Source organism: Pristis pectinata, chromosome 5 (genome assembly GCF_009764475.1).
Source record: "Pristis pectinata isolate sPriPec2 chromosome 5, sPriPec2.1.pri, whole genome shotgun sequence".
Classification (NCBI taxonomy): domain Eukaryota; kingdom Metazoa; phylum Chordata; class Chondrichthyes; order Rhinopristiformes; family Pristidae; genus Pristis; species Pristis pectinata.
Genome location: NC_067409.1, coordinates 42,433,819 through 42,577,997, shown reverse-complemented (window position 1 = coordinate 42,577,997; position 144,179 = coordinate 42,433,819). Strand labels below are relative to the sequence as shown.

Below are 144,179 nucleotides of genomic sequence, written 5' to 3'. Positions count from 1 at the left end.
ATCAGACTGACTAAATACAGGTAAGAACTCAACCACATGCAAATCAGGTAAAGTCACTGGCATATTTCAAAATAGATTATGAGTGTATAGAAATCTCCCCTAGTTATAGATATGGGCAGAGAAGTGGCAGATGGAGTTTGATCTGGGCATGTGTGAGGTGTTGCACTTTGGGAGGTCAAATGGAAGGAGAAAGTATGCAGAAAATAGTAGGCTCCTTAATAACACTGAGGTACAGAGGGGTCTTGGGGTCCGGGCTGATAGTTCACTGAAAGTGACTACGCAAGTGGATAAGGTGGTAAAGAAGGCATATGGAATGCTTGCCTTCATTGGTAGGGGTGTTGAGTATAAAAGTAAGGAAGCCATGCTGCAGTCAGACTTTAGTCAGACCACACTTGGGAGTATTATGTGCAGTTCTGGTCACCCCATTGTAGGAAAGATGTGGAGACTGTGGAAAGGGTGCAGGAGAGGTTTGCCAGGATACTGCCTGGATTAGAAGGCATGATCTATAAGGCAAGGTTAGACAAACTTGGGTTGTTCTCCCGAGAGCATCAGAGGCTGAGGGGAGACCTGATAGAGGTTTTTAAAATTATGAGAGACATAGTTAGGGTAGGCAGTGAGAATCTGTTCCCCAGGGTAGAAATGTCAAACACTAGAGGAGATACTTTTAAGGTTAGAAGGGGAAAGTTTAAAGGTGATGTGAGGGGCAAGTTTTTTTATGCAGAGAGCGGTAGGTGCCCGGAATGGGTTACCAAGGGTAGTAGTGGAATCCAGTTTGGTGGAGTTTAAAAGGCTTTGAGACAGACACATGAATATGAAGGTAATGGAGGGATATGGATGATAAACAGGAGGACAGTTTGTATAAATCGGCATCAAGATCAATACAACATCGTGGGCCGAATGGCCTGTCTAGTGCTTTACTGTTCTATGTTCTATGTTGAAAATCAACTAACTCAAACTTGAACAAAAGTAACAAGAATGGAGTTTATGCAACCAAAAGAAAATTTGTGAAAATCACATGAGGTATTTTACATTGCACTTCAGCCTGTCATCACTGTAACCAACTGTTTTGAAATCCAGTAAATTGTTACACTGTATATCTAGTTTTCGGAAAGTGATTGACGGCCTAAATAACTGACTGATTTCCAAGAGTTGTCATTGTGGGTGACATAGTTTGTCAGTACTTGCTTTACAACAGATGTAGTTTTGCATCATATACTTCAGGATTCATAGTCTTGTATTCTGTAGTCATGCCAGGAATTTTGATAATGGTTATTATTAGGGAATGTGTAGCTGTGCTAACATGCCATGGAGGTTTTATGTGAGGTAGGTCTGACTACACTGGTGGCATTATCAGCCTGTGAAAATTAATGTTAATTATTGGTGTACAAATTAATACACATGCAATTTACATTGCAATCTCTTATGACTCTACGCTTTGACTCTATATACAATATATATTTTAATATTTCTCAAATTTATCTTGGTTTCACACTGGTTGTTTTTCTTCTAAAGTTCATACTTTAACTGTAACACCTGCTTTTTTTTTGTGCATCTAAATTAAGCATGACGCATCCAGCAATTGTTATCTCTCTGAAACTGACCTGAAATTGTTAAGCAGCAGATTTAGAAGAAACAGGGTCATTCATGAACAAGAAAAAGTGCTGCTTTTGTAAGAAACATACATCACACACACACACACACACACACACACACACACACACACACACACACACACACACACACACACACACACACACACACACACACACACACACACACACACACACACACACACACACACACAGATATATCTATATCTATATTTATATATATATCTATAAGTAGAGGCTAATTTTAACCTGCCAAAAGCACTTAGGTAGATAGCCAATTTAAAACAAGCAAGCTGCTCATCAAATCACACTGTGACCTGATTGTGTCACTTCCAATTTTAAACTGCAGATACCTCATGGTCAGTGGGACAAGTTCCTAAAGTGGATGAGTAGTGATGGAAGGTGGGTAAGAGTGAGTGTGCTTGGATTTATCCAAATCGGCTTTTGGATACAGCATTGAATTTTAAGTGTGGCTTTAAGAGGAAGACAACACCAATGTTTCCGTGCACTGAAGGAAGTCTACAGCTGGTCATCAATTAGAAGAGGAAATCCAAAGAAGGTGTGTAACTTTCCCATTCTCTTGCCCAATTATACTGTGCAACTGAACTGGGGAGGCCTTTTATCAAGCTTCTAGTGCTTGAATGTAAACACAAGGAGTTAAAGGATAACTGGGCAATTTTCCTTACCTGTTCGTGAGGTAGTGCTTGGCCATGTCAAGGTGCCTTTAGTTCCTAATTTATTCGTTTGTGGTGCTACTATTTATCTTCCATTCCTAATTGTCCCCAGACCAAGGAAGCAGTTAAGAAGCAACCACATCAGTTAGTCTGGAGTCACGTATAATTCTCATCTGTATTTACCATGAAGAAAGTCATGGAAGCTAAGGAATTAAAGAAAATGATGTCTTGGAATATATTCACGTAACAGAAGAGGAGGTGCTGGCGGTTTTACGGCATACTAAGGTGGATAGATCCTTGGAACTGTATTGACTATTTGGATGAGAATGTGGTTGGCATGGTTACGAAGTTTGCAGATGACATCAAATTTGGTGGTATAGTGGACAGTGAAGAAAGTTCTCTAGGTGTACAACAAGATCTAGATCAACTGGGGAAGTGGGCCAAAGAAAGGCAGATGGAATTTAACTTGGACAAGCGTGAGGTTTGCACTTAGTAAATTGAACCAGGGCAGAACTTACGCAGTAAATGGTAAGGCCCTGAAGAGTGTTATAAAACAGAGAGACCAAGGGGTACAAGTACATAGTTCCCTGAAGGTGGAGATACACATAGACAGATTGGTGAAGAAGGTGTTTGGCATGCTTACATTCATCAGTCAAGGCACTGAGTACAGGAGTTGGGACATCATGTTACAGCTGGTAAGGCCCCATTTCGAGTATTTCCAGCTGTAAGAAGGATATGATTAAGTTAGACAGGGTGCAGGGAAGATTTACGAGGATGTTACCAGGACTGGAGGGCTTGAGTTAGAAGGAGAGGCTGGATAGGCCTGGACTTTTTTTCCTGGAGCATAAGAGGCTGAGGGGTGACCCCATAGTCTTTTTTTTCTCAGGGTAGAGGAGTCATAAACTAGAGGGCATAGATTTAAGGTGAGAGGAAAAAGATTTAAAAAAGACCTGATGGGCAAATTTTTCACACAGTGGGTGGTAGGTATATGGAATGAGCTGCCAGAGGAAGCTGAAGAGACAGGTACAATTACAATGTTTAAAAGACATGTAGTCTGGTTTATGGATAGGAAAGTTTTAGAGAGATATGGGCCAAACACAGGCAAATGGATCCAGCTCAGGTAGGCAGCTTGATCGGCATGGACAAGTTGGTTCAAACAGCCTGTTTCCATGCTGTACAGCTCTATGACTCAATGTCTCTACAGCCAGCTGGTAAAGGTGGCAGATTTCTTTCATAGAAGGCAGCACAGTGGCACAGCAGGTAGACCTGCTGCCTTGAGCACTAGCGACCCAGGTCAAATCCCGACCTCTGCTGCTTTCTGTGGGGAGTTTGCACATTCTCCAAATGACTGCGTGGTTTTCCTTTGGGTTCTCCAGTTTACTCCCATATGCCAAAGACATGCGGATTGATAGATTAATTAGCCACTGTAAATTGTCCCTAAGTGTAGGTGTGTAGTAGGATCTGGGGGGAGTTGATGGGAATAGCATCATGGAGTCAGAAAGTAATACAACACAGAAACAGGTCCTTCAGCCCAACTCGTCCATGCTGACCAAGAAGCCCATCTATGCTTCGCCGGTGTTTTGCCCATATCTTTCTAAACCTTTCCCGTCCATGTAATGGAGAGAATAAAATGGAATTAGTGCGGGAATAGTGTAAATGAGTGCTTGGTGTGGACTCAGTGGGCTGAAAGGCCTGTTTCCGTGCTGTATGACTCTTTGCTTCTAAGAATATTAGTGAACCAGAAGGGTTATAGCAAAATCTAGTACTTTCATTGTTAAGATTAGTGATTTTTGCTTTTTATTATAGAATAATATAATTACTTAAATTTAAATTGCCATGGTAGGATTCAAATTTATTTCTCTGAATCAATGGTCCAGGTCTCTGGGTATTAGTCCAGTAACTTAACCACCGTATCCTGTTCAACCGTGTGCGAGGATGGAAGCAATGGCAGATGACGCATCTGCTCCATTACACTGTGGTCATGCTTTGAAGCTTCTGTAAATGGCACAAACCTTGCAGTTCCCAAAAGTTTCCACAATTTGAGCTTTGACCTTAGTTGGTAAGGATGAATATTTGCAGCACTCCAGGACTTGGGACATAATGTTTCTCCACTAAAGGCATTAGTCTAAAGGCCCATGCAGCTATATACAAACATAGAACATAGAACAGTACAGACCAGTACAGGCCCTTTGGCCCACGATGTTGTGCTGACATATAAACACCTGCTCTTTGATCAATCTAACCCTTCCCTCCTACACAGCACATAACCATTCATTTTTCTTTCATCCATATGCCTATCTAAGAGTCTTTTAAATGTCCCTATTGTTTCAGCTTCTACCCCACCCCCAGCAGTGTGTTCCAGGCACCCACTAATCTGTGTAAAAAACCTACCTCTGACATCTCCCCAAACTTTCCTCCTCTGACCTTAAACTGATATCTTCTGGTATTGACAATTGCTACCCTGGGGAAAAAGTGCTGGCTGTCCACTCTATCTGTGATGATGATATCTTTATTAATCACATGTACATTGAAACATACAGTGAAATGCATCTTTTGCGTAGAGTGTTCTGGGGCAGCCCGCAACTGTTGCCACGTTTCCGGCGCCAACATAGCATGCCCACAACTTCCTACCCTGTACGCCTTTGGAATGTGGGAGGAAACTGATCTTGTATACCTCTATCAAGTCTCCTCTCATCTTGCGTCGCTCCAAAGAGAAAAGCCCTAGCTTGCTTGACCTTTCTTCATGAGACATGTTCTCTAATCCAAGCAGCATCCTGATAAGACTCCTCCACACCCTCTCTAAAGCTTCCACATCCTTCCTATAATGAGGTGACCAGAATTGAACATAACACTCTGTGTGTGGTCTAACCGGGGTTTTATAGAGCTGAAACATTACCTCACAGCTCTTGAACTCAATTCCCTGATGAATGAAGGCCAGCACACCATACGCCTTCTTAACCACCCTATCAACTTGAACCCCAAGATCTCTCTGTTTCTCCACCCTGCTAAGAATCCTATCATTAACTCCGCCTTCAAGTTCGTTCTTCCAAAGTGTATCACTTCACAGTTTTCTGGATTAAACTCCATCTGCCACTTCTCCGCCCAACTCTGCATCCTGTCTATGTCCCATTATAACTTACGACAATCTCCTACAATATCCACTACCTCTCCAACCTTCTACCACAACCCTCTGTCTTCTATGGGCGAGCCAATTCTGAATCCACACAGCCAAGTTTCCCTGGATCCCATGCCCCCTGAATTTCTGAATGAGCCTTCCACGAGGAATCTTATTAAATGCCTTACTAAAATCCATGAATTTTAAAACTTTATTTATACAGCATGGTAGCAGGCCCTTCCAGCCCAATGAGTCCGTGCTGCCCAATTACACCCATGTTAACCTACCTGTATGTCTTTGGAATGTGGGAGGAAACCGGAGCACCTGGAGGAAACCCACGCAGACACGGGGAGAACGTACAAACTTCTTCCAGACAGCAACAGGAATTGAACCCTGATTTCTGGTGCCATAATATCATTATGCTAACTGCTATGCTATTGTGTCGCACTGAGATGAGGAGGAATTTCTTCAGCCAGAGGGTGATGAATCTGTGGAATTCTTTGCCACAGAGGGTGGTGGAGGTTAAGTCATTGGGTGTATTTAAGACAGTGATTGATAGGTTCTTGATTAGTAAGGGGGGGGGGGGGTTAAGGGTTCCAAGGAGAAGGCAGGAGAATGGGGTTGAAAAATATCTGCCATGATTGAATGGCAGAGCAGACTTGACACCCTGAATGGCCTAATTTTACTCCTATATCATATGATCTCGGCTATAAAGATCCCAAAAGGAGCCTGAAGAATTGTTCCAAACATTGGCAGGATTATCTTGTTGGGAATCTCTGCTCCAATCTACAAAGGTGTTTGCTTCTTTGGGTGCTAGAGTAATTTAGCACAGCTTTCAGTGAAAATGCACTCCAGAGATACAGGAGTGAATTACATCCGAAGATTCATTAGAGTTGGTTCTGTCTTTTTGATAGTAACTCTACTTCATAGTACAAGCAAGCTGGAGTTATCATTACCCACAGACCCGGATCCACTTACTGTTAATGAACTGTCATCCTCAAGGCACCAGCTTTACCCTGGTCAATGTTTAGGTAACAATGGTTGCTTACATATTATAGTTAGTTTGCATGTCAACTTTTGACTTTCCCCTTAAGTCTGGGCTAGCCTGATCTGTTCTCTGCTCATTGTGAATGAAATATTTTGAGCAGCCTTGATCCAATTTCAGTGGTCAGAATTTCCAGACATACATGTTGCATATGAAGCCAAGGTATCCTACTGCACAGTGTAGATGCTCCCTTCCCTGTTCCCCCTCTTTAGGGTATGCAGAGCACTTTGAGTGTACCTTAGACTTCAACACTTGATTTTCAATAAATATCCACCACTGGTTTAATATCATCATAATAGCCAGAGTATACTATAACCTACAGCACAACATCTTTGCATCATGATATGAAACATTAACCAATTATCCAAGCTTAAGAAAATGTCTTCATACCTAAAACTTGTTGCATGCATTACTCATTTCTCAAGTACTTTGCAACCAACTAAAGCATCAAAATGGCAGACAGGAAGAGTGCGAATTGATAGGGATAAATGAGGCGCATAAGTTGCGGTGCTTGAACAGGCGTTAGACTCCCTGAGTAATCAAATAAAAAAGCCTGATGGCTGTTTGAGATACTTGCTCCAACATTTTTTCCTGAGTTTTCTCCAAGCTGCATTGAGAGAATGTGCACAACACAAGTAAGTGTGGACCCTGCCAATCAGGAGTGATGGAAACGTGGATAATTAATCCAATGTTTCTGAAGATGGAGAAGGTTGAATATTACTTATGATGGATTCTCGACTGGTGCATTGTCTGTGGCCTGGTCCACGTTTCCGGACTCTGCCAATCCTTTTTATCATCATATCCCAAGGTCATCTCCCTTTGCCAGAGTTTTAATGCTTTTCTCCTCTGCTATTCTTTTAGCATTGTTCACACAATGAAGAAATGGTAATATATTTGCTAGCTCTGCCTCTCAGAAATATCTTTTATTTCCTTTATGATATTCATTATTAAATCACCTCTGATCTTTTTTATTCATCCAAGGGATGTGGGCTTCGCAGGTTGAGCTAGCATTTAATTACCCATCCCAAATTGTCCTGAGAAGATTGGTGGTGAGCTGCCTTCTTGAACCACTGCAGTCCTTGAGGTGTGGATATACCTACAATGATGGCAGGGAGGGAGTTCCAGGATTTTGACCCAGTGACAATGAGAAACGGTAATATATTTCCAAGTCAGGATGGTGTGTGGCTTAGAGGGCAACTTTCAGATGGTGACGTTCCATGCTTTTATTGCCATTGTTCTTCCAGCTAGTAGAGGTTGTGGGTTTGGAAGGTGGTGTCTAAGAAGTCTTGGTGATCTGCTACAATTAATCCTGTAACTGGTACAACCTGCTACTACTGTGCTTGGGTGGTGGAGTGAGTGAATGGTTGTGGATGGGTGGATGGTAGTGCCTATCAAGCAGGCTGCTATGTGCTGTATGACGTCAAGCCTTCTTGAGTGTTGTTATCACAGCACTGATCCAGGCAAGTGGACAGTATTCCATTAGACTCCTAACTTGAGCCTTGTAGATGGTGGACAGGCTTTGGGGAGTTAGGAGGTGAGTTACTTGATGCAGGATTCCCAGCCTCTGACCTGCTCTTGAAGCCACATTGTGTTCAAAGCTACTCCAGTTCAGTTTCTGGTCAGTGGTAACCCCCAGGATATTGATAGTGGGGGATACCAGAGCACATAGATTTAAGTTAAGGGATATGAGATCTGGAGGGGAAGAGGAAGAATTTTTTCACTCAGAGGACAGCTGAAGTCTGGAATGCACTGTCAGAAGTGTGGTAGAAGCAGAAGGCTATGGACCAAGTGCTGGGAAATGGGATTATGGCATTGGCATAGACAGATACTTGATGATGAGTGCAGGGCCAAGATGGGCTGAAGGGCCTGCTTCCATGCTGTATGACTCTGCGATTCTATGAGGAGAGATAAGAGAGAGAGAGATAAAGAAAGCCATGGTGTGGGTGGGGGGGGGGGGGGTGAGGAGGGTGGCGAGGAGGTAGGAGATGTGGGAAGGGTCAGGGATTGAAGATGGTTTGAATTTCAGGTCAATTGACTGCTGGTTAGAGGGTTTTCGAATCTGGGCCTGGATCTGTGAGTTTTTGATAGAAGGGGCTGTGGTAGGTTAGGTGGGACGTGTCCAATGAGGCAAGTTGGGGGGTTGTTAGGTCCCGTGTTTTGTGAGTTGGAGGGGTGTTGAGTTGAGGGATGACAGCTTTTAAGGAGGTAGTGTCATAAGTCGGGAGGCAAGGGCATCGATAAGATAGACAGTGAGGAACCTTTCATGAGATCAGATGGGCTGTTGGTTCCATTGTGAGTTCGGCAGACCAGATGAGAAGTTGTTTTCCTCAGCTGATTTCCACACATTAGGTTGGATTCTCCCTCTGTCTGCACTAAGGGTGCCCAGAAAGAGGCATGCATGAGAATCACATTGACCAGTTTCTTCCAGCAATGCACTAAGGGAGCTTTGCACAGGAATTGATAGCATTCCGTGTGCTTTTTGTCATCAGCAACATCTGATTGAATATCGGAAGTGCTGTGATTTGACATGTCAATCATCATAATCTCATTCCAGTCAGGAAAATGATCAATTTTCATTCACCCAGCACTGAGAAAGGTTCTGCTATTTGACTTCATTTTTAGGCTTAAATGCTTAATGTACAGTAAATACCAATTATTTTACATGTTGGGAGAAGTGGCAACTGGCAGTTAACATGCCCTCACAATCCACCTCGTGACCTTGCACCTTACCATCTACCTGCACTGCACTTTATCTGTACTGTAACACTTTATTCTGTACTCCGTTATTGTTTTAATTTGTATTACCTCAATGCACTGTTGTAATGAATTGATTTGTGTGGACAGTAGGCAAGACAAGTTTTTCACTGTACCTTGGTACATGTGACAATAATAAACTAATTTACCGATTTACCTGCCTAAATATCAAAAATGTACTGGGAGTGATGAAGGCCCCTTAGCTGCAGTACATTCTCAGAGAACTATCCCTATGTTCTTATTCACAGGTGCTGGACATCTTTCAGTGAGTATTTCACCTAGGTTCCCAAATTTTTTTCCACTGTGTACAATGCTCAGATCAGGAGAGTCATGGATCACTTGCTTGGATGAGTACCCTCCAACAACTTGACACAACCCAGGACAAAGTTCTCCATCCATCACCTAAAGAGATCATCTCTTGACCACTGTCCATCATGGGAACCCTGTATAATCTACAACTGCAACAACACCAAAGCTTCTTCAGCACCATTTCCTACACCCATGGCCAATATTACCTACAGGGACATGAGACGTGCACAGGAACATTACCATTTCAAGTTCATAATAGCCATTTCATAATAGTCGCACACTATTATGACTGGGAAATAATATGACCAATTCTTCATGGTTACTGGGTCAAAATTGGAAATCCCGCTTAACACAGAAGTGAGGTGAATGTTTTTCTCTCAGAGGATCGTGAGCCTTTGAAAATCCTTTTCACAAAGGGTAATGGAAGCAGAGTCAATAAACATTTTCTATGGCAGTGGCAGATAGATAATTGTTAAGCAAGGGGGTGAATAGGAAGACAGGAATGCGCAGATGAGGTTATAGTCAGATCAGTCATGATCTTATTAAATTGCAGAGCAGGCTTGAGGGGCCAAGTGATCCAGCAGGCATGGTAGTGTAGCAGTTAGCGTAACGCTATCACAGTGCCAGCGACCCGGGTTCAATTCCGGCCACTGTCTGTGAGGAGTTCGTATGTTCTCCCCATGTCTGCATGGGTTTCCTCCAGGTGCTCCGGTTTCTTCCCACTTTCCAAAGACGTACAGGTTAGGAAGTTGTGGGCATGCTACGTTGGCGCTGGAAGCATGGCGACACTTGCGGGCTGCCCCTAGAACATTCTATGCAAAAGATGCATTTCACTGTGTGTTTCGATGTACATGTGACTAATGAAGATATCTTATCTACTTCCCTCCTAATTTGTATATTCACTTTGGTCTTTCTCTGGGTATTCTCATGACATCTACATCATGATCACTGTTTTACTTTTATTTTTATATTTTGTATTATGCCAGTCTTAAATGATGTCAAAACTATTCATAGTTAATGGCACTGCATGCATATTTGTATGCTGCTACAATGATTGAGCTTCAGGTTGGTGAATGTGTGTTTTAGACTTTGTAACTTTTTCAAAGATCAACTTAAGGAAATAATGCTATTGATTAACATATAAGCCACGTAACAGTTTTACATATAATACATTCCACTGTGAGTAAACATGAGTAAAATATCTATAGCATCATATTACTAAAACCAATTAAACGAAGTAGCAATACAAAATTTCTAACAATATTTAGCCCTTACTGTTGGTTCTCACGAGACAAACCAAAGGCCACACTTGATCTTCTGTACAAGTAACAGCAACAGCTGGTGAGACAGACAACATACTCTTCTGACCACATAAAGCAGAAATATTTAAACAATAATATCCATGTTGGAAGAGTGGATGGGGAAATAAAAGCAGAACAGAGCAGATAAATGCCAAGGTTGGAAGCAACAGGCTCTTAACTTGAGATTTTGAGAATTTATATAATGAGCTCACATATTTAACACAGATTTTACTGCTTATGTACGTATGATGCAGTCTGTAGAAAGGAGTTTTTGTTTAGCTGTACCAAACCAAAGAACTGAAACAGAGATGTTTTCCAACTTTAATCTAATTACCATGACTAGTGGCTGTGCTTTAATTTCACTGTGCACTCAGAAGATCTCTCAGGGATTGCTTACCATGCAGTAGTGGCATAATGTTACTTTGACTTTGCAAAGCTGTTTATTTTTTAACAAATTACCACTCACAAGAGACAGGGGACATGTACACCCAATGTTCTCTCCAAAATGGAAGGTTATTGTAAGCCTTCATTAGATAATTATCATTGGCATTTGGTGTGGCAGTGGTGTTCTTTGCTGTATCAATACTCTTGGAATACAAACAATACTTTCACAGGAATCCAGGAGAACTTAATTTAAAATAAGTACCTGCCATGCTAAGCTCATTTAATAAACTCTGGATAGTGGAAAGGGAGTGCTATTTAATGATGTGTTTAAGCATATCTTTCTACGCTACTTTAAGATCATAACATCTGCAGATTAATATTAGATGTGTTGGGAAAAGGAGCCCAGGCTTGAGAAGTGTAAAAAAACGGTATTAGCAAAGGTACATTCGGATTGGCCAGCTCACTTTCATTAATACTAATAAATCTGTTTACCACAAATCCTATTTCAGGAAAATCAGCAACAAATGCTTTAACATGGGAAAATGTTACAAGGCAATTAAAAAGAGCATTTGTAAAAAAAGGTTTTGACAATATTTGACACCTAGTCGTGTAAGAGGATATTAGGGCAGAAGTACAAATGCGTGGTCAAAAAGATAGGAATTAAGAGGTGAAAGAAAGGCAGGGAGAAGGAGTTTTAAGGAAGAAATTCCAGAACTTGGGTCTTGGCAGCTGAAGGTTCATGGAGCATGAACATCAGAGATCAAGAGTGCAAAAAAACTGGGGTGCTGCGATAGCTTAGAAGACTGCAGAGCTGGAGGAGATCACAAAGAAAAAAGGTGGAAGGGGGTGTTGGAAATGGGGGCTTTAGAAAACAAAGATGATGATATTAAAATCAAGGTATTTCTTATCTGGAAGCCATCATAGATCAGTGGGCACGTGTAATGATAGTTCACTGTGCAATAGTCATTTGGAGGGCAGTGGGGAGCAATAGTTGGGAGGTTTGGCACAGAACTGGGGGGGGGGGGTGTGGTTTAGTGGTTGGGTGTTGTGGGTGAAGGATGGGTATTGTCGGTGTATCTGGCTAAGATAGGAAGCTTGGGGATGACTACATTAGTGCGGGAAAAATGTTGGAGGGGGCTCAGTGAGAGAAGGGGTTCCAAGCACTGACCTGGGAGTTACTCAGGAAGGTCCCCTTTCAATTGCTCTGAAGCAGGCTTTACAGACACAGTGAAAGCATATTTCCGTTTAAACGACCCATGTGTTTGTGACTGAAAATTACAGAGTTGATGTGTGTTTTATTAAATTGAAAGCTACTCGGCATGTGTTGGGACATAATCATCAGAAAATAACAAATAGAAGCTAGAGTAGCCCACTCAGCACCTCAAACATGCTCCCGTGCTCAATAACACCATGGCCCAGCCGATTGTTGTCCAATTTCCTTCCAATCCTCGTAATCCTTGATTCTCCTGTGGTTCAAAAACCTTTCTCAGCCTTCATCACATTTGGTGACTCAACATCCACTGTTCTCTGGGATAGGCAATTCCAAAAATTCACAGTGCTCTGAAATGAGGAATTCTTCCTCATATCATTCTTTAGTGGCTGACCCCTTATTCTAGGTGCATCATGGAGCAAAAATATTGGATCTTGCAATCTATGCAGTCATCCTCAAAACTCAAACATTTTACTTTTCACAGATACTTCATAGAACATGGCACGTGGCCCCACATGATCCATTTTCCAGGTAAATGGTTTTAATTACAATCAATCAACCAATAAATCACAGAAATGTTTTGAATTATGCCAATTTAGAAACCGATAAAATTTCTAAAATAAATCTGCACTTCTGGGAAAGAAGAATGTATAGTTCAATATTTCTTCATGTATTACCTTCTGTTATATCTTTGCTTGAGAGTCTTACTATTCAGAAATAATTGACAGAATCAATAGCCATCTGGGAGTGCCTCACAATTAATGTTGCCTTACTTGCAGAGTATATCTAAGACCTCATAAAAATAAAATTGCTAACTATGTCCCCAAATATCATAATTGGGCTTTCCAATAGGAGTTTTCAATTTGATTCCTCCAGTCAATTAAATCACTGATCAAGGTCCTCCCAGAAAGTGTGAAAATACAGCGATTGACCAACATTGGGAATGGTGTCGAGGAACTTGGTAGTTTCTGTGAGAGATCTTTCTCTGAACTATTGCTATAGTCCAACAAGTATTAAACATGCTCCCAATGGACAAGAATCATTCTGATTTGGGTCCATTTAATTATGTCCATTCTTTAAAGCTTTGTCTGCGAGTTTTAAGAAAGGCCGATATAACAGTCTTGCTCCTGCAGGGTGGATGGCATGTTACCTGCAGGGTTCAACAGTAGAAACACAATGACTGATGGATATATTATTCTTTATAATAAGTGCAAGCTTACCTCTGTCACATAATGTGGAATTACTGTTAATATTTCTTTTCAGAAAAGCAATATCAAGTTTACACTTTTTTTCTGAAATAGGATTAGAGAACATTTGAAGCTTTCCATTAAAATGTAACACAGACCCCATTTTAAATTACTGCAATTGATGATTCTTTTTCCCCCAGCTCATTTCTTTGGTCTGGATGTTCAACTCACCTTCTTCACTTTGAATATTACACAGCTGAATGCATTTGTGATAATTTTTTGTGCTATTAAGACATTCAACTAAAAATTCTACACAGAGCCTACTTAACTCCACGCAGGCTGTTCAAAATGGGACACTTTCCAAATGATAATTGTGGGAGATGCGAAGGGGGAGGAGGGACATTAACACATTTATTGGCAACAGACAGAATCATCTCACTCTGGAGAGAAGTTTTAGAATCTCTGATTGAAGTGACCAATATTTTCATAATGCCCAGCACTGACATTTACCTTTTACAATGAATGACAGACTTTGTAGTTTCTGGTACCATGAGACAAATGATGCTCCTTGTGGCACTGATGCCACTCATCCTACTATGAAAATTGAATGCCTCCCCCACAAAACACAATGGCACAGTGCCATTTTGATAATATTTAGTTGGAGTGTTTGGTCCACAGGTCAAGAAGGAAATTGGATCTACTCCAACATATGGGAGAATGTTTGAACACTGCACGGAAGTGATAGAGAACACAATCATGGATTCAGATTGGCAGACCTCATAATCCACATGCATACAGTTTGGTTTAGCATCACAGGGAATTACTGCATTGTAATGATCGCATAAATATTGAATTACATGGATTGGAAACCTTTTTTTCAGCAGATAACAGGTCCTGCCAATCCAACAGGCCATACCCTGGAGAGATTCATTCAATTGCAAATCCCAGAGAGTCTTACACTGAGTTATTTTACACTTTCAATATGTTTGCTATCACAATGCTAACCAGCTAAGTGGTGAATGCATACTGTATATAGAGGTCAGAAAGAAATAAGAGGTCTAAGTTTCATACCCATTAAAGACATATCTGGAATAAATTTGACTAAATTGGCTTTAAAATCAACATGCAGGATTCCAAAAAAGCATTTACATTTAACAGACTATACCCTTAGGGTAATAGGGATGATGCATCCAATATGTGGCAAATGGAAAGAAACAAACAAATGAAACAGTGATTTTGTTTTCAAATTTTACAAGTGTGATTTGAGCTAAAGAGCCATCTTGCAGATGATATTTCTACTCATGTAAATTAATGGATTTCTTCAGCTAAATCAGTGACCACCTGCCAGAAGACATAATACACAAGGAAAAGAAGGGACATTATATCCCCATGCTTGGAAACAGGATAAATGACCTTTTTTAAAATTTCATTTACCAACCATCTTACAAAATACTAGGTGCAGATGGTCAATTTTAAAAAACCTGCAATAATGATTGTTTAACACTTTAGCAGCAATTCATGAATCTCTGAATAGACATAAATGTTAGAAAGCTCATAAGTCCAGTTATAGGGTCCAAAACACCTTAGTGACATACATGATCAGTGAAATTAAAAGATTAATTAGCAATTACTGCATTCCTATTTGCAGATCTTACTGCTATATTTGGAGCAATGCAGGAGAAAATTGCAGGATATTTATGGAAAGCATGGGAAGCAGTGGGTGAAGCTTAAAATGGCTGAGGAATCTGGCAAGGCTGGGGATACAGAGGTCCTACTGATCTTAACGGCAGGACCTCATTAACATCATCACAATACAAAAGGAGGCCATTTGGCTCATGGTGCTTGTGCCAGCTCCTTGATAGAGCTATCCAATTTGTCCCATTTGTTTGCTCTTTCCACTAGGCTGTGTAATTTTCCTCCATTTAATTCTCTTTTGAACATTACTATTGAATCTGCTTCTATCACCTCTTCAGGCAGTACATTCCAGATCATTACAACTTTCTCAACAGGGGTTTTATTGACACAACTTCTCTGCTTTGTGCTCCATATCTTTGGTAATAAAAACAAGGATCCAATATGCTTTTTTTAACAGCCTTCTCAACTTGTCCTTGATTCGTACGCAATGATTGGTATACATACACCTCCAAGGCCTAAATATTTCTGCACCCTCTTTAAAACTGTACTATTTAGTTTAAAATGCTCTCTTCCTACTTCCTAACAAGATATGTCACCATATTTCTCTGAGTTAAATTCCATCGGCCATGTGACTGCCCATTCCTCCAGCCTGTTCATGTCCCTCAAGTCTATTTGTATCTTCCTCACTATTACTTGGGGCTTACCTCTTATTAAATCACAGTAACCTCTCATATTGTAAATTTGTGCTCAGAGAATCTTTGGTGGACAATCCTTGGGTTTAGAGGGATATGGGCCATCCACAGGGAAGTGGTACCAGTTTGAGTAGACAACTTGGTTGGCATGGCCAAGTTGGGCCAAAGAACCTGTTTCCGTGCTGTATAGCTCTGTATGACTCTAACGACGTGGATACCTGCCGTGGGCCCTTCCTCCCTCATCTTCTTCCTCCCAGCAGATTATTTTACTCTTGGTGCTCACTGCTCATTCTCCCTGTCACACGGTGCTCTGAGAGTAATGGCTGCCAAAGCACCCATGTCTGGAACAACTGAGTACTGCAGAAGTCTTGCAGTATGCACAAACTCCTTAAACTCCTGGCACGCTATTCCTTGCAAGCCTAAACACATTCTGCAGAGGATTTGAAGTAACAAATTCTATTTGGACTAAGACTCCACAGAAATTAATTGGCAACTAACCTTCAGTTACTGGTAGAATATGGCAGAGAAGAAAGGGAAGCAAAAGGCCTGGGCCTTGAACAAAAGAATACAGCAGGTGCTGGAAATCTGAAATAAAACAGATCGGGCTAGAGATGCCCAGCAGGTCAGTCGACCTGAAATGTTATCTCTGTTTCTCTCGCTACACGTGCTAACTATCCTGCTGAGTGCTTCTGTTTTATTTCAGGACGTTAGAAATTTCTAGTGTGCCCGATCAGGTTGCTCGTGACGTAGCAGTGGGATACCACTGATCATCTTGATTGTTGTCTCATCCCCTTCCTTCCATCCCCGGAGTAACCTTCAAGAGCAGGCATTGAAACTTGTCCCACTTGAGTATGAAAATGTGTCACCTGATGCTCTGTTTCAAGGCCGGATTTGGGAGGCTGCATAGCTGGCAGTCACGAGCAATTGAGCCTGTGCAGTGGCTGGAAGCCCCCATAGAGTCATGAAGTCATACAGCACAGAAACATGCCCTTCAGTCCACTTCATCCACACTGACTGTTGCACCCATCTACACTAATCCCATTTACCTGCATTAGGTCCATAGCCTTCTATGCCTTGGTGATTCAAATGCTTGTCTAGATGCTGGGCTTCCCAGAAGGGACTTCTTTGGTTTTCCCTCCCCCAACTAGTGGCTGGGAGGGTGGATCCAAGGAAGTTCTGCACTGATAGATGGTTGATAGCGGGAGTTGGAGAGTACAGGACGCAGTTGGAACATGTTTTATTGTTATGGAGGCCAGGGTTTAGGGGATCAGGAATAGGATCTTGGGGATTGCAGTGTCAACAGATCAGGCTGAGGGGTGTGGTGGTGATGTGGAGATCAAGGCTGGTGGATGTTTCGGATCCCTGGAGGGAGACTGAAGAATGGAGAGTGTGTATGCGGACTCATCTAGTGCACGTTCTAGTCTGGTGCTCCACAAGGAAGATCAGGTTGTCCCAGGAGTTGACCTCATGGCATGACACTTTGCAAGGAGAATGTGAGCAACAGCTGGGTCGCCTACTACACATGCCATGTATTTAATCATCAACATCGCCCTCCCTGCCCATCCCCTTAACTTCTCTGGCCCCACCATGTTTGGTGGGGCATAGGGTATAATATGGTGGGAAGGTGGTGTGCACATATTGTGGAGGGCAATGATTCTGATCGTTCTCTATTGATTATATTTCACAAAATTCTAAATTGGAAACAAATGTCATAGGAAACAAGTTATAAACTGAACATTTATATCCTTTTTAATGTAGAAAACCAAGTAAGAAGTGTATGTCCTTCAAGGTTTCTGCCCTTCCACACTTCTGCCATTGTCCCAGAATGTATTTACACTGGAATCCATTGTTATGAACCCAAAGTGAATCATATAAGCCCTGAGCAAGATTGTGCGTTTCTTTCAATTACTGCTTAACAAGCTAAAAATATTAGCATCAAATCATGTGATAACATTACGATACTCTCTGGAGCACTTTTGGAAGTGTGGCAAAGGTTAGTGCCCACTCGATTAATACTAACAAAATTACTACACCTTAACATACAATTAGTGTGTGCAATAGCTTTAACACTCAGAATAAATAGAAGTCCTATGAGTGAAATGAGATCCCTTAATAGTCAAATTAAATTAAGAATCATTATAATAAACTTGTTATTTGATAGATCAATCTTAATCTCTTTTGCTTTTGGTTACCATGTTTCACCCACGTATAGCAGAGCTGGATTATTTCAACAACACAGTTCTGATCTTCATATCAGAAAAACAGATATAGATGCAGTAAGGAAAGTGCAATTAAGATTTACAAGGATAAGCCAGAACTAGGAGCTCTTAACTGTCCTCTAGAAAAGAAAAATGCTGAGGGCTGGCCTTTAATATTTGATAGGATAGATACATGGTTCTCGATGTGATGGAGCCCAAATCAAATTATAAAATAGTTACTGATAAATCCAATGAAGAATTCAGGAGAAATTTCTTTACTCAGTGAATGGTTAGGTCTTCCAACCATATTTGAATAATTAAATTTGAATGCCTTTAGATTAATACATGAAGAAGAAGGGGATAGGTTCAGATAGAGTGGTAAGAAGACTTGTTTAGACTATTAATACCAGATGGGACAAATAGCCTGTACTTGTTCTATAAATGTCATGTGATTTAATACTAATCTTTTAATCATGAGGAGTTGTGGAAAAGCATAATTACTGATCCTACCCTGCTTCTTGGATTAAATTGTCTGATTTCAATGCTGCACCTGACTTGGAAGTTGAGTCGCAATTCACCATAAAAAATGTTAGCCCTGGATTGAATCCTGGAGCATTATGAATTCATTTTGCCATCTATGTCACAGGAACATGAAGAGTAGAATAAGGGAAAAAAGGAGAACTTAAGGCAGATACCAAGAGTTTAACATCACAGAAAACTTAGAAGAGTTCAGTAGGTAAAGCAATTAAATAAAAAAACAAATTAGGAGTTCAAAAAGGTGCATGAGAAAATGGTGGGAAGTAAATATGTGGAAGGAAAGAAGATAACAAAGGAAAGAGTATGTCATAATACAGTCCAAACAGTTTGCAGATGGAAATTGTGTGTGTGGTTCCAAATGAAAACTTTTTGCCTATCTTCATCAAATAGGAAATGATACTGACGTTGACCTTCAGTAGGAAGAATATGAACTATTGGGAATGATACACTTAGAGAAAGAAAAAGAGAATGAGAGTACAAGGGAGTACTGAGTGGCCTAGAATTTGCTCCATGTCCTTTTTTGTGAATTAGACGAATGCTGTTTGTGGAAATTATAAAGTGCGAGAATTTCAAATGGGAGATTCACAGAACCTTCTCCCTAAACCTGACATTGTCAATTGCGACTTGACGTTGCCTATTGATGTGTTGCAAGTCCTCACACGTGATAAAATGTAACACAGCAGGTGCAGTGTTTACAGCCTGGTCTTAAAGTGACATACAAGCAACAGTCTTCCAGCTACTGGGGAGTGTTGCCAATGAAGTAATAAGAGGAGATTGAGATTGGAATGAGCAACTGCTCGCAGCAATCAGGGGAATCTGGACAAGCTGGTGGGAAAAGGAATGAGCTGACCTCCTGAGCTTGGCTGTATATTGGAGCAGACTCGAATCCAAAGTATATCAGGGGTAGCATGTTAAATTGTATAAGGATGTTCAGTTGTATGGGAATTCAAGGGAAGTTCAATAGTACTCATAAATTGTTTATTTGCTAAATCTTTGGTTCCTTTTTTCTGCAGTACTGTTTTTATATCTCTCATGATTGTATGAAGACACTTGGCCTTCTCTATACATCATCCTATTAGCAGCTGCATCATAGAGTCGTAGAGTTAAACAGCACAGAAACAAGCCCTTTGACGCAACTCATCCATGCCGAACAAGGTGCCTTCCTGAGCTAGTCCCACTTGTCTGCATTTGACCCATATCCCTCTAAACCTTTCCTATCCATGTACCTGTCAAAATGTGTTTTAAAGGTCGTAATTTTTCCAGTTTCTACCACTTCTTTGGCAGCTTTGATCCATACACCCACCACCCTCTGTGTGAAAATCTTGCCTCTCAGATACTCTTTAAATCTTTCCCCTCTCACCTTAAACCCATGTCCTTTAGTTTTAGACTCCCTTGCCCTGGGAACAAGACTGTGATAATCCATCTTATCTATGTCCTGCATGATTTTATAAATCTCTTTTAGTTCAGCCCGGTGTAACAGGTAGACAGGGTGATGAAAAAGGCATTTAGCACTCTGGCCTTCATCAGTCAGGGCATTGAGTATAGCAGTTGGGACCTTATGTTGCTGTTGTATAAGTCATTGGTGAGGCTGCACTTGGAGCACTGTGTACAGTTTTGGTCACCCTGTTATAGGAAAGACATTGTTTAAACTGAAAGAGTGCAGAAAAGATTTACAAGGATGTTGCCAGGACTAGAGGGCCTGAGTTTATAGGGACAGGTTGGCCAGGTTAGGTCTTTATACCTTGGAACATAGGAGAATGAGGGGCGACCTTATAGAAGTGTTTAAAATTATGAGAGGCATAGATAAGGTGGATGGTAAGTCTTTTCCCCAGGGTAGGGGAGTCCAAAACTAGGGGGCATAGACTTAGGGAGAGAGGGGAAAGATTTAAAAGGACCAGAAGGGCAACCTTTTCACGCAGAGGGTGGTGAGTATATGAACGAGCTGCCAGAGAAGTGGTTGAGGCAGGTATAATAGTATCATTTAAGAAGCTCTTGCACAGGTACGTGGAGGGCTGGAGCTTAGAGGGATATGGGTGGAGCACAGGAAGTTGGGACTAGCTGGTGGGGACTGTGGTCAGTATGGACTGTTTGGGCCGAAGGGCCTGTATCCATGCTGTTATTGCTCAATGATTCTATGACTATATTCTCCTTCGCTCCAGGGAAAACAGTTCCAGCCCATCCAGTCTCTCCTTATAACTCAAGCCATGGAGGGGTGGGGTTGGGAGACAGAGGTGGGTGGTTGATAGGTGGAAGCAGACACGGAAGGAAAATGTGGCAAATTCCAGCACTTGTAGCCTTTGAGTCCCTGCTCATCACCTTCCAGCCCCTGCCTCCACCTTCATCGTCCCATCCTGTCACTTGGCTCTATTTGCGTCTCTTTTTTTCCTGGTTGCTTCCACCTATCGAGTTGGGCCGAAGGGCCTGTTTCCCTGCTGTATTACAACATGACTCTATGAATCTATCACCTACCTGTCTCTAATTCCCAACTCCAGACCTCCCCCTCCCCCACCTGCGCACTCTCTGCCCATCATCCTTCGTCCATCATCCTTCATCCCTCCTCAGTTCACCTCTCCTATCACCTACCATCCCCTGTCTCAAAGCACCCCATACCACCTCTCCCCTCTTTATACCGGCTTGATCCTCTCCACTCTCAATCCAGATGCAGGTTCTTGACCCAAAACATTGACAATTCCTTTCCCCTACAGATGCTGCTCGACCCACCGAGCTCCTCCAGCAGTTTGTTGTTTGCCCATTGTGACATCTTATTTTCTTTATACTCTTTCTTTCTTCATATAGTTACTGCAATATATTCTGAAGGTGATGAATTCTATAATTGAAATGAATGTTCTTATGTAAAACATGACAATGCACCTTGTACAATTGACATATGTTTTGTAAAATTAGCCGCAGCATCTAGTACTTCACTTTTATTCATGAGTTGTACAATGATAATTTTGTATCAGGATTTATAATATGGTACTTTTTGCATGCTAATTCTTTTACTTCTTTCTGGTTGTTCAACCTTATTAGGCAAGAAATTTTCTAGTTAGTCAGTATGCTTTGTTGGTAATTTTAAGAGATGACTAACATGATAAATCTGAAATTCCCTTCCTCTTATCCAGTTCGGCTCGTGACAGCTACTTAAAATCAAAGGATACCACTGGAGAAAAGAATCCTCTAATACTGTAATTTAAATATGCCTTCATTTGTAATTAAGAGACAAAAATCTTGTGGGTTTTCTAGAAATTCCCGAGTGAATGAATACTGATAATTTAATTGTTCCATCAGAGCTAGGCTGTTAAAACTGCCAGCTAGACTTTCTTGTGTACTTGGCTAGAATGATTTGTTCTTCCACATTTTGTTTAGCAATTAAAATAAAAATAACAAAAATCAGGATGAAAATTTTATCTGTGCTTATGATATACCACCCCAATTTCACTATGATTATCAAATAACTTAAACATTGTTTTATTTTGCCTTGGACCTGGTTTCCATTATGATTTCATACCTAATTTGATACATTATGTAGCTCAGTCCCAGAAACGGTTTCACCATCCTCTGAACCCTGAATACTCTGAACAATGGCCATCGGCTTCCCATGTCAGTTATGGATTTCATTAGACATTAAACAATCAGATTTCATTGTAATTTTAGTTCGCCTGGTCATGTGAAAAAAATACAGCTTAGAATTTGGACTTCACCCTTTATTGGCATGCTAAAATATCATGATAGCTTGTGCTTATATTGATTCACCCCACCACCGCTAAAATTGATGAAATTGGCTAGAGAAATGTTAGAGTGTTTGACAACGAGAACTGTGCACAAAACAAAAGGATGCACATGGTTCCCAGTGGGGCCACACTCATTTAGCTGCAGAACCTTTTCTGTACTCCGGTGATAGACCTTAAAGGCACACTTCCTGTGGGCTGCTGGATATTCAGGCTTCTCTCTAAACTCCTTTTCTGATACATTAGTGACTGTCTTAGTGCTGCTTTCTACATTCATGCAGTACTCTTTTTTTTGCTAATTCCACCCTGTTCTCACTTGCACATGGTTCATCTCTGACTCTCCCTTTCCCTCTCTGGATCTCTCCGTATCCCTCTCAGGTTATAGGCTAGCAACAAGCATCCATTACAAGTCCACAGATGCATGGAGTTATGTCAACTGTCCTTCCTCTCACCTGGCCTCCCCTATGGACTCCATTCCATCTTCTGCCTCTGTCCTATCTGCTCCAGTGATGTGTCTTTAAGTTGCCTTCCTTTCTCTTTGATCATGGCTAACCCTCTACCATAGCTGCCTGAACTCTTGACCATGTCTCATCAGTCTGCTCTCACCCTATCTCCTCCTGGCCAGAGCAAGGTTCCGCTAGTCTTCACTTTCCTCCCACCAGTCTCATCATTCAACAGATTATCCTTCACACTTTCCAGCACCTTCAATGAGACTCCACCAATAAACACATTTTCTTCTTCCTTCCTCTTTCAGTAGCTTCCCTTAGCTTCCTGTTGTCTGTCACTTCAATTCTCCATCCCTCTCACACTCTGATCTATCTGTCTGAGGCCTCAGGCACTGTTAAAGGACATTTAGACAGGTACATGGATAGGAAAGGTTTCGAGGGATAAGGCGCGAATGCAGGCAAATAGGACTAGCTCAGGAAGACACCTTGGTCGGCATGGACGAGTGGGGCCAAAGGGCCTGTTTCTGTGCTGTATAACTCTGTGACTCTATGACTCTAATGAAGTCCCACATAAGCTTGAGGAACAGTATCTTCTGCCTGAGCATGCTGCAGCCTTCCTGACACAAAACTGAATTCAACAATTTCAGGGTAACGAGTCCAGAGGGAAGATGAGGTGCTGTTCCTCAAGTTTGCATTGGGCTTCACTGTGACAAGAGGCCACAGATTGATAGGTCTGAGTGGGAGTGGGAATGGACAATTAAAGTGGCAGGCAATGGGAAGCTCAGGGTTTTTTAACTTTTCCAGTTCTGATGAAAGGCCTTTGACCTGAAGCATTAACTCTGTTTCTCTTTCTACAACTGCCTCCTGACTTGCTGAGTGTTTCCAGCATCTTTTGTTTTTAATACATAAGGTCTTTCTAATTTGATGCACTCTCACCATGATCCAGCTACCACATGGGAGCAGCTTGCAGGAACAGTGATATGGCAACTGGGAGCAGAGAGATGCTACGTGAGGAGATTGTTATTCAGAATGGACACAGGGATGCCATTCCTGAGCAGATTGCAGCTGTCATTGGGCGCAGGGATGCATCCCACGAGCAACTCACAGTTCTCCAGGAGCAAAAGGAATTCTGCATGTGAGCACTAAGCTGTTAAACACAAAGAGAGAGAGATGTTGCATGTCAGCAGATTGATGTAGTACAGGAGCAAGGAGATGCCATGCTGAGCTGATTGCTCTCCCATAGAAGCAGAGCCATGGTAAGCAGAAACTCATCTGTCTTCTACAGGACCAGAGATATGCCCGGCCATTTACTCTCTCTCAGTCCCACTCACACTCCTCTTCATTGTGAGTGGATTTCTGCTTGGATTGTACAAAGAGCTGACGCCTGGGATTTAGGGTCAGTTCTAGGACTGGAGGTTGAAACTATGATGGGTGGTCTGTGTGCCAGTGGGTTGCTGCACTATTGTCTACCTGAGAGGTTGCCTCATGTGAAGGTTCAGGACATTGATATCCCCCATTGAAAGGGCACCAAGTCACCTTTCTGCCACAACTGCTAAGGCAGCATGTTCATAAACTTCTGATTGATAAAGACTGTTCATATACCTTGTCAGCCTCTGATGGTCTAAAAGAATACAGTTGCACCAAATCATGCAGGTTCCTATGCGATCGATTTGACATATTAGGCCCTACTTCATACTTTTAAAACTCTTCTATCTTCATTGTTTCCAGGGCTACAGTTACTTGCTGAATACTACCATTAAAAATAAACATTAAAGATGGAACTGGCTGGATTTCATTGTTGGCCATTTCCTCCTAATACATTTATTTATTCAAAATTACCAATACTTCAAATATTTTCAAAATGAATTCCTACATTACTGTATTCCAAATTAACACCACCATCAAATAATTACAAATTTACACCCTCCGTTTCTCACTAGCTCTGCTCCTCCATTAAAAACACAATGTTAGTAGATGAGCAAAGCAGCCCGTTGAGTATTGGCCAAGAGTACGAAGGTTTTCTTCTCTCCAAATGAACAAAGGCAGGACTTTTTTTAAAACTAAATCTAAACTTATTGCTTTAGTTTCAGTTACAATTCTGAATCAAAGAAAGAACACCTGGATGAACAATTCTGTCAATCAGGTCTCTAATTATTCCATTCATCCACACAGGAACCAATCTATTAGTTTGTGAGTGGGTGGTAATTTTGAACCACTTTTATCAGGCAGACTAACCCATTGTCCTGTTGATATTTAAGCTATTCAAAAATACAGCATTAGATCAACAGGAGCACAGAGTGGACTCATTAGAAACAATATGGTTAATACCAGTTAAGATACATAGAACTCAATTTTTTTCCATGTACAAGGTATGGATAATGCTGGTTTGGCCAGCACTTATTGCCTGTCCTTGATTGCTCTTAAGAAGGTGATGGTGAACCAACTTCTTGAACCGCTGCAGGCATGGACTGCTTCATTTTCTAAAGAACTTCAAAGGAAATTGAATATTGTGCAATTATCAGTGAACATCCCCACTTCTGACCTTATGTTGAGGGGAAGGTACATGATGGAGCACTTGCTGATGACTGGGTCTGGGACGCTGCCCTGAGGAACTCCTGCAGCTATGCTCTGATCTGGGATGATTGGCCTCCAACATCTATCTTCCTTTGTGTAAGTCTAACCTGTTGAGTGGTTTCCCCTTGACGACCATTGACTTCAGTTTTACCAGGGGTCCTTGGTGCCACATTTGGTCAAATGCAATTTTGATGTTGAGGGCAGGCACTCCCACTTCTCCTCAGAAATTCAGTTTTTTGGGCAATGTTTTGTCCTAGATGGAAATGAGGTCTGGAGTTGAGTAGATTGTAGTGAAACTTAAGCCTAGCCAGTGAGCCTTAAGTGAGAGGTGGGTAGTTATTTACATTAACTCTGAGGGACAGGATTTCTTCACACTTGGGAAGGCAGGGATTGATTTGTGATAGTCAGCATGGCTTTGTGTGGCTCTGCCTCACTAATTTGATTGAGTTTTTTGAGGACGTAACAAAGAAGACTGATGAAGGCAAGGTGGTAGACGTTATTTATATGTACTTTAGTAAGGCATTTGACAAGGTCTTGAATGGTAGGTTGGTCCAGAAGGTTAAGGCACACGGAATCCAAGGTGAGCTGGCTAACTGGATCCAAAATTGGCTTGGTGATAGGAGGCAGAGTGTAGAGGTGGAAAATAGGGTATTCAAAATCTTTTTCTCCTTGGCAAGGGTATCAAAAACAAGGCAGCATAAATTTAATGTGAGAGGAACTAGCTTTAAAGGGGATCTTAAGGTTTTTTTTAAACACAGCGAGTGGTTGATATGTGAAACATGCTGTCAGAGGGGGTGGTGGAATCAGATACAATTATGCTAAAGAGGCATTTAAATGGACACTTAGATCGGCAAGGCACAGTGGGATATCGTCCACATGCAGGCAATTGGGATTAGTGTAGATGGGCAAAGAGGTTAGCATGGGCATAGTGGGCTGAAGGGCCTTTTTCTGCAGAGTGGAAGTCTATAACAATGAGCATATTATTAGAGGACAAATACTACCTTAGAGCACAGTTGACAACACCTTTCGTCACTTACTAACGATTACGAATAGACTGATTGGATGGCAACTAGCTGGATTGGATAAGTCTGGCATTTTATGGACTGGACATACTTGGACAATTTTTTCCACATTGTTAGGTAGATGCCAAAGTTGTAACCGTACTGGATTGGGTTACCTAGACACAGATCTTGTTCTGGATTTCTTTAACAGTCTTGTTATGATTTGCAGCAAGTCTGATTCAGTCAATCATTCAACAATTCACATGAATAGCTAATTCTAAACCACACATCATTCTTCTTTAAACATTTAACATGAAATCTTAGTCATAGGCACTCAAAGTTTAAACTTCATTAGGAATAGTCAAGCAGTGCAAACTGTCTGCTGGAAGCCATGCACAAATCCTACCTTGATTTGGAGTCAATAATGGTTACGCTCAAAGTAAAATTAGTTATCCTCAATTAGTGCCTCAACGCATGAGCCCACCGTGTCAATTTCCCCTTATTGTGGACTGATTCTGCAATTGCATTCAGAAATGCCACAAGCATTGGAAATGCATTATATACTTGCTGTGTGACATTATTTTAAGATGAGAATATTCTTTCAGTTAGATATCTCGGAAGATAAAAACAATGCAAACACACAAAGGTTGACAGCAAAACAGCAGGATATATATAAACAAACAATTATACTTAAAATATAATAAATAATAATGAAGAAGGAAGCAATAAATATGTTTTGTTATTATACAAAGATAGTTTAATTGTGCGATTAACAATTAATAACCATCCCCATCTGAACATTTTTGCATAAAGAAAAACCGTGATATGCTTTAAAAAAACATGGTCAGATTTAACAAAATAATTTGTGATCTCATAGTTCCACGTAGCAAGATAACTCAGAGAAACAGATACACATAATCTTCTTACAGAAATTTTTACTGAAAAAAGCTTCAATCCATTGTAAACTGAAGGAAGACACATTGCAAAACATCTATTTTTGTGTTAATTTTATAAGTTATCTAATGTATTTTATTTTTATTGACCTATGTTCATTTGCATGATGGTTTAACATTAATATAGAAAATTGCATACACCATAAAGAGTGAAGCCCATGGTATGAATTGCTTTGATAACATACAGCAGTTTTAGGCAAATTTTAAAGCACAATTTTTCAATTGAAACTTTTAAGACACTTTGTATCACTGCCCATCAAAATACATTTATAAATAGAAAAAGTCAGTATGAAAAAGCACAATGTTACATGTAACAGAAACTTCAAAAAATTAATTACATCATGAGGCTAAGTTTTCTGAAAATAAATAGTCTAAATTACACAATTTTTTTTTTAAAAAAAGTTGTGTTTCACATTTTAAAATCAGGTAATGACAAGACTCAAAGTTACAGTGATTGCTCTCTTGCAGAAGAATTGAATGATGGCAGTGCCATATTACACAAGGCAATTATTGGCATATTTTCCATTAACACTGCATTTTGCAGTGAGCAGTTTCTTCCTTTTTTTTGCAACTTATACAATATATAGCTAAGCACAAGTATCCTCATTCACAAATTTGTTATTTCCAAAAGGCCAGATTTTTCTTGTAAGTTGCAAAACACAGACTGGTTTAATGGAGAATTGAAACTGGAGTGTTTTATCCATTCAGAACCGGGTAATCTGTGATTATTTGTGGAAAGCTCCTGAATCAGCAATTTATGTCTGACAGCCAATACAGTTACGGACAAACATGAGACAGTACCAGTTTCCTCTCTTGGTACTTTGTACAGAAACTGCCATTAATCAGTAAACAGCAGTTACAAAAATGTTCAAGGCAATCCCAAATGCTTCATATGGAGCTGCTAGTTTGCTTGAACAAAATGAAAACTTCTAGTGCAGTCTGCATTATCCACAGGAGAACTGTTCAGTCTTTTACTGGGATTCTTTATCAGTTTTTTTGTGCAAGTTTGTAAAGACAAATTGGTCTTTCTGATGAATAATGCAGGGAACAAGATGCTTTTTTTTCAAATAATTATACATCAGTGGCACAGTTTCAAAAAGAAGTTTTTTTGTGATATCAGGGTCAGTCTTTTGGCTCCTGATCGGAATTTAAGTTATTTGTAGTCCCTTCTCCTGGTACGGTCTCTTCTACTTTAACCGAATATATTTCTTTTGAACTTTTCCCTCCCTCGCTTTCTTCTGAGTCCTCAGAGTCCTCCAGCAACTCTTCTTTTTCATACTCTGCCACATCTACCTCCAAACCTGCATGGTCTTTCAGTTTGCCATGATGCTTTAGATGGTAACGTTGGTTCTGAAAGAACTTTATAATTGTGTACTTGGGCAGGTCAAGCTGAGCTGACAGAGTCTGAATTGCCTCTTCATCTGGGTACAAACCCACATCCTGTATAAAACTCTGCAAGATACCCAGGGCTTCTACAGAAATCTTAGTGCGAGATCTGGGCTTATGACGGCTCTCGTCTTCTGCTTCTGCTGGTGTTGATGTTGGCTGTTTCGGTGCAAGTCGGGGTGCTGTTGGTTGCGGCTGTAGGCACAAAATAACCAATAATCCAACTCATCATTGCATCTCAGTTCATTGTTATATTTTAAATAATAACCAAGAAAATTTGCAACAGATACAAATAATACTCGTATGTAACGTAATGGCATTTTTTAAGATTTGTTTGCTAAATAGCAATTCAGTATACTACCAGCAATTTCAACACAAAGGCAACTACCTAAAAAGAAGCTCCTCATAAGAATACACAAGCGAACTTCATGAAAAAAACTTTCATAAGATATCCCTCTTAAGTTATACAACTACATGCTGCAGTTGGACAAAGTATACTGACCTGAATTGGGTCTGCAGAAACATGCATGATGTGAGATGGTCGGTCTCCATGATGATGGATCACATTGCTTTCTTGCTCATAAATGGTATCTCTCTCAGCCTGAGGAAGACTCAAGAACCTCCTAATCATTGATAAGTTTTCCCAAAGAGTCCGATTGTCCGGTGAAGGATCTTCTTTCCAACGCAAAAGTTCACATAACCATCCCTTGTGAATGAAGCAAAATATGTCAGTTTCTGACTTTATTCAGAAATATAGCTTAAAAAAATATACCAAGAAGCAAGCAACCATATAAGCATGGTGGATAAATGAAAGACTTGCATTTATATAGAACCCTTCAATTTCTCAGAACTTCCTGAAAGCATTTTAGAGCATAAAGTGCCTTTTTGGAGTATATTAATGATTGTGATGTAGACAAACATGCTAGATAACATACTAAAAGTTCCCACAGATACCAATTATATGATGTAGAAATAGAAAATGCTGGCAACACTCTGCAGGTCAGGCAGCATCAGTGGATAAAGAAACAAAGTTAACATTTCATGTCTGACACCCTTCATCAGACCTGCTGCTTTCAGCATTTCCCATTTTTTACCTCAGAATTCCAGTATCTTTTGTCAGCCCCGAGAAATGATTATGGGTTCATGATGTTGCTTCACACTCTCTTTCTGCCTGCAGCCAGCATTGACCATGAAACTCAATGGTTACATACTTCAGCAGGGTGGCAATATTGTGACTAAATAGTACTAGTTAAAGTTAGCTTGCATGGAGTAAAGTCAGAGTGCAGCCCTTAAAAGGAAGTCCATTGTTGCAGGCAGACTTTCTGGAACTCATAGAATCATAGAAAATTCATGATATAGAATAAGGAGGACATTTGGCCCATTATGTCTGTGTTAGACAGAATGTACCTATTTATATAATCTCACGTTCCAGCACTAGCTTAATAGTCATACAGATCATCGCAGCACAGTTTTTAAGTTTTTGCCTCCACCATCCTTTCAGGCAGTGAGTTCCAGGCCACACCACTCTAGGTGTAAACATCTTAAGTCGTTTTCCCTCTAATTGCTCTGCCAATTACTTTAAATCCATGTCTCCTAGATTTTGATTCTATTTATTCTAGTGAGGCCTCCCCATAACTTATACGCCTCAATTGCTTCCCCTCAGCTTCCTCTTTCCAAAAGAAAACAGCCTTAACTTATCCAGTTTTTCCTCATTAACACAATTTTTTACTCTTGGCAACTTCCTTGTAAATCTGCTCTGCAGCTCTCCAATGCAATCACATCTTTTCGCTGGGGGATATTGAGGAATGGCTCTAAATGGGAGAGAGGAGGCTCCAAGAATTTCTAACTGAATTCTGAGGTAAAATCCTTTCTCTGATCTGAGAAAACAAATACAGCAGATGCTGGAAATTTGAAACAAAACAACAAGTACTGGGATTACTCAATTGGTCTAGGCAGCGTCTGTGGAGAAACAGGTTTAATACTTCAGGTCGAGGACTTCTTATCAATACTGGGAAAAGTTAGAGCTGAAATTCGTTTTAAATTGCAGAGAATGTGGGAAGTGGAGGAGGCAAATCATAGGAAGGCCTGTGATAGTGTGGTAGGCAGGAAAAATTAAATGACAAAAGGAGTGATTGTATACATGGAAAGAAGGTGGCAAATGGATTAGAGAAAGGTAGTTCTGAAAGAGGTGTAAATAGGAGCAGTAATTATCTGAAATTCTCATTAGAAAAACAATGAATGCTGAAAATATGAAATGCAAGATCTGAAATTGCTGATTATATGAAATTATTGAACTCAGTTATTGAATTGGGAAGGCCGTAACGTGTCCATTGGAAGAGGAGATGGTTGAGCTATTTTCTGATATTGGTTGTGGTAAAAAAAAAATTCCTTTGGTTCTCTGCTGCAGAATCAGCCCAGATTTTGTGCTCAAGTCTCAGGATTTAAACCCTGCAATACTTTTCATATTACCTGATTCACTGCAAATTGGAATTATTGGTGATTGTTGAAGGTGCAACATCAAGCAACAACCAATAGTAAAACCAAAATATTCCTAACAAAGTTAAGTTTGTTATGCTTAGAATTTAAAAAGTTTCCTGGAAAGGTAAATATTTTTCATATACTATTTAGCTCCAGGATGTAATTTTAGTGAAGAATAGAGCAAGGAATGAACACCAGCCCAACAAACCTTGACTGAAAAACCAGACTATTTTATGATCTGGCTAGACAAGTTAATCTCCTCAGGAATGGCCCTCCAAAGATTTTCTCTGTCCCAAAGGGAAACTTCACAGTACAGATTCTTAGGTCAGTTGTATTCTGTTTCCATAATGAAAACACTTGAGGAACCAAACAACTCTGCAGAACATTTGAAATTTGCTAGCAACAGATTCTCTTCCCATCCCTGGAACACTACCTCCAAAGTCCTTTTAGTGTGCTTTTCTGAGATTGGAATGACTCTGTGGTCGAATTAATTTAGAATAAAACCAAGCTAATTGGGAATATCTGGGCTGAAATTACATCGTGCTGATGGCTTCAGCTGGAAGAATGCAGCCAGTTCTGGTCACACTATAGGACGGTTGTCAGATCTTATACAGGATCACATTCTAGTAAATCTTTTTTGCACCTTCTCCTCAGTTTTACATATTAGCCACAGACAAAACAGCACAGAAACTGTATGTTGCCTCCAAATGTCATATGTACAAGAGTCAAGCTCAGAGAGAGAAACGAAAAACAAGTAGACAGGTGGAAGAGTGACATATTCTCAAACACTGTTTAAAAGACTAATGTTGCCACACCATTGCATTCTCTTTGCATGCAGACTTGTAAAACTTGACTGTTTTTAGTTTCTCATTATCTTTGTAGATCTGGCATTTGGAGACCAACAACACAGATGGAAAAGCATGTTCAATTCTGGGCATCAGACTGAGGAAGAATGCCAAGGTAGTGGAGAGTTTGCAGAAAAGGTTTACTAGAATGGTATCCACTGTAAGACTTTGACAATCTTCCTATAGTGTGGTGCCCAGAACTGGGTGCAGTCTTCCAGATGAAGCCAGCTGCACAGGATAATTTCATCAGTTGATATCCCCAACTGGCCTGGTTTTGTTTCAAATGAATTCAACCACAGAGCCATTCCAACATCAGAAAAAACACTTAAAATTGTTTGTAATAAAAAACATTATAAAATATGAAAGGAATAGAAGAATAAACTTAATATTTAAGGTCAAATGGAAGTGAATGCTTTGAAATTAACATTTCTATTTTAAAAGTTCATAAAATGAATGACTTTCTGTGAATTATTGAGCAGAGATCCATGTCCCTGGCATTAATTACTCTCTCAGATGTATAATGTCCAGCTGAGTTTTGTCTCCCAATATTTTGTCAAATTCTATCATATAGTTCTACTTAAGAAATGCTTTTCAAGATTACGAGGAGAACAACAAATAGCACATTATATGTAAAATAAACCTTAATGTAGTAGAACAACACAAAGTACTTCTCTGATGCACAAGGAAAGAATCCACACCGACCCAAAGGAACAGCTTGCTCAGAGAATTGTTTCAAGAAGGATGTTAAAACAGGAAAAAAAATACTGAGAAAGACCAATATTTATGAAAGGAATTCCAGATGGATGGACTTATGAAGCTGGTGCAGATGAGGTGATAGTAGGTTGGAGTGCTACACAGGAGAGAGGAGTCAGATGTTTGGGGTGGTGTTACTGATGGGGACAAGGCCATTCTGGGGTTGTTGTAACACTTAAGAGATTGCAAAGATGGGAAAGAGTGAGGTCACAGAGAAATTTAAAGAAGGGTAAGAATTTTATGTTTTAGCAATGGAAGGACTGGAGTGGAGCAGAGTTTTGAACGAGGTAAAATCTACATGGGTTTAAGAAGTGTAATCCCACCATAAGGGGTGCTGTAATTGTAGTGAAAGTGATGCAGGCATCCTTGTAGAAGATTTGACACAATGGCTGAGAAGGGTGATGTTACAGAGACGAGAGTGGACAGGAGAGGTAATGGAGGCAGAGGATCAGTTTAAGTTTGAAGATAATTTAAGTCTCTTCCAGCTGAATCAGAGGCTGGGGAGGGAATAGAAACACTTGCATGGATTGGACACTGGTGAAGGCTGAAGATAATGGTTTCAGTCTTGTTAATGTTCAGCATAAAATTGCAGTTCAACCAAGACATTCTGTACGTCAGCCTTGCAGCCTGACAGCACAGAGGGAATGGTAAAATTAATGCAGTGCCGAGGTGTTAGAGCTTGACAAAATCAGCATCCTCATAGAGTGTTTATTTGTCTCCTAGTAATGCTATAGAGTTGTAGAGTCATACAGCACAGTAACAGGCCCTTTGGCCCGCCATGTCTGTGCCAATTGTCAAGCAGCTATTTATACTAATCCCACTTTACCAGTAATTGGTCTATAGCCTACTATGCCTTGGCGATTCAAGTGCTCCTCTAGATGCTTCTTAAATGTTGTAAGAATACCTGCCTCCAACACCTTCTCAAGCACTATGTTCCAGATTACCAGTACCATCCAGGTGATCTTCCTCAGATCCCTTCTGGAGTTTAATCCAGACAAGTGTGACATGCTGCACTTTGGAAGGTCAAATGCAAAAGGAAAGTGAAAAAAAATGGCAGGACTCTTAGAAGCACTGATGTACAGAGGGATCTTGGGGAGCAAGCCCATTGTTCCCGGAAGGTGGAAACACAAAGAGATAAGGTGGAAAAGAAGGCATATGGCATGCTTGCCTTCATCAATCAGGACTCTGAGTACAGAAGTTGGCAAGTCATGATGCAGCTGTATAAAACTTTGGTTAGGCTACATTTGGAGTACTGCGTGCAGTTCTGGTTGCCACATTGCTGGAAGGATTTGGAGGCACTGGAGACTGTGCAGAAGAGGTTCACCAGGACATTGCCTGGATTAGAGAGTATTAACTATAAAGAGAGGTTGGACAAACTTGGATAGTTTTCTCTGGATCATTGGAGCCTGAGGGGAGACCTGACAGAAGTATATACAATTATTAAAGACATGGATAGGGTGGATAGTGAGAGTCTTTTTCCCAGGGTGGAAATGTCAAACATTAGGGGGCATATCTTTAAGGTGAGGGGGGAAAGTTTGAAGGAGCTTTTTTACGCAGAGAATGGTAGGTGCTTGGAACACGCTGCCAGGGAGGTGGTGGAAGTAGATATGATAGCAACGATTGAGGCATTTAGACAGACATATCAACAGGCAGGGGATGGAGGGATATAAACCATTTGCAGGTAAGTGAGATTAGTTTAATTTGGCATCATGGTCAGCACAAACATGGTGGGTGAAATGGCCTGTTCCTGTGCTGCAATATACTGTTTTATGTTAAACCTCTTATTCCTCACCTTAAACCCATGCCCTCTGGTCTTAGACTGCAGTTTCTATTGTTTAAATCCAATCGCATTAAAGGCAAAGTGGGACATAAGTGAAGGATAAAAGTAGAGATTCAGTGAAAATATATATTTAATTACTGGCAAACTAGTTGGGGGCACGTCTCAGGAAATTGGTTGAGATTTTTGTTCATACAGGTAAACGTCTGGAAAAGGCATAGAGGTGAGATTATCAAAATTTGCAGTTGACACCAGATGAGGTCCACATTAAACTGTAAGAGCTAACGTGAGATATCGTAGGAGAACACTGACAACCTTGGGTAGTGACAGGGATGTGTTAGATGCAGTTAATAACTGAGGAATAAACCATTGAGCCCTTCATGCTACTTTAATAGGTCACAGCTAATCTCTACCTCAGTTCTAGTTACTTGTCTTTGTTCCTTATCCAGTGTTCATCATGGATAAGATATGAATCAGGACACTTTGGGGAACTGAGGATGGAAATTAGTGATAAATTTCTCAGAGATGGAAGAGAAACAAACAGATCTTAGGTCAAAAAAAGGCATTTAAAAAGTAAATGTAATAGTGTTTTTTCAAAACAGGCTTTTGTTTAGATAATGAAGAAACTGAAAAGATACCGGTCAGAGCAGTTAATGATTGATGTTCTGGGCAAACCTGCACAGAAAAATTATTAGCATGGAGTAGAAAATGTCAAGTAAATTTACAGTTATAATTACAGGAACATTCCTCAAATGCTAAAATGTGTTTACTGGAATGAAATAAAAAAAGATTTAAAAGAAAGTTCCAAAGTGTTGAAAGGGATTGAGTGGTAAATATTGAAAATTGGTGAATTAGGGACATAACTGCAGGATTAAGTATATTGCTACCACCATAGATGAGGATAATATTTTTATGCAAAAGGTTAATTAGGGGAAAATTTAGAACAATCATAACATTTAAGAGGAATTAGATGTAGCTCTAAATCAGGAATTTTCAAAATACGAAGAGCAACCAATTGCAGTTGATAGCAGTGCAATACCAAAATGATATAATTTGTGTTGGAATACCTATGATTCTATATAAATCAAATGCTTTTTCCTACCGTATTATTCATATTTTAAAAAAATCTTTAAATCTCATATCTAGCAACTTTTCAAGATAAACAATAAATTATATTATTTAACTTTATAACCATTTAATTTCAAATGCTTGTTCCACTGTATGATACGTTTGACAGAAGTGCAGAGCTAAAAATGAAAACATCACACAAAGCTTATACATCTTAATAAAAGGCATTCACAGGACAATTGTGAGGCCATTAATAACCATGATGTAAATCCTGCTTCAATAATTCCTTTCAGGAAGCGTGACAACAGAAGAGCACCCAGTTCAACGGATGGTATAATTAATACAACCCCTCAAAGGAGAATTATCCTCCTCCCTAGAAAATATCTTAAAGAGTGCACAATATACAGTCTGCCCTCAACAGTGATTAGTGGAGTAATCAAAGTCAAATTGGCAGATTTAATGGTTTACAATTCATTTTCTTCTTTTGTTGTGTACAGTGGGGCCTTTAACATCATTGTATTTGAAATATGCTATACAAATATTAAGCTTCCCAACTTTAACCCACATTGGAAATTGAAGGGGTGGCAGTTCAACTATGAAGCTGCCACAACATTGCCAGCTGGAAGCCAGAAAAGTTAACTCTTACGCTTCATTATAACATGATTGCTGGGCTGGCCAGGCATTCAAAAGGATCTAATCTCTTTTGGCAGGCACTCAACACCTTCCTTAAAGTGTGGTTGCATTTCTTTAAACTAGATTTCAATGTCAAGATAATTATCCTCATAGTAATGAATTACTGAGATGCTATTAAGTCTGCCGATGGTTCGCTGGAGATCTACAAGGAGCAGGTTAAGGAGAGGATGGAGCTTCAGTACCAGAGCTCCTACACCAGTATCCTTGGGGCAACTATCTAGCAGACCAGTTCAGGATCTAGAGAACTAAAGTAAATTTAGAAACATCCACTCAAATTAATCAGAAGGTTAAGATTTAGTACTATTGAAAGTTGCAAAAACAGATGAAAAACACGTATGGCAATCATCCTGAATAAAAAATATATAATTTGTGCTTTTTTGCAGTTGATGCAGGGAAATGTGGTAGAACTTGATGTCTGAAAGGATAATAGAGACCCAAACTCTTCACAATTAAAAAGAGCTGTAACCTGTAGGGTTTTGAAGCAAGTGTGCAAGATGGGATTAGGCTGGGGAGCTCTTCTTCTACTGGCATGGACATAATGGGTTGAATGGCCTCCCTGCATGTTCTAAATTTTCAATGTTTTCCATCAGGTAATTAATGAGGAAAGCAAGGACCGTAATTGGTACTGACCTTAATATACCAATTACAGTCCCTGCTTTCCTCATTAATTGCCACCTGGATTCCCCTAAAATGACATAGAATTCCTTGGGTTCCTCAATGTAAAAGGGGATATCAATAACAAAACATTCAAGAATAATTTACAAATTCTTCTACTTTTTTTTTACATGAGGCCAGTTCATCCAGCATGGCCTCATTAAGAATTTTGCAATGAGTTTTTCTTGTCTCTATCATAGGCATGGGGTACTGGTTTTAGTGCAGGAACGTGGTTGCTAATTCTATAAGAACAACAATGGTGAGCATCCATGCTTTTTCACTCTGATTTGTTCAATACTAACTTTGCCTGTCCCTACCAGTCTTATTAATTTCATACCCTTCAACATATGAATGTGGGGAGAATAGAATGGGATTAATGTAGATAGTTGGTGCGGTCTCTGTGGGCTGAAGGTTTCTGCACTCTATAAAGTCAAGTGCACACTGACCCACATGCAGAATGGGCATAGCCCTCAAACCCCTCCAAATTCTATCCTCAGCCTACTTTGTCATTCAGATAGAAAATGGATACCTTATCTCTGTTACCTTGGTTCTGTTACTGAAGTAATAATCCAGATATGTGGACTACTGTTCTGAAGATATGAGTTCAGATCCCACCAAAGCAGCAAGAAAATTTAAAATTAATTAATTATGTAAATCTAGAATATAAGGAAGCTTTACCACCATTAATGGGGAATTTGAATCTATCAGATTACAGTAAAAATCCATCCATGGTAAAACTCCATTATTCCAACCTGCTCAAGACTTTGATGGTGCTGGATGGGCTGACTTTGGGAACCATCGGATGGTATTCCAGTTAATACTCCAATGCACTCTTAATTCATTCTTTAAAACTGTTGTTTTGGGAGTATAACACATTTTCTACCAAACCCAGTAAGGTTGAAGGGAGTACCAGAACAGGGGCCCCAGTGAGTTTAAAGGGATCACAGGAATCAAGGCCCTAGTCTATCAAAGGGAATGTGGGAACCAGGGCCCCAGTGTGTTATAGGGAGTATGGGAACCAGAGGCCCGGTGTGTTTAAGGCAGTGCAGGAACCAGGGTCCAGAATGTTAAAGAGAAAGCAGGAATAAGTACCTGGTGAGCCATATCCCAAATCACAGGGATTTGCAATCAACTGATTAATGAATTATTGTTGTTTTACTATATTTCACTATTGTCTTTTTGGGAGTAAGGTTTGCTGCACTCACACAATCTGGCCTTTACTTGACTCAAAACCTACAGCCATGTGCTGACTCTCTACTGTCATCTGAAATGGCCCAGCAAATCATTGTTGAACCAACCACAATGAGCAAGTGTGTGGTAACTGGCTTCAGGTTTATCAAAGACAAAAACATACCAAGTAAGACCAGATTGGGGCCATGTCAAAGTTTGGAGAAATCACAAATGAAGACCAGCTCTTGCTTTCAGCTGGTGTCCCAGGCTCCTCTTACCACCATTATTGGTTCTTCGTGCCTCATAAACTTGATGGCCCAAGCAGAGATGATGGTTTACACTCAGGGAGGAATGGGTCTTGGGACTACTCAACAAATGATTCTGGACCACATGAAGTCTTGAGTAAAGAAACCTCCTTCCCATTAGCACCCTCCCTCAGCTAATAAGTCAGTAGTCCTTGATGCTGTGCATATCTTGGAAGAACCACTGAGGGCTGCATAAGCACAGAGCATGCACTGATGGAAAAATCTATTGTCAAGTGTAGCCTTTTAGTACCACTCCTGACTGAGCTGGCAAAGTCCTGAAGGTCACTGCTGCCAGACTGTGCTGAGAGAACCAACATGAGGGAAAACTGACTTGGCCTTACACTCACCAATCTACTGACTCAGATGCATCTGCCCATGACAGTACTGGCAGATAAGGGTGAAACATTTGCATTCATCTTCGAACAGAAGTGACGAGTGGATATATACAGGCCTACCTATTATTAAAACCAGCCTTCAGCCAATTTGATTCAGTCTTTGCTTTATCAAGAAACAGCTGAGCACACTGGATACAGCAAAGGCTATGGACCCTAGAGCATCCCATCTGTAGTGCTATAGGCTTGTGCCCCAGAACTAGCTGCACCTCTAGCCAAACTGTTCCAGTCAGTTACAGCACTGATGCCCACTCAACAAAGCTGAAAAGCACCCAGTGAGAAACACAATTGGTCAAGGCCTTGCTCCTTTTCCAAGTGGAGTCATGAGATTTTTTACATTCAAATGGGAAAACAGACAGGGCCTTGGTTTAACATTTGAGAGACAATACTTCTTCGGTATTGCACTGCAGTTAGCCTAGATTTTTGTGCCCAAGTTGCTGGAATGGTGACGCAGGAATCTGACTCAGAGGTGAGAATATAACCAACTGAACCTCAGCTGACTCTCAAAAAAAAAGACAAAGCAGCAGCAAATTAATATCTCATTGGTCTACTTTCAACGATCAGCAAGATGATGAAAGGTGTCATGATACCTGAAGGTGATAATGACAGCAAGTGGCACTTATTTATCAATAACTAGCTCTGTTTAGATTTGACCAATCAACTCATGCTTTATGCCCTACTCTTTTCAGCTCCTTTTAAATAATTCTTCCTACGTCATAAGGTTTGAAGTGGAGCTGTTTACTGATGATTGCATTGTTCAGTTGTTTTCACACTTCTGAAGATAATGAAATAGTTTGTTCCCACATGCAGCAAGAGCAGGACAAAATTCAAACCTGGACTGATATATGATATGAATGTTGTTCGCCACTTAAGTGCCACCCAATGGCCATCTCCACCAACTCCTCTTGACATTCAATGACATAGCTATCAATCATGTGCTATCAACATACTGAGTGTTACCATTGACCAGAAACTACTGGACAGTTATATAAATACAAAAACAGGCCAATGGCTTTCAATCTTCAATGAAACACTCATCTCTGATAAAAAAGTGTTACGGACTCAGTGAAAGTCCCTTTAAGATAGAGAGTGTGTGTGTATGTGTGTGTGGGGCGTGCTTACGTCAATAGAAGATAAAGGACGTAATGACGTTGTTGAAGAAGTTAGAAGAAGGAGAGAGAGAGAGAAGGGAGAGAGACACCAGCCTGCTAGTTTTCTCTATCGATGGATGAGAAACTATAACTGTGTCTGCCACTGAAATCCATGTATGGAAGTTGGAAGTAATCCGGTGGAGTTCACTTTGTTGCTGACCTGTAGAAGGAAACAGGTATTTGTGTGTGTGGACGACCACGATTCGGATGCTTTTCGGGGTGAGGAAGTCACTACCGAGTAAACACTGAAGTGTCGCTGGGGTTCCATCATGGAACATTTGGATTTCGTATTTACTCTCTCTATGTTTCTCTACATCTACGTCTTATCTTCAGACAACGGTGGTTGTTGAAGAAGCCCTTGCTCATGTTTCACCTTATGGCTTGCGGAACTGAACTTTAAGAACTATTCCGGAACTGGGAGTTTTGGACTTTGCCACACACACACGAAGAGTTTAGTTTTGGGGTTAACGTTCAAAGTTTAACATTTTTGAATTCTAACATACTAACATTTTTACTTTTATTTTACGTATTATCATAAGTAGTGGTTAATAAAATAGTTTTTAACACTGAATCAGGCTCAGTGTGTTTCTTTTGTTGCTGGTTCGTGACAAAAGCTACAAAGCAAAAATAAAGAGTATAACAGAATACTTACAACTGCCTATATAAATGTACTTCCATAACACTTTAGATATTTAATATTATCTATGACACATACTTCACAGATCAGGAGATGCAAATTCAAACCCTACTGTGGTGTTAAATGAAGTTACTGGAATTAAAAATCCTGGAATTATAAATCTGGTGTCAATAATATCGGTATGGAGTTCTGGTAAAACACCATCAGGTTCACCATCACTAGTGTCCATTAGGAAAGAGAATTTGTGCAGCAGACCCATATCTGATTCGAGACCCACCAATGTAGTTGATTCTTAACTCAGTTTCTCTTTGTGCCTCTCAGAGAGGCAAAAAGTGCACTTTTGGTTCTTGTGTATTTAAAGATGGGCAATAACTGGTGGTCTGGCCACTCTATGAATAAATAAGTAACAAAACAAAAGCTGCATTTGATTGGCATCCTCAGAATTCACTTTCTTCATGAATGGTTTTGGTATTGGTTTACTATTGTCACTTGTACCGAGGTACAGTGAAAAACTTGTCTTGCATACCGATCGTACAGGTCAATTCATTACACAGCGCACTGTAATGGCGCCAGTATCTACCATTTAAAAGATATATCGCAGAGACTACCAAATCCCTGGCCTTCTAGAAAGACAAAGGGTCAGTCACATGGGTAAATTATTTGCTGAAAGTTCTGCCCTAACTCAATATATATCAGCAATTGTTTAACATTACTGAGTCAAAAATCTGTAACCCCATAGCTAACTCTGGCGAAAATATTTGACACATAGATTGCAGGAGTTCAAGAATGCACCATGCCCCAATATCCTCTCGAGACAATGAAGGATAGATAGTAAATGGTGGCCTTGCCAACAAAGCTCACATCACATAAAATAAATCAAAATCCTGGATTATTCATACCTAATGGCAAGCTAAGAATCTTAAACTTGAAATTTTCTTGTCTTTTGAGAAGCAAGTTTCAGATCACTGCTATCTATTGTGAGGAAAAACTACTTCCTGATTTCATTCTTGAATGGGCCAGCTCTAACTCTGCTCTCTTGTTTTGGATCCCTGCACCAGGCAAAATGGTTCCACCATGCCAACTATATCACTTATTTATACTTGTAAAGAACTTGTTTAGATCACTCCTGAACTATCTAAATTTAGGGGAATGTAAATAAAGTTTATGCAACCTGACCCTGTAACTTCTCATATAAATCTGGTAAGACTCCACTATTTTGCCTCTAAGACCTTACTGAGCTGCTGTGTGACAAAAGCTGAATATGATGCTCCAGATGAGGCGTGACCAAAGCTCTGCATAACTGAAGCATTACTTCTTCTCTTCTGAATTCTAACTCCCATGTGGTAGGTGTCCACGTTCCATTAGCTTTCTTGATTACTTTTGGCATCTGTGCACTAGCTTTTAGTAGTATAAATATGTGGAGTCTTGAATGTCTGAACTCCTCTAGAATCAGTATCAGAATCAGGTTTATTGTCACTGACATATGTCGTGAAATTTGTTCTTTTGCAGCAGCAGTACAGTGCTGGGCATAAAAATCACTATAAGTTACAAAAATAAATAAATAGTGCAAAGGGGAATAATGAGGTAGTGTTCATGGGTTCATGGACTGTTCAGAAATCTGATGGCAGAGGGGAAGAAGCTGTTCCTGCAGTGTTGAGTGTGGGTCTTCAGGCTCCTGTACCTCCTCCCCGATGGTAGTAACGTGAAGAGCGCATGTCCCGGATGGTGAGGGTCTTTAATGATGGATGCCACCTTCTTGAGGCACTGTGTTTTGATGATGTTCTTGATGGCGGGGAGGGTTGTGCCCGTGATGGAGCTGGCTGAGTCTACAACCCTCTGCAGCCTCTTGCGATCCTGTGTATTGGAGCCTCCGTACCAGACGGTGATGAAACCAGTCAGAATGCTCTCCACCGTATATCTGTAGAAATTTGTAAAAGTCTTTGGTGACATACCAAATCTACTCAAACTCCTAATGAAGCAGGGCTGCTAGTGTGTCTTCTTCATGATTGCATCAGTGTGTTGGGCCCTAGATAGATCCTTGAGATGTTGATGCCCAAGAACTTGAAGCTGCTCACCCTTTTCACCGGTGAGCCCTCAATGAGGACTGTGTGTGTTCTCCCAACTTTCCCTTCCTGAAGTTCACAATCAATTCCTTGGTCTTGCTGACGTTGAGTGCAAGGTTGTTGTTGTGACACCACTCAACCAGCTGATCTATCTCACTCCTGTAAACCTCCTCATCACCATCTGAGATTCTGCCAACAACAGGGGTTTCATCAGCAAATTTATACATGGTGTTTGAGCTGTGCCAAGCCACAGTGTCACGAGTGTCGAGAGAGTAGAGCAGTGGACTACGCACACATCCATGAGGTCCGCCTGTGTTGATGGTCAGCAAGGAGAAGATGCTATTGCTGATCCCCGCTGACTGTGGTCTCCCAATAAGGAAGTTGAAGATCCAGCTGCAGAGGGAGGTAGAGAGGCCCAGTTGATTAGTACTGAGGGGATGATGGCGTTGAATTCTGAGCTGTGATCAATAAACAGCAGCCTGGCATAAGTCTTGCTGTTGTCTAGGTGCTCCAAAGCCGAGTGGAGAGCCAGTGAGATTGTGTTTGCTGTAGACCTATTGTGGCGGTAAGTCCTAAATCTCTCAATGGTAAGCAAACGAGAGTTCTTCATAGATCCTGAATGAATGACCTCATGGTTTTAACATTGAATTCTATTTGCCATAATGTTGGCCATTCACTTAGCTTTTCCTAGACTGCTCCTTCCTGTCGTGTCTCTGTTCATTTCAATTCAAATTTTCAGAATGCCAAAACCTTCCTCTTCCCATGTTGAAATTACAGACTTGACTCCCTCTTCGATAAGCCTCAGTTTCCCTTTGTGCCCTCTAGGAGAGGGAAGGTGCCCATTCATGCACATATGCCACTGCTGCTTTATGGGCAGAAATCTCAGCTGCTCAGCCCCATTCCTTCACCCTGCTCCTAACCAGTGTATCAGCTTGCTAATCTCCTTCCATTTCAGCTTATCCTATCTAATGCTGCTCCTGTGGGCTTTGCCAATGAATCAGTTATCACTACATCCCCACCTCTGCATCACCCTCCAAAATGCCCATTCACTTGCCATTCATGAGTTTATCGTGGATGTCTGCATCAGCATTATGACCTTGAAGAAAACCTGACTAAAACTCCTTTGCCCCGAGTAATGACTACTTGCTTGCTTATCCCTTGCCTAGACCTTTGTGGAGGCACAGTGGTCTTTCTCAACAAAGCAGCCTTCCTTTTTCCTGCTGTGTGTGTTCTCACTTTTTCAACGCCTCACCTTGTTCCACCTCTCTTGCCTTTCATTTAAATTTCTCACTATCAATGAGCCAAGTAGCATTATAGTTTGTTCACCAAGATACCTTCATTGGTTCCCTCTCAGTCTTTATGTTGTGCTTTCTCAACATTGGTGATTTCAACCTTTATCTCAATTCAATTTGCTCTCATTGCTTTCTTATCCTTGAGATTTTGCACATGAACACTGCATCCCTTATTCAGAACCAGTCACTTGACATTGCCATCTCATGTGATTTTGCTACTCCCATCACATGATTAAAACAAAAGATCACTCTCCAATCATGATGCCTTCTCCTCCCAATCACATTTCAGCTGGACAAAAATCCTCTGCTAACTTACGTACATATGCATTTTCAAAAGTCTCAGCTTTGACCTTCTATTTATCACTGCATTTCTGCATCTGCTCAATCACATTTCTTACCTCATATCTGAAGCTCAAGGATGTAGGAAAACAAATTACTCTCCCTCACCTTGGGCACTTCCCTCATTCCACTCCCTTCAGTCCAAGGGCATAGACTTGAAAAGATATGGCAGAGAACTAGTTCAGCTAATCATTATGGTTGGATCAAATGAAGCAATTTTGGGCACAAACTCATCTGCCAAAACTCCTCACTAATCTAGAATCAAGCTGGAATGCAATCATACATCCTGAACCCTCCATCTTCATCACCAATAAGTGTGATCAGTCACTAAGAATGAAATCATCCCATCAACCACCTCGACCGTTTCTACATTCTTTGAAAACACAGTTTCTGATTTCACATGATGACAACCAGCTGTACAATACTATACCTTTGGTGACTCTATTATTGTTTCTGTTATCACATTGTCTATCCAACATCCAGTAGGGAATGAGCAGATTTTTCCCCAACCAAATACTGGGAAAACCCAAAGCCACTGTCTTCACTACAAACTAAAAATTCCATTCCCTGCCCACTTCCATTCACTGTCTGGAGCTGTTTAAGCATTATGGCCTGACTAAAAGTCCTTTGCCCCAAGTAATGACTACTTGCCTGTTTATCCCTTGCCTAAACCTTTGTGGTGGCACAGTGGTCTTTCTCAAAAAAGGAGTCTTCCTTTCTCCTGTTTTGAGTGTTCTCATCCTTACCTTGTTCCACTTCCCAATCTGTACTAGACTGCTTGCAATCTTGTTTTCATATTTGACCCTGAGATGAGCTAAAGCTATATTAATGCCAGTATTAAGTTTCCCCATTTTCACCTCCATAACACCATCAGATTCTGCCCCTTTCTAAGGTAATCTGTTACTGAAGTACTCACCCATGTTTATGTTGACTATTCCAAGGTAGTCCTGACTGGTTTCTTTTCCACTACTTTTTGGAAGTTTGAGGACATCCAGATCTCTGCTGCTCTAGTTCTAACTCAATCAAAGATCTGCTCATCCATCACTCCAGTGTTTGCTGTCCTTCATTGGCCTCTGATTAAAAGTCTTAATTTTTAGTTTCTTATCCTTGTTTTAAAATCCCTCCATGATCTCACCTATCCCCATTTCTGTGATCTCTTCCAACCCCATAACCCTCTGAGAAAACAAATTTCCTCTAATTCTGTCCTCTTGATCATCCCTGAATTTAACTGCTTCATTACAGGTACTCTACCTTCAGCTACCAAGGCCCTCATTCTGGAACTCCCAACTCATACACCCTCTGTTTCTTTTCTCCATTAAAATACTCCCTTAAATCCTAACTCTTTGACCAAGATTTTAGACATCTGCTATATTATCTCCTTATATCCTTCATATCAAATATGCTTCATAATAATTTTAGACAGTGCCTTGCATTTATATAGCACTTTTATGGCATTAAAGGTACTACATCAGTACAAGTTTATGTTTTGGTAATCTGTCTACGTGTATACGTGATTTCCTGGTTCCAGCAAGATAACTTACTATGTCTCCTAACTTAAATTTAACTGCAAACTTGGCCACAGACCTTTTCAGGCAACAGGGTGGGCAACATATATTGGCCCTAACCATTGATACTCAAATGCCCTGAAAGAATTTAAAAAATGCATTTTGATATTGTCTAGGTAAGTGACACAAAATTCAATGATCCTGATTCTCAACTCTTCTACCAATGCGATCTACACAATGGCAAACTGTGCCAAGGATTCAATTGATTTTGATTTTTCAAAATTCCCTAGAGTTTCCATTAGATTAGAAAAGAACAAATAGGAAAGAAATGGGAAGGAGAAAAAATATTAGCTGAATGTCTGTCATAGGGAAAACATTAAAAGCTATTATTAAAGATGTTATAGCAGGGCACTTCAGGAAATTCTAGATAATCAAACAGAGTCAACACGGTTTTATGAAAGGGAAATTGTGTTTGACCACTTTATCGGAGTTATTTGAAGTAACATGCAGTGGTTAGAGAGGAACCAAAGGATGCACTATACTTAGAGCTCCAGAAGCCACTTGGTATGGTGTCGCACAAGAAGCTATTGCAGAAAATAAAATCTCATATTCCAAAGGTAATATTTTGGCATGGATACAAAATTGAAGGCTAACAAGAAACAGGGCTTAAGTGTAAATGGGCCTTTTTCTGGTTTTATGAGCTGTATGTCACAGTGATCAGTGCTGGGACCACAATTTGTTTACAATTTATATAAATGACTTGATTGCAGTCAGCCGTAGGGATAGTTGCTAAATTTGCTCATGACACAAAGATAGATAGGAAAGTCATTTGTGAAGGGGACAAAGGGATGTAGACAGGTTAACTGAGTGGACAAAGATCTGGCAAATGAAACATAATATAGGAAAATATAAAATTGTCCACTATGGCAGGTGTCCTTATTTAAGGAAGGAAATTAATTGCATTGGAAACAGTTCAGAAAAGTTCACAAATACCTGGAATAGACAGCTTGTCTTGCAAAGAAAGGTTGGGGTGTAGAAGAGTGAGAGGGGACTTCAATGAAACATTTAAGATTTCAACAGGATGGATATTTCCTCTTGTGGGATAATCTAGAATGAGGAGCCAGTGTTTGAAAATAAGCAGTCACCTGTTTATGACACAGATGAAATGATTTTTTTTCTCTCAGAAGTTCATGAATCATCAGAATACTCTTCCTTAGAGGGGAAGTGGATGCCACACCTTTGAATATTTTTAAGGCAGACCAGGTGTGTACTTGACAAGCAAAGGGTTATGGGGTCATGGGTAGATGGAAATGCAGTATTGATGTTGGAGTCAGATCAACCATGATCCTATTAAATGTGGAGCTTGCTTTAGGAGTCTTTTCCTGTTTCTAACTCATATTTGTTTGTATTTTTTGCAAATGAAGGATCCTTTAAATATTGAGAAACCAATCTTGACATGCTGTAGTTTTGTCTTAAACAGGATTCGAGTCCTGATGTGTCACAAACATCCTCTTGGATGCCATCACATTGCGGACCAGTTTCAGAGTTTCAAATGCTTCAGCTATGCAGTAAAACTGCCAGCAGACAGGACTGTAGTAGTAAATACTTTGCAGTGATTTTAATCATCTGCCTATCACATTCTCATTAGATAGGCAGAGTTAAAATCACCCTTTTAGTAATTTAACATATATGGGTTAATGCTACTGTTGAAACCCGCAAAGAAATTGCAAACATTTAATTGTTATGCCATGAAATTTCAAGGTCTATAAATTTCCTGTTCCTAGTTGGTCAAGAATAACATTGACATATTATGGATTTTCCATCGCTGCAGCTGGTGAGGATTTCTTAATATCGTTAACTAAACCAGCTGACAATGTATGTGATGAGGATGGCGATGAGGAGGCATACAGGAGTGAGATAGATCGGCTGGTTGAGTGGTGTCGCAACAACAACCATGCTCTCAATGTCAGCAAGACCAAGGAATTGATTGTGGACTTCAGGAAGGAGAAGTTGGGAGAACACACACCAGTCCTCATTGAGGGGTCAGCGGTGGAAAGGGTGAGCAGCTTCAAATTCCTGGGCGTCAACATCTCAGGAGATCTATCCTGGGCCCAACACATTGATGCAATCACAAAGAAGGCATGCCTTCATTAGGAGTTTGACGAGATTTGCTATGTCACCAAAGACTCTTGCAAATTTCTACAGATGTACGGTGGAGAGCATTCTGACTGGTTGCATCACAGCCTAGTATGGAGGCTCCAATGCAGAGGATCGAAAGAGGCTGCGGAGAATTGTAGACTCAGCCAGCTCCACGATGGGCACAACCCTCCCCACCATCAAGAACATCTTCAAGAGGCAGTGCCTCAAGAAGGTGGCATCCATCATTAAGTACCCTCACCATCCGGACATGCCCTCTTCACGTTACTACCATCAGGGAGGAGCTACAGGAGCCTGAAGACCTACAGTCAACATTTCAGGAACAGCTTCTTCCCCTCCGCCATCAGATTTCTGAATGGTTCATGAAGCCATGAACACTACCTTGTTATTCCTCTTTTGCACTGTTTATTTATTTCTGTAACTTAGTGATTTTTATGTCTTTATGTCTTGCACTGTACTACTGCCACAAAAAAAGAACAAATTTCACAACATATGTCAGTGATAATAAATCTGATTCTTATTCCGACTCTGATATATGCCGGAATGAAACCAATGCAGAAATAACATGTGCAGTATGAAGGAAGAAGTTAAAAGAAAAAGTCCTGCAGAGGCCACAACGTGAGTTCCAAAGCTAATGGATGAGGGGGCAGTGCGTTTGGCGGAAGGGACTTCCAAAATGTCAAATTCAGCAAATAAAACAATTTTAGAAGGAAGATTTGTTTTAGATTACTATTGCCATTGTTTCAAAAATGTTTATGAAAGCAGTATAATAAGAAAGCAACATCTGGAACTTCCTAGCTGATAACACTAAACACATCATACAGTGTTCTCAGCACACAGTACTGCTATTCCAAAATTCAGTTCATTGGAGTCAAAGGAACTAAATTTCAGAAGCAGAGTTAAGTTGCTGCCATTCCTACACAGCACCCTTTATTCTTTAGACTGAGAATTAATTTCAGAAGTGGGGGAGTCCTCAATGCATTCATGTGTGAGATGCGTGGAGAATCCAGAACAAAAATCACAGAGTTTGTTCAATTTCCATGCAGTTCATGATTTTCAATTATATTCATCTTTCATCTAAACTGTATTGTGCAATGCACAAAAATGTTACATATGTGCTTTAATCCATGCATGCCATAGCTGATTGTAAGCAGGAAATCCACTTGCTGGAAGGAGAGTGTATCTGGGTTAAAGGCCTGGATGCCTGACATTTTATCGTATTTTCCAGTGCCATTATAAAGGAGGCTGATTGAATTTCTTGCCCTCTGAAATAGGTGAGCACCTTGCATGTCTCTTTGGTAACAGATTCAGTGGTTCAGGATATTTCTAAAGGTGATGGTCAGCTTGCAGGTCACTGCTAGACGGATTGTAGTACTAACACTAGGACTGGCGGCACATGGACTTGTGATTTTAAATCTGCAAGAACAACTGAAAGGTAGGGGCAAGTTGATGGGCTGAATAGTCTACACTTCTTGCTTTGCTTGGAGTATAGGTAAATTATCAGGTAATAAGGAAATTTGTTACTCACAAGTAGTACACAGTGAAATGAAAATGATATAACTTTGTAGTCAAAGAAAATGCTTTGCTGCATAGGGAACAACTTTCTTAACATCCTGATCCCGAAAACAGTTCCCACATAAACTATGCCTTAATAAAACTGATACCTGAGTTGCCCCAACTTTGCCCTCTACCACCATTTATCATTTTTTGGGTCACGTTGCTCTAGCTCCATGTTAATGCTATAGTGTAAAATACCTGTCAGCATATAATGAATTACAGGACCAAAGACAGCACAGACACAAATGTTATGAACTTAAGTGTAAATCATCTATCAGGTGACGTGATGTTAAGTTTTAGTTTCTTGGCCTTTCTATCACAGCATCTTTTACTGTTTGCCTTCGGCTTCAATGGATTTTAGTGAGAACTCTGTTTTATGTTATCAAGTTAAAACCCATTGAAGTTGGTAGTTTTATAACAAACCCGATGTAAATCATACAACCTATGATCATTTTAATCTGATAGGTAATATAAATCTACAGTTCCCACCCTTGAAATACACAACAGCACAATTTTAGCATCAATGTTTACTCAAAAATGCTCAGTAAATAAAATCAAATGGATATAATTTAATATTTTGTGTTCTGCTTATAGACTGGCTCATCAGGATATATGCAATCATTTATAAATATACTCTTCCTAGTCATGCAGTCCTGTTCTGAAGGTTTTAAACTGGTATTTAAAGAACAAATGTACTTTTCTTAGTATCATGGACAAACTTTATCCTTCCATCAATACCACGATTATTGTCACTTAATCTTGTGTTGTTAGTGGGGTTTTGCTGTGGAAGAAACAACTGCTATATTTCATGCACTATAATAATGACTATGCTTCAAAAATGGTTCAAAAATGATTTTGGAACTTCAGAAGAAATGAAAAGTGCTACTTGAATACAAATTATTTAGTTTCTTTCATACATAAACTACATAAAAAAGAACAAAATGATGCATTGATTTTTATTAGATATATATGATCATATATATATATATATACAAGAACTAAAGTCATGCATTTACTTTAAACAGCATGTTTTTGTGAGTTGCTTGTTTTTATTAGCATGTCTTTCATTAGAACATAATTATAACTGGAGTAGGACATATGCCCTTTAGCCAGCTCTGCCTTGGATAAGATCACGGCTGATCTGTCTTCGGTCCTACCTCCAAATCTTGATTTCACTGTAATCCAAAAATCTTTCTCAGCCTTGAATATATTTAATGAGTCAGTATCTTTAGCTTTATGGTATAAAGAACCCAAAGATTCACAACACTTTGAGAGAAGAAATTCTGTCTCATCTTCGTCGTAAGTGCTTGACCCCTTCTCCTTATTGTGATATTATGCCTCTTGTTCTGGACACTCTTGCCAGGGTAAGCATTTAACCCGCCAAGTCTCCTTAGCATATTAAATGATTCAATGAGATCACCTCTTAAACTTCTGAACGCCAATATGTATGATCCCACTCTTTTCACTGTTTCCTCATGAAGACAAATCTCCCACATTCTAGGAATTAACCTAGTAAACTTACCTGCACAACCTCTAACATAAGTATTTCCTTCTACAATCCACATATCCGTCTATAATCATTTTAATTCGATAAATGATACAAATTGACTGCTTGCTCCATCCTCTTGCAATAAAGGTCGATATTTCATTTGCCTTCTCAATTACTTGATGTTCCTGCATGCTAACTTTGTTTGTTGTATATGACATCCAGATCTCTCTGAACACCAACATTTAATAATATTAAAATAATATGCTGCCTTTACTCTCTTAATACTCTCCCAATATATAGATTGCATCAGTCTCTAGATTCCAGCTGTACATTAGCACACAACACCTAGTTTAAATTGGAAGTGGAATTGTCAAACTGTAGGTTGTTTATGTATTAGACACTGATAAAGATCATTCTGCAAAGGTTGCCTTTGCAATTCCTTCAGTACAACTTCTTAATGAGTTGTCTGACTGAGAAGATTAAACAAAATATTTGAGCATGTTAATGGAAGCAAAAAGCTAACTTTAGTTATCAGCATCTTGGATCATCAACCTGTATCTGCATGCTGATATGAATGTTCTGTGCATGTGTGTAAGAATGCATGCATAAAGATTCAGATTGAACGGCAACAGAGGGTGGGGAACTGGCAGAGTGGTACTGCTCTACTGTTTGACTAGATTTTAGTCATGCCATAAAGTAGATCCTTGCCCTATTTTATGGAATGACCAAAATCTATGCAAACAATTGACTTGTTGCTTTCAATTAGCACTTGATTTAAACCAAGTTAAAGCGTTTTAATGGCTCCAAGCCCTTCCTGTAGTTTCTGCTGTAATTATACAATCTTTTAGATGAAGCATAAGATCAGCAGAGAAACAAGAGTTTTGATATTTTGCACAATGCTAGAATGAAGCTCTTCTCCAACCGCACACTTTAGCTACTATTTTGACGTCCACCATTTGTTTCCCATTGTATTATGTCCATCGTGGACAAGCTGCATTATTGACAAATATTTGTTGTGGAGAGTGATTTCTGTCTTCAAACAACATAACCGTTTTTTAATACTACATTCAAAAGAGAAAAAAATGTCATTCCATATGTTTGTTCAGGTTCTAGAGATGGAAAAAAGTTTTCTGATTGGTCCAACTTATCAGACTGTATTTCCTTCACTGAATTTATTATTAGGATTTCTGTTTCTCAATTCATTGATGTTATATTACAAACTCTGCCCATTTATCCTCATAACATTTTCATCACACAAGATCTGCCAGCTTACTGTAGGGCTTGGATAAAATCCAGGCCTGAATTCACAAGCAGAAGGTAACATTCATGCTATATAATGCCTGATAATGATCATCTGGGAAAAGTGAAGTCCAATCATCACTCTCTAGCTTTAATGCCACCACTATTGGCAAGATGCCTAACCATTAATATCTCGGCAGGGGCTGGAAGTCAGGCCAAACACTATTAACCAAACTTAACCTGCACCTCAGCTACAAGAGTAGGGCAAGGCTGGACTCTCAACAATGACACCTCAAAGCCTTTCCTCCATCTTCTTGGTTCAAATCAGGAGTATTGTGGAATTGTTACTGAATAACTGAATGGGTACATCAGCAATATGCAAGAAGCTTTAACTCATCTAAGACAGTGTAATTCACTGAAGCACTGCCACGGCCATTGGAGTGAACATTTTCCTTCCCTTTGGCACTCCCTTATGATTATGGATGACTTGCTTCCACTTCAGTTCTGTGGGCTCTGAGGTGGCTGAAAAGTCCCATTCAGGATTTGCAGATGGTCAAAGAGGGGGAAGGTGATGCTTAATGGTGCATATGGGTGGGTTTTTTAGGGACACTATGTGTTCCTTTCATGGCTTCCATGTCCTTCCAAGTGGGGATTCATCATGCTCAGCGCCTTCCTGAATGCTCCTTCTCCACAGGCCAGGGATTTCTATTGAAAATTGCTTTAAAGTATTTCCTCCACCCTCCTGCAAATCTCCTTTTGTGACAAAGCTGAGTCCTTGTTTCAGGTGTTTGATGTTGGGGGCAAGAACAATGTAGCCCACCCACCAGAGCTGGTGGAGTGTCATCAGGACATCAATCTTTTGGGGAAAGGGGGACAGAGGGAGGGCTTTCTGTTACATATTTGATGTTGTATAGCAGATCCAGGTTGGTAGGGGACATTTTGTCTCCCTGAAGGTTAGTGTGAGGTCAATGCTCTCATATACCTCAGTGAAAGAGGTGATAATGACTTGGAGCCCCACCTTCAAGAACGTACATGAACAAGCATCATTTGTATACTGTAAGTCAACAACGTGTGTCTGGGGTATCATGATACTGGAGTCCAAATGATAAAGGTTGAACCTTTTGTTCTGTAGAGAAACTCCTCTTCACCTGGAAGCTTGCTGCAGGTGAGCAGCAGCAGTAAGAATGAGAAAGAGGTGCAATGATGCAGTCTTGCTTAATTCCAATCTAGACTGGGTCTGTGTTGAATCTGTTAGGTTCAGATCAATGGTGCTCTGTATGTTGGGTCCTTGGATGTTTGGGCCCTCGATGGTCTTCACAGTGCTGCAGAATCCATGCACATCAAGGTTGTTATCTGCTTGGTGGACCTCCTGTGCTCTTTCCACTCATTATCTATTCTATGAGTTTTTTGGTCTTTGGCCTTTGAGTGCTTGTATATCCCCTCTGTTTTAAAAATTTTTAAATGTTCAGTTTAATTATTTACATCAATTTGAAGGGACAAATGTTTCTGAATTTCATAATTTAAGACTTTTATTGTCCTGTTGGCCACCTGATCTGAGACTGACAGGATTCAACTATGTTCCTTCCAGCTCAATCGAATGTATTATTCTGACAAAACATTCAAGTTCCAGGTCCGAGTGGGCTGGGCTGTTTAAATCAGGATTATTTGCTTAGCATTATTGTACATGTCCTCTGTTTTTGATGTAGCACAGAGAGTCTGTTTTTCTGCAAATATCTCTTGGTCAGATCAGGAATCGTAAAAAAATTACTGAGTCTTCAGGTTCAGCTTGGCTGACTGAACAGACCCCGAATCTGTACACTGGCATTGAATGGGCCCAGATATGAGGAAGTGTGTATGAAGCAGGCAGGCCTTGCAGTAATTGCCATTGTATCACCTTTCAGGGCTGTCTTCTGATACCTGATGTGCACTCCATATGATCGTAAGCAGAGTAGTTTCAAACACTACATGACCCTTGAAGGGGAAATGCACCATGATCAAGGCAAGGAAGTACTATTTCAATTCCCCTGAAGCTTCTCCTACAAATCATCAGCTCATAATTTCTAGCCACAGTAACATATCAAGGGGATCCAAATTACAACAAACTGCCATCCAATTTGTCATTGATTAAATGACTTACTGACAGGATAGGGACTAAAAGATCTGCAGTATGGTTGTTTGATCTATTCCATGTGACATCAAGAATGGCTGAGTAGACTGGACATAGTGAAGACTAAAAACATTACCCTACTTGCAGTACTAAGGATTAGTGCTCCAGAAATATATGAGCTTCCTGCCAAGCTGTTTCCAGTACACCACTTGATACTGGCCATCAATTTGGCAACGTGGAAAATTGTCCAGGAATGTCTTGCCCATGTAAAGCAAAGCAAATCCAGTCTGGTCATTATAGTTTGATTAATCTACATTCAATAAAAGTGAAGGAAGGTGGCATGAAAAGAGCTATCATGCAGTGATTACGCACAAATAACCTGATCGCTAATGTTTGGTTTGGGTCTGCCAGGATTACTTGTCTCCAGACCTCATTAAAACTTAATCCAAACATGAACAAAAAGGCTGAATTCCAGACGTGAGGTCAAAATGAGTTTTCTTGACACCATAGTTGACTGAGTATGACATCAAGGAGTATTGGAAATTAATGGGAATCAGGAGGAAACTCCACTTGCTGATAACATAATTAGCACAAAAAATGGTGGAGGTTATTGGAAGCCAATCATCTCAGCTCCAGGTCACCTCTACAGTTGTTGTTCAGAGCAGTGATCTCAACCCAGTCATTTTCAGTTGTTTTATTAATGATCATCATTCCATTAGTAGGTCAGAAGTGGAGACAGTTGCTGGTGATTATACATCGTACATTTCCACTTGCAAAGCTTCAGACAATGAAACAGTCTGTACCAGCATGCAACAAGACCTGGATGTCATCCAGGCTTGTACAGATAGAAGGCACGTAATATTCAAGTCACAAAAGTGTCAGGCAATGGCTAAAGCTGCAAGGAGAACCTAATCACTTCCCCTTGAAATGCAATGGCATTGCTGTCACTAAATTCTCCACTCTTAACAGCCTGGAGATTGTTATTGACCAATGATGAAAAACACAATGATGCTGGAGGAACTCAGCAGGCCAGGCAGCATCTGTGGAGAAGAGCAAGTGGTCAACATTTTGGGTCAGGACTCTTCTTCAGGACTGAAGATAGGAAAAGGGGAAACCCAATATATAGGAGGGATAAGCAGAGCAGTGATAGGTGGACAAAAGAAGGGAAGCGGGGTGGTCACAGGGAGGTGATAGGTAGATGCAGGAAAGCGATAGTGATAGTAGGTGCGGGGAGGGGAGCGCAGAGTAAATCCTAGAAGGGCAAGGTACTACAGGTGCATGGGAACAATTGAGCCTACAGGTTCCCCACCAGTTACACAGCCCCTGGCTTGGAAATACATCAGTGCTCCTTCACCATTGCTGGGTCAAAATCCTGGAGTTAGAATTGTGGTATCCTGAATGCCACTTTGGGAGTATCTTCACTGTTTTTAAAGTTGCCGAGATCTACTTAAATATGTTTGTAAATGGGCAATTCGAGATCCACCTACTTCCTATAATTCAGCAGCTTTAATTTCATATTGACAACATGAAATGCATTTCAACGAGTTTAGGAACAACTGACATAGAAGATTCTACAATAGGTTTTTTAGATCCTCCAGGATAGCATATTTGTCTCCACCAGACTCCTAATCACTAGGTTCAGAAAGCAGTACAAGGGAATGCAGTGACATTGCATTTCCTATCTCTGATGCAAAGTATTTTTTTGGAATTTAGCAGAACATCTACACCAGAAATTCTATCATTATCTGTGCAAGCTAGGAGTCCACTCTGTCTACTGGAGGGTTTACAGCAGGCTACAAAGTTTAATATTAATTTCCAAACGTCTTGCTCCAGTCTATTGGATCAGCCCAAGTTCTCATCTTCTTCCTTATGAAACCTCTGGCTGTCCTGATGGATTGTTTGAGGAGCATCAAATTTAGTTAGTAGCATGATCCTGAACGAGGTTTTTTTTGATTAGAAATGACATTATAAGCAATAGAAAGTAATTTAAAATAATTTTTTTGTGCAGTTGCAGACCTTTGCAATAAAGCTAAGTTATTGATGCCTCTTCAGCTTCTTGATAGTTCTCCTGGCCCCACGGCTTACACTATCATAACCTCTCCCAGCAGCAGCCTGATCATTGCAGAGAGGCTTCAAGTGCTGCTTCTTGTCTACCTGCAGTTACTTTAGCAGGGTCCTGCGTAGTAAGTAAGTTATTTAATTGTATTAAAATTTCTGCTGATATAAAATAATGAAATAGAGGAAAACAAGGAAGCAAAATTCATAATCATTCTTTTTATCAACCTAAAAATTCAGTTTGCAAAGCACAATTTTACAAGAATATTAAAAGTTTTTAAAAACACAAAATTTAAAGCACAATCCAGTGTGCCTATGCCAGCTCTTTGAAAAACCTATCTGATTAATACCATTCCTTCAGTCTCTCACCCACATCCTTTTACATTTTTCTTTTTAAAATATTTATTCGCTTCCCTGTTAAAAGCTATTATGAGTGTTGCTACCATCACTATTTTTGGCAGGACATTTCATGTCTTAACAACTCAGTGTGTAAGATCGCTCCTTTGTTCTTTTGGTGATAATTTATGCCCTCAAGTTATATACATAAAGACAAGTGGAAGGAGTTCATTAAAGATTTTCCATAATTTTAAATAACTTTCTTAGATCATCTTTTTCCCATTCTGACAAAGAAAACTCTTGTGTATTTTGTCTGTTCTCATAACCATAACTGCACAACCCTGTTATAAACCTACTTTGTTACCTGATCCATGGTTTGACATCCTTGTTAAGTACACCACTCAAAACTGGACACAATATTCTACCTGCAGCCTAACCAATAATTTATACGGGTTTAGTAGTCTCTCTTTCTTTTTGTGTTTAATTGTCTTGTTTGTACAAGCTCAGCTTTCAAAATTGGGACAGCTGCAGTTGCCCAAGAGCCGTGAAACTTGCAGATAACTGCATGGGTGAGTGGGCAACTGCCAGCAAAACCTGGTAAAATCTGGGCCAGTGGCTTCTCAAAACATACATCACTATTGGAACATGCTCGGGGAGATCCTGAAATCAATTTTTAAAAAAAATTTCTTTGTTAATGGGATGTGGACGTCACTGGGAAGGACAGCATTTAATGTACATCCAGCATGTCAGCTGGCTTAGTTTCTAAGCAGCTCAATAGTGAATGGGCCTGGAGCTGGTGAACTACCAGTGGAGCATTTACTTGATGTATGCATAGGCTGGGTGGATACAACATAGATTAGGCTTATTTTCAGAAAGACTGGGTGTTTGACCCAGTCACTCTAATGCCCAGCTGCCTAAAATTGAAATACTGGGATTTTGGGATCTCAAAATTTCATGTAATATTATATTTTTTCAATTGTATTTTTCCTTGCACATAGCTACAGGGCATGGTGATAACATTTTATCTTTGGTAACACAGCAGCACGATTGACAGAGCTCTTCCAGGTGCTGCTAATTAGTCTAATGATCATGCAACTTTTATGCTTGATAAGACTAGCATCACACCATTTGCTTCTAGAAAATTAGTATCAGCTTAAATACCAGAAACTGTTGGCAATTATAGAACTTTAACTGTTACAGTACTTAAGTAGTTAAATATAGACTTAGACAGTTAACTGATAAAATTGATGAACAAAAGATTTTTCAGACTTGAGGAAGATGAATAATGATGTTCTCTGGACATTGGTGCTAGGGCCATTGCCTTTTTATAAAATCTATATTAATGACTAAGACTTGGAGTGCATGCCACAAATTCTAAATGTGTGGATGACACAAAAGTTGGCAGCATTGTGAACTGTAACAAGGATAGTGCTAGACTGCAGCAGAATGTAACTGGGCAGAAGTATGGCAAATGAAGTTTAATGCAGAGAAATGTGGAGCAATACATATTGTTAGAAAGAATAAAGAGCACTGTTCTAGAAGGAAAGCAAGAGCAGTGGGACCTGGGATATGTGTTCATAAATCATTGAGAAGTGAATAAGACATACACATTTCTGGTCTATATCAATAAAGGCTGTGTAAAAGCAGGGAAGTTATGTTGAATCTTTATAAAACACTGGTTCAGCCTCAAATGTAATATTGTGTTCAATTCTGATCACCACATTATGGGAAGGATGTGAAGGCATTTGAGAGGGTTCAGAAAAGTTTTATGAGAATAGTTCTTGGGAAAAGGGATAGCAGTTATAGGGATAGATTAGAGAGGCTAGGACTGTTTTCTGAACTGTGAAGGCTGAGGCTTCACAGATTCAATCCTGACCTCTAGTGCTGTCTGTGTGGAGTTTGCTCATTCTCCCTGTGATCGAATGGGTCTGCTCCAATTTTCTCCCACATCCTAAAGATTTGTGGGTTAGAAGGTTAATTGGCCACATAGGCCTTAGTGTATAGGTGAATAGTAGAATCTGGCAGATATGGATGGACATGTGGAATTAATGTGGGTTAAGTATAAATGCGTACTGGTGCTCAATGTGGATTCAGTGGGCCAAAGGGCCTGCTTCCGTGTTGTATGATTCTTTGAATGTAAGAAAAGGGTGAGGGGATAGTTAATAAAGTACATAAAGTGATGAGGGATTTGGATGGAGTGGATAGTGGGAGAATGTTCCCTTTGGTGAAGGGATCAAGGACTTGAGTTCACAGGTATAAAAGATTGGGGAAAGAGAATTGAGAGGGAATGAGAAAAAAACATTAGTATGCAACATGTAGTTAGAATCTGGAACACACCACCTGCAGATGTGATGAAGGCAGGTTACATTGTGGCATTAAAGGGGTGAATGGATGTACAGTGGAGAGAAACTTATAAGGCTATGGATGAAGGTCTGGTGGGTGGAACTAGAGAGTTGTTCTGGGAGAGAGCCAGTGCGTTTGAATAATTTCCTGTGTTGTAACCATTTATGATTCAATAGTTATATGAATTGTATGAGGTTGAAAATCTATGGTCTTTTGGGTACAATCCTGCTGTAATACTGATGGAAATTTATTCGTGACACCTCAAAATTAGGACCAGTCCTGGATACTTCACTGTACATCTAATTTTCCTTATAAGAAAAAAAGTAGCTTAAATGTATTTCACTGCCTGGATATGCTAAATTTCAATTTAGTAACTTGGAGTGCATAAATATTTTAATGATACTGCCTATTTATAGACCATATCTTCCTATTTTATGCCACAGTCCAAGCCATTCCTTCTCCTTACACTGGGAGCTGAAGACCTTTTTCTAAATTACTCCATAAACAGGGAACAAAGTCACGCAAACAGCAAATTTTCTTTACCCTTTGAGACCATTCTCTATAACTGCAGGGTCTGACCTAAAAAAATTGGTGCAAAAAACTACTGAAACTGATTTGAAGTGCTGAAATGTGCAAGAACAATTGTGACTGATTCTTAAGCACTATCATTCTGTTGGCTGTACAGCAATTAATTGATGATCACTTTGGTCAAACAAAGAGGTGGATTATCTTTTTAATGGCTTACCTGAAAGGTACAAGAATTGTCTGACATTTTGATGTTTGTGCTTCAGAGCATTCTAGCAAATCATTCTGTTTTTTATTATTAATTATTACTGCACAAACAGGGAACAAAGTCACGCAAACAGCAAATTTTCTTTACCCATTGAAACCATTCTCCATAACTACAGGGTCTGACATCTAAAAAAAATTGGTGCAAAAATCTACTGAAACTGATTTGAAGTGCTGAATGTGCAAGAACAATTGTGACTGATTCTTAAGCACTATCATTCTGTTGGCTGTACACCAATTAGTTGATGATCACTTTGGTCAAACATAATTGCCCTTGAGAAGCTGGTGGTGAACTGCTGCCTTTAGCCACTGCAATCCTTCAGGCAAGGGTAACTTCCACAGCATTGTTACATAAGGAGTTCCAGGATTTAAACCCTGCAATATATTTCCAAGACAGGATGGTGGGCGACTTGAAGATTTTTGATTGAATGAGAGGTTTAGTTCAAGTAGAGGATAATGGGAATGAGGGAGTTACCTGATGGATCAGGCTACACTCATTCTAGCTTTGTACTCTACGTCAAAAAAATGTTGGAAAAATGTTCTATTTATTTTTTCAGAACCTTGGCTGAGCAGCATCAGTCCATTACAAAGACTGGGTAAAGTTGTTAGGCTGAAAGTAAAATGGTCCTATATTCACGTTTCTGACAAAAAAAAATCCCAGTTTAATAAAATGTAATTTGGATCATCTGTTAAGTGCCCTTAGGTCAATACAAGTTCAGATCAGTTTTCCTTCTGTTTATCTCATTTGCAATTTATTTGCATTTAAGTAGCAACTTCTAACTTCAGTAACATATCTCAATGTCATTCATTTGACTAACTTTTCTGGAATGTTGTACCTATAGTTATGCAGGTAAATGAACAGCCTTTATTACATCAGTATCATGGGTTTATGAGGAAGGGACAGAGCTTATAAACACAGGAGCACGTACTTGCAAGTGCAATAATTTTAGGGAAAGATGGTGCATAGACAGTATTAAAGGCTCTTCGTCTGAATGTACACAATATTTGTAACTAGAAAGATAAATGGATGACAACACAAACAAACAGAAATAAATTGGTGTGATCTAATAATAACTAAGAGAGATGGTTGCAAGGTGTCCAAGGCTGGGTAATAAACAATTTGGAAGGACAGGCAGAAAGAAGAAGGAGATGGCTTAGCTCCTTTAATAGAGGATGAGATTAGTACAGTCATGAAATATCATCTTGGTTGGCAGATCAAGAGGTAGAATCAGCTTGTGGAGAGAAGATAAGAAATAATAAAAGAAAGAGGCTGCTTGTGTGTATGGTCTACATGCTTCCTAACATCAGCTATACTGTAGGATAGCGTATAAATCAAAAAATATTGGGAACATGAGAAAGATACTGCTATAATCATGGGAAATTTTATTGTTTATGTAGCTTGGACTTCAAGTTGGCAAAGGCATTCTTGAGTATGTGTTGAGAGAGTATATCTGGGACAGGGAAATATTGTGCAGACCCAATGAGAGAACAGGCTACAGGCTGTCCCTGGGTAATGAACAGGTTCCATTTTTACACATGTCCATAAGTCGATTTTGTCCATAAGTCAGAAAGTACACAAAAATCACTCAATATGCTAACCATGTCTCCACTGTATTGTAAAGAATGGCATCAAAAGCACATATAAGAAAGAATAATTATTAAAAGTGGAGAGAGAGATGAAACTAGTTCTACCAGTTCCAGGAATGAACGTACATACGTCAGACTTTTGAATTTAATAATATTATGGGAGCTCGTTTGTTTGAAAACCCATATGTTTACAGAAGAATGTGTAAATTCCACAGAGAAAACACTCAAAATCAGGACTGAACATTGATCCCTGGAGCAGTGAGGCAGGAGTTTAATATACAGTATCCCTGGGAAAGATTGATCATAACATGAAAAAAGTTCACACTAAGTTTGAAGCTGGTATTTTAAACTTAAGTAAAAACGATCACAAATCAAGATACAGCTAAGGTGGACTGGAAAATACATTAAAAAAAGACTGTAGAGAGCAATGGCAGTGGATGAAACTTAAATAAATATTTCATAATTCTCAACAAAGAAAGAGAAATAAAGACTATGAGCATGATAATCCATCTGTGGCTATCCCCCCAAAACTGTTAAGGATGATATCAAATTGAATGAAATGACATCTAATGCTCTGAAGATTAACGTATGCCAGAAGATTGGGAAAATTTAGAACCTGCATGAGTACAAAAACAGGGAGAAAATAAATTATTAGAGTAAACCAGCAAGAATATATAAAAAGACCAATAAGGACTTTGACAAGTATATTAAAAGAGGAAGAAAGTAGATAAAGTGTTGACCTTAACAGATGAGATTATAGAATTGTTAATGAGAAATACAGAAATAGCAGAGATAATAGTTGAAAATTGGAGGAAGAGGGAGTGTGAAACTTAAAATAATCAATAATGCTAATAAAAATATCAGGTGAACTAATGGGACCTGCATCCTAAAGTTAAGTATCAATGGAGATAATGGATGCACTGGTTGTGATCTAAAATTTCCTTAGTTCTTGAAAGGTCCCAGCATATTGAAATACAATATTCCCAAAAGCCCTATTAAGAAAGAGGTATATACTAAGAAGATTTTTATCTTCATGAGGCTCTCCAGAACCAGGAAGCATTGTTTCAGAATAATGGTTGCCCCATTTAAGTCACTGAGAAAGAGGAACTTTTCCTTCAAAGGTCAGAAATATTTGTAAATTTTGAACTCAGGGAACTGTGGAACATGGGTCATTAAATATACTCAAGCCCAGTATTAGGGATTTTTTATTACTATTATTGATTTTTAAGAGGATTCAAGAATCTAGAAGAGTGAAAGACAACTTCATTGAAGCATGTAAGATCCTGAGGGATCTTTATAGGGTAGATGTGGAGAGAAGGTATCATCTAATGGGAGATTCTAAAACTTCAGGTCACCATTCCTATTTAATACAGAGATGAGATCATTTTTTTTCTCTCAGAAGGTCATATGTCACTACAATTCTCTTCCTCAAAGGGTGGTGGAAGCAGAGTCATTGAGTATGCTTAAGACAGGAGTAGATAGATCCATGATATGTAAAAAGGTCAAAGGTTACCGGGGTAGACAGGAATGCGAATTGGATCAGCCAAGATCATATGAATGGCCACTTCCTGATCCTAATTCATATGTCTGTATGTTATGGGGAACAAAGAGGAAAGTGGAACCAACAGCAAGATCAGATTGGTCGCAATCTTACCGAATGGTAGAGCAACCTCCAAGGGTCATATGGTCAACTCCTTCTCCTGTTTCTTATACTTTTATAGCACAAACAACAGACTAAAAGACTAGCCATCGAAAAATCTAATTCTAACATCTATCCCTCCGTCATCACGCAGCTACAGCTTCCCACCAACAAAGCTTAGTTGTGATCTCCAGGCCAACTTTTGTCCATGAATCAACAACTACATGTATTGACTCATGGACAAATGTTGACCTGGAGATCACAATTAATCTTTGTTCTTTTAGAATCACCACTCACACGGTAAAATTTGAATGAACACAGGCATCCCCTCCACTGATGCAGTTGCAAAGGAAAACACTCCAAGGGTTGGAATCATAACTTGTACAAAGGAAGATGGTTGCACTCATTGAATATCAATCATTCCAGGGAAGAAAATATGGGGTAATGGGAAGATTGGTGCAGTCCAAGATGGGAGTGGCCTAAAAGATGAAAGAATCCTTATGATACACTGCACTAGGAAGACCCTGTTTCCCTGACCAATAATTATTCGTTCAAAGGTAGGTATTTCTGGGATAATGTAATGCCAGCTTCCATATGATACTCCAAATGGAGTATATCATGTGGAACGACATCATCTCATGTGTGACTGGTGAAGGAATGGTGTTTAGGCACTAGGGAAACTTATGCCTGGAAGTGCCTGGTCTAACTTCTGGAGTGACACCAATGACCCAGAAATGGTCATTGTTTTACTTAATTCCAAGATTAAAAATAGATTTTCAGTTATATAATGCTGAAAAGGCAGAATTAAGCAATTGAATTTAGAGACAAAAGTCTTCTGTTTCACTTGGATTTGAGAGGCCTTATTAGGTCACTGCTATAGGGAATGAAGAATGGTATGCTTCAAACTTCTTTATATGAATGGTGTGAGTATTGGAAGTAAAAATGGGACAGCTGTATTTTCTTGGTGGATGAGAACTTAAGCATTATGTGCTCTTAATTCAACCATGTCCTGGTTTAGCAGACACACAACAATGTAGGAAGGAAAATACAGACTGAGGATTAAGACTTATATAGGAAACAGAATTCAATTACAACAAAGGTAATCCTAAAATATGGATATAGTGGTGATCCATGGAAATAATTAAATCCTACGAGGGGAAATCAACTAACAATGGACAACTACATTGACCACATATGAAAAAAAGGACAGAAACAAGAATATTCCAGTCAAACAAAGAAGCCATGTAAAAGAACGAATGAAATTATTATGTGTGATTATAATTTACAAGGGTTAGACTGTGAATCAAAAAAGGAGTAGAATATGAATGGAAAACATGATCCTGCCATAGTATTGAACAGCCACACAGACTAATCAATACACCCAATATTAAATAACTTTCAAGAGATGGCAGAGTAGGTCAGAGAAAAATACTTCAGTAATATCTCAGTGGCTCCTTATTTCAAGAATGAATAAAAGAATAAAATTTACTTCTGCTGATCTCCTTGGGAATTTTGCCTTGAAGATTGTACTTGGTTAACTTCCTGTGATTTTGAAATGTTAATGTTCCAATGATGTTTAAAAAACTATTTTTACCTGATATTAATATTTTAACTTGTGTAAAATAAATATTTTTATGGAACCCATTTATTTCAAGATATGGAGATTCTTGATTTGCATATTTGTACATGATTACAGACTTCTGTTTGGAGCCCTATGACCAGACTGGATGTTCTTCCACATATATCACAGGAAGATCAATCTAACAACCTTTATCCATGAGCTAGAAATTATTAGCTAGACCTTCTTGTGATATATGCAGAGTGGATAGCTGTTGTCTTCAGGCAGGCTGCCAAGACATGGCCTCCTTAATGGATGAATTTAAATTTTATACACTGAAATAAAACTCAAATGGCATTGTGACAACTAATATTATGTTCAGACATTCTCTCATGCAGAAAAAAGGGTTATAAATAGGTCTCTTTAGAGGAGTCACTAAAAAGTACATTGTGCAAGATGGAAAATAGCACAGCAAATTCAAAATCCAAGAACGCATAACTAAATCTTAACTTTGAAACCTATGCTAAGATGTAAAATTGTTTCTGCCATGTTTCTTGCAGAGAACCTTAGAATTACAGTCAGTTGATTCTGGTTATAAACATAAGGTGTTCTGAAATGTCCAAGTTATTTGGAATTAGATCAAAGGGAGGAAAGGTAATCACCCTAAATATTAGCTGATGAACCCATACATTGGGGGTTAGTCATTTGCCCTGTTGTAGGGGAATTTACACCTGGCATGATTCATCTGACTTCTATTAAAATTCCTCAGGTGCCCATTATTGAAATGACTGCATTTTAGAAGAGCTCAAGTTTAATGACAATCTGACAAAATATTTTAAAATTTGCTCAAATCTGTTAATATTTATGAATGTACAAAATGACACACACTTGCCAGTGCGCACATTTCAAAAAGAGTTCAGAGTCAAATGATATAAAGCAATTTAACAACTTTGACAAGTAGTGTAATCATCTAACTTACTTATTCCAAATCTCTCACTTCAGCTTCATTGCTAAATTATACTTTAAAATTTATATTCAGAGGCACTTAATTCAACTTCTGATGGTCGAGGGTTGTTGCTAAAGATTAGGAGCACAAGATCAGTGGCGTATTGCAGGGATCAGTTACGGGACTTTTGCTGTTTGTTACCTGGATGAGACTGTAGAGATATGATTAGTTGAATTTGCAAATGACATGAAAATTGGTGGTTTTAATAGTGAAGTAGTCTTCGTTACAAAACTATATTGATCAGTTGGCAAGATGGACAGAGAAATGGCAGATGAAATTTAACCCTGAAAAATGTGAGGTGATGCATTCAGAGACAACTAGTAATGCTTATATATACAAAATGAATGGTAGGACTCTAGGTGGTACTGAGGAAGAGAGGGATCTCAGTGTATATGTCCAAGATTCACTGAAGGAAGCAGCATAAGTAGATAATGGTGGTTAAGAAGACATGTGGATACTTCCCTTCATTAGCCTGGGTATAGAATATAAGAGCAGGGAAATTATGGTACAACTCTGTAACATATTAATTAGACCACAGTTGGAGTACAATTTGCAGGTCTGGTCACCACACTGCAGGATGAATGTGATTTCACTAGTGAGGTTGCAGAGGTGATTCACCAGGATGTTGCCTGGGAAAGAGTGTTACAGGTGCGAAAAATCTTTCCCCTTAGCAGAGGTTATCTATAATAAGAGGGCAAAGGTTTATGGTAAGGGGTAGGAGAATTATAGGGAATTTGAGGAGGATTTTTTTCATCCAGAATGTGGTTGAAATCTGGAACACATTGACTGAGGAGGTGGTGGAGGCAGTTACTTTTACAACATTTAAGAAGTATTTAGTGAGCACTTGAAACACCATTCATAAAAGGCTGTAGGGATGATGGTTGGCGCAGACACTGTGGGCTGAAGGGTCTACTTGACTCTTTGACACCATGATTTTGTCATGAATGACAGTGGATGCCATGCTATTGACCTGGATTTTCAGAGCAAAAGTCTAAACATGAGAGGGTTGTTGTAATGTTTGGGAGATTTGAAAATCCAGTCAGTAAAAAAAAACAATGATTAGACAATCTATACTCCACAAATTTAGAAGAGCTTTATAAGCAAACAAGTTATTTATCTGTCTTTATCTATCAATATCTTGCAATTATTACAACCTGGCTTTTGCACAAAAATCATTGGTAAGGCGATAAGGCAAGTACCATGCACATGAAAATTCTCATTGGAGATACCCCATTTCTCCACTGGGTGCACTGTAAGTGTCCTTGCTTATAGATGTGCCACTGAAATCATTGGGGAATAGTGGGCAAAGACTTAATGCCAACAAGGCTTTGCCCACTACTCCCCCACTAATAGCACCAGAAAATGTGGCTGGTGAACTGAATTTATAATACCATGATAAGTGATAATTATTGCCCACATCTACAGTTCTAAAAATTTAATTTTATAAATGTCTCTTTACTTCAGAAGCTAATTAGCAATGAAGATTTTTTAAAAATACACCACTTTTGTTCTTTTTCTGCCTGTATATTTTAAAGTCATGGAGAAATATAGTAGGGAAACAGGCTCTTTGGCCCATTACGTCTGCACTGACCATCAACAACCCATTTTATACTAATTCTATATTAATCACCTTTTTTTAAATTCTCTCCACATTCTCTAAAACTCTACACAGATTCTTCCACTCACCTTCACTCTTGGGGGAATTTACAGTGGCCAATTAACCTACCAACCCACATGTCTTTGGGATATGGTAGGAAACAGGAGCACCCATAGGAGACCGTGCTATCACAGGGAGAAAATGCAAACTCCACACAAACAGCACTCGAAGGCAAGATTGAACCTGGGTGTCTGGGCACTGTGAAACAATGACTCTAATAGCTGTGCCATCAGACAACAAACTCTCAAAATCTTCATAAGATTAGACCTACTTCATAATTCAGGCATGGTAGTGTACAGCAGGCATGGTAGTGTAGCGGTTAGCATAATGCTTTACAGCGCCAGCAACCCGGGTTCAATTCCGGCTGCTGTCTGTAAGGAGTTTGTATGTTCTCCTCATGTCTGTGTGGGTTTCCTCCAGGTGCTCCGGTTTCCTCCAACTTTCCAAAGACGTATGGGTTAGGAAGTTGTGGGCATGCTATGTTGGCACTGGAAGCATGGCGACACTTGCGGGCTGCCCCCAGAACACTACGCAAAAGATTCATTTCACTGTGTATTTCGATGTACATGTGACTAATAAAGATATCTTAACTTCTTATTCTTTGCTTTAACACACTGCCTGTTGCTTGGGTACAATTGGTGCCTTTTGGGGACTGAAGTGGAATCTTATATCCATGTGCATTTCTGCAATGTTGGCAGCAGCCATATTGATCAAGATGTTACTGGGCATACGGCTAATCTTCTCCAAAAGTGATCAGAACAGGCAGTACATGCAATGTTGATTTGATGCTTGTGTAGCCTGTTTGAGTTGAAAGTTCCACCTCTCTTCATGTCTCACAGCTGAACATGCAGAAGTAATTCTGTCAGTGCTTTTTAAAGAATTATCAAATACACATACACTTCTTGCTGGCTTATTTATTCAAATTCATGATGAGAACCTATCAATCACAGAAAATTTATGACACAGATGGAGGCCATCCAGCCTATCACGGTCATACTGGTAGAATAAAGTGTTACCTACCTTGAACCCACCTTTCAGCATTGGGTCTATAATCTTACAGTTCTTTAAGTACACATCAAAATACTTTTAAAATGTGATGAGTGTTTCCACCTCTTCCACTATTAACTGGGCAAAATAAATTTTCTTTATTTCCCTTCTAATCTTTCTATCGATACTTTAAATTTATGTGCATTGGTTTTTGACTCTTCTGCTAAGGGAAACAGATCCTTCTCAGTTTATCCAGGTCCCTAGGTTAGGTCTCCTCTTAGCATCCTCTATTCCAAAAAAATCACCTGCAGCCTATCTGATCTTCCCTGGGGGCTAAAATTTTCCATTCCCTGCCACATCCTCAGAAATATCATTTGTATTCTCCTCAATGTAATTTCAGCTTTCATTTGGTGACCAATACTGTATGCAGTACTCAAGCTGTGGTCTCACCAGTGTAGTATACAGTTTTAGTAAAACCTTCCTATTGCATGCCATGCTACTAAAGAAAAGTAATCATATGCCTTCTTTAACCATCTTATTGACCATTCCCGCTACCTCTATAGGTTCATGGTCAAATACTCCAAGTTCCTCCAAACCACTCTACATCCAGATAAACTGTGACTGAAGGACATAAAGTTTATCCAAATCCATGAGATAAATGGAGTCTGGATTCATCTACCCCTACCAAACAAAGGTAAGTGTGTAACTTATTTGCATCTTCTGAGGAACTTACAAAGTGGAAAGGAAAAATAATTTGGCATCTATGCAAATGAAAATAAAAGTAGAAAAAACAGAAAAGGTCAATGACTTTTCGTCAGAGCATGTTGTTTTTCTATCATCCTCAGTTTTTATTTCAGATTTCCAACTTCTACAGATTTTAAACTTAAAAAAATTGCCGCCTGTGTATAAATCATAAATAATAATATCAGTAGAAATAAAGATTCAGCAAAATTATGAATGCATCACAATAAGGCAAATAGATTATCCTTGGTATGTTAAATTCTGAAGTGGACCCAGATCCCAAGGATAAAAACAATGTTCAATCGTTACCTTAATGAATTAAACATTAGGCCAGATAATTTATTATTCCCAGCAAATGGGTGTGTGGACCCTGATTCCAATGATGTGAAATTTAAAAAAAACATATTTTTCTTATTCCATGCTTAGGGAACTGAGGCCTATCTACAAGGATTTTGAGATAAATACTTCTGTTTTAACGAAGAACAATAGGCCAGGTTGTACTTGACTTGATTGACCTCCCATACTGTTTACCTTTAAACTAATTCCACTGGAAACCTCTGGACTGTGGACCTTCCATGAACTGGTGATTGGGCCTCAGCCAGCAAAAGCTGAGGTCCTGCACCCAGCATTGCCTTCATGTCACCTGATGGCTTGCTGCTCTAAAGGGGAACTTGCACAGTTTTTGTTAAATGATCATAATATTCGGAGATATTTAAGAATAGTTAGAATGAGTAAAAAAAAGCTTTAAAAAGTTTTAAAATTAATTACACAACAAATTAAGCTAAAAGAATATTACATTACATTTAAACAAAACAATTAAACAGAGAAATTAAGAAAAAAATTAGCTAAATCTATCTTTTTCATGCAAGTCAATAACTTCATTCACACCAGACATGCTGCCATAGAGCCATAAACAAAATGCATCCAGTCCCTTAGCTTGGTCCAGCCCATTATAAAACTGCCACAGCTAGTGCTTTGTGTTTTGAATTCATCTGCAGTGAGCGTGCTAATTAGCTGACAATGTTTCTAACATTTTAAACCAATATTATCAGGGTAACATCACAGCAGATTAAAAATTAGGTATCCAAAGTAAAAAATAATAATTTGGTTCTTTGATGGGTGGCTGGTATGAAATATTCAAATCAAATAACTCAAACAGTTGCATTTTTAAATATAATTGTAATTTTGAAAAAAAAACTAAGAACAATATTCCAGATAATCACAGTTACAATTTTCCAAGCTCACTGCCTATGAATTTCTGTAATCATTATCCACCTGCTTAAATTAAGATGATGCCTTTAGAATGAGGAGATTTATTACAATGGAGCTATAGATAAACTTTACATGCCCCCTAAGGTATCCTTTACATAAAATTATTTTAAGTTTTTAAAGCCTTTTCAGCTTTGAAATCTTATCAAAGCATCAAATCCAAAATTCATATGCCTTTTAATATTGAGCAATGATTTTCTGTTGCTGGTTCTGAGTGCTTCCACAGAAATTTTAAAATAGTCAGAATTAATGGCAAGACCATATGAACCACCCATAAATGTTTGATTAAGAGTTGATTTATAATCTCCATTGGGTTTCAGTTACTTCTTATATTCTCAAAGCTAGCACTTTGATGAAATAATATTTATTGAGAAATGTTTTTCTCCAGTATAAATTTATCGTGCACCTAGGGGATACAACTAGACCTGAAAAGACAAGATCACTCATACTACTGAATATGTGGTTCTATTGCTTTGTGTTCAGGGGTATGTATGGGAGTATAAATTTAGCAGGTTTTGGAGAGGCATGCCAGTGCACCCTTAACATTATGCTATGAACAAATGAATAGCCCTCATGACTCTTTTGACGATTACTGGTAAAGGTACTGGTAAAGGTCCCCACCTGAACACAAGCCATTTGGCACCTTGTTAGCAAAAGAATGGAGTGCCTCGGTTTTGACCCAGCCCACTGTCCAACTCAATGGCCAATCACGTAGACCTGATCCTCCTCATCCGATAGGCCACCAGTGAGGCACAGCAGGCTTCACTGTGAGTTGGCTTCAGGTGTCAAATCCTGAGGTCCAGCCCCTGGAATTTCTTAGCAACCCTTCGCAGCCTGTCAGCTGAGAAAGTTTTTTTAAAAATAGACTTTAGTTGTTTCTGATAGTCAGAGACATTTAAAAACTATTCAAATAGATAAAGTGAACTTTAAAAAATTAGAAATTATTTAAAATATTTATTTTAAAAAGTATATTAAAAGTATATTCTAAAAAGTATATACTTTATTAAATAAAGTATATTAAAACTCTAACAAACATTTCACAACATTAAAGTGAAGTAAAACAGACCTGTCTATACAATTTTTCCAAGGTCTGTGCCCTGTCCAAATAACAGATGACACTGTTCCAAGCCAGCCTCCCTGGAATACTGCTGAGAGCTGGATGAGAGGTGCATCTCAACCCCCCTCTTCAGCAAATCTCTGCTCTGCTTCTGGACTCACCATGGAGCCCAGTGGCTAAAGAGCATCTATCCTCTGGTCACCTTGGACTTCTGTTTTGAACCACAAACAAGTGAAAGTCAAGGACTTGCTGAGGGGTAGACGACTGATAATTGAACTTTACTTTGGATCTGCTGGAGTGACTCAGCCCTTATATATTTTCACATTGGGAAAATCCTCTAAATTTTAGGAAATCCACTGCAGTTTTGAAATTTGAGATACAAAAAATTGAAAGGATTTTGCAACCAGATATTCACAAAATATCTCTAAAACAATCTCCAACACAATTTGAATTCATTTCACTCTGATCCATTCACCTGGATCAGAACATGCATAAATCTGACTTAACGTATACATCACCTTGGCCCTTTTCGTTCACATGCTCTAATGGATAAGGTTTGAAGCTGTGTCACATCCAAGACAATTGTAGAAATATGAAACTAAGTTGCCACTTGGATCCACCTCCCACCTTTTCAAAAAACATCCAAATCTATACTAGGATTTAACTAATTTTGTTCACAATATGCAATTTAGTACAGGACCACTGAATATAGTGAAGGCAAGGCAGACTGATTAAATAGAGGCAAATGTGTTCTAACTACTTAATCCTTTTCTACCTGAAAAAACAGCTCTGAATTCTCAGTGAAAGTGATGAAAAATCCTGTCCTTACCTCGACCATTTAAGGGGAGGCACCAACTGAATTTGAATAACCCAAATTCAATAGCCAAAAGCTATTTTAGAAAAGGAGCAGTTGATTTTTATGTTATTAGTACACTTACTTAGCACACAGGACGATTCCCAGGAACAAGTGCTAGAATAGAATCAGCATGAAAAAGGTCACTGTACATGTGGAGATGTGTTACTGCAGCTCTACTGCACTGGGAATCTGGCAGGAACCCCTGCTCTCCTGTTGCTGTGTGCTGTTCCACTGGGTGCCAGGAACCTGTCATGCATCCAGTAATGAATCGCCCATGGCTCCAAATGGAAAGTCTACCTGCGTGGGCTGGTGTTGGGTGGGGCAGGGGATGCTGCCACCACTTGGTGCTGAGATGTGGCCTCGGGGTAGCACTGCTGGCCAGCACAGCTTCCACTAGCCCAGAGATTTTTCTGTGGTACGAAACTGAATGGTCAGGGACCACCACAGAGCTTGTTACCATTGAAAAATCTCTGGGCTGGGGACGACAAGTGAGATAGCAGTTTCCTATGCATCCAACAGGAGGTGTTGAGGGAGACTGTAGGATCCGGGCTCTCTGTCAACATGTGGGGGAGGTGCTGTCGGCCTCGGGAATGGTCCATACCATGCTGGCCAGGGTGCAACTATTAGCCCCATATTTCAATAATGAACAGCTGCACAGCTCACCCTGCCCTGCTAATCACCAGCCCTCATAGGCAGCCACTCCACACCAAACCACTGAGTGATTCATCGTTGTGGTCGTGTCAGCAGAACACCAGGTTTTGCTCCAGCTTAGCAGCAGGGAGTGCAGGGACTCCTGTAAGGTTTGTGGCACGGCATCATACAGCTCAAGTGCATCTTTATAAAGTACAGGGGTGTACGTACCCAAGAGCATTGGCACTGGAAGACCAAGAGCTCTATAACAAAACAGTGATCTGTGGGGTAGTGCCAAGAGTGGCACCAGTGTACTGGGAAATAGAACATCCTCAATTTTCTGCTGCTAGACCAAGTATGATACAAACAGATGCAGAGCAAGGACACCTTTTTCTTCAGGCTCTTCCCAAGAAGGAACTTGAACCGTATGCTATTAAAATCAAACTGGTGATTTGTGGGCATTATCTTTATATCCATGGTGTTCTTTTAAAACCAGAGGGAAATGTGGCCCTTAATTATGTACAAAACAATTCTGCAGACATGTAACTGGGACTTTGAAAAGATCTTTGAAACCTTATGCTATTTATCTCAATATTTTATATTATTATATATTATATAGCTTTTGATTGATAATCCAAAATACAGAACTCGCTTATAGCTTTATCACTAATTTTTTCTTGGCTTTATTCTAACTTGGATCATGATCCAGGAGCAGGTTTTCTGACTTAAATACTGGGAACTCCAGCAAATTTGCACTCCACTATTGGATTCGATATAACATCCAGTGGTGGAGCACAGTGAAAGATTTGCTGGCAGGAATCTGTCAACAAGTTTGATACCACCACATCCTGATAGGCATGTGTCTGTCTTGAACACATAAGAATGCCTACAGCTTGTCATGGGGCTGGGTATATGTGTTTGATGTTTATTGTGGATAAAAAATGGTGGAGAATGTTTCACTTCTCTACACAGACATAATTATTTCATTAAATACAGACATACTATCTAGTTACATTCATCAATGCATTCAAAAAGTGAAATGTAAGGATATTCTTCACTCAAAGGCATTTTAGAATTTTGAAATGCTTTGTATTTTTAGTTCAACAGTTCCTTCACATTTGACAACTGGTCTGGAAAATTAAAGGAGCATATTGAGAAACAATTTTAATCCAATGCTCATTGATGGTAGGTCCAATACACTGATCCAATCAATTTGCATTAACTTAATATTGTATGACATTGAGTAATTGCCATCTATTTGGAAATGTTTCAAACTCACAATCAAACAGAACCTTATGAGTTAAATGTTACTCTTATTCTTCCACAACATTCGTATATATGTTACAATGATTAGTTTATCAATTTTACTTCGGTTGGTATAGAAATTGAAGGGCAATTTTTTTTTCGTTATATACCATGATACTGGATATAAAACAGTACACAGTTGAAGGGAATTTTGTGCTAAGTACAATGATTCTCTTTAAAGGAAACTGGTTTTGAGAAGTTCAATTAAAAATCCGTTGGAACATTGCATACAAAGATATAAAAAAGGACTTCAAAAATATAAAGCGATCCTTTCTTTAGTAAACGCAATGAAACATTCACATTTCAATGTGAATAATATCTAAATGCAAAACTTCCAAACATTTGGGCAAACTGAAAGCAGCTATTCTACGTGTTTGATTTTATTTAAAATGTTTCAGATTTCAAATCATTCAATGTCAAATATAATCCTGTCCTTGAGGAAGTTATTCATTGAGGCAGGGTTTGAACTTTTTTGACTTTTAGTACTTCTACCTGACTTTTTTGTGTCTCCTTATTTGATACACCTTCCAATACATGAGAAAATAAATACAATCCCACAAGGTCCACACAGTGCCGATCTATGCTGATGGCTTTGCAAAATTTGTTTTTATCATCACAGACATCAGTTGATAAAATTCAAAACTAATTAGGAAAAATTGCAAAATGCTGTTATATTTGGCTTTCCAGTACTCAAAGTTTTTAAGATTCCTTTTTATATTTATATTGCTCTTTACTAATTATCTCTAAAAATGTACTATATTTTGAAACTGTTCATCACATTTGATTTCAAATTATTTTACAGATGTCTCATATCTGTATTGCTCTCATATTGTTTTCAGTCTATGCAGGCATTATAATAAAGTGAAGTTTGCTTGTTGACAGCTACCCAGGACAGCACAAATACAAGCTAGTGTTGCTATGGCACAGAAACAGCTTTATATTGATACTAAACTTGTGCTGCAAATGCACTTGGTCGTGCTGGAGCTGGACATCTTGGGGTGTGTCTCATTGAAAGGACTAGTACATACATATTTAGGTTTGAAAAAATTTGCCCATAAAATTACAAAACGATAAAACAGCATGACAAGGGCAACATGCAGCTGGATGTTTCCTGAACAACAGGTCACTGTTTTTCCTTTTACAATCAGATATAGGATAGAAAAAATAAACAGAGAAATGAGGGAGTGGTTGATGCAAGTACCCTAACAACATTTCAGAAGTATTTAGATAAGCATTTGAAATCCCATGACATTGAAGGCTATAAGAGAAGTATTAAAAAAGGAAAACAAAACATTTGATATTTTCTTAATATCTTCTTAATCAATTCACCATGGAATGGAATGTGACTCCTCTTTTCACTTTCTAGGTAAGATTATTGGACAAAACAACATAAGAAATAGAAACTGGAGTTGGCCACTTGGCCCCTCAAGGAGCTCCAACATTCAAAAAAATCATGCCTATCTTACTCCTCAAACACCAATTTTCCAGCCCAATGCACATATCCCTTGATTGAATATCCAGAAATCCACTGATCTCTGTTTTAAATGCAATCATTGATTGAGGCTCAAGAGCTCTCTGTGGTAGAGAAATCCAAAGATTCACCACCTCTGGTTGAGAAAAATTCTCCTTATTTCAGTTCTAAATAAGACCCTACCCCTTATTCTCAGAATGTGACCCCTGATTTTAGGTTTCTTAGTCAGGGGTCACATTCTTTTAAACCCTAGAGAATAGAGGCCTAGCCCACTCAATCTCTGCTCTGATGGTAGATGCACTATCCCAGGAACCAGTTTGGTGAATCGCTGTGAACTCTCTCAATACCAAAATATATTCTCTTTTAGATACGGAAACCAAAACTGTATCCTCTATCTGTGGCCTCACCAAAACCATATATAATTGTAGTGAGGTATGTTTATTTTTGTACTCAAATTAACTTGTAATGAGGATGAACATACCATGTTATGTCTTAATTGCCTGCTGCACCTGCACGTTTGTTTTCAGTGAGTTCCGTTCAAGGACATCCAAGTCCCTTTAATCATCAATACTTTCCAATCTCTCACCATTTTAAAAAATACTCAATATTTCTGTTTTTCTGCTTAAGTGGATAATCCCACATTCTTTTATATTGTACTCCATCTGCTATATGTTTGCCCAATCACTCAGCTTGTCTATGTCCTCTTGATGCCTCTTTATATTCTTATCAGTATTCACATTCCCGCTTAGTTTCATGTTATCTGCAAATTTAGGAATATTACAATCTGTTCCCTCAGTCAAACTGCTGATATAAATTGTGAATAGTTGGGGCCCATGCACCGATTTCTGTGCTACCCCACTAGTCACAGCCTGCCAACCTAAGAACCTATTTATGCGTAGTCTGTGTACTCTTACCTATTAACTAGTTGTCAATTCATGTAGTACATCACTTCTGATTTCATGTGTTCTAACCTTGTTCACCAACCTCCAAGCCTTATCAAAAACTTTCTGAAAATCCAAATATACCACATCCATTGGTTCCCCCTCATATTCAAAGAACTCCAACAGATTAGTCAAATGTGATCAATATTGACTCCGCCCAACTACATTAATATTTTCAAAGTGTATTGAAATCACATTCTTTATTATAGAGACACAAGAAATTCTGCAGATGCTGGAATCTGGAGCAATACACAAAAAGTGCTGGAGGAACTCAGCAGGTCAAGCAGCATCCATGGAGGGAAATAAACAGTTGACGTTTTGGGCCAAGATGCTTCATTAGGACTGGAAAGGAAGAGGGCAGAAGCCAGAATAAGAAGGTGGGGGGGAGGTGGAGGGGGAGGAGCACACGCAGGCAGGTGATAGGCGAGTCCAGGTGAGAGGGGGAAGTCGGAGGGTGGGGGAGGGGGAGAAGATGCAAGAAGCTGAGAGGTGATGGGTAGAAGAGGCAAAGGGCTGAAGAAGAAGGAATCTGGTAGGAGAGGGCAGTGACCATGGAATAAAGGATGGAGGAGGGGAGGAGAGGAGATGGGCAGGTCATCAAGGTGGGGGAAAGGAGCCACAGGAATAAGGGGAGACAAGGGAGTGGGTAGGAAGGAGAAGAAGGGGTGGGGTTACTGGAAGTTAGAGACATCGATGTTAAGGCCATCAGGTTAGAGACTCCCAAGGCGGAATATGAGGTGTTGTTCCTCCAACTTTATTTATAGAGTTCATCCTTTACTATTCTACTGATGTCTGGCTGAAAGATCAGCAGTTCCCTGTTTTCTCTCTCCCTCCTTTCTTAAATAGTGGGGTCTCATCTGCTACCCTCCAATCTACAGGAACCATTTCAGAATCTATAGAACCTTGGAAGTTGATAACCAGCATTCACTATCTCTATAGCTACGTCTTTTAAAACTCTGGGACAGAGACCAGTAAGTAATTGGAGATTATGTCCTTAGGCTCATTAACTTCTCTAGAAGCATTTTTTTTACTCATACTCATTTTGTTTATTTGCCCATTTGCTCTGGACCTTAGTTTCTCCAGTATTACTGGAAGTTTTTTTGTGTCTCTTTCCATTGCAAGGATCTGGACCAGCTGCAATTTGGCTACTGCCACAACAAGTCTATAGCAGACGCAATCTCACTGGCTTTCCAGCAGCCTGATGTTCAACACCATCACCCCCTCAGTACTAATCACCAAGCTTCAAAATCTGGGCCTCTGTACCTTCCTCTGCAACTGGATCTGTGACTTCCATATCTGGAGACCACACTCAGTGCAGGTTGTTAAGAACATCTCCTCCTCGCTGACAATCAACACAGGCACATCTCAAGGATGCATGCTTACCCACTGCTCTACTCTCTCTGCACTCATGACTGTGTGGCTAAGCACAGCTCAAACGCCATCTATAAATTCGCCAATGACACTGCTATTGTTGGTAGAGTCTCAGATGGCAACGAAGAGGCGTACAGGAGTGAAATAGATCGGCTGGTTGAGTGGTGTTGCAACAACAACCTCGCATTCGACGTCAGTAAGACTAAGGAATTGACTGTGGACTCCACGAAGGGGAAGTCAGGAGAATACATACCAGTCCTTATTGAGGGGTCAGCAGTGGAAAGGGTGAGCAACTTCAAGTTCCTGGGCGTCAACATCTCAGAGGATCTATCTTGGGCCCAACACATTGATGCAATCACGAAGAAGGCACGCCAGCGGCTCTACTTGGTTAGTAGTTTGAGAAGATTTGGTATGTTGCCAAAGACTTTTACAAATTTCTACAGGAGCCTGCAGACCTACACTCAAAGATTCAGAAATAGCTTCTTCCCCTCGCCCATTAGATTTCTGATTGGTCTATGAACCCATGAACACTACCTCATTATTCCTTTTTTTGCACTATTTATTTATTTTTGTAATCTTATGTCTTTGCACTGTACTGCTGCTGCAAAACAACAAATTTCACGTCATATAAGCCAGTGATAATAAATCTGATTCTGAGTTCTGATAACAACAGACACAAAATACCTGCCATTTCTTACTTCCCCTTATAAATTCTCCCATTTGTCCTTACTGGTCCTTTCCCTTTCCATACCTATAGAAAATCTTATGATCTTTTTATGTTTCTTGCTAGAAATACTACTGCACAGTGCATGGCTTTTTGTGCATTATTCAACAGGATTGACATGTAATATTGACTGTTCAAGGTGAAAGTCCCCTTTGTGGTGGGAAATTCTATTGCATTCTTCTATGCATGGGATGCACTTATGCTTGGAGACAGTAAAATCAGTCAAGATGCAATGTATGTTTTGCATTGCTGCTGCACATGCACAATGCACAATGCACAATGCACATTCCTGATGGCCTCAAATGCAGGAGCAAGTTATAATGATTGAAGACAGCCTACCTGAATGTAAGGAAAGGTTCCATCCTTCCCTGAACCACTCTCATGAGTCAGTCACAGAGGGTGAATACTGAGTATTTCTTTATTGTTGCTGGTATGGCCACTTTATTTCTTTGGGGAGAGTGGTGAGGGATCTGTTGACTCATACTGTATCCTTATCCTGGGTAACCAACTCCGAAAGCACAATGTGCCATCATCTATTGGAAGGGAGCAGTGCACCCTCCCATCTCTGATCTTCTTCTCACAGTAAAAGCTGCATCAAACTATCCCAACGATTTCTAGAGATAATACCCATTGAGAACTGTCACTTTAAGAGATCCAGCCATGACAAAATATCAAGCTTTTACGTTTTCACAGGTCACCATACTTAACATGCTCAGCTACTTTCTTGGCTTATTGCCTGTGCCACTGCAATGTTATTATTTGTAGCGGTTAGTGTAACGCTACTACAGTGCCAGAGACCAGGGTTCAATTCCAGCCATGGTCTGTAAGGAGTTTGTACATTCTCCCCATGACTGCGTGGGTTTCCTCCAGGTGCTCTGGTTTCCTCCCACATTTTATGCAAAAGATGCATTCCACTGTGTGTTTTGATATACATGTGACTAATAAAGATGTCTTGTCTTGGAAATACCACCTGTGTGGATTCAAGAACATAAGAATTTCTGGGCCATTGTGCTGTTAAAAGAAAGTTTTTATTCGGTCAATTAATGTGCAATTGATGGACAATTAATATGCAAATCCATCAAATTTATGAAAATCATGGAGAGGCTAAGTGTTTGATATAGTCTTCACATGAAGTGAGCAGTAGAGAATCAAAAGTTGATCAGCAATTGTGGTCACAATTCATGGGGTACTTCTTTATCCCTACATCACTGTCAATGTGCATAATAACAAGGGTGTGCACTGCTCAGCTACTTTTTCTCAGAAATATCTGCGTCTAGCTCACTGTGAACAATGTCTTGCATTTCTGAAGTGCCTGTAACGCAGAAAACATTCCAAGGGACTTTTCATAAAGAAAGGAAGCAACATAAAAGAGTAGATGCTGGGCCATGGAGGGACATAATGGATTGGTAATGGAAAGCTTGATATAAAAGATGTGATTTGGAAAGATTTTTGATAAAGTGTAAGGTTTAGAAGGGAGGCCCAGAAAATGGAACTGAGGTGCTTGACAGCTGTGTTGCCAATTTTTAAATAATGGGAGAGTGATGAAATGTGGTAAAAGCCAGAATCAGAGGAATAGAAGCTACAACAGAGGATATAAGACTCGAGATGGCAGAAATAGGACTGCAAATTTCCTCCTCTTTGAAGGGATCCAAGTATCTGGACACAAGTATTCTGTGACAGGAAGCCTGTGAGGTTCCTGAGGAGTGGAGCGATAGGTAAGCAAGACTTAATGCAGGGAAGCATTTGGACAGCCAAATGTAGATGTATCTCCAGTGATTCTTCTAATTTCCTGCCATGGTTGTACCAAGAGACTGAGAAACTAAATATTTATCGTGAATTTAGTTTGATTACACAATAACAATCATTTGTAGAATCCAAACCAAAAGGTGGAAGTAGTGTATGCAAATGTGCACATTTCTGTTGAGAATTATTACATAGGAAATCAGCAGGTTAAACCACAAAGTCAACTTCTCACCAGAGATATTTTTTCAGTCCAAATCGTCAAAAGGAAGAGGTAGGAAACAGTGCTTCAGGTATTCAAAGGGTTAACTGAGATCATTAGCTTTTGTTCTCACTATCCAAGAATTTTGCAAGATTAATTTATCAAAAACAAGCAAGGGTGAAGAAAACGGTAGCATAGAAAGCAAAAGTAATAAAAGTTACAAAAACTCAGGAAACACATAATTATTTGGAACATGTGGTTTGCATTTCTGAAAAATGTACAAGCTGTTTGTGGTTAAACTGTCTAATCGGCTGTTATCAACCCTACTCTGCTTTCTAGATCATAATTTACTGGATATTTTAGCTACTGTGGCACATTAACTACAGAGGAAAGGGAAAGCTTATCTTTAGGAATAATATTTCCAGTGCTGCTGTACTCACAGTACATCTGGTTCTTCTGTTAGCGGCAGTTAAATTGAAATATTTCACAGCATGTGTCAGAAACATGCATAATGGTAATAATGACAGATCTGATTAAACCCGAGTGCCACCAGCTCCCTGGTTGACTTGGGTTGTGCAGGTGTGACCTTCTGAGTCTGTGTGTGTAAATAAAATTAATTACAAGAAGGGGCTATGACTCTGTGACATCACAAAGCAGAGGAACTCCCAAGAGGGAAACCTAATGGAATATTTTCCCTCAGACTAATAATATAGTTCATATTGACTTGTGGTAATTAGTGGATCATTAAAGCAGTTTTCCCGAAGTATTTGGCTGACTGATCAGATTAGTGAAAATGTTCTTCAGAACAAGCCCCTGTGTGGTCTGCTGGAGGAAAAAAAATATGCAACACAGCTTTTGCAAAGATGAAGATAAGCCACTGGTTCATCACACTCTAGTGAGCATGCTCAAGCCTGTAATTTTAACATGCCAGGCCTGCACAGGACTTGTCACAGATGGCAGGCTTGACAGTTCCTGTCTGTGGCGTTGATACACAACAGTTCAGCACAGGATCAGTGATATTCTGTCTCATTAGACCCATGCTAATTATCACAGCTAGTTTCAGGGGAAACCATGTGTTGAAATGGTCAATTTAAAGGAGTTTTTGCATCAACAAACCGATAATAAGGATTAGACACCTTATTATACAGCAACATGCTGCCTAAAAACTAATTTATTTTGTCAGAAGCATAGTTGTTACATTAGATAATATTCAATGGAATACATATTTTGGAAAAAGCTTAAAATATGAAACTACTTTCAGCCAATATTATCTGTTTTACCAACTGTTCAGGCTGCTCACTACTTTTATCCATCTCTATGCATGGAAGAGTTCAATATGATTCAGTTCAATCTGTACATTTCCCCATGAGTGTAACGCAAGATTTCTTTGCTACTGAAACAGGGAGATGCACTTACATCACGGGAGACTGCCATGCCAAGCTCTTCTCTCTACTTGATATAGCATAATGCTAATCTGAATCCCCTCACTGGTAACACAGCAGAGAATTGACTAAATTTTTCCAAACTATGCCAGTTGATTTTGAGAGAAAATCCCTCCTGGGATCAGAATTTATGCTACTCCTCTCTGGAGATCATAGACCTGCAGCATAAGCTACCAGGACGTCCACAAATCAAGAATATTTATGCAAAAAAAGACAACAATTCAGACCAGTTGGGGGACGGATGCACGATTCTCATATGTGGATGTCTGTATCTCATATCCAAAAAGAGCAATATCACTTCTTGATCCTGGAATAAAAGCTGTGGGTGTCAGCAGCATGCGGTTTATAAAAAGAAAAACTGTCTCACCCACACCATCAGAAATTTAAGTTATGAAAATCTGGAAGCTTCAGAAAGGAGAAAAATGGAGAATGTTGGTTTCTCTGGATCCATTGTAAATTTTGGCTGAGTAATTTTTGTTATTGCTATGACATCACATTTGTGAAGTCATTGTGAAATTTTTCCTGTAAATTAAATGTCAGACCACATAGCAACACATTGGCCTAGAAATTCATTAGGTCCTTAATAGGAACGCTGAAGTATCATTGCGCGGTTCACCCATGCTGATTCATGCTGCAGCAATAGGACTGCGGTTTTCAAATATGATTCTAGTGCAATAGCACAAGCGTATTCACAAAGCGTTGCTCACTAATAAAGAAAGCAATGTTCATGATCATCATTACCAACTCACTCTCACACAGTTGCTGGTACTTAGCTGCTCAGGTAAGCAGCAGTAGAGAGTAGAAACCAAGGTACCCCTAACTAAGTAGTTGAGCTGTAGTGTACAGACACTCTCCTCTGTTTGTGCACAGTCAGCAGACATTGTCTACTCATTCACGGAAGTCTTCAAGAAAATGGGCCTTATTGTCAATATCTGGAAGACAAATGTGCCCTATCAACCTGCTTTCATTGAGGCTCACGGTGAGACCCGTGGAAAACATGGATTATTTCCCAAATCTCAGGAGCCACCTCAGCGCTGCCTTGTCAATAAAGGTAGTTGATGATGAGATTCACCACTGCCAGCATTAAATCAGCATTGCCATTCTATTGCATTTGTATTTATCACCTCAGGCATTCCACACAGAAACCCCTCACCACCCCAATGCCAACACACAAATTCAGGAGGACAAGCAGCCAGAGGAAGACAGGAGATGGCTCAGACTAGGAATTTTTTAAGTTTCATTTAGAACAAATATTTTCATTTACATTTTGATGTTTAAACATTCAAGTGGGATGAATCTGATATTGGTTCCCAATGTAATGAGTGTGCAGACATGTGAGAGACAGACTTAATGCATTGTAAAATGTTGAAATGCTGTCCTTCATTGTAACTTAAAACATTCAATTAGTCTCAATACCTTGGAGGGAGAACAGTAATCGTTTAGATACAAGTGCGAAGGCACTTCCCATTAATCAACAAAAAGTGTACATTCTCATCTTTGAAGGCCATCTACAGAGAGTGCCTATTGATAGGGATATTCACTATTGTCTTGTCTTTATAATCATTCACACTTGAGTCAAAAGCATAAATGAAGGCTGAATGTTAATTCTGAGTTGCCCATTGACCACAGACAATGAAGATGTAAAAATTGCTAAGAAGGGTGTTCCCTAATTGGTGGCCCAATTACTTTCATTCTAACAGTGTTCAGTAAAAGAGACAGGAGGCAGAAACCAAGAAAGAAAGGGACAGTTCTTATCACATCAAGTTCTATCCAACAGGACAGTGATGCCCCTAAAATAGGGTGGGCAAGATGGACTGATGAAGGTGGGGTCATGTGAGCTCCCTGGATACCTATACTGGCAATGAGAAAGTTTCACACATGGTCATCAGTACTTGTGGAAGTCCTTACAATTCACAAAGAGTTTCAAGTTCTAAAAGGAAGCTCGTAAAGTCAAATGAATGTAATGCAGCATGAGCTGAACCTTGGGAAATCTGCAATGCTGGCAACTCTGCACACCAACTCAGCCTCACATTCTCTACTGAATGAAAGTAAAGGACATTTCTTTGAGTGCAGAGCATCAGTGATGAATACTGTGGTGAAGAGCAAACTGTGAGATATAACATAGATCAATTGTGGAAGCTTTGCATGATGAAAAATGCCATTAGGTTCTTGCCTGACACCAAAACTCATCATTCATGCAAGCACAATTCCTAATGGGAAGAACCTGGTTGAATTTCCAGAAAAATATGAAATGACCCAGAACTTGCATTATCATATTTTATTCCAGAAATTACTAATTTTCACCCAAAAAATATTGCCATGTGTTGGTCAGTATTTTTTAATCTGAAGCACCTACTTTCATTTCCCACGGTAGATGACTTAACACTTCACATGTCTAGCTGCAGAACCCTCATTAAAAATTGATGTTGAACTGGTGCTCAAATCAAACAAATGATTGAAGCAAAATTCTGTATATAGTAATATATCAGTTTCCTCTATTTTCATTCGATTTCCCTTAGTTATCCTGTTGTACTGTGACATATAGATGAAGGCATTTTAATTATTGCACCACTAATCATCTGTTTATCTTTCCACTTCTGTGTCCCCCCATTTTGCCAAATACATATGAGTAACAGTCTTCAGCTAACAAAATCTTCTGGCTATATTAATTCAAAGGTCCCACGGTTGAAGTTACATCATTTGGTAAGCAAGTTCAACCTCTCCAAGTGAGACTGTTTGAGAAGCTGTGGGTAAGCAGGACCATCATGACTGACCAATGTCACTGGTTACAAGACAGTCTACAGCTATAATCTAACATTGCAATGATGCTGCCAGGAGCAGTGAACGCAACTGTAATCCTTAATTTTTCACAACAGATTCCTCCCAGTATCCCATAGTGCTATACAAGATGCACTAGGTAGCTGCTGTGTGGCGGAAGTGAAAGGAATCTTTATTTGGAAATTTGCATCTAAATTAAACTTTGCAAAGGAGCAACTGGAGTAGAACAATGTCTGTGCATTTCTCAGGCACAGGAAGTGATTATGTGTATTCACACAGCCATTTGAACCCTATCCATATTCCGCTGGTTTATATAAATACAAAAGGTTCCAACATTCTTCAATGTTACTTCAGGCTATAAGGATTAGAAGTAGAATGGAAGGATGACTCTCTGATGATAAGATATACTCTGCAATGATAGTTTATGCCCTTGATAAGGAACCTACATATTGCATTAGAGACTCATTCTATGAGGGCTAAAGAACAGTATGCACCCTAAGTGAACAGCAATTTGTCTTCATTGGGTGCTTCAATTGGTCCCTAATTGAGAGAAGGGATGGAAATTACAGCATGCTCTGAAATATTTTGAAGAATTGTCCAGGTCTGGTTCATGCTGCAAGTTACCAAGGTAAACTTCATTTACTGCACCACCCTGTGGCAAGAAGACAAGGTTGAGGAGGAAGATAAATATGTACAAACTCCAGATGAAGATATAGTCCACCAAAAGTTCTTTGTTACACCCTGATCTAAGAATATTTCATGGTTGAATTGCCAGTGTCTAATGAAATGATCTTCAATTTATGGATGACATCCCTAGCATAATAGTCAGAAAAAAATTCCATGCTTTATAAAATTACTATATCTTCAAACACATCCTTAAATTTGAGACCCAAGTTTTCAGCTAAACACAATTCTGTTTTTAGCCAGTAACTAATAAAACAATCTGAAAATTGCTTGATGTACTTTCGCCTTACGGTTAAGCAAAACTCAAGAAAAAATAGCTTCAACAGTCTCCTCCTTGTGGAGTTATCACTTTATAAATACTAATCACTTCTAAAATTGCACAAAGCACTTCTTTTTATCTGGACAAGGCAGTACAAAAGTATAGTGCTTGGTGCAAGCATGTATGAAAAATCTTTTGAACAGCCTTCTCAAAGCAAAACACACCCTTAATTCTTCTGATGCGCAGTTTCATAATCATATTACGAATCCCCCTTTTCTGCTAAACTTTCAGCACCAAATGTAATGGTCTGGGAATCTGTACATGTGGTGCTTTTTTTCAGTGCTATGCAGATGAAAACCAGTTATTTCTGGAGTGGATCACAACTGCGATAATTTCTGTGTCATATCTAGGTCAAACTATTATCATATTTCTTATTTATTTATGATGAGAAAAAGGCATCAGAAAAAAAAACCTGCATTCAAATAGCACTTTACCATGTCCTTGGGATGTTCTAAAGCACTTTACAACCCAATCAGTTACTTTTAAGCACCATCACTGAAGTAATGCAGGAAATATCAGCTGCCAATTTGAAAGATCCGAGAAACATCAAATGAAACGACTGGCCTGCTAAACTATTTTTGGTGTCCTTGGGTCAAGGAGGTATATTGTTTAGAACATTTCAGAATTTGGGAAAGGAGCACCAAAAAACTGATTAGAAAAGGGAAAGTAGAATACAAGATTAATCTTGTGAGAAATATGAAACCAGCCAGTAAAAGCCTCTTCAGATGTGTAGAAAGGAAAAGATTAGTAAAAGTTAATGTGAGTCCCTTACAGTCTGAGACGGGATAAATTATATTGGGAAAAAAGGGAAATGGCAGAGAAATCATACAACAATTTTGAGTCTGTCTTCACAGAAGAAGCCACAGGAAAGACTGGAAAGCAACAAGTCCAGAGTGAATGAGGAACTAAAAGAAATTAAATTCAGTTAAAAAGAAATAATGGGACAGAAAACAGATAAATCCTCACTGCATCAAAAAGTTTTGGATGCACATTTCCTCACTCTTCAAAATTCCATAGATTCTTGAACACTTCCCATAGATTAGGTATAAAATGTAACCTCAATACTTAAGTAAAAAGGGAGAGAGAAAACAGGGCACACTTGCCTTCATGGGTTGGCGTATTGAGTACAAGAGTTGGGATGTTATGTTATAGCTGTACAAGACGTTGGTGAGACCGCATCTGGAATACTGTGTGCAGTAGTGGTTGTGATACGACAGGAAGGATGTGATTAAGCTAGAAAGGGTGCAGAAAAGATCCACCAAGGTGTTGCTGGGACTGGAGGGCTTGACTTATAAAAAGAGACTGGATAGGCTGGGACTATCCCTGGAGCCAAGAAGTTCGAGAGGTGACCTTATAGAGGTTTATAAAATCATGAGGGGGCATAGATAAGGTGGATGGTCTTTTTCCCATGTTCAGGGAGTCTAAACCTTGAGGACATAGACTTAAAGTGAGAGGGGAAAGATTTAAAGGGGACCCGAAAGGAACGTTTTTCACACAGAATGTGGTGGGTATATAGAATGAGCTGCCAGAGGAAGTGGTAGAGGCAGGTACAATTACAACGCTTAAAAGACAATTGGACAGGTTTGTGGATAAGAAAGGTTCAGAGGGATATGGGCCAAATGCAGGCACAAAGACATCTTGGTTGGCATGAAAGAATTGGGCCAAAGAGCCTATTTCTGTGCTATATGATTCTATGAGACTAGTTAGTCTGGCTCTCACAAATGAAGAAGTCCTGTAATCTGTTGTTAAGAGAATGAGGGGATCTCATTGAAAATTCTGACAGGGTGAGACAGATTGGATGCTGGAAGGATGTTCTGCCTGGCTGGGGTGTCTAGAATAAAGGGGTCACAATCGCAGGATGTCCTGAATACATTCAGGACTAAGATGAGGAGCGATTTCTGCACTCCAAGTGTGGTGAACCTGTGGAATTTTCTATCAGAGAAGACTGTTGAATGTATTTATGGAGGTAAGTAAATATACAGCCACAAAAGATATCAAGGAGTGTATTATTAAGAGAGGATCAGCCATGACTGCATTGAATGGAGGAAGAGGCTCAAAGGACTGAATGGTCTATTCCTGTTTTTATTGCCTATGTTTCTATATTTAAATGGTAAAAGACAGCTGTAAAACAAAAATGGGACTGTGTAGAGTAACATGGAATTATAAAAGGGAAATCATACTTGACAAATCTATTCTGAGATCTTTGGAGTTATAACCAGCAGAATAGATAAGGGGGAACCAATGGACTTTTGGACCATTGTTTGGATTTTCAAAAGACTTGCAATAAGTTAATACAGGAGGCTACTAAATAAAATTAGAACATATTGGATTGGGGTTAAATACTGGTGCAACTGAGGATTGTTCCAGGCAGAAAACAGAGTGGGAATAAACAATTTATTTTTGGGTCAGGAGCTGTGCACAGTGGGAATGCCATGGAGATCGATGCTAGGGACCCAGCTGTTCAAAATCTATATCAATGATTTGGATGAAGGGGCCAACTGTAATATATCCAAGTTTGTTGATGACAGAAAGCTGGGCAACAACGCGAGTTGTGAGGAGGATGGAGAGAAGCTTCAGGGGAATACACACAGGTTACATGAATGGGGAAGGACACTGAATATTGCATATAAAGTGGAAAAAAATAGGAGATCATCCACTTTAGCAGAAAAGAAAAAAAAGAATGCTTCTCAAATGGCGAGATTGAAAGGTATTGGTGTTCAGTGGGATCTGGCTTTCCTTGTATAGGAATCACTGAAACTTAAGGTGTAGGAACAGCACACAGTTAGAAAGGCAAATGGTAAGTTGAGCTTTACCGCAAGGGATTCTGAGGTCAAGAGGTCTGACTGAAATTATATAGATACCTGATGAGACAGGATGTGACTGGAACATTGTGTATAGGTCTGGTTTTCTTAACTAAGAAAGGAAAAACTTGCCATAGAGGGAGTGCAACGTATGTTAATCAGGTTGATTCTTGGGATGGAGATGTTCTTTGGAGGAAAGATTAAGCAGACTGGGCCTAAGCTCTCGTGAGTATAGAAGAATATACTGTACACATTTTAAAAATTATACTAATTGTTCAAGGAACTTGACAGGTTGGATGCAGGGATGTTGATTCCCTTGGTTGGGGTATCTAGAACCAGGGGCTACAGAGTTAAGATTCAGGCCTGAGATGTGATGAAATCTCTTCACACAGAAGGTAAGTGCATCTTTGCAATTCTCAACCCAAGAGGGCTGAGGAAGCTCAATCACTGAGTGTATTCAAGTCAGAGATAAACAGATTTTTAGATATGGGGATGGTACAGTAAAGAGGCACTGGGGTCAGCCATGATCTCATTGACTGACAGAGCAAGTATGAGGGGCTGAATGACCCACTCCTGGCACATACTGTTCAAGACAACTTCCAACTCCCTCAATTTTAACATCTAATTAATAAGCAAGAAGCTCTGAGAATAAAAATCACCGAGAAGATAGGAGGTTAGCACAGCAGCAAAATGAGCTGAGGTGTCACTTTAATTTCAAATGCAAGTCCCTAAATGAAAGGTGAGAGTGCCACCAAATGATCCTCACAGGACACTTTTGTACCCTGAACACCAAAAGGTAAGAAAAAGAAAATATAAAGGCAAGAAGCAAGAGTTGCATCTGTTGTTCTTGAGCATTTCAAAATGTACCAAAATCTCACAACTCTGAATCCATAGGCGATGGTCACTTAAAGAAACTGACATCCCCAATGAGTTCCTGATGCCTACCTAAATGAATGGTCAGGTGGAAGTACTCCAAACAAAGACACACATTGACAAAATTCAACTGGTCTTATTGATATCAACTAATCACGAAGGCATTTAACAAAACCATGGAATAAAACTATTCAATGTTCTCAGAGGAAAGTGTGAATGTAAGTTCACTTCCATTATGACAGGAATCAGGACATGCAAAACAATTAAATATCTGTACTCTAACATTGTAAATTATAATTTCTATGTTTAAAGTTGTAAAAGAATCACCAGTAACAATATAAAAAGAATAAAAATGAAACTAAACCAAAGTTGACTTCGACGAACTACTGTGATCCATAAATGGAACAGAACTGATTGGCATAATTAATTTCCAAATCCTTTACACCAAGCATTTTCTGCTGGGAAACAATTGCAGATTAAACAACTACATTTTGCAGGTTGCATATGTTGGTCAATTAGTCTGATCAACCTATAACCAATCAAAAATTCTCTGTATAATGCAAGCATTCTCCATATTTTTTCCTTACCTGGCTCTTTGTTGCTGCAACCTTAGCAAATAGTGCTTGGGACACTTTGGCCCTCTTCATTTCCTGCTGAATCTCATCGTAAATGGAAGCATTAATATTAAGTGCACAGCCTTCCGATTTACCATTCCACTCAGTTGTAATGGAGGATGTTTTGACCTAGATAAAGTTTTAATCTGAGTTAATAATGTACAATAGGAAAGGTTTAAATACAAATACAGATATTTTCCTGTGTTACTGGAGCTCTTTCATTAAGATAACTTTACAGATTTATAAGCTGAAACTCAGCATTAGCTCAGCTAGAATTCAGACTTCTGGAATTTTACAGATTCTTTAAAAAAAAATTCAGAACATAATATCAACTGCAGATGGACAATTCATGTCCATTGATTATGCCTTCTGTATGACACTGGTGTGAACCACCTGTGTCTTGGGCACTTAAACAGCTTTTCACCCAGCAGTTGTTACTGAAGGTCTCAACGTTTTGCTGCACAAGCCTTGGCATTATTATCACTGAAGTCTTAAAGTAACGCATTGTAAGGTAGCTCAAAGACAATGAATAATTTCTTCCAATGAATAATTATAAGATTAAGAAAAAGTAAAGGGTTATTAGAGTAAAAGTCTGCTCTTGATGAAATTGAGTGGATAGTTCTGCTGAAACCAATACATCAGGTGACATTTAAAAAAACATAGCTAGCCATTTTAACAGCGTTCATTCCCTCTTCTTTCCCTTTGCCCAAATTGTTGAACAATTCCCTAGGGACTTGAAGAAATTATCACATATACTGTGAGCAATGAAAAAATGTACAAGCTAATATAGCAACAGTAACCAATTACTTTTCTTATTATTAATTTTCTTCCCCTCTCCTCTTGTTCTCAAGATGATGAAATTCATGAGTTCTTACATTCTTAGCAAATTTGTTTGTCTGTACATTCATTACATTTTGACAATGAGCATTAGCAGATCCTCATCTAATCTCCGGTTGCCCATACTTCTAGCAGGAACCAGTGGGACAGGTTTCAGAAATAGGAACCCAATCTGATTTTACCCTCAGTTTGAAGTAATAAAATCAATACTACCACTCCTTCCACCAGCTCAGTTCATTAAGCATACATATATGATTAAATTTGAGATCAACTACATAAGCTCACGGAACCATTGAAGAAATAGTACTAGTTATGTTATCAAACTAGTAATGTCAGGAGAAAGAAATTTGACAAGGTTTAACTGAACATTCAAGAACCTCTACAAGGCTCACTTTATTATAATGCCTTTCAATCAGCCTCATTTATCAATCATTATATATCTCTAGGTTGTGGCTTTTTTTTATTTTCATATAGACAGTTGCTTTGATATAAATAAAAACGTCTGACATTAAAACTTTGGAACTACCTTCATAGTTATTTATAGCATGTATAAACTTTCTAATGTATGCAGAAATTACAAAGTGTATGTCAAAATAATAAAAACATACAAATTTTATATTTCTTTTATAGTAAAAATATGCTGGTTGAGATAATTATCAGTGCTGATAAAAAAAGTACCTTTCCTCTCTAGAAACCCAGAAACACACAGATAAGATGTAGTCTAAGCAGAAGCAGAGAAAATCATCTGCTCTTTCTCAGAATGGTCTGAAACCCAGTCAGAGCAATGCGACTTTTTCCCCATTTGTCTATGAATGAATCTATCACATTGACAGTTTGAACTTTTTGTTTATGGAAAGTTTCATTTCTACGACATGGCAGATGAGTTACCTATTTATTTTATCACACTGGCACATTGCAATTTTGATGGTGGTGCTATCTTGATGAAACTGTGGGTAGCTTGGTGCAAAGGATCAACGTTTATTAATATATAGGCTGAGATTATGCAAAATTTGCTTAGGGAGCTCATGGTCTGTAGATTAGGAAGCCATTTGTTTTCTGGATATTTAGTTCATAGTGGAAAATATGGGGTAAAATTTGCCCTTAATCACATTTGCTAAACATTACATTTGCATTGTACTTCACTTCCAAACTTCAGTTTCCATTTGACTTCAGTTTTTAGTGCATTAACCATGGGCACATTTCTATCCCTAAATGATCAGTTTCTAATTCTATTGTGTTGTAATAAAAAAAGCATATTTTTCAAAGACTTGTTTACAAAGCAGAAACTTGTGCACTGAGAGAATGGATTAGAGAATCAGGCATGGGGATTCACACATCAAGTTTCTGCCATTTCTAGTTTTATGGCCATTAAAAGTAATTATTGAAAAATATAACACTCTGAAAATAAAGCACGTTGTCTTCCATGCCTGATTTACTAATCATTTCTAAGACTCAACTTTGCAAGTGGAAGATCAGAAAATTCCACATGACGGGAAAACAAAAATGGTTAAACTTATGAAGGCCTTCCTTTAAATATCTCTATTTATCAGTTACCTGCTGGGTACGGTTAGGAGAACTTATCAAAGGTGCAGTTCCAATCCCTGAGGCTGCATTGAGGCTTCTCTCCCTTTCATCCTGGTAAATACGGTCCCTTTCTGCTTCAGGCAGGTTTAGAAAATTCTGCATTGCTCTCAGATTGACCAACAAAGACTGTGAAGCAGTCTTTGGGTCCTCTTCTTTTCTGAGTATTTCAGATAGTAGACCCTGCATAAAGGCAAAAAACAGAAACAACATTGTGGTATTTTTGTGAACTGAACTTGACCAGAGGCTGCTAATTATTCACTCATTGCATTGCTGGAGTTTCAGAGTCAACCTTCAATGACAGTAAGAATACATTAATGCTCAATTAGATACTTTGGAAGAAAGACTCAATTGTAATTCTAATTTTATAACTGTCTTCTCTAGCAGTACATTTCCATTCATGACACAACCAGAATATAGGAGATCACTACACAAAACTTAAACAAAGCACGCTGTGGTAAATCTACAATTGCACAATTGTTGCAAACTAAATACGAAGGATATTACAGCAATAGTAGATGAATGATTTTGCAGTCAACCCGTCACCAGGAGTTTTATAAATACAATACAGATCTTTCTTTATCCAAGCAGAACCCTCAAGTCATTTTTAATTAACACTGTATTTTCAATTTTCAAGCAGTAAAGATATTTACTATAGATGTGATCTATGTCAATATGAAAATATCTGACAAGAATTAAAATAACTGTTTATCAATATTTCAGAACTATAAGATGAAGCTTCACAGACCTGATGAGTATGGAGCACTCACAATGTAAATGTTAATGTGCATTTCATTGCCATCTGTTAACAGATGCTGTGCTTGCTGTAAGAATATCCAGGCAAAAAGGAAGAAACAACTTCTATTGGGTTATAGAAGCAAACATTTGTAAGCACCAGTTTTTGATGCTGCACAATTTTGTTTTTCAGGTGGATGTTATCACCAAGAGAAAAAGTCTGAAGCTTTTTCTTAGCAAACCATTATTTGCATCACTTATACTTCCATAAAGTTATCAACTTTTCTTATAGTGCAGGTACCCTATTGTTGCAAAAGTAATGCCAGGCTACTGTTTGAATACACTTCAGCAATTCCTAAGCAGATGCCAAATAAACCATAGAGCACTGAATCTGCAAAAAAAAAGATTTGTTCCCTATAGGCCTGACTGTGCATAAAATGGCTGACTACCTTTAATGTTCATTTTGGAACAGTCACTGTGCTTTCAACCACTTTATGGATGGTTGCAGCTGTATGTATAACTATTATCAGATTTACAATAACAGGAGAACAGTGAAGCACAGAACTTGAGTAATACCTCCAACTTATTAAAAATACAATTCATTCCCATTTGTTCTCTTGTCAATTTCATAAAATTGAAATAACCAGCAGTGATTCTTTGTGTACTCAAACTGATTTACAAATCAGACTCCCAGTATAGAGACTGCTGCAATCAAATTTAAATGAAAGAAAAATTACCATGATGAAACCAACTACGCAAATTCAAACATTGGATAATAGTTTTATTCCACTGTGGATTTAAACAGCTGCCCAGGCAAACAGATCCTCACACTTCACCCATGCTTGATAATCTTTCATACAAGGTTGTGCCAATCGATTTTTTAACAATTTGTAATCAATTAATCTATTTGTCATCAAGCCAACCATTCTGGGTATGACATAATGTGGTACTGTAAATTTTCTATTAGGTTGTTCAAACCCATTTCTAGAGACCACTTATCATTCTGTTGCCACTCCAAATCATTCTCAAACATGTTTTTCAACCTATAGATTACGAGTGTTAAAAGTAAAAGTGGAATAATTGGACAATGTAATCTCAGGTAGCTGGTCTTCAGTTCAACATAAAGTATCAAGAAATTGGTGTACAAAATATTGATCACATATTTAATTACAGTTATTATTCAAGTAATGTACTGCAGGACTTAATTAGCAAAATTATCCATTGATACACCCTTAATTTTCACATAGGCCAACCATATTCTTTCCATCCTGACCTATAACTTCTTGATGTGTGAATTGAGAAAGCTGTTTTATATTAATTTAGTGAATATTTGTAAAAGGCCTAGCTGCAAAATTTTGTACTGATTTTGTACTATTTTGCTTTGGAGCTGGCCAATGAGTTAGCACAGTTCCCTGAATGTTTTCTATTTATCAGATAGATGTAATGCTGAAGAGTATACATTTACTTGGAATTGTTACATGGACTTAATTCACAATAAAAAGAAAGCAGGTTTTAGACTGCAACACCAAAATCAGCATGCCAGCTCCAGGCATTACTACAGAATTGTACCAGACCAGTTTTGTTCAGATTGCTCTGTGTCATGCTTTACAAAAAAAATCTTCCCCACAGATTCACTAACAACAAAATCACAGTGGTCATGTTAAAAATAAATACAAATTTTCACAAGTTTAAGTACAAGTTTCAATTGTACACATCATTTCATAAAGAAACCAGTTCACAATGTCAAAATGTCTATATTAATCAGTGATTTTTCATGTCAATTTTATCTTACAATAAGGAAAGTTATTGATACATGAAAAATAACTGCAAATGCTGGAAACCTGACATAAAACCAGAAGACTGTTCCATCTTTCCAGTATTTTCTGTCTTTATTGCTATATTCCTTGTTAACTTTTAACAAAGTGATATTACATTATTACAAAGGAATTGAAGAGGGAAAGTTTTGGAGACGTTCTTCCCTATTACTCCAAAAATATTTTGTGAACATACCTATACTAGGAAAAATTCCAATATAGAGATAATTCATAATGTACTTATTTTGTATATTAAAATTAAAATAAAATTGAGGATCTTAAAAATGGTGAAAACTTTCTAATTTGCAGTGAGGTAGAATTGGAAATCATGTTTTCAAATTTGCTCACTCTGAGCTAGCCATCCTAAGAAAATAAGAATGGCATAATCACATACACAAGTTGAGTGCATAGTAAATCGCATGGGTGAAAGCAGAACATTGCAAAGGGTTACTGACAGATTAAATGAGTGGGTAAAACTATGGCTGATGAGATTCAAAAATGGGGTGGAGGGGAGGGGGGTTCATTTGTTTTAAGTTAAAGCAAATGAAACTGTTGAGTGATTCACCCCAGCCCTGTCTTGCACACCTCCAAATTCCTAGAATAAGTAAAGAAAAAATGGGATCTGCTTGCCTGTCTGTCCAAGCAATAGCATACGTTTAGAACAAGATTTATGTTTGTTTCTCAACCACTGAACATAGGGCTCTTTATTTATGATTAGATTGTAGGTACCAATCATGGGGAACACACAAAAGCCTAACTTTACTCTGAACATATGGACAAGAGTCAATTGAGAAGCGTTTATGTGTTGAAGGATAAACACAATAAAGAAGACACTCTCTGAGCATTTAGTTCTTTGTGGAAAGTTAAGAAATACCAAAATGTTAACAGAGTTTTGAGCATTGCACTCAAAGGAGGAATTGGTTCATGCTTCCTCAATCAGCTCTGCATGCCAGAGCTTTGGTCTGATTTAGACTTTTTTTGCTTTCTATCAACTCTGACATAAACACAGAACATGAATAAACCCAACTGTATTTTTTTAGTCTGGAATACATAAAGGCTAATTAAAGCAAAACTTTTATTGCAGTATAATATAAATTTATGCTAAGATCTACAACAGGGGAAGTTAAAGAATTTAGTGAATTAAATAACCAGCAAGCTTACTTCCACCAGGTGTCACATGACAGGCAGCAGGTTTATATTGGCTAACTTTTGATGCATGGTAAGCAGATTTACAAAATATGTGAAAATCAATAGCATGAAAAAATGCTAATTGTTTGTAGCCTAAATTTACTCGGCACGTACTCTATGCCCTTTCTAAAATGCACTTCTTGGAAGCCATCCAAACTGTGTGTAATGGTAAGGTGCATGTTCTAACAAGAATCAGTAGAGCACAGTTGGCCAGGGATGCCTTATAATAAAGTAATATCATTGGTACTTTTTTAAAAAATTAAATACTTTTCTGTCCAAGCTTCTCATCAATTATTTAATGGCATTTTTTACTTGTATTAGTTGATCTGGAAAACTTTTAATCTTGATAGATCAATGCTATATACAGTGGCTGTAATGTACTCTTTCACATAATAAGTTCCTCGAAAAGGTTCAACTTCTGGTTTATAGATATCCCCTTAAAATTGCTGAGAGCAAAAAGCATTTCTTTTTTTTCCTTGCAAAATAAACAACATAATATAAAAACAGAAAATACTGGCAAATCAGGCTGTGTCTCTGAAAAGAGAGACCATGTTAATGTTTCACGTCAAAGATCCTTCATCAGAATTGGGAAATTGAGAAAACAAATTAGTTTTAAGTTGCAGGAAGGATGGAAAAGAAGTGAATCAGACAAAGGCTACATCTCTGATATGGTGACACCAGGGTTGGTGTGCTATATGTTATGTAAGGAGCTGTCTGGTTGATGGATTCATGAGAACAGCTGGAGAGAGAGAAAACCAGGAGTATGTAAAAGCTATGAGATGTAGATCAGAGCTGTTGCTAAGTCCTGAAATCTAATGGAGAATGCTGGAAGTGCTCAGCAGACCAGGTAGTGTCTGTGGAGAGAGAGCAAAGTTGAGTTAATAATGATAACCCTTCAGCAGAACTGGCAAGTTGCCTATCACTTTAACTCTCCAGCACACTCCCACTCTGACCTCTGTCCATGGTCTCTCACACTGTTTCAATAAAGCCCAACATAAGCTTGAGGAATAGCAGCTCATCTTCCATACAGACACATTGCAATCTTCAGAACTCAATATTGAATTCAACTATTTTAGATAACTTGCTTTGTTCTGCTTGTATCACAACCAACCAGTTTTGCTGTAAGGTTATCGATGTGCATTATTAATTCAGTTTATCTCTTTCCATAAACTCTTGATCTACTTGGCATTTCCAGCATTCTTCAGTAGGTTTCAGCTCTGACATGCTGCACGCAGGTTTAACATGTCCTCTTGTTTCCTCTCTAATTCTCCGAATTAATCTATCAACTAGAATACTGCTTAAATAGTAGAGGTGTCTTGGCAACTCTGGTCTCACACTATCAGAGATATTCTCTTTATACTGTCCATTACATCCTCATCTTCTCGACAACCTACAACTTGTTTTCTCAATTTCACAGTCTTCAAACTGAGACACTAACTCTGTTCCTCCTGTCACAATGCTGTCTGTCTTGCTGAGTGTTTCCAGCATTCCCTGCTTTTATTTCAGATTTCCAGCATCTGCATTTTTAAAAAATTTAAACAACAGAGTAGTCTGCCATTTTGTCTATAGAAGTGGGAGGAATATCAGTTCACATATCTTCTGATGTCTATCACTCACACTGAAATCACTTATTCTGGAAAAAAAAATCAATGGAACACATTGAACCCAGTAAGAAGTCACACCATTTGAAAGCTGGTTAGGAGAAATGGAAATGAGTGCTTCGAGTTCGCTAGCAGCTGAAGGTGCCATGGCAATTACATCAGTCACTCAAAAGCCTGAAAATATTCATGTGATCTAACACGATTTCAGCACATAACCTGATCATCCTGACTGGTATCCTTGGCAAATAGTAACTGCACAGTTTTGCAGTCCACTCAGATCTTCGATGGGAAAGAACTTACTTTCCTTCTTAGTGCAGCAAAATTGAAGTTTATCAAAATAACCTTGCCATATTGCAACAGTTTTACTGATGCCTGCAGTGCCCTCTTCTCCAGACTTTCTGAGTAGCAGCAATGTGTATGCTACCTTAACTCAATCTTATACCTGTTGGAAAGAGATCCTGGTGAGCATATTCATGCTTTACCCCAAAGGTGCATTTTTACTCATTGCAGTGGGGTTATTGTGGATAGCAGTGGGATTTATTATGGATGGAGATGGATGGACTAAGGTGGACCATATACAAACACCAAAGACAGAGATGTGCCTCAAATTTTGCATTAGACTCAAATTGAAATCTTCCTTGCCACTGGGCAAAGGTTTTGCCATATTCAAATTGGCTGAAATGTTTCCTTACATTTGAATCGAGATTATATCATAAAAATCTTGAATTGTTTTTGACAATATTTTTGGAATATCCCAAGGTATGAAAGGCACTATTTCTATTGTGTGTATATATATATGTGTGTGCGTGTGTGTGTGTGTGTATATATATATATATATATATATACACACACACATTATATATGTATAAATGTATATATATATATATATATATATATATTTTAAAACCTGAGTGTGCAGACTAGTTCATTTCAATAATGTTTTATCCTATGTTTTTCTACAATTATTTTCTATCACCTTGGTTGCATCCAAAATCTGTAATGTGCTTCATATGTCTGTGCTACTTGGCAATTACCTTGCAACAACGGAATAAAATTGTGTTCAACACCACAACTTACAAAATTTAAATTTGACAAACAAACTGAAAATAGCATGAATTATTGTTTAACATGGCACTGTGTGATTATTTGTAACATGTTGACTAAATATCAATGCAATACCTGCTTTCATGTCCTGTAAAAGCTACAATTCAAAAATAAATCCACAATAGTATCATGGGGCTGAATTAAGCATTCATGTTGAAACAAAATTTATGAGCTGAATGTTAATTTGCAATGTGCTGGGAGTTGGAGGAGGGGGCAGGTGGAAGGGGTGGGGCACCATACACAACATTTTCAGCAGTGTTTGCCGGAGTCACTTTGACCCAGCCTCAGTAATTAACGTTATTTTAGGGCTACTGAGTGAGCGTGATGACAACACACGGAACTTGATTCCATCTCCACTATTTAATAGCACATTGTAGACCTGAGATCTGATAGACTCTGGAGTGGGTAAAATGAATTGAAAATATAGACTGCAGATGTGCTGGGAGTGCCCCAGATTCAGCAATCTTCTGTTGAAGACCAGTGAAGGGATTAGAAAGGCTATTCTCTGCTGCTGTGAGAAAGAAACTTATTCATGATACCTAGAAAATGTGACTCAAGGTTGTTACAGAATAAGCACAAATGTGGTCACAGTCCAGTGTTCAGTGCTGCAACCAGATTAATGACTCCATCATACTGGAAAAAGTGAGCATGGTGGCACATTAGCTACATCCTAATATAGTCTCTCAATTTGCCCTCTTTAGTATTCTGGGGCACATTATTACACACATTATTATTGTAACCCCATCTCCCCATCCAGTATTCAGACTCAATTAAATACCACATCATGCTTCACTCTCACAGTTATAATTAACGAATATTCTCCATCCATCTGATCATCATATCCCATTACTTTAATGCATTGGCCACTTCTTCCTTTCCTTGAAGGAAGGAGAATACAAAACACCAGAAAAAGGTTGTGAATGAGACAAAGACCTTATGTAGCTGAAGAGGAGTTCGCCCTGCAGATGATTATCAGGATGGAATGCATGGGCATCGAAGAAAGGAATATAGGGACTTCACCTCCACTTGGTGACTCTAATTTATCCAGCCACACTGCTGACAACACTCACATGCATGGATCTGAGAATGAAACCTAACTTTCTGCCAATCATGCACCAGTTCTGATCCCTACACTTCTGTTGGTTTGGTAAGAAAGGGTAGTTGGGTTTTTGCTTGGTGATTTACACATCAGAAGTGAGCAAGAGGAGATAACAGAGACAAGTATTGCAGTGGAAAGTTCAAGGTGGAGTACCTAAGAGTGTCCAAGCTCTCCTCAGTTAGCCAGACTTCTCAGTTCATCTCCTCTTATCTATGCTGCTGGTGTTCCTGAAGCTCTTACTGTCACTCACTGTTATCCTTTTCTGGGTTCTGCAAATTCCAAAACAAACAGCCTAGATGGTGTTGTAGCTGTGGAGAGCTATAACTGATACTTTCAAAGTTAGAAAAGCGAGCAGTTAAATTCAGGTGCTTTCATAAGTCTGATGGCTCCCTTCAATATGCACCAAGCTGAATCTCTAAAATGAAGCTGCAGAACATCGGGCAACAAGGAAGTTTGCAGCTGAAGGAAGCACAATTAAATTGTGGGGTACATTGAAGGGAAATATACAATGGAGATGTGGTTGTTGTTCAGGGATCTCCTGCAGGATGTTAGGGATAAATTTGTCCCGGTGAGGCAGAGAAAGAATGGCAGGGTGAAGGAACCATGGTTGACAAGAGAGGTGAAACATCTAGTTAGGAGGAAGAAGGCAGCATACATAAGGTTTAAGCAGGAAGGATCAGATAGGTCTCTTGAGGAATATAGGGTAGCAAGGAAGGAACTTAAGAAGGGGCTGAGGAGAGCAAGAAGGGGACATGAAAAGGCCTTGGTGAGTAGGGGTAAGGAAAACCCCAAGGCATTTTTCACTTATGTGAAGAGCAGAAGGATGACGGGAGTAAAGGTAGGACCGATTAGGGATAAAGGTGGGAAGATGTGCCTGGAAGCTGTGGAAGTGGGTGAGGTCCTCAATGAATATTTCTCTTCAGTATTCACCAAGAAGAGGGACATTGATGACGCTGAGGACAGTGTTGGTAAGGTTAATGTTCTAGAGCATGTTGATATCAAGAGAGAGGATGTGTTGGAGCCATCAGACAACAATAGGACAGATAAGTTCCCGGGGCCTGACGGAATATTCCTAAGGCTGCTCCGCAAAGCAAGGGAGGAGATTGCTGAGCCTTTGGCTAGGATCTTTAAGTCCTCGTTGTCCACGGGAATGATACCGGAGGATTGGAGGGTGGCAAAGGTTGTCCTCTTATTCAAAAAAGATAGTAGGGATAATCCAGGGAATTATAGACCAGTGAGCCTTACATCTGTGGTGGGCAAGCTGTTGGAAAGGATTCTTAGAGATAGGATCTATGGGCATTTAGAGAATCATGGTCTGATCAGGGACAACCAGCATGGCTTTGTGAAGGGCAGATCACGTCTCATAAGCCTGATAGTGTTCTTTGAGGGTGACCAGACAGATTGATGAGGGTAGTGCAGTAGATGTGGTCTACATGGATTTTAGTAAGGCATTTGACAAGGTTCCACATGGTAGGCTTTTTCAGAAGGTCAGAGGCATGGGATCCAGGGAAGCTTGGCCATGTGGATTCAGAATTGGCTTGCCTGTAGAAAGCAGAGGGTTGTGGTGGAGGGCGTACATTCAGATTGGAGGGCTGTGACTAGCGGTGTCCCACAAGGATTGGTTCTGGGACCTCTGCTTTTTGTGATTTTTATTAATGACTTGGATGAGGGGCTAGAAGGGTGGTTGGCAAGTTTTCAGATGACACAAAGGTTGGTGGTGTTGTGGATAGTGTAGAGGATTGTTGAAGATTGCAGAGGGACATTGATGGGATGCAGAGCTGGGCTGAGAAGTGACAGATGGAGTTCAATCCGGAGAAGTGTGAGGTGGTACACTTTGGAAGGACAAACTAAGGCAGAGTACAAAGTTAATGGCAGGATTCTTGGTAGTGTGGAGGAGCAGAGGGATCTGGGGGTCCATATCCAGTGGATAGGGTAGATAAGAAAGCTTATGGGGTGTTAGCGTTCATAAGTAGAGGGATCAAGTTTAAGAGCTGCGAGGTAATGATGTAGCTCTATAAAACTCTGGTTAGACCACACTTAGAGTACTGTGTCCAGTTCTGGTCATTATAGGAAGGATGTGGAAGCGTTGGAAAGGGTGCAGAGGAGATTTTCCAGGATGCTGCCTGGTTTAGAGAGTATGCATTATGAGGAGAGACTAAGGGAGCTAGGGCTTTACTCTTTGGAGAGGAAGAGGATGAGAGGAGACATGATAGAGGTATACAAAGTATTAAGAGGAATAAATAGACAGCTAGCGCCTCTTTCCCAGGGCACCAATGCTCAATACAAGAGGGCATGGCTTTAAAGTAATGGGTGGAAAGTTCAAGGGAGATGGCAGAAGGAGGTTTTTTACCCAGAGAGTGGTTGGGGCATGGAATGCACTGCCTGGGGTGGTGGTGGTGGCAGGTACATTGGTCAAATTCAAGAGACTACTAGACAGGCATATGGAGGAACTTAAAATAGAGGGATATGTGGGAGGAAGGGGTTAGATAGCCTTAGGCGAGGCTTAAAGGTCAGCACAACATTGTGGGCCGAAGGGCCTGTATTGTGCTGTACTGTTCTATGTTTTACATAAATTATGGAAAGATCAGATTATAGAAATCACAATAGTTATGTTGTTAAACTGTGGAGTTTAAGTGCGAAGATTTTGATCTTCAGTTCTTCAGACTCCATCCAATGCTGCTATGCTCTTGCCTCGGCTTCCCTTCCAAGTTCCAGGGAAAGCTTATGAAGCACATGAACACCATAAAGGACCCAATTCTTATTTACATTGCTCTGAAGAAGCATAAGGTATATTGACTATGCTAACCTGCCTTTCCTGTGTAGGTTTCCCATGTACACCCTGATGTGAATGGGATAAATGTAGAAGATGGCAGGTTAGCATATTCAATTGCATTGTCACTGTTGGTGAACTTAATTTGGCACCCTCTCTCAAATCAACTCATTTACATTAGTTAAAGTTCCCCCTTTCACCTTTGTCATTGTCAAATTTGCCAATGCTGTTAACAATTTGCAGACATACACTGCTATTTTTCAGACTTTCAATTACTCAATAAATCCACAATAACATTATCACAAACACCAACTCATTAATAGGATATTTTTGCCTTTGTCCACCACAACACCTGCCCCCTAGCAAAAAACATCCAAAAACCCCTCCCTACAAACAATATAGCATACATCATTTAAAACAATATATGCATGAAAATAATTTCAAAGGAAATTAATTCATCACCCGGGTGACTCCTAGGTACTACAGTTTTGCTCATGTGGCTTATATTGTCACTAATATCGATGAAAGTATTTTCTTACAATTACATCCAAATATCCAGTATGTTACATAATCTTAAATGCAGATAAATGTGAATGTCCATTGTGCATTTTAGAAACTTCTTAAATTAATCTACCACGACAACACATTCTTCTTCAAATGGTTTGAATGCAGCACTGTCTATCTACTATAAAATGTTCAGAAAGTACTTTTGAAAGTGATAAATCTATACCATTTTTAAATATATATGACATGGGGTACATCCAATGTTTAAAGTTGAGTTTTAAATGATGCTTCCTCAAAACTTCAAATCAATACAGTTTAAATAAATTTAGTGCACTTAGAAAATAACTTGGACCAGAACTTCTCAGTGTAATTATGACATAATGGCTGGAATTTAGCCTTCTGCCCACTGTCAGCTCTGTGTCATTGGGACTTCCAGAATGAATGGGAGGGCACCCCTTTACCATGTGACAAGTAGGTACATGCACTATATCAAGCATGTTAATTCCATCAGGTTGCCTTACTGACTCCAACTGCTATGGAGAATAAATGATCAGGACAGTTGCAACCAAATTCTACGTGATAAAAAGAACTTATCATTCTTTGGTTTGTTCTACCAAATAAATATTAGTTCTCATATAATGGAGCTAATACCAAATCTTCCCAATATTATTCATTTAGTATTAGTAGCATAATTTCCTATCAGCCACGCCACATTAAGAAACAGACTCTTTTAAGTATCTTTTTGGCCATATAATCAAAATGCTTTCCTAGGGAGGCAATGCTTCCATAACAATGGTGGCATAATAGCACAGCCAGTAAAGCTGCTATCTCAGAGCTTGAGCTTTGATCCTGATCTCTAGTGCTGTCCGTGTGGAGTTTGCAGATTCTGCCTGTGACTGTGTGGGTTTCCTCCAGGTGCTCCGATTTCCTTGCACATCTCATAGATGTGAGATTCGCCAGGTTAATTGGCTACTGTAAATTGCCCCCAGTGTATGGGCGAGTGGTAGAATCTGGGGACAATTAATGGGAGTGTGGGTAGAATAAAATGGGATTAATATAGAATTAGTATAAATATGTGCTCAATGGTTGGCGTGGACCCCAAAGGGCCTGTCTCCATGCTGTTTGACTCTATAACTCTCTGAGCTACATGTGTTTGCAAAAACAACCTTCAATAATTCTGGATTGTTGGCAAGGCTAAGAAAATTTTAAATTAAAGCATTTTACTCCTCAAGGAGAATAAGCATATTTGGCTGTTTTATTTTTAAAAGCTTCACAGATTTAAGGCATTAGCAGAGCTAAATCAAGTCACAGAGTCATAGACAGAAACAGCAGGCCATTTGGCCCACCATGCCTGCAGTGACCATCTAGCACTCATTTTACATTAATCCTACCGTCACCCATTTTGTTCTCCCCACATTTTCATTAACTCCCCCCTGGTTCTATCATTCACTTACACACTAATAGGAATTTACAGTGGCCAATTAACAGACCAATCCCCACGTTTTTGGGATTTGGGAGGAAACCCAAGCACCCGGAGAAAACTCATGTGTAGTTATAAAAACAGTTCTTCACCAATATGCCATATTAGTTTTCCTCGCAAGTTGAAAACCAAATAAAACAAGAAATATTTTTCTCTAAGACTTATACATCCTGTTTGAAATATGCCAACCGGATTACAAACACATCACCAACACTAATTGAAGTGTATTGAAAGAAAATAGCCAAATCAGAAAAACAGACTTCTATAAAACAGCCAAATTTCATGCTATAAGTAAATGAGAAAGCAGAAAGCATCTTTAGCTGATCATGAGGGAATCTCATGTAAACAGAGTTTGTGAATTCTGTGCAGCATTACTAGGGTAGCTGAAAAAGATTTGTAAATTCTTTCGTTTATTAGACAAGTAGATAAAGATGGGCATTAACTTGCAGAATATGCGAAATAAATGTTCATTTCTTCAAAGAGGAAAACTCTTACAGGCAATATAATAATATGTCAATGTTCACATGAACATTAATTCCTAGTCTCATAAGTTTAAAAATGAATACACTGATTCAGATACTACAATCAACAAAGTATCAGTGACCTTTACACTAAAACTTCAAGTAAAACAAAGAGCTTCTCTGCATTATCTCACCTTGCAATACAACAAAATGACACAGACTCATGACAAAGGTCCCACTCACTGTTTTGGAATTTTGCCTAGTGTACAAAAGGAAGAGATGTTTTGTTTTTACCTGAGTTCGGTTGAAAGCCACACGAGCGAACACTGCTTGAGAGATTCCAGCTCGCTTCAATTCATCGCGAACCCACTGGTAGATTTCGGAAGACACTTCAGCATTTGATGAAGTTTGTTGTTCTAATGGTTTAGTCATTGATCGGTTAACAGGAGGGTGATTTAGGTATTGCTGATTTAGGGATTGCTGTGCCAGGAGTCTATTGACAGCAAATTGTTGGTTTAATATCTGGGCCATAACCAGCTGCTGGTTCACCAGCTGTGGACTAAGAGGTGCAGAGACAAGTCCAGGATGCAAATTGGAAAGTTGGGGCCTGGTTGTTGGCTGACCACCATGAGGAAGTTGAGCCGGTGATGGTGGCTGGGGCAGATCAGTACCATTCCCAGGAACTGTTTGTGCTCCAAAGTTTACATGATTTGTTCCTGGCTGAGAAATAGACAGTTCAGACATGGTCTCCATTTCAGCTAGAGCAATGAGAAAAAAGTAAGAAATGAACTGAAAATACAATAATCAATCCTTGAAAAAAATGCATTTTGTTAGTTTGTATGTTACATTTTTAGTATATGTTTTGCTGTTAATAATAACTCAGAAAAACACAAAGAAAACTTAATCATAGATGGTAGAACTTTATCAAATGTTGCCACTAATTTTTGAGGCTGTCAGCAGTAACAAAATCTAACAAAAAAGCTTTTGAAAATACAGTACACCCATGCATGGTGCATTATGTTTCTGTCCTTTAATCAAATAGAGCTCCTTTTTCAAAGTGAGGTGCATACAATTTACCATGGTTAGAGTATTATAAAACAGAAAGTTTAGAGCATTATAAAACAGAAAGTGCCTAACATGCATTCTGCCTATCACAACCCATAATCTGGGTCAGACTTCATTGCCATATTTGCATGAATAAAACAAAGCATTGGAATTGATTGGTTCATAATTCATTTTCATATGATAATTGCAAAATGCTATTAAACAAACAGGAATCCTATGTATCAAACAAGAGGAATAAGGGTAAATCTACTTTCACTGAGGCACTTCTAAGTACATAGGACAAACAAACTGGGATGAACAGTTGAAATACTAGAAAAGTCAAGTCATTCCAAATCCATCCATATGAAAAAACCTTTGTGTGTGTAATCCCTGTCAATGAAACTTGACTTGATGTTGCCACAATAGAGTTACTGCTTTGGGCACACTCAATGACATAGGCTCAGACTGCACCCAAAATTGTACTTGCTTTTTTCCCGCTTGCCTCCACTGCCCACCCCCGCCAAATTTTTGCTCAAGCTAATTTGCATAATAGTGAACATAAACTCTTAAACAACCTCAAGTTTATGGAAAGCAGAATGAAGTAGGGTGGCCAGCAGTGTATTAGAATAAAAAAATCCAGAAATAACAAAGGCATGGATAATCTGCAACTGCAACTAAGTTGAGGAAGGAGCCTTAATGATAGTATAAAACTTATTTTGAAATGATATGAGACATCAAGCTCTTCGACCTGAAATGTTAACTCTTTCTTGTGCCACAGATGAGGCCTGATCTGTTGAGCATTTCCAGCATTTTCTGTTTTTTATTTGATTGCAAAGAGTTTGGTTCAGTATTAGACAATTGCCAGGGAAAGGGAACTGTGGCTAGAGAGCAGAGTTTGAGCTGAGGATCAAAATGATATTTTTAGTTCCCAATATTTTGTTTGGAGGAAAATTCTGCTCATCTAATGCTGGATGTGGCTAAATAGGCCTACAGTTAGTGGAGAGGTGAAGTGATGATAAGATAGAGCTGGGTATTACCCTTGTACAATGGAATCTGATGTCATGTTTTCAGATGAAAATACTACATGAGAATTGGGAGGAGGCCAAGGAGAACGTCCTAAGAGACATCAAAGGGTATCGGTGTGGGCACAGGAAGAAACACCATTACTGATGATACTCTGGCTATGAATAGATTGGAAAGAATGAAACCCCTAGCAAGTTCGGTCCCAGTCAGCAGGATGATTGTGAAAGACATTGGAGGAGGCTGGTGTGGTCAAACAGATGAAAGGCTGGAGTCAGACTGAAAAAGATGTAAAAGATTCACAATGAGTGTTATCAGTGACTTTTAGTACAGAAATGGTATCTGCTTGAAGAGATTCAAACAGGGAGTTCTGCATAATAACAATAGATTCAAGAATCTGGAGAGGAGAGGAAGGTTGGAGTTGGCCAATTCTTTAAATAGATGAAGGTCCCAAGGCTTGTTTTTTCTTTGAGGAAAAGGTAACGATGGTAGATCTGAAGTTTACACCTGGTCTCAATTTCCCATTTGACAGGGAACTAAGTCTCTGTACACTTTCTGCTTTTATAAATTCCTATGCTCATAGTAATAAATTAAAACATAATAATAATACCTAATACCCACCTCCACAACCCACATTGCCACTGGCAGGACAGCACAATTAAAATAGATCTATTAATACAGGAAGTTTACATTGCAAATGTGGACATAACAATTCTAATGAAACTAATTGAATATATAATTTTAAAACACCTCAATCCAATCTAATCCCTTGGCATGAAGGCTTGGTCTTGACATCCCACATACAACTGGCAAGTTTTGAACAATCTGAGTCACAGATTAATAATTTACTTGCTCTTTAAAATAAGCGCTGCATGGTTAAAAATAACACAAAAAATGGACAGATTACATCACCATCACCTAAACAATGAAATACCTTTTCAAGAAATCAGAAGCCAAATGTATTACTACTGGATCAAACAGAATTGTAGTCAGGAGAAAACACTGAAATGCAAGTATTAAGAATGTAAGAATCCCCTAAAACTACGGGAAGTCTGAAGGTAAAATGAAGGAGGACTTTAGTTATAGGGAGAGATTGGACAGGCTGGCCATGATGGGATGCCCTCATAGAAGTGTGCATGATCATGAGAGGCATAAATAGGGCAGATTCTGTTCCCCAAGAAGAGCAGAGTTCCAGGCCCCCAGAAGAGAGACTGGTGGACCAATTCACACAGGAACAAAGAGACACCTCAGGTCAGATGTTTCTCCACTGGGTATGGATTATTGCTCAGACAGAGAGCTGAGTCTCGAGAGAGACCCAAACTTAGGGAGCAGGGTGGCTGGAACCTGGAGGAACTCAGTGGGTCAGGCAGCATCTGTGGAGGAAAAACAAAAAGGCATAGGCTTAAGGTGAGAGGAATGAGTTTTAGAGGGCTAAGTTTTTACACAGAGAATGGTTGATATCCGGAATGCACTGCCAGAGGAGGTGGTGGACTCACAATTATTATGATTAAGAGGCATTTAGTCAGATACTTAAATAGGCAAGGCATAGAAAGATATGGTCCTAATGTGGGCAAAGGGGGCTAATGTAGATAGGCAAAATGTTTGACATTGCTGATCTTCAATGATTGTTCTGCCATGCAGAATGAATTGACAAGAAATCATTGGTGGATATGGCCTTATGGAGCTAGTCAAACTGGTAAACACCAGTTAAATGGTGTCAATCAGCTTCAAATGCCTTTCCTTTCAAGTCTTTAGTTTATTAACCTATGTTAGTGGGTGCCACCTGAAACATGAGTCAACCTTTCTCTTTTAAATATTGACTGAGTTGCTGTGCATTTCCAACATTTTCTGTTCCTCAATCACACTTCAATCAGTTTCAATGAGTTTCATCTCTGCCAGTGTAGCTGTTAAAATAAAGATGTCACCTGAGTTTTCCAATAAAACTAATTGTACCATTAGATTCAACATAATATCAGATTCAGGGTTGTGAAATCTACAAATTCTGAACAAAGCCCAGATTTAATATTTTCAAGGCACACTAGCATATATTCAGGCAAAACATCAATATTCCTACAATCTTACTGACTCAAAACTGTACAGCAAATTTAAATTCTAACTAAGAGCAGACCAGCTTGACTGAAGACTCCCCCACTTGATACTTTAAGATATAAGAGTCAAAAATAACTCTGAGGTTTATGAGCATTCACAAAGCCATTTCCTTAACATTTACTGTTCTAACATGGGCAACGACATTTGAAAGTTACTGAAAGATCAGAAAATCAGTACAGTCTTTAAAACAAATCAAACAAAATACTCTTCTGCTTGCCCTGTGCCTTTGACTGTACTAATTTCAGCCAATGTAGCGACCATCAATTCCTGGGTGCACTGCAGACAGCAGTCCATTAATACTTATATATTGTATAAACCACTAAAAGGACTTTGGGCCAGAAAGTCGTACTATTTTTATGAAAAATAAAAATAAGAATTATTTTAATGATAAAATACATATAACCAATTAAAAAGTACAAATACCTTCTTTGGTCAGTATTATTTAGAATTGTTACATTTACTTCTTGATCTGTGACAAACAATTATCAGCTGCAATTTTTTCTCTTAAAACAATGGTTTCTCAAACAAACGTACACAAATATCTTGAATTGATTATTTTTCCTCTGGGAAATGAATGCTGTAAACTACTCCCTCAGGGTAAAACAAAATGACTTATTATTCTCAAAGCAGCAAGAGATTCACAGTTTTTATGCCATCTTTACGTATTTACCACGTGGCCTATTCTGGAAGTCCAAACACAACACCAGACTGATGAAACACTGAGCCATTACATTTGCAATGTTACTTTTTTTTTGCAGAGGTCTTCCCAAGAACATCTGTGAATCAGTGATGAGCTATGTTTTGGGCTTCCAATGTCCCTTAAAGGAGTTTTTTTTACTGTTGGAATGTTTTCTCAGTTTTCACGATAGCTTAAGCGTAGACAAAAACTATTTTAAAATTAAAACAGTGCTAGTTCACAGACTTGTAGTAAAATTTGTCACTGCTTCACTTCACATTGAAAATGTCCGTGTAATTTATTTATTGTATGTTATGTAATACCCCTGGGGTTCGATTCTGAAAACGCATCTGCAATCATTTTTTCATCATAATTGCTGATTCCAGTCGTTAACAATGATCATTTTGGCTGTGAATTATTCTGAAAAGTGTTGCTTCACCTCTTGGTCCTAATACGGTAATTTTCCTCTTGTAGTTCAGCACTCTGATGAATAATATTGAGGCTATGAAAAATAATTACTATAAAAATATTTCAGATTTGAGATGCTCAGAATAAAACAAAAAAAAGACAAAATTTACTGTAGAAAAAATGTCATAATTTCTAGAGGGTTTTTCATTATCTCACTATAGTGTCTAAACCAGTGTTATTCCAGACCATGATGCACTTGAACTAATGCCCCTCACAATTCAACATTCTGTTATTCCACTCTTTTGGTCTCAAGGGTGCAGGATTGACAATAGTGGATAACAGAACTTATACATTCACTTTTATGCAGGTGCTGAATATAGCTATCACTAGAAGGTCAAGTACAGTGCTTCCATCATCAAAGCCAGACAATGATCCAGTCATGACAGTGGTACTGTAACGCAACCTCAGACAAGTGCTTTCATATTCAGTGCATGTGATTTCCATTGTCCAAATATGATATCTCTCAAATCATAATGGTACTGAGTATTTTTCACACTGAAATATACACGTCAGACAATTAAAGCACTCATTCACTAACTTGTTATAATTAGGAACATTTGTGACTTCATCTCCATCAATGATTAGTGAGAAATAAACATAGATCATTTTCTAAAAGTTAAAACAGTAAATGTTTGAACAGCCCATAGTTTTCAATATCTCAACTGAAATAATTAAATAGGACAGTAGTTTAGCTAATAGTCAAGTATAACCACAAATCTACATACAGCACAGCTGACATTTCTGCAGTTAGGATCCAAATGCTTTTCATTTTTAAATAATTAAAATTTCCTGTCTTTTCATATTTAGCTTAAACGCATCGAAGTAATTGTGCATGTGGTTAAAATTGCATTTTTAAACAGATAAAATACAATATTAGACCTACATTGAAAAAGGATGTGCCCACCATTAACAACACAATGGACTGATCAGTTATTTTCCTTTGCTTACCAATCATGTCTTTTGTCTTCTTAAAATGTTTATACCATCTTCCAAATTCTTGACATTTTGCTGCTGATACATTTGCATAGTAAGTGCTGTTTACAATGGAGGAAATCATACTCTGCATTTAAGAAATAAAACCTTCAGTCAGTAACGAATGATTTTAAAACTGATTTCAGCCATAGGTATACGTAGTACGTCAAATGCCCAAAGCAGTGAAAATTATTGAAGTAAACACTTAGAACAGATACAATACAAGCCTTGGCTCTGACTCAGTCCATTGCACTGTTGACTCTGAGTCAGAAGATTGTGTGTTCAAGTTCTCTTCTAAAGATTTGAACATAAAAATCTAGGCTGACACTCCAGTGCATTCTAAGGTGATTACAGAACAGTAAGATGCATTGACTTTTGGGTAAGATGTTAAACTAAGGATCAATCTGTTCCCTCAGGTGAACAGAAGATCCCGAGGCAATGCACTGAAGACCAGAGGAATTATCTTTGATGTCCTGGCCAATAATTTTTTCTCAATCAATATGGCTAAGGAAACAAATAGCTGGTCTTTATCAAACAGTGTTTGCGCATTGCTACTCCATTTCCTCTATTACAATTGTTGCTACTTTAAATTTGTAAAGCACATCCTGAGATCCTGAACATTGCTATGTAAATCCAAATCTCTTTTAACTAAACCTAGTTTAGAACTATTGTTTGAATTAACAATTTCATTTTATTTTTACACGTTTCTTTCTTTTTTATAAGTAATTTGCTTAATGTTGAGAAGGACATACAGAATTCAGAAAACTATTGCTGTAATGGTTCTTCTACTGCATCTTCACATATGACAACAAATGCATATATACAATTCAGAGGTAACAGGTCTCACAAAGCGACCCCTGTTAATTTGGAGCTTAGCCAGTAGCATAACAATTTGTCAAGAATTTCAATCAACTTCCAGGCTATATATATTCAACGTTTTTTTCACAACTCAAAGACAACAAATATATTTCCTCATTATGCATTTCCACAATGGTGTTTATTCAAGCTATAGTTAAAACCTAATGTTCTAAAAATTCTTTGCCACCTCGAAACACATGTTTAAATGGAGGTATACAGCTCATCAAACATTTTTCAGGGATTTGCTGCTGCAAAATTTTGTATTCATGAGCCCCAATCAGGCCATGGACACTTAATGCACTGAAAAGCTTTTCCTTCAAAAAATTTGGCATTACAGAGTTCACAAGAGAAAACAAATAGGTCAGGATCCAGATTCAAAAATGCAGGGAAAGGTGCATCATGGAGAAGAGGTCAGGGACAATGGGATAGGATTGTAGTGTCAGTGGAGGAGGATCATCTGCTGCAGAGGACAAGGATGGAAATTCATGGACTTCACGATCCATGTAATAAGTTCACGATTTAGTTAATACCATTTTCATCACTGAAATTGTGTTTCATTGTGCACATATACTTGTTGGTATGTGATTACAAATCTCATTACAAAAGCAGCGATTCTAAGGATTTTGATTTGCTGCTTTTAAATTGTTTGTGGAGAATTAATGCAAATATGGACACATATTCCTTTATCAGATCAGATGAACTTAACAAGGGCAGACACGGTAGTGTAGCGGTTAGCATAAACGCTATTACAGCGCCAGCAACCCGGGTTCAATTCCGACCACTGTCTGTAAGGAGTTTGTACGTTCTCCCTGTGTCTGCGTGGGTTTCCTCCGTGTGCTCCGGTTTCCTCCCACATTCCAAAGACATACAGGTTAGGAAGTTGTGGGCATGCTATGTTGGCACCGGAAGTGTGGCGACACTTGGGGGCTGCACCCAGAATACTCAATGCAAAAAGATGCATTTCACTGTGTGTTTTGATGTACATGTGACTAATAAAGATATGTTATCTTATTCTTTTGAAATAAATTAGAGGACTAGATTAAAGATTACATTTTTTTAAGTTTCAGAATAAGCTTCTTTTATTTTTTATGTCTGATTTCCAACCTGCATCATAAGCATACATGCAACTTGGAACTTTGTATGTCTTAATATGGTATGAAGAAGTGAATAAAAATATGATTAAAAGAGGTCAAATAAATAATACTCAATACTGTAAGCTCTCAGTTATTAGTCCTGTCCCCAGGAGGTTTGCATTTTCATAACACAGCTTTCTTTACTGTAATCATGTTATTTGAGGGAAGACATTATTTAAAACATGACTTCACAAAGATGAAAAACATAAATAGAAGCAATATAGGGAAATATTTTAAATAGTTTGGACAAAAATGGAATGAATTACCGCTTGCAACAGAAAAATGACTTGTAGAACTGAAACCTATTTTTGGAAAAATGAAATTCAATGAATTGAATAAAAGCTCTCTTATAAAAATTGCTAACACTGAGACATTTTAATTTATCTATAATTCCCAAGCCAAGTTTACAAATAAACGAAAATGATGAAAAACTTCAACTCTTTGGGTGGAATTCTTGCTACAGTTGGCAGCAGCTATTTAAATAACAGCAATTTTCAAAACATTATAAACTGAAATCTTAGGTAACATTATACTGATATTTTGTCTACTATATACTTCAGTCCTCAAACTATTAACAGCATTGTGTTATGCTAAATACCAAGCAGTTTAGCCTTTTAAGAAAATTCTAAGTGCACTGAAAACAATAGTAGATAGGTCAAAAACAAACCAATAAATATTTTCAATGAAAACAATGTGAAAGAGCAAATGTACACAGTGACTGCTTAACCTTACTGCAAATAATAAATTAGTGACCACCATCAGATTTTGTTACAATACCAAAAAAAGGATTTTGAGGGCAAAATTTATTGTGTAATATCTAAAATGAAATTTAACAAAACAGAACAGACACCCATGGCACAATGGGTTATCAGGCACTGCATTTCTTTCCATTTCAGTCCCAGGGAAAAGAATTGTCGTTTCCCTCCTGCCAGCTGTTCACCGTCACAACTGAATGAAGTTAGCAGCTTGATCTATTCCCTGAAACAGGTGATTCAAATTCACCACTGCAGTCATGATAGGTCTCAGTGAAGAGGAAAACGTGAGTTTAATTCTTCTTGTTGATAATATGAGTTGGATTGGGGGATAAAGTATTTTTATTTTGTATGCTGACCATGGTACTTTACCAAATCTGGACACGAGGAGTTTCATGCCTTTGTGGTTCTTAATGCTTGCAGTCAGTGTTTGACTTTACAAAAGGCAAAAATTACAACAAAATCTATCACACCTGACATGGAATGGTTATCCGAGTAGACCTGGGGTACTTTAAATGATGAGTAAATATAGGTAAAATCACTTGCTGTCCAGCTTATGTTGAAATCTAATAGATATAAAGGAAAAAGTAAATATTGCATGGTTGGAGTTTCAATAAGGTTCCACAAAGGAAGTTGGCGAACACATGAAACTGGGGAAATATACAAGTGTGAATTGAGAGATGGTGAACAGACAGAAGTAAAGAATTGGAATAAATGGTCTTCCTTCTCAGGGTAACAGGCTGTGACTAGTGGAGCACCAACCATTTATAATCTACATCAGTCATTTGGCTGAGAGAATAAAATGTCATATTTCCAAGTTTGCATATTACATAAAACTAAATGGGAATGTGAGTAGTGACAATGATGCAAAGAGGCTTCAAGAAGTGACTGACAGGTTACGTGAGTGGGCACCAACATGGTGAATGGAGTACAACGTGGTAAAAATGTAAGATTAAACACTTTGAAAAATACAGAAATGCTGAGTATTTTTAAATTCTGATGTTCTAAGTGACCTGGGAATCACTGTACACAAGTCACTGAAAGATAACATGCAGATGTGGCAGGCAGTTAGGAAATGTTATGTTGGCCTTTACTGCAAGAAGAATTGAGTACAAGAGTAAAGATGTCTTATTATAATTATATTGGGCCTTGGTGAGACCACACCTGGAGTGTTGTGTGCAGTTTTGGTCTGCTTATCTAAAAAAAGGATACACTTCCTACAGAGGGATATACTATACAAGAGGATAATGCAGCAAAGTTTGATTTGTGGGATGGTGTGTCTGCCTTATAAAGAGAGATTGACTAAACTAGGCATCTACAGTTTAGAAGAATGAGAAGGAATCTCAATGAAATATACAAAATTCTTGAGGGCCCAACAGGGTAAATATGGGAGGATGTTTTCCCTTTCTAAGGGGTCTAGAACAAGGAGATACAGTCTCAAAAGAATGGATTGGCCACTTAGTATCTGAAATGAGGAGAATTTTTTTTCACTCAAGAGTGTGGTGAATCTTTGGAATTTTCTATCCCACAGGGCTCTTAAGCATTAATCACTGATTGCATTCAAAATAGAGTTGATAGATTACTGTATATTAAGGGAATCAGGCAAAATGGGGATAGTGCAGGAAAAATGCAGTTGAGTTAAAAGACCAACCATGATCTTGATGAATGGCAGAGTACATGAGTGGGGCTGAATGGCCTACTACTGCTCCTGTTTCTTATGTTCTTGTGAAAAGGTAGTGAGAGGTATTTCAAAAAATTAGATATAATTCTAATTTAAAGAATAAAATTAAAAAATATGTTCTTTTTTAAGACACAAAATGCTGGAGGAACTCAGCGGGTCAGGCAGCATCTATGGAGGGAAATGAATAGTAGACGTTTTGGGTTGAGACCCTTCATCAGGACCGGAAAGAAGGGAGATAGCCAGTAAAAAATGGAGGAAGGAGAGGAGGAAGAGCTGTTCTTTTTTAAACATTGTCGAGATTTGTGCGTGTGTGTGTGTGTGTGTGGGGGGGGGGGGGGAAAGAGTAGAATAACTGCTTCAATTGACAACTTTATTGTCTTTCAAACAGTTGTGGAACTAATCATTGATTAGTTTTTATCAATTTCAATAATAGGATCCTATATCAGGTCAAATATGACAGTCCTTGTCAGTGCACCTGACCTGGTAATAACCAGGCAGCTTGCCACTCAAGTGTTTGCTATTCTAAAAGGAAAGAAAAGAGAACTTTAAAGGGAGGTCAACTGATTGTGAAAACACAAATAATATAATACTGTTTCTTTCAAAGTTGGTGAAGTAAATATTGTTCAATCATTCTGTAGTGGCCATTAGTGATTTCAATAGCCATGATATAATTTTGCACATTAAATCCTTAAGTATTATTACCTACAACATATGGGTTGGCTGTAATGCAAACCATTCCACAATTTGTTTGGACTCACTTCAAACTCACATAAGCCTAGAGATAGCTTTAATCTGGAAATCTATCCCAAAATAGCCTTAATGCTGGGAAAAAAAACACCAAGTCCTTTCAATTATTGAGGAAGATTACAGTGAATTTTTTTGTATTTATTTACTGTTAAAGTGGCCAGTCAGTCAGAAATATGGGCAAGACTGGAACCATAAGTTTCTGGAAGACTGGAGCCTGTGATCTTAGTCACGCCCACATAACTGACTCATTGCTCTAAAGGGAAATGCAGCGAACTTTACATTATATGTGTTAGTAATTAAAAAGGAACTGGAGCCAGGCTTAGAGAAAATTATATTGGGAAATATGTTAGAATTCACAAAATGTCAGTGTTATGCAACCTTAAAAGGCCCGCTTAGTTTGAAGCTACTGAATCCTTAAAAGCTCAGTAGCAAATTATGTTTTATCATAACTGATCAATTCTACAATTCTTGCAAGCCTTGATGATTTCATGTCCTAAAAGTTCCTAGAACTTCTCACCAATGAGCAGATATCTACTGTCCCTTTTAATATTCCTTATAAAAAAATCTTCCGTTCACTTGATCCTGATCTTAGATATATCTGTTTATGCATCAGAACTTCATAGGTATTCCACATAATCAGACAAACACACCATGAAAAAGTCTTAAGGAAGTTATATAATCTCCAGCTGCTTACCATATATTGCTTTCATTTAACTGATGAATCAGGACTCGTCCATGTTGCACATCACTTGAAAAAAGCAAGGGCACAGAGTGTACTCTAAGTGGGGGAGTTTGATATCAATCACCAAGAATAGCTTGGTAGCACCAGTCCTTAAGCAGCTGGCTGAGTCCTGAAGGACACAGCCGTCAGATGAGGCTTGCAACAGATAGGGAGAGAACCACTACAGGGACAACCCACTATAGTTTGCTCTCTCTAATGTGGCTGTTGTGATTCAATTTGCCCGAGACAGTTTTGGCAGTAGTGACCACTGCAGTTTTAAATGAAGCAAAGTCCTATCTTCACACTGAGCTCACCCTCTATCATGTAGCATTGGATTATGACAATGCTAAAAAGTACATCTTCAGAATACAGCCAGAAGCTCAAAACTAGTCATCTGGGAGACACTCTGAGCCAGAAATATATTCCAGCACAATTCCATGGCCTGGCTTTTCCTCAGGACACTATTCCCTTCAAGCCAGATGAACAAATCCTTTTCAATCAGGAGCATGGAGAGAAATACACATGTAATGAAAATTTGTTCAAGCTAAAAAAAAAGGTTATATGAATGCCATGAAGCAAAGTGGAGGCTATGGACAGAATCAAGTCTTCCCATGACTAATGACCTGATTAAAGCTCTGTAGTTCTGTCACATCCAATTGTGAATGGTAGTGGACAATTAAACAGCTAATGGAGACATAAAGTAGCACAATCAACAATGGCTGAGTTCAGAGACTGTAAATGCAAACAACATGGCTAAAGTGTTCACAATCATTTTGAACTAAAAATGCCAAGTGGATGATCCATCACAGCCTCCTTCTCATGTCCCCACCACTACAGATGCTTCTTTTCAGGCCATTTCGTTAATTCAAAGTGCTACCAACCGAGCCCACTAACAACAACAATATGGTCTGAGAACATATCCCATTGTAGTCCTGATGACGTGCTCCAAACTAACCATGTCTCTATCCAAGCTATTCCTGTGCAAATAGAACATTGGCATCTACCTTGACGATATGGAAAGTTCTCCAGGCATTTTCTGTCCATTATCTAGCCAATCCTTGCCCTATCGGTCCACTCTCAATCATCTGGAAAATGCTGGAGGGTGCCAATTGCTATTAGGTAGTATTTAGTTACCAATGACTTGCCTCATTTGGATTCCACTGGAATCATGTGGGGCCAGATTGCATTTCGGTCTTGATCCAAACATAGGTAAAATTGCTGAATTAGAAAGACAAGTGTAGCACGACAGCTACTCGTGGTAGCATTTGCATGGTGCAATATTAAGGAGCCCTCGTAAAATTCAAGGCAGTGAAATTTCATGGGAAAAGTCTACATTAGTTGGAAACCTGACCTGCAAAAACTATGATAACTGGAGTCTAATCTTTTGAGTCCCTGGACAGAATCACAAAAATTCATCAGGGCAATGTCTTAAGCTCTATCCTCACCAACTAGTGATCAAAGACAATCCCACTATCACAGAGTCAGAAGTGGAGCTGTATGTCAATGATTGTTCCATTCATAATGCCTTAGGGAGTGAAGCAGTCCATGCCTCAATTCAGGAAGACCTAATCAACGCGTAGGCATGGACCGAAAAGTAGCAAGAAATGTTCATCCCACTCAAAGGTCTGGCAGTAACCACCTCCATCAGGGGAGATTCCAACCACCAACCTGTGGCATTCAATGACATTACCATCACTGAATCTCCACCAACTTCCTGTGAACCAACATTGACCAGAAACTTAAATGGAACAGTCACATAAATACTGTGGTTACAACAGCAGTCAAAAACTGGTATCCTGCAGCAAGTAACTTGTCTATAGGATAGCAGAATTGTTTTGTGATATTTAGCCCAATGAGTTTATGCTGATTCATGATAAAGCAATCCCATCAGTCCCATTTCCCTGCTCTTTCTTCACAGCCCTGAAAATTACTCTCTCTCAAGTGTCTATCCAGTTCCCTTTCAAAGGCACCGATTGATCCTTTTTGTACCACCCTTATAGGTAGAAAATTGGAGATCCTAACCACTCTCCAAATAGATAAGCTTTTCTTCATAACTCCCTTTTATGTTTTGTCCCAAATTTTCAATCCTTGAATCTATCTATATGAACCACTGCAGCTACTCAACCAAGGCTTCTATTGCAGCACCTTGCAAAATTCCCATCCTTACAAATTAGAGGGACAAGGCAGAAGGTTTATGTAAACTCCAAGTTTTCTTCCAAGTCACACATCAGCTTGACTTGGAAATAATCATTGATTCATTACTTCTGGGTCAAGAACCAGGAGCTCCATATCTAAAAACACTGTAGGAGTTCCTTCACCATAAGGTCTACCATGGTTCAAGCAGATGGCTCACTGCCTCCTCTTTAGGGATGGTCTAGTGCTGGCCTTGCCAGTGATAGCCAGATTTTGTGAATGAATAAATTAAACAAAAAACATCAGAATCTATCAGAAATAATTGTGAAAATCTTTGTGAAAATATCTAACTCATTATAGATGGTGATAGATTCAGAATATCTCTGTTATGCAATCACATTAATTTTAACAAATGAGACCAAGATGAATTTCAGTTATGAGACCACAAGATTAAGACTGAATAAGATACAACCATTATTTCTTTTTTGAGCACCACAAAGGTGCTAGAGACATCCATCTCTGTGCTGCATCTAAGATTAAACTATTGGTAAAGTTTCAGTATCTAAAGTTACTGTTCACAATCTGCAATGCATTTTCTAAATCACTTTCAAGAATTAAACTTCAACTTACATTAAAATGTCTATCTTCTTCTTATATTAAAAATGTGATAATCTGTAATGAATTTTTCTTCATATAAAATTGAGTCAAAACTTTAGTGAACGTTATTGCTTAATTTCATATGTTTTGTTCTGTGCTCTAATAACACTGGCTTGGCACATACTGTCCCAAGATTCCACTAGACTAAACAATATCAAGGGCCAAATTTATTAGAATCCATAGAAGCATCAAAAAGAGGGCACTGTCCTAATAACAGTATGTTGCAACACTACAAATTAACAAAATTTACCACTGGAGATTAATTGACTATTAGTGAACTAGATTTTATTATATGTTGCTTCAATTAATCATTATAAGGAAATCATAGATACAGTGAACATTTCACTGCTTCTTTAGATTCAAAAATCTGTGTGAAGAGGTTAATTATTGATGTGCAGTAATTGAGTGACTCAGAATTTTTTTAATGAACCACTCCAAGATTCTTTTACCATCATCCTTCTGAAATGGTGGATATTAAAATATAGATAATAATGGTCTAATGAATGTGAAATATTCATGGAAAACAGTGAGTTGGTTTCTTGTATATTTCTTTAACATATTTTAACTTACTTATTCCAATTCAGAAGAAGGCCATTCAGGTTCATGCCAGTTCCCAACTGAGGAATCCCATCAGTTCCATTCCCACCTCCATACTTCCCTGTACCCCTGCAACATTTACTCTCTCAATGCCCCTCCCCTCCACTTTAAATCTTTTGTCATTTTCCAATACTAAGGAATATTATACAGTGGACAATTAACCAACCAGCATAGTTTTTGGAATGTAGGAAGAGATTGGAGCAAGGAGAGAACATGCTAACTCTTGACAGATAGCAACCATGGTCAGAATTAACCTGGAGTACAACCGGGAGGAAGAAACACTAACCGCTGCACCACCAGGCCACTTTAACATACATAAAGTGATCCTATAATCACTTTCTTTACATTCTAAAGCCAATGAAAGAACTTAGTGCTTCACAAAGCTATTGCTGAAGAAAATGTTAGTGAATCAACATTTGAGAACATAAGTAAAAGCAGAAAATGCTGGAAATCCTCAGCAAATCAGGTAGCCATCTGTGGAAAAAGAAACAGAGTTATACATGCTTCATCAGATCTGGGGAAAAAGAGAAAACAAGTTGGGTTGAAGTTGCAGAAAGGGCAGGGAAGGGATAGCTGGTCGAGATAACAGTAGGAGTCTATAGGCTTGTAATAGATGTTTGTCACTAGCTATACCCTAGGATGGGAGACAGAGATCCAGAAAGGGAAAAGTCAGAAGTGAGAGCAGCACAGGAATTAGCACCAAAGGGAATGAAATTTTCAAGTTCTGTAAGAGTATAGGAAGCAGCATCAATATAATCATTTATGTATCAGAAAAAAAAGTATTGAGGGACAGAGCCTGAGGAGGACTAAAACAAAGACTATTCCACCTGTTCCACAAAAAGACAGGCATGTCATGGACCCACGTGAATCAAAATAGCTGTGGAAGTCTTTAGGTTTGTAAGTTCAGAAAGGTTTTTTACTAAGCTCTTGGATATTACTAAGAAAGCAGAGTTCTTTTAATCTAATTTTTTGGAGGAAGATAAAACTACCAATAAATATCCCAGTGACAAGCATAAATACTCTTGTTTGCATTCCAAGATTAACACAAAGCAAAGGGTACAAGGAAAAGAGTATCTTGGTGTTTATGTGAGATTATGAGATAGATGCAGATTTACTTATTCTATTAGTTCCCAGGAAGTTTCTTTTTAAGTAATGATATAGAATGGACAATGTTGATAAGAATATCATCAACAATCAAAAGAAATTTGCATGCTTTTTTAAAATTTCTTTTAAAATCAAAATTAAAATTATGTTTCTGTTCAGTTACATTGTTACCAAATACTCAGCTTTGTAGTCAAAATAAATAGGGAGTATTTCTTAAGCACAAAAGAAATACAACTAGCAATTTGTGAATTCCAACTGGATGTCTCCTTTTATACAAGAAAAACTCGTTCTGATAAAAATGACGTTAACTTTGGTTTGACTGTTACATTTCAGCTTGATTTTTATTCAAGACCTGTGGAAAGTGTTTCTCAAATGTAAACATATTTTTGTCTTACTACTGGATTTCAGAAATAATTGAAAAACATATTGGTTGGCCTTGCAATGAACAACTTATGACTTGTTCTGCTGGTTGTAAAACTGCTACCACACCATCCTCAGAGAAGACGATGTTCAAAAACGTGACTGTATTGTCAGCTGCAACATCCTTCGAATAAAAATTTACATGATTGCTCCCAATCTCAGAGCATGTTCCAACTAGGCAGAACCATGTTTATGTTCTGTGACTCCTGCCTGGCTGCAACTTTAACTCTGCTATTAAAGACAGAGCTCAAAATGTGCTTGGATACTTGCTAGTGAAGGCGGTTTCCTGGAAGTTATCAAATTAAATTGTCTGGCAGCAGGAAGAGGGGATTTCTCCTTCCTAAACATTTAAACTAAGGTTTACAAATTGCTCGATAGATCTCCTGAGCATTATACCCTCCAGATTTGAGCGAAAACTGGACTTCAAATGGTATGCAATTACCTGTATATGTACATATGAATCAGGAGCAGGAGTAGACCACCCGGTCCCACAAGTCTGCTCTGCCATTTATTAAGATCATGGTGATATGATTGTAACTGCATCTCTGCAAGCTCTCTTGCCCCACCAAACTTTCACCCATTGCTTATCAAGAATCTATCTACCATTGTCTTAAAAATATTCAAAGACTCCACTTCCACTGCACTTTGAGGAAGAGAGTTCAAAAGACTCACGACATAAAAAAAATCACCTCATATCTGAGTTAAATCAGCAACACCTTTCTTTTAAAATAGTGATTCTTCCACAAGAGGAAATACTATATCCACCCTTGACAAGACCCCTTAGGATTTGGAAGAATGAGAGGCAATTTGATTGAAACATATAAGACCCCCTGGGATTTCATGTGTTTCAATCAAGTTGCCTCTGATTCTTCTAAACTCCAGTGGATACAACTCTAGCCTGCCCAACCTTTCCCCATAAGACAATCAGCCCATTCCAGGTATTAGTTTAGTAAATTCTCTGAACTGCTTCTGATACGGTAACATCTTTTCTTAAAAATGGCCAATAGTGTGCACAGTATTCCTGATGTGATCTCACCAATGCTTTGTATAACTGAAGCAAAACCTCTGTATTTAAATTGTCCTTTCAATAAACAATAACATTCTGTTTGCTTTCCTAATTACTTGATGTATCTGCAAAATTTTGTTTTATGAATAATGCAGAGCAGCACCCAGATCACTGTACCTCAAAGCTCTATAATCGCTCACCATTTAGATAATATACCTTCTTCAGAGAAAATGAACAATTACACAATTTTCAGTACTACATTCTATTTGCTAGATCTTAACCAACTATATCCCTTTGTAGTGTCCCCTTGTCTTCTTCACAACCTAGTTTCCTATCCATCAGTAATCTTAGTAACTACACCGTTAGTGCCTTTAACAAGTCAAAAATGAACTGAAAAAAGATGAGGCTCCAGCGTTGATCCCTGCGACACCCCATTTGTTACATCTTGATACCCTGATAAACACTAATTTAGGCCTACTGTCTGTTTCCTGTTGGCCACCCAACCTTCTATCCACACCTGCAAGTTAATTCCCATAGCACGAGCCGTTATTTTCCATAATAACCTCAGATACAGCAACTTATCACAAGCCATCCAACTTCTCCTTAGAGCTAATACTCTCCAATCCGGGCAACATCCTGGTGAACCATTTTGCACCCTCTCCAAAGCCTTCACATTATTAGTACATTCATCAGTTCCCCTTTATCCACTGCATACGTTGCTTCTTCAGACTAACGTGGTTCTCCCTTCACAAAATCATATTGTCTTGCTTGATTACCCTAAATTTCTCAACATGCATTAATATAACACTTTTAATAATGGCTTCTAACATTTTTCAAGACAGATGTTAAGCTGTAGTTTTCTGCACCCCCCACCCCCTGCCAATTTTATTTTAAAATAAAGGCATTATATTCACTATTTGCCAATTTAATGGAGCATTCGGAAGCGTAAAACCAACATCAAATATTTCACTGGTCACTTTTTTTTAAGACCTCAAGAACACAGAAGAATGCAATTTGGCCTCTCAGAGCAATCCCACCAATTCCACTCCTTCACTTTATTTTTTCAGTAGCATATTCTCCCTCACATGGCCTTAACTCCCCCAAAACTCCTACCACCCCCCTACATCAGGGGCAATTTACAGCAACCAATTAACCAGCATGTCTTTGGGATGTGGGAGGAAATTGGAGCACCCAGGGAAAAAACCTGCAGTCATATAGAGGATGTGCAATCTCCACACAGACATTACCAGAGGTCAGGATTGGGCTAGGATTGCTGCAGCTGTGAGTCAACCTGCAGCTCCCAACAATTTGTTCAGTACCATTTCTCCAGAGGTTGTAATTTTCTTGAGTTCCTCCTTCCCTTTCAATTCCCAATTGACAGCTACTTATGGTCACAGAATCATAGAGTTGCTCAGCACAGAAACAGGCCCTTCAGCCCACCATGTCCGTGCCGCCCACTGTATCTATCTACAATAATCCCATTTATCTGCAATAGCTCTGTAGTCTTCTATAACTTGGCAATTCAAGGAATAAATGTTATATTCTCCTCAATTAGTTTGGACTCTGACTTAGGATGAATTGCCAAATCAATGTCAATGCAATTGTGAAATCCTATTACACTGACAATAAATTTGCAGTGGAAAGGACTGAAGACCTGCGATTAGAAACAAATTAAAAAGACTTTAACAATTCCCAAGGATCTACAACTGACCCACATCCACAAATAATGCTTTGGCTGTTGCCACCAGTGACTCCAATTAACTAGACAAGCAACCATCTATATTATAGATCAGCTTTAATCTACTGTCCTCACAATACACCAATGACTTAAGAATAAAGGTTGCGGAGACAAGGATTATAGATATTTTATCCCTGGAAGGGAAATTGTTAAGCAATCTTCATAATTGCATGCCAGACTTAACTATATCTAGTTTAAAAGTACAAACAAAATTTAAAACCTTACCTGCTAGTCCACTTTTTAAAAAAAGTTATCCCTATTTTGGTATATGGGCAATGCTGACAATGCCAATGTTTATTAACCCATTCCTAACTGTCCTTGAGAAGGTAGTGTTGAGCCACCTTCTTGAAGTTGCAGTCTTTCTGGTGAAGATGCTGTTTTGTGGGAATTCCAATACTTAGAATGGATAACAATTAAAGACTGGTAATCTATTTCTATATTAGGATGATAAGTGACTTGGAGGGGGACCAGCAGTTGGTGGTTTTCTTATACATCTTGGTAGTAGAGATTGCAGGTTTGGGAGATGCTGTCAGCGTTGCTTACGTGAGTAATTGCAGTGCATTTTGGAGAAGGTACACACTGCAACCACTAGTGATGAAGTGAATGAATGCTCAGGGTGATGGATGAGGTGCCAATCAAGTGGGCTGCTTTGTCTAAATGGTGATGAGATTCTTTGGTATTGTTGGAGCTGCATGTACTCAGGCAACTGGAGAATATTCCATGGTGCTCCCAAATTGTACATTGTAGATATTGGGATGGCTTTGTGGTGCAGGAGGTGAGTCAATCAATGACCTTCCCTTATAGCCAGACTATTTATGTGGCTGGTCCAGGAGAATTCCTGATCGAAGGTCACTCCCTGGATGTTAATAGTAGGGTGCTCAGCAATGGTAATGCAGTTGAATGTCAAGTATAATTGAAAGACAAAAAACTGCCAATCCTGAAAAAACAGAATAAAACAGAAAATGCTGGAAATACTCAGCACCTGTGGTAAGAGAAAGAGAATTAACATTTCAGATGTGATGAAGGATCATTGACCTGAAATGTTAACTCTGTTTCTCTTTCAACAGATACTATCTGAGCATTTTCTTTTTATCTAATAGTACTTCATTTATACTACATTTTATGCTCACAACGTGGTTTCCTCTGCATTAGAGGATCCAAATGCAGATGGGTACCCACTTGCCAGAGTACCTCTGTATAATTCACAAGGGTGGCACTGAGCTTCCAGTTGACTGTCATTTTAATTCTTTATCAGATTCTGACTTCTGTCTTTGGCTTCTTACACTGTTCCAATTAAGTCCAATGTAAACCAAAGGAACAGGGTTGTTTCTTCCATCTAGACAGCTTACAGCCTTTGGGACTCAAAAACAAATTAGTTAACCAGCCTTGACAGCGTGCCAGAATTGGTCAGTACTGATGAAAGGTCATCAACCTGTAACATTAACTCAGTATTTCCAGTATTTCTCTTTATTTCAGTATTCCAACAACTTTGGTATTCTATATCTCACCGTTCCAGCACTTTTTTTCCATCTTATGTGTCTTCATTTATCTCTTTCTACTTAAGCTTCTCCTGACAGATCAGCTGGAACTAACAACTCTTAACCAAACTCTCCCAACTGGCATCAGCAACTTTTCTGTCATTCAGTTCATCCTGGCCTCCAATTTATCACATCCCTCTCCTTTCTCAACAAATTAAATTGGTTTGATGTCTAACTTTACCCCTTTCTGATGGAAGGTCACTTAGAAATGTGAACTCTGTTTCTCTTTCTACAAATGCTGCCTGACTTACTCAGAATTTCTTGCATTTTCTGTTTTTATTTCAGAATGTCAAAGGTAGGTGATTGGACTCCCTTGATGGAGATGGTCATTGCCTGCACTTTTCTGGCATGAATGTTCTTGCCACTTATCTGACAATGTCTGACTATTGTCTAGATTCTACTCTATACAGGTATGGACTGCATCATTTGTGAATGGAATTGACCATTGTACAATCTTCAATACCTATGCAAACTTCTGACTGGTTTTTGATGAAGCAGCTGAAGATTGTTGGAGCCACGGCAATGCCTTAAGAAATTCCTGCAGTGATGTCCCGGGACTGGGATGGTTGATTTCAAAAAATCAAAATGATCTGTTGTGTGAGGTATGACCATTTTCTCCTCCGTGCCCTGGCTTCATTTTAACCAGTAGTCCGTGATGCTGGAGTACTGGCAATCACTCACCTCACCTCTGGAACTCAGCTCTTTGATCCACCATGGCTGTGATGAGGTCTGGAGCCAAGTGGTCTAGCAGAAATCCAAGAACTGTCTGAGAGCAGTGAATTGCATCATTGAATAGATTATTGGTGAGTAAGTGCGCTTGCTAGCATTTTTGATGGCACCTTCCATCACTTTGTCAATGATTGAGAGTGGGGCAGTAATTAGCTAGATTAGATTTGTCCTGCTTTTTGCAATTAGGACAAGCCTGGACAATCTTCCACATTTTCCACGCTCAGTACTAGATGTTGCCTGCTTTCTTATCTTTGTTGTATTCAGTGCTATCAGATGTTTCTTGATATTACATGAAGTAAATAACATGAAGATTGGCTGAAGATTGGTTTCTCTCATGGTGGTAATCTCAGAAGGAAGCCAAGATGGATCATCCACTCAGCACTTCTGGCTGAATATGTTTGTGAATACTTCAACCTTTTCTTTAGCATTCACATGTGGGGCCCCGCCATCATTGAGGATGGAATATTCTTAAAGCCTCTTCCTTTTGATAGTTGTTCAACTACCCACAACCATTCATAACTAGATGTAAAGGGCTGCAGAGTTTTGATTTGATTCATCAGTTGCAAGATCGCTTCACTCTGTCTATTGCATGTTATTCCTGCTGTTCAGCACACAGGTGGCTGTGTTTTGAAGCTTCACCTCAATTCTAGATATGCTTGGTGCTGCTCGCAGCATGCTCCTCATTGAACCAGGGCTGTTCCCCTGGCTTGATTGTAATGGTGGGGCGAGGAATACACTGGAACATAAAGATTACAGATTTTGGTATACACTTCTGCTGCTGCTGATGGTCTGCTGAGCCTCAGGGAGACCCAGACTTGAGCTGCCAGATCTGTTCTGAATCTGTCATATGTAACACAGTTTTAGTGCCACACATTACAATGAAGTGTGTCCTCAGTGTGAACAATTTTGTCTCCACAAGGACTGTGCAATAGTTTCTTCTACAAATACTGTCATAGACAGATAAATCTACTTCAGATGATTCAGGAGCATATTGTAAAATATGTTTATCCCTCACTTTGATTCACTATCTGCAACAGACACAGTCTGGCAGCAATATCCTTCAGCACTCAGCTGGCTCAGCCAGTACTGGTGATATCAATCCACTTGTGGTGATGGGCATTGAAGTCTACACCCAATCAGTACCCTTGCTACTTTCAGTGCTTCTTCCAACCAGTGATTAACATGGAGGAGCACAGCTTCATTAGTTCAGGGGAGATGGCAGGTGGTAATCAAGAGGAGATTGCTTTGTCCACGTTTGACCATGTGCCATGAGATTTCATGGGGCCTGTTGAAGGTTCTGAGGACTTTTCCCTCCTGCCTCTATACCACTGTGTCACCTCCTCTGAAGGGTTTGTCCTGCCCATGAGGAAGACATTTGGTTTGTCCCCTTTGACTCTCACCATCTTTTACCGATGCACCATAGAAAGCATCCTGTCTGGATGTATCACGGCTTGGTATGGCAACTGCTCCGCCCAGGACTGCAAGAAGCTGCAGAGAGTTGTGGACACAGCCCAGCGCATCACGGACACCAGCCTCCCCTCCTTGGATTCTGTCTTTACCTCTTGTTGTCTTGGTGTAGCAGCCAGCATAATTAAAGACCCCACCCACCTGGGACATTCTCTCTTCTCTCCTCTTCCATCAGGTAGAAGATACAGAAGCCTGGGGGCACGTACCACCAGACTTAAGGACAGCTTCTACCCCACTGTGATAAGACTATTGAACGGTTCCCTTATACAATGAGATGGACTACGACCTCAGGATCTATCTTGCTGTGACCTTGCACCTTATTGCACTGCACTTTCTCTGTAGCTGTGACACTTTACTTTGTACTGTTATTTTTACCTGTACTACTTCAATGGACTCTGTACTAACTCAATGTAACTGCACTGTGTAATGAATTGACCTGTACGATCGGTTTGTAAGACAAGCTTTTCACTGTACCTCGGTACAAGTGACAATAATAAACCAATACCAATACATGCTCAGGGATTGAGATGGAGGAATCTGGTGCATTGCAAGGACTAATATATCTGGCTATTACTTGACTAGTTTGTGCAACAGTTCTCCCTATTTTGACAGCAGTCTCCAGATGTTTGTGAGAGGGACTTTGTAAGAATAACTGGATTTGGGCTGACTTTGCCATGTCCATGTTCATGCATATGTTGATGCTGGCGGGTCTGTATAGTTTTGTTCTTTTTTTTAAAGAGGTGGCTATGATACAACTAGGTGGCTTACCTGGCTATTCAAGAGTCAACCAAAGGGTCTGGAATTACACAAAGGTAAGGATGGCAGATTTCCTCCCATGAAGAACATTGGTGAACCAGGTGAGTGGGTTTTAAGACAATCCAGTAGTTTTGTGGCCATCATACTGATGACTAATTTTCTACTTTTATTTCAGATTATTGATCTGAAGTTAAATTCTACAGCTGCCAATTCAGATTGAACTCAGGTCTCTGGATCACTAGTTCAGTAACTTATCTGCTACACCATCACCAAACACGTGAATTCTACATATTCACAAATTTGCAAGAGGGAAGCAGTATAGGCTAACCAGATGCAAGAAATTTTTTTTCGAAGAAAATGGTGAGAAGACAGCTTAGATGAATAAATAGAAACTGGCATTCATATACAGTAACATTAAAAACTCTAAAAGTGCTTCACACATGAATTGCTTTTTATTTTTCTGGGTGCATTAGCTGTAGTCATGTAGCCATACAGAACACCCATCCCACAAATGGCAATGGGAATGAGTGACTAGCTGGTCTGTCTTGGTTCATTTGCTACTTATTCTGAATGAATTCTTATGACTACTTGCCAGCATACAAGAAAAACTCTTTTATGAACAATACTGAGCATTACTACGGGATCATTAACACTCTCCTGAACAGATGGGTGGAACTTTGATGAAAACGTTGATTTAAAGGATCACAGTTACAACTACGCACCACCCCTTCAATACCAGACTGGAGTGTCAGCCTACTTGTATATTCAAGTCTTGCGCAGGGCTCAAATCTAGAATTTTCTGATCCAGAAGTGAGCAACGTAAAGTATGTCTTCATTTATTTTGCGACTATTGTGATGCTTGTGCTCCTAGTTCCTGATACAGACAACCTATGAATTGGTGGCAATTCCAACGTAAACCTGACCTTTCACTGAAATTTTTAACAAATTCTTATGAAAGGTCATTAACCTGAATTGTTAACTCTGTTTCCCCCTCCACAGACAGTGCCTGATCTTCTGAGTATTTCCAACATATTCTGTTCTTATTTTAAGATTTACAGCACCTGCTGTTTCTTGCTTTTTGATCTTTGGATGGTCGGCTCTATAATTGCGGTATCTACACTTTAGGCTTGCCACTGCAAATGTGAGATCTGCACTTCAGGAACTGGTGCTACAAGCACTCCCATCTACAAAGATATAAAAGCTGCTGAAGCATAATTGATATATTAATTAAAATGATAAAAGTAATTTCTCTTAATATATGTTAATATTGTGGCTACAGCTATTAGTTCAATATTTCAATTTAAAACTTGATGAAACTTTCATAAAGCGCTTTTGTATTGAAATAATTGCTATTCCATACAATATCTTATCAGAATTTACGAATTTAAATTACAGATTTAAATTCATGCTGCCAAACCCAAAGGCAAGAGGGTAGATGGACATCAGCATAGGCTTTATCAGTATACTCAGCTGAACTGCTAATGATGACCTCGTTTTCAGAGGCAGGCTCCCTGACTTTAGCTATAAGAGGGAAATTGTGTGGATTGAACATAGGTTAGTTCTTTACTAAATTGGTATATTTTGTGTTTGCCTGCATTTTGGCCTTAAGGTATACCATACATTCCATGTGTAACAGATATTTTGTGCATGAAGTTTTATTTTATTTCAATATTGAAATTTCATCTTTTGCCTTAATGATCAGTTTGTAGATTCTATACACAGAACTGTATTGTGGAAATGGTAGTAATACGTTTTGTACATAAATAAAAAGCTAAGTTATAAAACAAATGTGCTAAACTCTTCTTTCAGTGGCAGATGTTTCTCTAGCGTAATGACTAGTCTGGAAAGGATTCTAAGCTTTATATAATGAGCATGGGTGTGAATCCAAAACTATTCAAGTCTTTTGAAATCATTTAATCTGCACAAAAACCTTGACTTTATCTGTCACTCCTTAGAAGGAGAAGCACACCAGTGTCAGAATTTTGCTACTGTAACATCAAGTGATATCTTTCTGCAGAACATATCATTCCATTGCAATGAAAAACAATGTATCTAACATTAACTTATCGAGCAATGGAAAACTTCTACAACAACCAGTTTTAAAAGCATTTAATTTTGTGAAAAATAATCAGTTAAATGATGATAACTTAATTGAAGTGTTCATCATCCTCAAATTAAAAAGTTCAAGCTTATAAATGTTAGTTGAGCCCCAAGATTACTTTACGAGTTTGCTTGCTAGTATCCACCATTTGATAGAAAATGTACATTGTATGAAATTTTTCAAATAAGATAGAACATTTCCAGGATTCTAGTTACTTTCTACAGTAATCCAATGCCAAACTGGTTATGAATGTTGCTCTAAATTTAGGATAACATTACCACTGGTTTACCAGGAACAAATCTCAGTAGATGATAGGGAAATTCCTTACAATGTACAACAGAAAATACATACATTCCCAATCATGAATATTGCGGATAAATTTCTAAAAACTTACAATGCTGACAATTATAAACAAGAATCAGAGAAATGCAAAACCTTTGACCACTTGTAAGAATTTTGAAAAAAAAATCATATTTTCGATTTTGGTGTGAAACTAGTTGCAGTCTTCTATAGATTTAAATTATATTTCTGCAGTTCAGATTTATTCATTATTACTCTTTCTAAACTACTTTAGTAAAGCCCTATAAATACCTGGGAGAGGGGGCATTCTTTTGCCAATGTGCTCTGGTTCATTTCTTTCAGTAGTTCCTTCAGAGCATTTCTGACGGTTGTGTGTGTCCACTGTTCAGGTGGCAAGTCTTCCAGTTTTGGGCAACTGCATGATAGAATATATCATATAAAGGGGGGAAAAAATAGGACATTTCAGGACTGGTTCCTGGTGCAACATTCCTTCAAGATAGACAGATTTCATTTGGCACATCAAGCAGATGCATCTAGAGATTGCTCTCAGTCTCCTGATTGTTCTGATTAGTTAATTACTTTATACAACACATCTGCTGTATTGATGCATGAATTATACATCAGCTGCATGTGGCGACTATTATTTCTTGTTACTTCTACCTTCTTGCTCCAATGCGTTTGGTAAAATAATTCAGGCATTTAGAGATGTGGAAGTTAAAGACAGACATGAAATAATAATGATGCCATGCAATCATCAAAGCCAAGGGACTTGCATGTTGTCACTAACCTGTGCAACTGAATTTTCAGTGTGACCACATGATACACATCCTGCAGCATGTCTGCTACTGTGGCATCCGGTGCGTCTGTCACATATGAGAGAGGGACTGGATTCCATTTCCCAACCTGGATCAGGCCTGTGATAGGCAACATTAGGTAGAGTGAGAAACCTCAACTGTCAATTTCCCTGTGTGTGCTAACACTTCTTAAAAGGCAATAAATTACATTTCTTAAATTATTGTGATCTGATTTAACATTATTTAAGATTTCATCCATCATTTTTGCACAGAAGAAAATTTCAAAAAAGCTCAAATTTGCCATAATGATTGATATAAATGAGCTATTACTCTCTCTCTGCTCTCCCATTAACTGGCTCAAATATACTTAACAACTGTCATTATTGAAAGCTTTTTTGGTGTACTGGATATAAATATATATAAGTCAGAAGAAAATTAAATTAAAATAAGGGATGAAAGCAAAATAAATTGAAATATTTTATTTTATACTTTGATTTCAAAGCTGTAAAAATCAGAAGCTGCTAGTATTAAAATACAAATGATTGAGAAACTGTTCAAAATCATGTATCATTTTTCTGTTTGGGTTATCAAAAGGTACATGAAATACAAACAATTTTCCTCCCAGCAAAAACAACATGAGTTCTTCTTAACACGACAACCTCCAACTCAAAATCAACATTTTGCGTATGTAGGTATTTTAATAATATTTTGTGTGGCCAAAATCATTTGATTGGTATATAGCACCAAAAACAAAATAACCATTTCTTTTTCCCTCTTCATGACAAAATCAAGAAGGGTATTTATCTTTACCTCAAGTAATTCCATTAAAATCTGGATTCTGTGTCACAAATTTCATTCATTTTCTACTGCAGTATCAAATTGTTAAAGAAACAATATCTTTTAATTTGAATGAAAAAATCTCAAGATACATCCTGCACATGTAACATGTGGTAGTTTTCATTATTTCATGTTTCTGCAATGAAGCACCATTATTATTGGACTTTCTTTAATATTTGCCATGGAATTCTGTATTAATGTATTTCCTCTTTTGATATGAATGTAAACTGATTTTTCATCAGTACACAGGAAAATAAAATGACATGAAAATAATTAATAGTATTTTTGAAGTATGTTAATAAACAAAAGCTATATAATTGGGCAAAAAGAAATATTACATTCTTCTAGATCAGGGTGTAAGTGCAAAATTATGTACCTTTTGCCTGTGCTGCAGAACTATGGGAATATCCAAGAGAAAGGAGTGCCATCTCCACTAGTTGGTTAAACAGCATGTCCTTCCGTACCAGAACAAACTCTGCATGCTCTTCTTTACTTTCATACTCAATTGGACTTTCAAAATGTTCCACCACACAGAAAACAGGGAGCATATTTCCTACAAACAATAAGACATGGCTTACATATTTTAATATTACATAGGAGGTGCAACTATAATTTAAACATGATTTATAGGTATTAGTTATACATTATGGATCACTAAAATGTCTTTTAAAAGCACTCTGTATCAAACTAAACATATGTATAGATCAAAGCAGAAGATGCTGGAATTACTCAGCAAGTCAGGCAGCATCTGGGGGGAAAATATCATATTGGTAGCTTCCTCACATGTTGTCTCACCTACTGAGTATTTCTAACATTTTCTGATTTTTATGATTTCTAACAGTTCTTTAACAATCTATATGTATCAAACTTCATTACAGGTGTGAGCATCTGAGGAAACTGCATAGCCCAAGCATCCAAAAGCTAAATTTTATGAAATAAAATTTGAAGATCTTCTTGACTAATAGGTTTAGTTACCTCTTTAACTGAATGGTTGATAACTACAATTTTTATTGGGGAACTAATTTAGATCTGTTCCAGATCATGCATTACATAAAATTATACCCTGTCTTTAAAACATTATATTATTAATCATTATTGCATTTGAGAAAGGTATGCAAGTTAGTCCATTTTTCTCTCAGAATGTTAAATGTCTGATAAATCTAAAATCTGCTTGAACTGTTTAGGACATTGACAATATGTGATATTATTAATTCACTATCATTTTTCCCCAAACTGTCATCATCTTCCTTCTTTTTTTTTAAAAAAAGCATAATCTTTCATGATCTTTTACATCCCTGGCTGCTCTGTATTATTAACACTTGGCTGAATTTCCAGGGCCAGCAACTTCATAACCTTCTAGTATTAAAGCAGTAAGTGATGGTCACTGATCAGTTCTAAAAATACTCAATGATGTATATGTGAAAAGCAGCATGAAACTTTCACATTAGCTTTATGAGTCTATGTAAACAACACATCTGCTGTAAGAAGTAATCAAGTATATAGAATCCTTGTCCAAAACTGTACTGGCATCACAGTCTGCAAATATCACATAAAGCCAGAGACAGGTGAAATCTTCTATTCAGGAATTTATGGTGCTTATAACTTTGTAGGGATCATAAGACTGTTTGATTCTGCTCCAGTTCTTGATGGCAAATGTTAATACACTCTGTTTGAAAACTATAATAAATTATAATTTTTGTGCTTTTAACCTGGCTTCCTTTATACATATATGCACTTGGCTAACAATCAATAAATAGGGTAATCATAAGCAGAGGCCAAGGAATTTGCTGAAGTGCCTTTTTCCAGTTCTAATAGATAAAGATCTAACAATACAGACTGCTGTGTCCATTCATTTCATAAATAATACATTCCTTGTTGTCTGCAAATAGAGGAAAACTAAATGATTGTACCATAAATGTTATGGCAGCTTGAACAATAAATTCTCCTGCCTTCAAACTATTTTATTTTCATAAATATCCTGGCATGTGAAAGGACTGCATACATTTATACTGTGTTCTGAAGGAAATTTGCTGTGCAGTCAACTTTACTTTACCATGGGAATCTTTAACCACCTATATTTCTATTTTACTTCTATACTAGTGAAAGCAGGTTGCACACACTGGTACCTTTTTTATTACCGATTTTCACCAGCTGGCCCGTGTGTTTGAGTGAGCCTCCAGTCACTTTGGCACCCATGCTACCCAGTCTGCTGCGGGTGGAGAGACTTCCATTCTGCTCCAAGCGGGGGATCTTAGCCGGGGGACCTTTAGGATCAATGAGATTGTTGTTTTTTTCTGAATTCTCCTTCACTTGCACTGTTTCACTGGGTTTTTCCATGCTCACCATCAACTCTCAGAGATAACCTACCAAGTTTAAAGAAAACCACTTCAAGATATTACTGAGGTCAGACTCGACAACAAATATAGAGGATTAATGTGGAATGTCCAGATTTTCTAATATCAGCTGTTTGATTTAAGAATTAAGATCTCTGAAACTTTACAGCACAATATTTCCATGTAGCTTTTCAGAAAGACAAAAGAAAATGCCAGTCCTTCAGAAAAGGTTTCATGGATGTCAAAATGCAAGATCAACTACATTATCTGGAATTGAAGCTGCTGAAGTGAGAATTTTGTCATCTTAAGGTAAATGCATCCTCACATTACAGAACATTCTGTAAAACCAGAATTCACTTCCCAAATGTTGGTGCCAATGCACAGACTTCAGGCCAGTGTACATCACAAAATGAATGGTCACATCTGAAAGTGTTCCAATTTTGACTTGGTGCAGGATGACTATAACTAAAAGATAAAATACCTACTGCAACATAACGTAACATTAGGATTTCCACTACTCTTATCTTTCATGAACTACAGCAAATTCCACTTTTCATTGACCACTGTGACACAGGATCATTTCTAAAGGAGACATTCTCATCCCAGCACTGTATTGCTAAGCTGCAGCCCAGTGCTTTTCAGGCAAATACTGTACGGTCTCATCCTCAAGCCTACTTTGCAACTTTTTCTGCGCTACCAATTCCGTGTATTTTACAAATTCCAGTCCAGGATTTCACGTTTACATTTATTTAGAAAAAAAAGACAAAGAAACAAACTAACCAAAGCTGTCTGGGTACACACACAAAAAAAACGCTAAACGTTATCGGGTGGCATCTTTTTTTAAAAAAAACTACAAGAAATAGAATTTCGATCGCAAGCAACTCACCCACTTCTATGCGCAGAGCTAAAAGCCAAACTTCCAAGGCATAAGAAAAATAGCAACTCTTCGCTTCGGACTCTTCATGAAAACTAACAGCCGGACGGGTTGGTTTCTGGACAGTATTTAGCTCCCAAATATTTTCTCTCTCACTCTCTCTGTCTTTGAATGAGATGTTTAAAAGAGGGGGAAAAAGATCTTCTTCGCTCTTAGGGTGTTGAAGGAAGGGGGAAAGTGATTGGGCGGGGGAAGACAGCTAATATTAAGGTTATTAAAAAAAGGGGGCAACTTGGGACGCGGGCGTGATGTATATTGTTTTCAACCCCAAAAAGTCAGTGACTTTTTGTTGTTGTTGCTGTTGGAAAGTCCAGTCCCGGCTGTGGGTTTGGTGACCGTGGCTGGCTGGCGGCTGTCTCTGCCTGGGCTTCTCTCTCTCTCTCTCTCTCTCTCTCCTCCTCAGTCATGACGGAGCCAAGCGGCTTCACATTAAATTATTAGTTGCTTTGAGACTCATCACTCCTCTCCTCTCCCCTTCGCTTTCTCCTCTCAGTGGTGAGAAAATAACCCTTCCAAAACATCCCGCTCTCAGGCACCGACACTCCAGCCGCCCTCCGGACTGCTTTCCGATTGCATCACTCCTTGTAACTGTCAGAGTAATTTGTTGAAGAAAATAATAATAAAAACAAGGGAGGGGGTGGGAGAGAGAGAGAGAGAGGACAATTTCCGGCAGGCGCGCAAGAATTTTTAATCAGCTTGATTACTGTAAGACGGCTCTGCATTTATTACAGATAATAATACCACATGATCAAATAATTATAGCACTGGCTCAGCCTCAGGGCTGGGAAAGAAGAGGGGGGGGGGCGAGTCAACAACAAACAGGAGGAGCTTTTTAACTCGTCACCGCATGCTATCGGCACTGTCGGTGTGTGAGTGTCTCTGAGTGAGAGGCGGGTAGGGGGGGGGGGGGGGGGTGGGGGCTGGTGGGAACCAGGAGACAATCTTGACCGGAGCAGGAACAACATCGAACAGACAGTCAAAAGCCAACAGGACTGGAAATTATTTCATGCATCGAGACATGATAGGGTTTGTTCCGCGGGAGGCGGCCAGATGGATGGTTTACACACACACACTTGCACCTGCACACGGACATAGATCTAAACATACGCGCAATGAACGGTAATCTGCATGAAGATGCTAGATACGCATACATAAAAAGGTATACACGTGTTTATCTTTGCGTTCACTTATTATAATGTGTATGTGCAGGTGTGTGAGATTAAAATGTATATTTTTAAAAGTCACGTTTGCAACATTTTTTCGGGTTGCTTTAGCTATTTACGTGTATTCGGGGACAATTCCCCTGTCTTTCTGTCTTTTTCTTTAAATGAGCAAGACATTATGGTTTGGACCATAGACTTCTCTCCACGGCTGTTATCTTTGATCCGCTGGCTAATGTGTTTGTTCTGTGACAGTTGCCCATTCCCCTTTTCTCCCATCCTAAGAAGGAACACTTTGCTACCATTCATTAATACATGGCAACATTCACCCAGCGAGGCAGACATGTTTAAGTTGAAGCTGATGTTTAAACTTACAACCATTTAACTTGCACCCTGTAATTACATTTTAAGCTCATTTTGTACTGCGTGTAGTTACCCATGTCAGATGAATGCCCTATAAATGGGAGGTGGAACCAACTTCTGTGAAAACAACTTTTATTGCATGGACCTATGGGAAAATCTAACCAAAATGTTCACTGCAGTTAGAGTTACTGTAAATATGAGTAAAAACTTCAATTATGATCCAGGACCTATCAACATTTCACCATCAGCATCAGCAAATATGTTAGTATTACATGTTGAATTATGGAGCATAATTTGTTTTCCAAGTTCTTTTGATCATCTACAACAAGTATACAACAAGGTTGCAATTTACTGGTCTCACAGGTAAATAGATGAACAAAACAGAGAGAGATCATATGATACAGGGTGATCCTGAATGAATCTTTACGTTATATGTATAATATATATGGTTCTGTCACACTGAAGGAAGTAGTGTTGCAAAGCAAGAATCTCCTCTAATATGCCCCATTACCTTAAATAAAAACACAAAATGCTGCTAATACTCAGCAGGTCAGAGATCACCACAGTTGGAGACTGGTTTGATGAATACTTACTTATTTACTAATTTTGTAATGTTACTACATATATACTGCCTATTTATTCATTATAAGATAAATAACTCAATTCTGTTTAAAGTTAACCAGAATTGTTTTGAAAAACACTATGATGCTGGAGGAACTCAGCAGGCCAGGCAGCATCCATGGAGAAAAGCAGGCGGTCAATGTTTTGGGTTAGGACCCTTCAGGACCTTTCTCCACGGATGCTGCCTGGCCTGCTGAGTTCCTCCAACATCATAGTGTTTTTCATCTAGATTCCAGCATCTGCAGTCCTTTGTTTCTCAACCAGAATTGTTAACTGTTTCTCTCTCCACAGGTGCTGCTTGACCTGCCGAATATTTCCAGCATTTTCTGTTTCATTTCTGATTTCTAGCATTTGTAGTATTTTGCTTTTTGTGCCCCTTTACCTCAAGAGTTTCAGAAAAATTATGTACAAATGAGTATTTTAATGGATAAATAAATGGCATCTATGTGGTAGCATTTCAAAATTAGGACATACTGGAAATATTCATCAGGCCAGTCTCCAGCTGTGGTGAAAAATTATCCATTAACATTTTAAACATAGACTTCATTCAACGTATCTGCTCTCTGAGCAGATGGTGACTAGCCAGTTGAGCAATTTTGTATTTGTTTCAAGGCTTTAAGTCCTACAGAGTTTTGTATTTACTTTAGAGCATTGTTTAATTGAATAACAAAATGAATTGTAATTCCTTGGAACTCTCTTTCATTCATATACCTGAACTGCATGGAAACAAATTTAGTACAGACCTTTTCTAGATTTTTTGAAGCGGCATTAGGAAGAAAGATCTTTGATAACAGCTCTTCCTTTATTCTATCCCAAAGGGAGCTTTAACAAAATTTATTATTATATTTTTGAAATAATGATATATGGATGGTTGATGTCAGTTCCAAAAACAGATGGAGAGTAAAGACTATCAAGTGCAACTTTCCCTCTGTACTTCTCACCTGTTGTGCAATTTTAAGTTAATTTATGCTAATCTCTATTTGTAAATTTAGGTAACTTGTTTTCACCATAGAAACCATGCCAGGGTGCAGAATTACATATGTGGTATAAATGAAGGCATTCACAATATAAGAAAATTATTCCAGAAGTGGAACCCATAAACAATGAAATCATGAATAAACTATGCAAGTGAGAGCCACACAAGGAATAAGTTGACACATGTTCAATATTCAATTTGCAACTTATTAAAAACAATAATCAGCACTATTTACTGACATTTTTGAAAATGTCAATAATTTATTTCAGCTTTAAAATAAGATATTTGCACATCTAGCTATTCAAACAAAAGTGAAATAAAATACCAAAGAACATACTCAGTGGCCTGGGATTTCATAAGAGGCAAGTAACCCTTGTGTTAGGTTAATTGATGATCTTTAATCCCTTGGGGGCTACTTGCGGGACATAAATTAGGATGTGTTTAATCACAAACCAGGAGTTAAATGTGGGAAAAATTGGCACTCTTTGACCAACTTAATCTATATGGGGAAGAAATAGAGAGGGAGTCATTACACCTGACAGACAGAAAACTAGGTATTTACAAAGAGACAAAACACCATTTAGTGGAGACAGGAAATAATTACACATAAACATGACATGCCTCAGGCCTGATATAACATAGAATCCAACTTGCAGAATGGGCTTCAGCCAAATGGAAGTCTTAACCCCTAACATTCTGGAAAGTCTCACTACAATTCACTTGCAGCCAAGATATCTTGGAAACCTTCAGTTGTATACCTACATTATATGTTTAATTCCAAAAATTACACACAATCCTCATCTGTTCACTGTGGATTGTGATTGAATTTAAATATTTTTCTCTACCAAAGTTCACAACTTCCTTTAAAAATATATTCACTAAAATCAAGGAACAACAAATAATTGCAAGAAAATATGTATAAAGCAGAAAAAGCATTGATTTCATATGACCTAATTACTGATATTGTTGTTGATTGAGATAATTCTAATAGGTCACAGTAGTGGTATTATTTACTATTTAGTTCTAACTAGTATTAGAAAAGGTAAAGCAAATATCAAGTTTAGGTTTGCATCGATAATCTACGATGAACATCCATATCATGGGTCCCGAATAGTCACCTAATGTTTTATAATTTCAGGTGTTTAGAAGAAATGTGAAAACCATGAGAAATAGTTGTTCTTATCTTTGGTTTCAGCTGAGGCTAAGTGATAATAATGGGACTGAGATTGGGATGGGGGTAAGAGTATTGAATGAAAAGACAATATTGTGACCAAATTAGTCACTGTGTTGAGGGGAAGTCTGGAGTTAAAGGAGCAGAGGATCCAAAGCAGGAGAAGCTCAGTATGGTGTTATGTCATAGCAAAATTGGAAAACAAAAATTGCGAGGTTGGGATAATTGGAACCAGTGGAGCCTGGAGAGGATATAAGAATAAGAGGCAGAAGTTGATGGAGGTGTAGACGTAGCTAACATCTTCTTGGATTAGCTGAAGTTCCAGGAGAGTTGAGCCTGAGAGACTGTCAACTGAGTGATGAAGAAATTGAGCTTTGAGGTGATGAAAGCATAGACCTGGATCTCAGCAGGAAGTAGAGGCAAACAATTTTGTCATCTTAGAATAAAGTGGCTTGTTAAAAAAAGTCTTTCACGAGATGTAAGTATCATAGGTATCAAATTTAAGCAGGCAAGCTCAAATGTTATTGGCCATCCCTAATAACATCAATGATGGATGCAGTGAGCTAAGTTCTTCAATCACTCCTGTGTATTAAAGGTTTTGGAATGCTACAGCCATAAAATGCAGATGCTGGAAATTTGAAATAAAGTCAGAAAATGCTGGAAATGTTCAGCAATTCAGGCAGCATCGAGAGACAGTTTCAGTTTGATGACCTTTGATCAATATTTCTCTTTCCACAGATGATGCCTGACTTATGTGTGTCAGCATTTTCTGTTTTCAATCTCAGAGCAATGTTGTGTTGGGACAGAGTGGTGGATGAATTGGGAAACAACTTGTAGATGGTGGTGTTGCCATGTGCATCCTGCCCTTGGGTCAGAGCTTTGAGAGATGCTGTTGAAGATAACTGTTATTGCAGTGCATTTTGCAGTAGGTCAAACGTAACCTGGTTTTCCTGCATGGTGTTGACCTTCTTGACTGTTGTTGGATGTGCCTATCAAGTGGAGACTATTTCATCACACTCCTTACTTGTTCCTTATAGATGGCAGACTGTCTGGTCAATCTTAAATATTCATATAGAATATTTAAAAGTTTAATTTTCCCTCCTTGATTTTTCTTTTTGTTCTGTCACTTCACTCCAACTATATTCCTGGAAGAAGGTGGTTGCACCCGTACAGGATAGCTACATTCATTCTTGCCCTCAGAAGAAAAGCACATCTTACAGGCCTCATCAAATCGATAGAACCAGCAGTGTGTACCCTAGCTTATTTTCACCTTAAACTGAGATGCCTAAGTCAATTATAATTGCCTGCCTATGATTCCTGTTGAGATGGTCGAATTCAAGAGAGACCTTGTTAAATCCAGACTATTCCCAAATATTATGACAATGTTATTCATTGGGCATCTGAACTGCCAATATGGAATAGTCTCATTAGGAAAATAACTAACATTTATAAGCATATAACATACATTAGTTTGACAAGAAGCTCCTTCTGTAAACAAATCCTGAAATTTTAAGAGACCTGGCATTTTTTTCCTAATCTATAGTTCATTTTCCTGTCAGGTCAGATTCGGTAATGTACTTAATCTTTATCAGCACACACACTTGAGTATGCCAAGGATACTTCACATATTTTGCAGACTATAACTTATTGCCAATCATTTTACTGAAGACAATATTAAACTAAATATGTTATTTTAATGATGGAAATATGGCATTTCATTTGCTTAGTTATTCAAATAAACTGGAAAATATCTACCTCCCATATACATACTGTTTAATTAGCAAGAAATTTAACAATAATACATGTTTCAAAGCCAGGCTTAATGCAGTCTATACAGTACAAAATCAGTAATCCAAGGTGAAGTGTTCCACTTCTTTGAAAAAATCTTTTGATTGCTTCAGCAAGGATTTCTATCCCTGTTGCACTTGTCACAAATTATATGCAGTGATTAAACAGCAAACCCCAAACCAAATGAACATTCAGTCTTTTGTGCCCCTAGAATTAATCATCAGCTCCTTAACATAAATTCATGGATAATATGGACAAGCAAGGCCATTCGGCCAATCTATGTAGAAGCACCCAATGTTGCAGCTTTCAATTAAATTATTCCAGATTTTTGTTTCCATAACCTGGTTCAGCAGTGTATTCAGCTATCTAAAAGACTCTATTGAATTTGTTTCCACTTAATCCTGCTGTAGGTTAGGAGCTCTGGGCATGCTATGTTGGTGCTGGAAGAGCGGTGACACTTGTGGACTGCCCCCAGCACATTCTCAATAACGCAAAAAGATGCATTTCACTGTGTGTTTCAATGTACATGTGACTAATAAACAAATATCGTATGCTTAAGTTCATTTTACTGTGTGTTTCGATGTACATGTGACTAATAAAGATCTTATCTTATCTTTTATGTGGACTACATCAGACTATCCAAGTAAAATCCATGTTAAGCATTAGTAAGTGCAAATTAGTAGTCATTACCAAAGTCATTTGAATTGAATGGATTTTGCTTTCAACTGAGTCACTTTGGCTTTTCTAGAAAAATTAAAAATTGTTCAAATTTGGAATCCTGGTCAATTAGTGCAATTTTTATGCAGGGGATATTATAAAGCAGTTTGCTGATAACAGAAATATTGTTTTTGTGGTTGTTGGTGAGGAGGAAGGCTTTAGATTGCAATAAGATATACATGATCTTTTCAGTTGGGCGGAAAGTGGGAAGTGGAATTTAATCTAGAAAATTGTGAGGTAGTGCATTTGGGAAGGTGAAACTTGTCGGGGGGATATATAAAATGGAAGGTAATTAACAAATGTGGAGAAACAGAAACCTTGGAGTGTATGTTCACAGATCCTTATGTGTAGTAGGATGGATAGATACAGTGCTTAAAAAGGCACAAAGGATACTTTCAT

At 38.7% G+C, this 144,179-nt stretch overlaps 1 protein-coding gene across 4 annotated transcripts; it reads right to left on the bottom strand.

The window, feature by feature from the left end:
• Window positions 1–27,181: 27,181 nt before the first annotated feature.
• LOC127570438 (DNA-binding protein SATB1-like) lies at window positions 27,182–137,547 on the bottom strand. Of its 4 annotated transcripts, none has more exons than XM_052016023.1 (11): window positions 136,937–137,171; window positions 135,844–135,981; window positions 134,094–134,270; window positions 132,874–133,000; window positions 132,378–132,501; window positions 111,625–111,736; window positions 105,654–106,117; window positions 92,577–92,786; window positions 90,159–90,314; window positions 29,242–29,445; window positions 27,182–28,934 (listed from the first exon to the last, which is right to left on the bottom strand). In XM_052016023.1, the coding sequence occupies exons 2-11, from the start codon at window positions 135,911–135,913 to the stop codon at window positions 28,476–28,478; spliced, it is 2,103 nt and encodes a 700-aa protein (XP_051871983.1). In that variant the 5' UTR covers window positions 135,914–135,981; window positions 136,937–137,171; the 3' UTR covers window positions 27,182–28,475. The 4 variants fall into 4 exon arrangements, with proteins under 4 accessions (XP_051871983.1, XP_051871979.1, XP_051871980.1 ...); XM_052016019.1 differs by having other exon boundaries at window positions 135,844–136,080; window positions 136,937–137,040; XM_052016020.1 differs by having other exon boundaries at window positions 135,856–136,080; window positions 136,937–137,040.
• Window positions 137,548–144,179: the final 6,632 nt, after the last annotated feature.

What these genes read in the sequence shown, in the direction of transcription:
- LOC127570438 (XM_052016019.1), bottom strand. Translation starts at nt 136,063, where the DNA reads ATGGTGAGCATGGAAAAACCCAGTGAAACAGTGCAAGTGAAGGAGAAT. An exon ending in CTGAAAATTCAGTTGCACAG is followed by an intron (nt 132,502 to 132,873) that starts GTTAGTGACAAC and finishes TCTATCATGCAG; the next exon opens with TTGCCCAAAACTGGAAGACT. An exon ending in AAGAATGCCCCCTCTCCCAG is followed by an intron (nt 111,737 to 132,377) that starts GTATTTATAGGG and finishes TCTTAAATGCAG; the next exon opens with AGTATGATTTCCTCCATTGT.